At 42.4% G+C, this 144,179-nt stretch overlaps 1 protein-coding gene across 2 annotated transcripts; it reads right to left on the minus strand.

The window, feature by feature from the left end:
* Window positions 1-24,790: 24,790 nt before the first annotated feature.
* Window positions 24,791-117,302, minus strand: ARHGAP25 (Rho GTPase activating protein 25). Of its 2 annotated transcripts, none has more exons than XM_054545991.2 (11): window positions 116,762-117,302; window positions 76,633-76,832; window positions 69,776-69,863; window positions 64,100-64,216; window positions 44,154-44,358; window positions 38,247-38,379; window positions 35,291-35,364; window positions 33,659-33,780; window positions 32,335-32,531; window positions 28,781-29,313; window positions 24,791-25,635 (listed from the first exon to the last, which is right to left on the minus strand). In XM_054545991.2, exons 1-11 carry the CDS (start codon window positions 116,820-116,822, stop codon window positions 25,428-25,430), a joined length of 1,938 nt encoding a protein of 645 aa, XP_054401966.1. In that variant the 5' UTR covers window positions 116,823-117,302; the 3' UTR covers window positions 24,791-25,427.
* Window positions 117,303-144,179: the final 26,877 nt, after the last annotated feature.

Consider the following 144,179-nt stretch of genomic DNA (forward strand, 5'->3'; position numbering starts at 1 on the left):
GTGTTGAACCTCAGTTGGTGTTTATTAAGGGAGTACCACTAGCAATTGAGGCAGAAAAAGTTGCTGTTGAGAGAGACTATCCCTCATGTTACATTATATGTATTATTCCTGGCTTCCCTAAATATGAGTAGCACAATACTCCACCCTCAGCCATTGTAAAAACCCAGAGCCCTAGAGAGAACCTTTTGGAGGGAGCTATTGCCTCTAGTTGAGACCTATTGGACAAAAGGAATTTTAAGTTTCTTTTCAATTCTGAAGCCAATTCTATTAAAATAGGGTAAATGACTACTTTTGAAACTATTGAACACACTTTGAATTTCTCTTTTGCCGTGTGTGTGTGTGTGTGTGTGTACATCTACTTAGGTATTATAGATGTCCTTAAATATGTTTGATTAGACAAATGTTTTTGACTACATGGAGAAATGAGAAGAGCTGGGGGTTGGAGCAGGGAAAACAAAACAGACATAGGAAACAACCCTCATATTTTCCTGGCCACCTTGTTGCAAATTAAGAATTCTTGAAATCTTTACTAGTGGATAGTGCTTTGCACATTCCCTTGTTCAGCTGACCAGAGGTGTGGAAAGGAAGAGCTAAGGTCTCCCTAGCCCGCCAAGCTTCAGGAAACCTAGATGGCCATGAGCTGGTCCCTCAGCCCTGGTTCCTTCTGCTCCTGAAGGGGCTGTGTAGCTCAGAGGGTAAAAGCCTGAGCTGGACCCAGCCCGCCCGGGTTTGAATTCCAGCTTTGCCACTTCCTGGCTACATTTCCTTAGAACGTCACTTCCCATCTCTGTGTCTGAGTTCCCTCATTTGCCTACTTAAAAGAATAAAAGCACTGGCCTTATGACTTACTATGAAGACTAAATGTGTTGATGCATTCAAGGTACTTGGAACAATGTGTGTCAATGGGTAAGGAAGCAATAAATGTCAATGAATAGCATTCCTAAGTGAAGGTGGGAAGCCCTGCCCCCTCCACTGAAAACCCTGATTCACCTTTCCCTGCTACATATTTTACTTCTTTTCCCATAAGGCTGAATATGAGGCTGATTGATTTTTACCTTACTCTTATGTGTACACATGAGGTACTGGTTATGATCTGGGGAAGCATCATTTTATAAACCCGCAGGGCGTCAGCAAAGAGCTCTCAGGGAGCCCTCCTGGTGCCATTCCCAGTGAAGGCAAAGACATTTCCCAAAGCCTAGTAGAGTCCAACAGAGCTGGCACACCAGAAATTTGGAGGATTGGAACACATATTATTAAATGTAGTTTGTCTGAAACGGTCTCCTTTAGCAATGAGTGTCCCACAGCAAAAGGCCGAAATGAAATTCCCAAGATTTTTAGTTTGGCAATGATCAGTGAGAAAATAATTCCCGATTAAAAAAATAAGACCATCCTTGACAAGACTTTTCCACAGGAAGCATTCAAAAAAGTTTGGAGGTGAATCCTGGAGGACTGCTGCCTCTTGTAAATGTGGTGGTTCCCACAAATGTCATGTCTTCTGTCTTGTCCTAAAAAAAAAAAAAATGCTTTACATTTGTGAATTCTGCCTTTTGCAGAACCTCCTTCTGAGCTCCAAAGAATTTTCACTTTCACATCACCAGAAAAATGAGGGTGGTAGGAAGATAAGAAAGCAAGGGCTCCTACTTCTTGAGTTAATTGTGGACCTATTTGTGACTTGGCTTCCGGCTGACTCACAGCTTCTGAGAGAAGAATTCCAACAAATGTGTATAGTCCATCAGCACTGCAGAGATAAGCGGAGGTGACCTCATGGCAAAGCTTCCGTATGTTTGTGTGTCTCTGAATAAACACTCTCCAGTGGGCCTTCTTGTTCTGAGTTTCTCATTTTTCTTCCTAAGTGTTCCTGACACTTGCTGCTCTTTCCTTAAGATTCTACTAATGACTGATTTAAGGGTTTAGTGTAATCGGCAAGATGGCTTTAGGGTCGCTTCCAACCGTGTGAGTGTACAAATTTATATATGTGTAGAACTGGAAATGGCTTCAGAATTCATCTAGCTGAACCCTCTTATTTTCAGAAACCAGACAGGCTAAATGAACTTCTGAGATGAGAAAACACTTTCAGGCAGGACTAGGTTGAGAACTCCCAAAACTTGACTTTCCATGACTTACTCTAAGGTTCTTGAAATTGGAGTCCATGTGCTCCCCTGGAATGATCATGTATACAAGGCACACAAAAGTTACAGAACACAATTTGAGGCATGTTCTTACAGCTTCCATTTTACACTAAGATATTTCATATCACTGGTATGAAAGATAATTTTCATATCACTGATTCCCTAGCTCCCAGAACAGTACCTGGCATAGTAGGTAATCAATAAATATTTATTGAATGAATGAATACATGAGTGTTAAAAATAAAATATGATGATTTCATCAAAGACTTTAGCTTGCAATGGGATATTCTGCCATTACAGATATTAGCAGATATATTTGAGAAAATTATAGTGGTGCTAAAACCAGGGGTCTCCAAGAAGCAGCTATACTGTGAGCACGTGCCTCATTTGAAAATCTCTCTACTCATTTCCAAGAATCAATGTATTTTGAAATTGGACAACTAATAAAATTTCATCTTTTGTTTCTCTCTCTGGAACGCAATTCCCCCCCTTCCCACCCATTGTGGGTATTCCCTACTTGCATAATCTTTTCTTTTTTTTAATTATTTTATTTTATTTTTCCAGAAGTTATGGGGATACAGGCGGCATTTGGTTACATAAGTAAGTTCTTTAGTGGTGATTTGTGAGATTTTGGTGCATCCATCACTTGAGCAGTATACACTGCATCATATTTATAGATTTTTATCCCTCGCCCCCCCGCCATTCCTCCCCCAAACCTCCAAAGTCCATTGTATCATTCTTATGCCTTCGCATCCTCGTAGCTTAGCTCCCACATATCAGTGAGAACATGTGATGTTTGGTTTTCCACACCTGAGTTACTTCACTTAGAGTAATAGTCTCCAATCTCATCCAGGTCACTGCAAATGCTGTTAATTCATTCTTTTTTAACTACTTGTATGATCTTTTCTTATCACTTCCATAGGGAAGCCTTCCATGAACCCCTAGACTAGGTTAAGTCTTCCAGGTATATGCTCCACTGGACCCTGACTTTCTTCTTCGTAACACTCAACACACTTGATTAATATCTGTCTTCCCGACTAGACTGTAAGTTTCCTTCATGAGGCATGGCACATGCTGTTCTCATGCATTGCCTGATATCCCTATGGTCTCAACTAGGACCTGAAACGTGGTAGGTAATGAATGAATAGCATTTAACAAAACAGAATTTAATCTCCTGAGCTAATTATAGTAGCAATTGGAGGGACCTGGTGGATCCTGCTGCAGTCTGCAAACAATGGTGCTCTGCCTGCTACAGTATCAGCAGCTCACTTCATACCAGATACTAGACAATATCTCTCACTGCCTTATTTCCAAGAGCTAAAACAGCTACAGGTCCCTGAGTCTTCTGATCGGTGACCACTCACTGTCACTCAGGTTTTTTGTCCACCTCCTTCCACCAGGATCATTGTTTACCAGAGTTGTCCTGTTTCCTTGTTCAGAGCTATTGGAGGTAGAAAGTCCATCAGGGAAGTTGATACTGGTCTGAGTCAACATAAATGCTTGAGGTTGGGAGAGGATGGGTTAGAGATATTTTCAGAAATAGAATTGCCTGAGCATGGTGGGAAAACAGATGTGACAGGAACAGAGTGGAGGACATGGAAAACTCCAGATGATTCTGTGTTTTCTAGCAGCAGTGACTGGTTGAATGGTGACATATTACCTAAGAATTGCAAAGGAGAGGAGCATGACTGAAGGGAAAAAACAAGGATTCTAGTTTGAAAATACTGAGTGTGAGATGCCCACTCCCGTGGTGGATGTGTCTGGCAGTTAGAAATATGAATATGGAGACGGGAAAAAGGTCAGAGATGAAGACCCATACTGGGAAGATGGTAGCTGACCTTGGTCTGCCAGTCACCACCAGAAGACTGTCCTCTTCACAGGACTACCCATCTCTCTACCCAAGACCCCTATTGAATCTACCCTTTCTCTGAGTAAGTGGCCAGCATAGCTGTTGCCTTTGGGTGACCAAGACAAAGTGGTAGTGGCTGTGGCAGCCACCAAGGGAAACGTGGGTCAAGGCACTAGGATTGTCCCAGCCCTGGTTGAATGTTCGCCCTTGGGCATGATCTCAGAGGAGGCAGGGAAGTCTTGTGGGCACTGTGAGTCTTGGCATCGCTGGGGATGCTTTGGGAGATAGAACACATCAGTGGAAGTGTAATAGAAATATGTGGGGATTTGAAACTCTTGACAGAAAAGTAGAAACTTGGGAACAATTTTGTGGAAACATATGTCAAATCTGTGGGTAGACCTGTGATGTGTGGTACAGGCAGACAGGAATAGATTTATTCAGTCCTCATTTTGGAAGTTTTTCCTCTCCTGGCTCTCTCTTCACTCTCACTGACTGTACCAGTTATTTGACTTAAAAAGGCACTCGGTCCCTTGACCAGTCTCTTCATTTTTATCCTAATTTATCAGCCCCTCCAAGTTTCACTCCCATGTCTATCTGTCATGGATCCACCATCGTCAGTCTATCCACTCTCTGGTTTGTGTTCTCAAGTCTCCTTGTCCTTTCAGCTCATCCACAAGGCAAAGCTCCAAGCCTGGATTTGCACTACTTCCTGCCTTCCTCACTTCTGTTCTGGGACTGCTTTGGGGGAAACCATGTAGTCAAGAGATTGATGCAGATTCTCTCTAGTCTCGTAGTGTCCAGACCACAGACTGCCTAACAATACTTCCAAGTGTCACCACTGGTCTCCATGCTCCATTTGGTTAAAGATTATTCTAGACTCCTAACTCTCTTTCCTTGCTCTCGGCCCCTGTCCTTCCCGTGGATCTCAGCTACCACTGTAGCTTCACCCATAAACATGAGCTGCCTTTGTCTGTGCTGCTTGCAGTACAGGTGTGCACACCTCAAAATGGATGTGAAATGGCTGCGCATAAGACTCCAGGCTGCTACAGCAAGGGGTGATGAGGCAGAATCAAAAATAATTAAGATAAAAATAAAAAATAGTAGCTAACACTTACTAAGCTCTTACTAAGTCCCAGGCAGTGTTCCAAGGATGTCACCTCATTTAATCCTCATGACAACATCGTGAAGTGGGTAAAAACAGATCCCTGTTTACTCATGCTTCTTTGCTAAGAGAACCCCAATTTAGTTCACACCCATGGTGTGGCTCATAATTGACCTGAATGCACCACTGTGTTCTGCCCTGCTTTGCAAGATAGGCACATCCTTAGCTGCCTGTCCAGCAAGGGGTGGCCATGTGGCTGTGTTCTGAGCAATGGGAGGTCAGGGGAAGTTTTCTGGGATGTTTCTTTTTGCAGATGAAAGAACAGTGCCTCAAAAAGTGGAAGGTATTTGTCCTTCACTCCTTGACTTTGAAAGTCGTCAAATGGCCTGGGGCTGTGGGGGTCACCTTAGAAACATGAGGTGACCAGCATGACCAGCATGAGACAAGCCGAAGGACCAAGGATGGTGGAGGGGGAGCTGGGGAAGGGAAGACCCTGAGTCTCTAAGGTATTGTGGAGCTGCCCTCCTGCGTCTGTACCTCCTATTTCTCGATTTCTCATTAGGAGAGAGAGTTGCCCGTCTGGACTGCCTGGCTCGCGTTTAGTTTTGTGTCCTATTATTTGCAGTCAAACATTCTTTACTGAATCAGGTCATTACCATCATTAGCCCCCTTTTGTTGAAGAAACTAAGACTTGAAGAAGGTAAATTACTTTGCCAAGGCTGGTCAGTGGGGAGGGAGTCTCACATGAAACACACACAGCCTGATTCCAGGGCCTGCTTTCTGGGTTCTGTCTCTGCCTGCCAGGTTCCAGGTACTAAACTTTGGTAATGTACAGTTGGGTGATGGGCAAAGGAAGACAGAACCAGATAGAGGGGAGTAACAAGGAGAGAACAAAGTAAGAGAAGCTAGACCTATGTAAGAGAAGTGGCAGGGAGACCAAGGTTAAACACACAAATCGACAGAACATCTGGGGTGAGGGTGGAGAAAATGAGTTTGACACTCCATTGAGAGAGGTATGTAAAAGGCTAGAGCTAAGGACAGTTCCAGCTGGGAGTGTTTCAAAAGACACAAGTAAAATACAAGAATCCATCTCCTAAAAAAAAAAAAAAAGTTCTGATCTCTCCATGCTGTCTTTGATACTATACAATGACTAGGGAAGTTACACAGAATGGCCCATGTGGGCCCAGAGCTATAGGTTATTATGAAATAATAAATACCTCATAGCTTCTGTACAACAGATGAACCTTTCTTAGGTCACATTGTATGCTTCAGCATTCCTAGTCCGACTGTATAACTCTTCCAGCTGCCACTCTATGGAGTGGAATGTAGAGATGACAATGGAGTCAAAGAAAGAGATGAGAAACAGCTGCACTAGGTAAATTTGCAGGGTATTTATTAAAGGATAGGCAAGTTCTTAAAATCTTGAGTTGCACCAATGTGCTCTGCAGCAAATTTTTAAAAGTTTGAGCTGGAGCTAAGGACATACAATTGTTAATAGCAATATTAATATCTGTGAACTTTGAACAATTAGTATAAAATCTTGCCAACTTTAATTTCAATCCTATCTTTTCTAACCTTTTCTGGGACCTGGTTCCATTTAGCCAGATTGATTATGGGTTTCTGAATTATTGATGGCACCACTTTGCATGTGCTGCCTCCTCTGATCTGAACCATTTTCCTCCCTCCTCAGAATCATCCCTTGACCAGTCCCGCTCGCCATAGTACTGCTCAAGTGCCATCTTTTCCAAGTAACTCCCCCTACATTTGGCACTAAGTGGTCCTTTTTTGTGTTCCAATAGTAACCTGTACATGCCCCTATTACAGCACTGGTTTTATTGATATGGAAGTATCTACTTACAAGAACTGTGTTTTAAATAATTTAATCCCAATACCTACTAGGAACGTTACCTCTACCATTCCTCTGCCAAAATATTCTTCTTAGGGCTCTTGTTCTCATTCTCTAGCAAAGCTCTTTATTTATTTCTTTAGTAGTATTAATCACAATCTACAGGTCTTTTATTTATTTGCTTTCTCATATCTGGCTCTCATTCTAGAAGAACCATGGTGTGAAGGCAATGACTATTGTTTTCTTGTATCTATCATGGAGCCTGGCATTCACTAGGTGCTCTAAAAATATTTGTTATAAGAAATAATATGTCTGGCACAAAATAGTAAAATCTACTACCTAAAATTGAACCTGGGGCTGCTTTACTGCATATCTTTCCAAAAGCTAATTATCTCTATATTTTGTTGTTGAAAATTTTTATTTTATGAGGACAAGTATTATTAATATGATAATGCAAAAAACAAAATGTGTAGGTAGAAACCATACAAAAGATTTTTTTTTTTCCTGTGGGATAGTGTCTCCTTGTGACAAGGACTACATCCTTCTCTGAGACTGTTGGTTCTTTATGAGCTTTAGCCAACACATATTCTCTTTTAAAACTATTCCTTTTGAAACTGCTGGTAGCACTCTTGAACATTCCCTTGCAGGTAGTAACAGAGCAGGGGCCAGACCAGAAGGGCCTTCCCTATAGCCAGTGTTGGATACGTGTGATGTTAGCTCCAGCCCAGAATTCGGGTCTCTCACTTGTTATCAACTCAACTTACCTATTCAGGTGGGGTGACAAATTCAGAAAATACTGTTTCCTCCACAATTCATGCAAAAAAGAGAAATACCGGGGGTCTGCAAAAAGTTCATGGAAAATGTATATTATGAAAAAACTATACACGGATTTCAAAAATTTTTCTGCACCAAAATAAACTCATACTAACTTATTATAATGTGTCTGAACAGTATCTAGCTTGAGGCAATAAGAAGAATAACACATCAGTTTGAAAAGAGCCCGTATCAGAGCAACATGAATTATGATAAAATTGAAGCAAGGAATAATACTGAATTTATGGTGAAGCTTGGGTGGAAGAATGGTGAAGTCATTAATGCTTTACAAAACATTTGTGAGAACAATGCCCAAAGAAATCAGCAGTTTACAGATAGAAACTCATTTTAAGAAGAAACAAGATGATATTCAAGATGAAGACCACAGCAGAGACCATCCACATCAATTTGCAAGGAAAAAATTCAACTTGTTTGTGCCCTAACTGAAAAGGACAGAAGATTAACAGCACACAAAATAACCAACACCACAGACATCTTAATTGATTCAGCATATATAATTCTGACTGGAAAATTAAAGCTCATCAAACGTTCCATTTGATGGGTGCCAAAACCATTGCACCCAGATCAGCTGCAGACAAGAGTAGAACTTTCCATGGAAACTAAGTAAGTGGGATCAAAATCCTGAAGCATTTATCTGATGAATTGTAACAGTAGATGAAACATGGCTTTATCAGTATGATCCTGAAGATGAAGCATAACCAAAGTAATGGCTACCAAGATGTGGAAGTGGTCCAGTCAAAGCAAAAGTGGACCATTCAAGAGCAAAGGTCATGGCAACAGTTTTTGGGAATGCTCAAGGCATTTTACTTGTTGGCTTTCTGGAGAGCCAGAGAGTAATAAAATCTGCTTATTATGAAAGTATTTTGAGAAAGCCAAAGCATTAGCAGAAAAATGCCAGGGAAACTTCAAACAGAGAGTCTTTCTCCACCAGGACAATGCTCCTGCTCATTCCTTTCATACAACAATGACAATTTTGCAAGAGTTTCAGTGAGATTAGGCATTCATCCTACTGTCTTGATTTGGCTCTTCCTGACTTCCTTTTATCTTCTAATTTTAAAAAAATCTTTAAAGTGTAGCCATTTTTCTTCAGTTAATAATGTAAAAAAGACTGCAATGACATGGTTAAATTCCCAGGACCCTCAGTTCTTTAGGGATGGACTAACCAAATGGGTGGTATCATGGCTTACAAAAGTGTCTTGAACTTGATGGAGTCTATATTGAAAAATAAAGATTATGTTTTTCATGTTATCTTTTAATGCCATTTTTTCACAAACTTTAAGAAGTCTCCTTGTATTGTTTGTCACCACGACATAGAGAAGATATTATCTTCTTTTTCTTTGTATTAGTTTTCCTGGCATATCTGACCTTCAGTGTACCTTCAGTACAGGTGATTGTAGAAGAGACGGTCAGATTGGGGAGGGGCACCGAGAATGCCTGATCCACTGTTCACCTGGCCACCCCATCACTTCAACACATATCACTCTCCAAGGGCAATTACATCTCTACTTAGAATAAGTACCCTAAATCTGAGAGGCCCACCTTCCCCCGCAATGGGTACACTTCTATAAAAAGAGCTACTGACTCTTCAGGAGAGAAGTTTGGCTCTCTGTCCCTTTGCATTTCTTAAAACTTCCAGCTCACTCAGAACGGTAGCACACTGAACTACATAAAACACACCAGAATGTAAGGAGCCTTCTCCACCCCTAATTTTCACATCAGTAACAAGTCATTTCTATCTAGAAACCAAGTAATTACTAGTAAACAAGTAACTTCTCATATTTTGCAGGCATTATTAGCATGGAGCACGGTCAATTCAAAACCTGTTTCTCCCACCAATAGCAGTGAGCCTTTGGGCTAGTCATGTGACCTTGCCAAACCTTTATTTATTTGCTTGTTTACTTATTTCATGAATTAGGAGTCATCATCCTAATAACACCTACTTCTTTAAGATTTTACTCTCATTTAATAAACTAGCCTAAGTAAACTGCTTATACAATGTTGGGCAGGTTGTTAAAGCTTAAACTTTCACAATAGCAATAAAGATATGATTTGTTAAAATTATAACTAATTGTGATGGATTATAAAAATGTATCATCATCATGAAGAGAATGGTTAGTATTAAAGCAAACCTCCTTTTACTCTTGTGTTAAAAATAAATAAATTCAAGCTTAGTCCATCTTATTGAAGTGGGGAGAAAAGCGGGGAAAAAACCAAGCCTACGGCCTGACTAATAGTAAGTATTCAACAAACAGTAAATGGTAAGTCTTCAAAAAGAGAGCTCAGTGGTAGAGCTCTCCTCTCCTCTGTGAGGAAAAACAAAGATACAGTGATGTTTTTTCTCTAAGGGTTTTTTTTGTTTATTCCGATTTATAATATTTTGTGGGTAAAGTGATCAAGGACATAATTAAAGGCATGGGATCCTGAGTCCATCAATCCATCAACAAGTATTGACTAGCCCAGAAGCTCTCAAACCTCAGTCCACGGTGCCCTTAGTTTCTCAGTGAACATTTCACAGTGCCCCTGGGCTAAAAGAAATACCTAACTGTGCCATTTATTAGGTAAATCCCACACGATTTGCTAAGCATTTCTGTCTCAATAACTTAGTAGCTGTTTGAAAAAGAATACACATAAATAGGAAGAAAAACAATGCTACTTTTTGGTCATGTGTAAATAACCACAATTACTAATGGGATATGTGCTTTTATTGGGTACTGCCTGGTTTCTCAAACCTTGGAATCAGATTAGACACCACCACCCTCCTTTCCTGTTTCACATTCATTTTTATGAGACACTTGCATTTTATCACAGCAACAACCAGAAGCCCAGTTTCAAAAGCCTTGATGTAATTGAAAGGAATGTGGATGAACTGATGTTGAAGTTACAAACTACCTCAAACTGGTCATCTGCTCTGGGTCCCCAAGATATTGAGGATCGCTGTGCTTTTACCTAAAAAATGTAAAATACCATGGTGCCCTTCTGAGTTTGCTGCAGCTCCTGGTGTGGGAGAACCACCAGGACATAGTTTGAGAACCACCAGACTGTCAATTTTCATGTACCAAGAATTCTGCTAGGCATGTGGTCTAATGCAGTGAAGCAGATGGACACAGTCTGTTCTCCATGGGCCTAACAAGTTAGTGGATGAGACCAACATTAATAAAATAATCTTACCAATAAATTCATGATCACAAACTATGATAAATGCAGTGAAGTGAAGCCAGGGTGTTGCCAGATGGGCCTTGTTCTTAGGCCTGAGAGAAGAATCAATCTTCATTTGGTTCTCGGCAGGTGTTTCTTTTGGCAGAAGCAAACCTATGATTGTAATCAACACCATCCTTCCTAAAATAATGACTTGGACAAAGAAAACTGGTAGGTACAGAATAGTGGAATTAAAACTAACGATGTTTGTCTTTTTTTTCTTTTTTTTTTTTTTTTTTGAGACGGAGTCTCACTCTGTCGCCCAGGCTGGATGGAGTGCAGTGGCGCGATCTCAGCTCACTGCAAGCTCCGCCTCCCGGGTTCACACAAATCTCCTGCCTCAGCCTCCCGAGTGGCTGGGACTACAGGCACCCGCCACCACGCCCAGCTAATTTTTTGTACTTTTAGTAGAGACGGGGTTTCACCGTGTTAGCTAGGATGGTCTCTTGATCTCCTGACCTCGTGATCCACCCGCCTCTGCCTCCCAAAGGGCTGGGATTACAGGCATGAGCCACTGCGCCCAGCCAACAATGTTTGTGTTAATGAGATGATCTCTGCTCACTACAACCTCCACCTCCCGTGTTCAAGTGATTCTCCTGCCTCAGCCTCCCGAGTAGCTGGGATTACAGGTGCATGCCACCATGTCCAGCTAATTTTCGTATTTTTAGTGGAGACAGGGTTTCACCATGTTGGCCAGACTGGTCTCAAACTCCTGACTTCAAGTGACCTGCCTGCCTTGGCCTCCCAATGTGCTGGGATTTACAGGTGTTAGCCACCATGCCCAGTCCAACACCTGGGGCTTTTAGGATGGATGCCTTTTGTCCAGGTCCCAGGCTGCTTGCAACCTGGAAGCAGGCTGCCTGGCTTCTTGAGCCTCTGTCCCCTGGGTCCCCATCTTCATCTCTAGAGCCCTGTTTTTCAAACTCACACTGGGGCTCAAGAGGTAGGGAAATAACCCAGGCCTCTCTTGCCAAACTAGTGTGTGGAGTAACAGGACTCTGGAAAGATAATATTGCAGGGGAGAGTTTTGACCTCAGTCTCTCATCCCCTAGTCCCAGGCTCCATCCTCACCTGGTATTCTACCCCATCCTTGGGTTGATGGAGTGGCATGAACCTAGAGCTCCCACTAGTGGCAGGAAGTGGGCCACCAACATTTCCTGCCTTTTCATTTGTTTCTTCCCTTCCACATATGGGATCAACAGCCAGGCTTATGGTATACCAGAAGTATCCCAAAATGCTGTCTCCACATTGCAGGGGCATTTCTCCATACACTGGAAATTTTCCACAGACTTGCAGGGAGCCATGGATGCCTCCAGGACTTAGGAACATCTTTTCATTGTTGGCCCCCAAAGCCTCAGTTAGCAGGAGGGAAGTTTAAAGCTGGGTAGGAAGACTGGGAAGGTCTGGAGTGAGTGGCTTAGAAAAGCTCTACAGCAAGGATTAAGAAAAGCATGCTCTTCTTTTCCTTTCCTCAGTGATGCTTCCTTAGTGTCAGAATGGTGAGACTGGGGGAGTCCAGCATGAAGGGGCAGGAGAGACTTCTCAGCCACTGCAGTGTAGGCTGCAGATCCACCTGGAGCCCAGGTGCAATGGGCCCCTGTGCTAGACCCCTCGAGGTCCAGTCCAGGTCCTGGGAGAACTGAACTGTCAGTGGGAGCAAAATCGTTACAGTAATAAGGAATGTGCTTGTCTGGCATATCTCTGCAAACCCATCATAGTAATAGCTGGATGAGTATAGAATCAGGCATTCAGGGTTGCCGGGTCAAGTTAAATACTGCCTTATCACATCCAACTAATAAAAATATTATTGTTAATAATAATAGCTGAGGCTGGGCGCGGTGGCTCATGCCTGTAATCCCAGCACTTTGGGAGGCCGAGGCGGGTGGATCACGAGGTCAGGAGATCGAGACCATCCTGGCCAACACGGTGAAACCTCGTCTCTACTAAAAATACAAAAAAAAAATTAGCCAGGCGTGGTGGTGGGTGCCTGTGGTCCCAGCTACTCGGGAGGCTGAGGCAGGAGAATGGCGTGAACCCGGGGGGTGGAGCTTGCAGTTAGCCGAGATTGCGCCACTGCACTCCAGCCTGGGAGACAGCGAGACTCCATTTCAATAATAATAATAATAATAATAATAATAATAATAATAATAGCTGAATAAATAATCTCATAATTAACTATTACAAAGAAAAAACAGGTTTTCCGACCCTGATCCTGGGCCTTTCTCATGACATCGATGGGTTAGCAAGACTTTCAAGTTCTGATCTTATTTATCTTCAGTGATAGAAAATTTAAAACAAAATGAAACAACCACCTGTGGTTTCTAGTTATGAAGACACTAAGATGTTTACTCAGCTGCAGGGGAGATTCTAAAAGATTCTGAAAGTTCTGCCTTTTCACTAGAGAAATAAGTGACAGTCTTAAAAGGGTTACTGTTATGGGATGAATTGTGTTACCCAAAAATTCATATGTTGACGTTCTAACCCCCAATATCTCAGAATATGACTGTATTTAGACATAGAGCCTTCAGAGATAATTAAGGTAAGATGATTTTCTTACCTTCAGAGATCATTACCACTAATGATCTCATTAGTGGGCTCCAATCCAATATGACTGGCGCCCTTACAAGAAGAGATTGGGATTCAGATGTACACAGTGGTTTGACCATGTGAACACACAGGGAGAGGTCAACTATGCTTCTTCTGCAAGCAAAGGAGAGAGGCCTCAGAAGAAACCAATCCTGCTAACACCCTGATCTCAGATTTCTAGCCTCAGAATCACAAGGAAATAAATTTCTATTGCTCAAGCCATGGAATCTGTGATACTTCATTATGACAGTCCTAGAAAACTAATGCACTGAGGTTGAGAGTTTTTCTGAAAATTTTAATGATGATACGGAATGCAACCTGATACCAATAGAGTAGAACAGGGTTTCCAACTCAGGTAATTCCTACTCCAGAGTCTTCATGTAAATCGAAAATATTAATTGCTCACTACCTTGGACTGTTTTGAAACAATGGCTTTTAAAGGGCTGTTAAAGAACATTTTGGAGGAAGTTTTTTTAGTGAAGACTGATTTCCAAATGCGTTAAGGGCCACTCCAGGCCTACGTCCTGGTGCAGTAGGCTTCCGGCAGAGGGCGCACATCTGGACTCTGCATCTCCTCCAGGTGCTTCCTCCAAACTAAGTGCTGGTGTGAACACGGGTCCTGAAAGGCAAAATGGAAGGTCCAGGTCCTCAGGCCGCCACGGTTTGTGTCAGCTCATTGCTGCACCGGAAGCTCGGAATGTGCACATTCGCTCAAGGACTTGAGACTTCCCGTAGTGGCTTTGTGTGGTCACAGCCCATTTTCTCAGTCTGTGTCAGAGGCCTAGAGGCTCTCACTATGGCATGGACCCTCATCCTAGAGCCCCACTACTCAGAGGAGCTGGGAAGAATTTCCACCCTTCCTAGTGGCAAGTCCCACTGTGAGAGCAGAGTGCCACCAGGCAAACAGGGCATAAAGCCTGCTTTAAGGAGAATCCTTATACTGGGGGTTATGAAGTGCAATACACCTTCATCCTCACGCTAACACTGGTACCATGTAGCCCAAGCTTGTCTAACCTGCAGTCCGCAGGCTGTGTATGGCCCAGGATGGCTTTGAATGTGGCCCAACGCAAATTTGTAAACTTTCTTAAAACATTATCAGATTTTTTTTTCTCATCAGCTATCATTAGTGTTAGTGTATGTTATTTGTGACTCAAGACAATTCTTCTTTTCCAATGTGGCCCAGAGAAGCCAAAAGACTGGACACCCCGATGTGGCCCTTTCATCCATAGTAGCCTATTTTGTCCTAAAGACGGTCTTGTGCAGTGAGCAGGCCAGGCCTCCCCACTACCACAGTTTACAGGCAAGGAATGTGATATTTCATAGGATGACCCTGACTGGCACCTACATTGCTAGCCAAAGAATGGCACAAAGATGTGGACATAAGAGACAACCTTAAGCAGCTGACTGCTGGCTCCTGCAAGAGTGTCGTCATGGCATTTGTCCTGGGGTCCCAAGGAAAGAAAACAAATCTGCAGCTAAGGAACAGGCTGAGTTGACAAAGCAGCTTCCACAGTAACATAAGAACAAAGGGTGTATGTAGATGTGCACGTGGTAGCAGGTTCTACTAAAGGAACCTGGACTGACCATTCTGTAAGTATCCACTACACTCAGGGAAGGTATCTGAGCTTGTATTGTTGGTAGGCAAAGGTTTATAAGGCAGAGAGTAGTGTGGTAGTTCTATTAGATGTATAGTACACCTGGAAGTAGACAATTAAAAACTTGGAACACTTCTCACAAGGTAATACTGTGTTTAAACTTAACCAGCACCACCCTCCACCTAGACTAGACTAAGGAAGTCATTTTAGAATTGGAAGTCTGACCTTATAATTTTGCAGCCTACTGAATCTGTCCACTACTAAATCTTTCTGATATTGACTTCATTATCTACAAAAATATCTTATTATCTACTATTAGTAATAATAACAATAATAATAGTTTCATTTACTAATCAAGAGTTTTTTTAGGTGGGCTTCTTAGAAATCTCTGGGGAGCTAAGACTCCCTTAAACTCCTCTGTCTCTGAGTTTTTACTTAGGTTCCATTAACAACTGTGGCACACCGTAACTTCCTCATTGTCAGTGTGCTACACTGCCATTTCTACTCTACTGAGACCATCTGTTGGAGAGTCATTCAGCTGCCTCTATGGCTCCTTGATGCGAGCTGAAAATAGTGCCTACTCTAGACTGATGCAGCCTTGCAGGCTTAAGAAGCTGACTGGGCCTTGGCAGGGAAGAAAAGGCACCCTTTCCCTGGCTGAACCATCAGGGTGAAAGGCTCCAAGAAGAGAGTGCAGGCTGGCCTGGAGCTGCTTTGCTGCTTCTTCTTTTTTTTTTTTTTTTTGACAGAGTCTCACTCTGACCCCACAGCCAAGATTGTCCAGTGGTACAATCTTGGCTCACTGCAACCTTCTCCTGTCAGGTTCAAGTGATTCTCCTGCCTCAGCCTCCTGAGTAGTTGGGATTACAGACATGTGCCACCACGCCCAGCTAATTTTTGTATTTTTAGTAGAGACAGGGTTTCACCACGTTGGCCAGGCTGGTCTCAAACTCCTGACCTCAAGTGATCTGCCTGCCTTGGCCTCCCAAAGTGCTGGGATTACAGGCATGGGTCACAGTGCCCGGCAGGAGCAACTTTTTGCCCCCAGCCTTACAACTGTACCTGGGACCTAGAGGTCCTCATCCCATGGAATTCCAAATGGCACACTCCCTCTGCCTCCAGTTTCCCTCTGATTCTCTCTGTGGGGTTTCTAACCTCTGGGCCACCCCACCTCACTGCTGGCTGTGCCCTTCAGTTGAGTGGTCCAGGAAGTGCCTCTGCCTTACCTGATATGCTCTGCATAACTCTCTTTTGCTGCCAGGTGGGAATTTCAATTCTGCTCTTGCCTCTCTCTTCACTTCACTGTGATTTCCAGTAAATCTCCATATTTCAAGCTGGTTGAGCTTGGCTATTAATATGTGCAAGCAGAGTAATTTGCCAAAAAGCCAATTTGACAGATGAGCAATTTACTCAATTACTGGAGATTTTTTTGAAGTGTTAACTTTGCCCTAAATCTGCCCCAGTGCAGAAGCTTTCAGAAAAATGTTTCCTCTGGGCACAGGACAATTTGCAGAGTCATTGTGTTGCCAAAGGCACAAGTAAAAGCAGATGCAAATGACTTTGTTGTAAAAAGGGAATATAGTATCTAGCCCTGAAGTTGTTGTTCAGATTAACTCAGTTCATACAAATAAAGCACTTAGAGCAGTCTGGCAGGCAATAGCTAGCCCCCAATAAATGTCAATGATTATTACTATTATTAGTACTCTAATAATTACTACTTTTAATTTAATATATGCATTTAAATTCTATGAATCAAACTATACACTAGATGAAAAATAAAAATAACAATTTAAATGAGGATGCCAGGGAAAGAAAATAGCAATCCTAGTGGTCCGTATTCTTAGTCTCATCATTAACAGTACTTTATAACTACACTCACACCTTAGTGACCAGGGTGTACACATAAAGCTATAAATTGGGGGACCTTATATACAATTTCTGGTGATTTTCAAGGATAATTTTGACCAAAGGGATTTTTATCTTATCGACTTACAAATTAGACTCCCAATATGATGTGGTTGCCCTGACTTCTGAATCTTTGAGGGGGAAGAGGGTTTTATAAACTTATTTGAGCGTGGAATCCATTGTTCAAAGAGTATATCGTGTAAAGAAAAGCCTTCCAAGGAGAAGCTTTGGGAAGCACTTCTGTAATGAATTACATTGAGATCTTCAGAGGATAGAAACTTAATCTCGAGTTAGAGACATGCTGTCATTACCAAAACCACATATAGAGCATCTCTCCCCAGTCAGACAAGAACCAAAGGCAACTGACGTGACTGCTCTCTCCTTGGAAGGACGGCAGGAGCCATGGCACTGTGCACTCAAACTTCAGGGAACTTCAGACCCTCCTGCTTGTGACCATACCCATGCCTGGGCTCTTGACTATTTAAATGTGTTTTGACAACAACTCTCATTTTAGAAATGAAAAACCTGAAGGTTTCTCAGCAAAAAAGGTTTAACTGATGATACTCTACAAAGAATAAATAGATCAATCTAATTGAACCAACCAAACCAGTCAATTGTTCTAATAGAGTAAATAGTATCAAATAGGTAGGAAGAATATGAGCTATATCTTATGGCTCATACTGGGTGGGGTGGCCCAGAGGTTAGAAGGTTTAACTGATGATACTCTACAAAGAATAAATAGATCAATCTAATTGAACTGACCAAACCAGACGATTTTTCTGATAGAGTAAATTGTATCAAATAGGAAGAATATGAGCTATTATCCTCAATGTGAATGTGGACTAGTTATTATTTTTATGGTCATTACTTAGACACAGGTTGAGTGTTTCCTTTGACACTCAAGCCACTGTGGTTGGATGATCCAGTACTAGAATCAGGTAGACGTGGTTTTGATGCTTGCTTCTGTCAGTTATATTTTCTCAGTTCTAAGTAGCCATCAATTTGTAAGATGTTCCATTTTAAATGCACCAATCAACTATAAAATACATACTGAATTTCAAAAGTATTAGAATGAAAAAAAAGTGTCTCTTAGAAATGGGATATGAACTGTGAGCCTGAGCAGATTACTTAACCTTTCTAAGTCTCGGTTTTCTCATCTGTAAAATGGGGATGATAGTAGCCGCTACCTCATAGTTTTCTTTGAAAATTAATTAAGACATTGCAGATAACGCAGAAAACACCATGCTTAGGGAATTGAAAGCACTCAATATTTGCATTTTTAAAAACTATGTCTTTAGTCAAGCATAACTCTTTTAAAATGCCATTAACTATAGGAGGAAGAATCAATGTTGTAACATTTTGCTATTCCTTGAGTGCAATCTACGTGTACTAAGTAAAGACATCATTGGTAACACAACTACCAAGATTATCTAGGGATCAACTATCTCAAGATAGGCATAGCAATTGCTGGATGCCATATGATTTCCATGTATTTTATTTCTCCAATAGCACTCACATTCTTTGGGAGCTGTACTTTAATACTTTCAGAAAAGCCATGGGAACACACCAGAGTGACTGCTTGAGTAAATAAGTAGCATAAACAGCAAGTACACATCACTGGGCCCAATACTATGAAATCCCACATGAGAAACTTGAAAGTGAAAGCTGGAATTCTGAGGATATTGGTTTTGCTTAATAAAAAGCATTTCAACAGGTGAGTCAACTTAGTATTGCAGAGCTTGGTGTTGGCTTTTTTCTGATTGGGGCTAGTTTTTCATTAAAGGCAATATCTAGCACTGAAATAGACACAGTACCTAGTCCCAACCACCTGCTTCCTGGTGAGTCAGTTCAAGTTCTCACAATTGTCTCTGTGTCCAGCCCCAGACCAGCTGAGCTGGGTCATGTGCTCACCCAGATCTTTCCCTAAAAGAGGACTGACAGGGAAACCATTGCCCTCTTTCACATCCAGGGAAGGAGTGACTTCTAAGAGAAATAGGGTTTTGTATCCTCGCCAAAGTGTCAGGAATGATCAAATGTGAAAAACAGAGGGCAAATCCATGTTAGTGCGTCATTAGGTGGGTGTTGTTTCTAAAGTGATCACATGGTAACACTTCCTCTGCTTGCTGACCCACCAGGAGTGTTTTGGAAACAGTCAGACCACGTGAAATGGGCTGAAGACATCCCAGTGTCCTCCTCTCAGAAGCTGTGAGCCCCCAGTCAGGACGGGCTGTCTTAGCCTGTAAACATCCACAGGGCCAGAGCCTATATTTAACTGATGACACATCTTACGAGGGGGAAGGAATGGGGAATGCATGACCCTGTTTCCTCCCACCAACAGCAGCCCATTCACACAGAGCCTCTTGAAGGTCTCACTGGCAATACTCCTTCAGACTTACCCAATATGCCCCACTCAAGGGCCCTCCCAGGCTTGTGGGAACAGAAAAGTTTTCTTGAAATGGAAAGGAGAGTTATGAATGAGTGAAGAAATTCAGCATGGTGATATGAGAGGCTCACTCCTTAGCCACACGGAATCAGGGACTCCAAGCCAACCCCATTCCCAGAGTTCTTTCAAGGGAAGAGCTAATGACATGGGACCAAGAATTGATTCCCGGAAAGGGCATGGTGATGTGTGGCCTCCCAGACAGCCTCAGAGCAAGCAGGTGGATTTGACTTGGGCTGTGGGGAAAGCAACAGCCTCTAGATATTTTTCCATCTTGATGCTGAGTCAGACAAGGCAGTTAGTGGTTCTTTCCAGAACCCCTGCCAGCCTTCTCTTTTTTAAAGAAAAAGTCTTTGCAAATTTTGCTTTAGTCCATCTCTGCCAAGGGGTCATTTTCACTGTTGTACCTCCTCCCTATGTGAGGACAAGGATAATATAGCCTTGTGTAGACTGTATATATGCTTCAGTTCCTAGCTATGCCACATTGAGACCTCAGTAAAAGAGGTTTGATTGCAATCAGAAAAGAGTTGATTTGAGATTTAAAGGAAATGACATGGGTACAGTGCTCACCAGAAAGTGTTAAAATGGTATTTATTGCTTATTATTGGTAGTTATTGTCATGATATTGCAACTGATACTGAACAAGGACCCAAGACCCAGAGTGATGTTTAGCATGGGCTGGCCTCAGCAGGACTGAAAGGACATCAATAAGGGAGAACAGAGAGAAGGAAGGAGGACAAGTGCCAACTTTGAGCAGGTATCAGGTGTGTGGGGGGGGCAAACCGTTTCTCCGTCCACCCTGATGATGAGTCCCCATTTCCCTTTTTAAGGCCTGATTTTTGCACCCTCACCCCATCTCAGGTGGCCAGGGCCCCACACTGCAATACTCCTAGGTGACATCCATACTTTTTTTTTTTTTTTTTTTTTTTTTTGAGATGGAGTCTCACACTGTCACCCAGGCTGGAGTGCAATGGCGAGATCTCAGCTCACTGCAACCTCCGCCTCTCAGGTTCACGTGATTCCCCTGCCTCAGCCTCCCTAGTAGCTGGGATTACAGGCGCGCACCACCACATCTGGCTAATTTTTTGTATTTTTAGTAGAAATGGGGTTTCACTATGTTGGCCAGACTGGCCTTGAACTCCTGACCTTGTGATCTGCCCGCCTCGGCCTCCCAAAGTGCTGGGATTACAGGCATGAGCCACAGTGCCTGGCCAACATCCATACTCTTGATCTGTTCCTCCACCCACAGCACAGCTTATCTGGCCAGGCTCTCGTTCCTTCATTACACAGCTTTCTGCTGGGAATCAGATAAATAATATAAAGATGATACTAACGATTAATGGAGGCTTCATGGAGTCTCCCAGAAATATCACGTTTGTGCTTAATATTCCAAAGGCTACTGGTAGGGATTTCTCAATCTAACATGAGTCTGAAAGAGAGATGATTTTAATCACAGCTATTCTCAGGACTCTTTAAATCAGGCCCTCAAGTGCTTATCTTCTTTGCCTAAGTTTAGAGTCAACCCTTAAAGCAAGTAAACAGTATCCCCATATATTTAGGAATTCTCAAAATCCTTGGATTTGTTCATACTAAGCTACTGTTATACTCATTTAAAAAAAATTTTTTGGGCTCACTTTTCGCCATCTGCAAAATGGGTATATAACATAAATCCATTCTGTATCTCTTAATCATGTCTTATCCTAGATGAATAAACACATGAAAAATCAGCCTGTAAATCAGAGAATGTAGCTGTGTTAACTGGAGATGGGAAAGGGGAGCAGGTAGAATTAATATTACCATTAGTCATGACTAAAGCCAAACTTAGCAGTTTTAAAACTATTTAACCATCCTGATTGTATATTGGAATCAACTGGGAATTTTTCTTTTAACTACCAATTCTTAGGCCCCATCCCCAAAGATTCTGATTCAATTGATATGAAGTAAGATCTGAGCACCAGAATTTTTGTTTAAAGTTCCTAAGGTAATTCTCTTGTGCCACCAAGACTGAGAACCAGTGTTTTAAAATAGTATTGGGAATACACAGTAGGTGAAAAACTGGCATCATATTAGGTGGGTCTTGGTTGTGATCATGAGCTGAGGAGAGCTCTATATTCTGGAAGCACTCAGCAATGGATGTTCAATGGGGTTCACACCATGGTTGCAGTTTGGGGGAAAGAACCCTTGGAGAGAAAGCAAGAATCACAAGAATCACTGAATCATGGGTTAGAGGAGCCCTCCAAAATCACCTCCTTCAATCCTCTTCCTAATTTCTGTGTGAGCACTGGCCATTTAATTTATGTTTCTGGGCCTCAGTTCCCCTGTCCATTAAATAAACAGGTTGAATTAAATACAATCAGAGTGCTTTCCAGTTTTTATCCTATGATTCTAGGAGAGTTTCCAGCATCAGAAGAAATAGAAGCTACAGTTACACAGCTGTGTTGATATTCTCTGCTTATTCCCAGTTGCCTTGGGACATCATCTGAGCCACAAGCCCCCTGGCTCCAGCCTCTCTGCTGCCGCTGGCCAGATGCCACCTGAGCTTCTGAGTGGCAGCTGGAGCTCCACCCTCAGGGCCTCCGTCCCATCCTTCTCTGGCAGGATGAAAGGTTTTGTGTAATTCTTGTAAATGCAGCCCATTTTAATTGCAGAAGCAGCCTCCAAGTGTTTTCTCTGCTCTCCGGCAAGCACGTGACCTGACCACTGCTGCTATCTGGAAAGGAAGTGGTGGAATGTGGAAGTTTACAGGGCGTTCGTGTACACGCATCTTCTGGTCCAGAGCCCGTGGAATCCAGCCAGCAGTTGCTGTGCCACTGTGTTCTCTGGCCTCCCCCTCTCAGCGGCCTTGGGTAGCCTGGGAATCTCCGGCTTCGTGCTTTTCTGAGGGGACAGGCCTTTGAGCAGAGTTTTAGGAAGTTGGTCAAAACAACAACAACAACAAAATGTTTATAGTTTACATCCTTTGCAGCTGTCTATGCACTAGGAATGACACACATGGTCTCTCCAGACTGCAGGCTCTGAACAGAATCCACTGCAAGGGGATCATCCCAGCCAATACCCTAGTACAAATTGTCCTATCCAGTGTACAGACTTACTGGAAAAGCATCATATCTGCCCCAAACTTAAGATAAGAGTACCCTGATAAGGGACACGCTTAAGGCTCTGACAGAAAAGGAGTTTGGGAGGGAAGAGGGCAATGGGTTTTCAAATGCACATTGAAGACCTTTCTGGGTTCTCAGCTCATGAGCAAAGAGGAGAGCGGGTAACATAGAGGTGAGGGTGTGGCTGGGAAAAAGGCAAAGTTGATGGAGTCCTTTCCATGGAAGGGCTCTGAAAGTACAGGTAGGAGCTGCAGAGTCCGACAGCACCCCTTGACACAGGTCAGTCTCCAGGTATTGCCTTCTAGAACCTGGCCCTTTGGTCCAGGTGAGACCTGGAGCTACCCTGTCATGTAATCACATGCATGCCTTTTGAGGGCATTAAAACAGTGCCATCAGACTCCAGATCTTCTTTTCTGGCCCTCAGGGGCTCCCTCCTCCCAGCCTTTTCCAGCAGGATGAAGGGGTTTTTGTGACCCTTGCACTCACAAGGTCCCAGAGTCCTAAGAAAAATCCTGTTTCTTGTCTTCTCCTTGTATGCAAGGTGGCACAGGAGCAAATAGTAGCAACTTAAGGGAGCCAAACTCTTCTCTTGATTGTGAAGAGGGATTGACACTTGCAGGCTAGGCTGTCTAGTGCTTCTGAGGCCAACAGCTGCTCTGTTGTCTCATAATACTGGTGGAAAAAAGTAGAATGAGAGACACTGCCAGACCAGGAGGTAGTTGGGATTCAAACGTGGCACTTCCACTCAGCACAAGCTCTGGCTCCCGGACCCAGTAAGGTCCAATGACATGGGCCTCAAAACAGACTTGAGAGCCTCCTCTTTGCACCTTCAGACAAATGTTTTCTTTGGAAATTGTGACAACAGCCACTTCCACATTCAACTCTGTTTTAGCCCCCAAAGAGTCAGTGTGAGGAATCCGTGGGAGAACACAAGGATATGTGCCTGGCAGAAATGCAGGCACTTGCCAACATAAGTCAGGTGGTCAATAAGTGTTTCCACGTTTGCTATTCTGTAATTTAAAAACACCTAAAACTCAGGAATCCCAATATTTTATTGCTTTTCTTATGAATGTTCCAGATGAGTTTCCCCTCAATCTTCTGCAAGCAGGCCTAGATAGGAATGCCGTAAGAGTCACCCTCCCTCTCCATCAATCTGGTCCTCAAAGGAGCTGGCGTTGGTGGAGCAGGGCCTGAGTAGCAGGACCAAGAAACGCTGATGCTACTGTCTGTACTTTCACTCTGTGGGTAATAAGTCCTGGCCATAGGAAGGGAGGACTAACCAGAGTGAAGAAGACAGAGAGAAAAAGGAATGACAGAGGAGGCCCATGTGCTGGGAAGGCTAAACTCTCACTGCGGCAACCATGGATTCCAAACCACTAATTAAGCCATGGGGCTTCAAGAGTTCAAGCACATTTATGGGAGCAATGGGATGAAAGATACAAATTTGGTACAGGTAATACCTGCTGGGCAACAGGGTCAGGGGTCTCCAGAGCTGAAAGCACACTTGGGAACATCTATTGATCTTTGTTTTTATCTAATCATTATTCAATTACTGTTCTGTGTGTTTTATAATATACATTATGGAGTACTATAGTAGTACATATATATAATTTATAAATAAATAAATATATTGGGGGGTGTATGCTCATACATTTTCTGTTGATGAGGTACCCAGTCAAAAGAGCTTGGAGACCATCCAATTAGAATGGTAACAGCAAAAAAAGACTCAACCAACCTACCTAGAGGTCCGGGGCCTGACCAGGGCCTCTGCCAGGCTGGCTTGACATAGAAGGTGAAGAATCAGCTGTCCACTGGGAAAGCCCCTCTCCCACCTATTATCTAGTGCCTGTTGTCCCTTTAAGGGTAAAATCACTTGCATTTTGGTGAAACAGGAAAAAAGAAACTATTATCATGAAAATTACTGTCTAAACCCACAACAAATCCTATCATAGTAGGAAGCCTTTGTTCCCAGGCCCTCCATACACAATTAAAAAGCAAGTAGGGACTAGATTATCTCTTCTCATGTAATTCCCACAGCAATTGTGTGAAATACAGAAGAAATGGGGGCTCTGCAAGTATAGAAACACCTGTCCCCGAAAGGCAAGTCAGGACTGAAATTCAGCCCATGCCCTGCTCAGCAAGCCACCTGCCCCAAGGAAGGAGTGTCTTTTGCTAATTCTCACAAAGGTGCCGTATGGATTAGCAATAGCCTTGCTTTTTAATTTTTGCTTTATTTGAATATAATTTTCTCATCAATTTTCCTTGTATAAATACAGTTTGTTGCTTGTTCTGGTTTAGTCTAATAATAAGTTGGAGAAGTCCTGGAGAATGGGCATCCTGATGGGGTAGCAGAATGGGTTCTCGCTTCAGCAGATGCAGCCCCCCAAACACAGCACTCAATGGATGAGGACTCAAAAGATGAATGTCATTTTCTGCCCCTGTGTCTCAGAGATGCCCCGAGGCTGTCTAACAAGGTGAGCTGTTCCACACAAAAAACAAAGAATTAATCACACCTCAGCCCAGCCTGTGTTGGGGCCAGTCTATTGCCTGGGTCCTGAGATGTGCTGCCTCAAACGTCTTCACTGGACGTGGTCATGCCTGAGACCAGAATGGAATAATACAATCCATTTGAATACAGCGATGGATGGTCAGAGATGTCCACACACATGTCTGCTCACCCTCACCTTCCTGCAGACTCCATTCATTTATTTATGGGGAAATTTGATGTTTCCCCCAAATGTCCTTTCCCTCTCAGAGAGTAATTTTGTTTCCCCGTCATCAGACAGCACTGAGAAAGGGGTCAGAGTTGGGCCTCTCTGGGGCTGTCCCTGCAGTACTCCTGGGACCCTTAAGCCTCGGTCTTGGGTTCCTTCATGGATTTGACAAATTCCTTGACTTCTTCTTCCAAGGCCTTGTTCCTCTTCTCAACATCCTCCCGGGAGCGCTCCATGTTGCGGAGGCTGATCTCTAGGGCTGCAGACTTCTTCTTTTCCTTCTCCAGTTCTTCATTGAGCCTCACCACCTTAGCCCAAACATCATAATTTTCCTTCTCAAGGCTAAAGGGAAGGAAAGAAAAGAATGAAAGAGTGTGGCATTCATTCTAGGCTCTTCCTTCCCTCTTGCTCACAACCTGCTGCTCATTTTCCTTTTCAAATCACAAGACCCTTATCCAACCTCTCAGCTATGTCCCTCTTCCCACATGAAGATGTCCCAGGAAACCTGAATCCCCACAGCACTTCTGAGCCCCTCATTTGTCATTTTTTTTTTTTTTTTGATGGAGTCTCGCTCTGTCGCCCAGGCTGGATGGAGTGCAGTGACACGATCTTGGCTCACTGCAAGCTCCGCCTCCCAGGTTCACACCATTCTCCTTCCTCAGCCTCCCAAGTAGCTGGGACTACAGATGCCCGCTACCATGCCCAGCTAATTTTTTCTTTTTTTTGTATTTTTAGTAGAGACAGGGTTTCACTGTGTTAGCCAGGATGGTCTTGATCTCCTGACCTTGTGATCCACCTGCCTTGGCCTCCCAAAGTGCTGAGATTACAGGCTTGAACCACCACTCCCAGCCCCCTCATTTGTCATTTAACACCATCTTGTGACATCTATTGTGTTTTTTCTCATGTCGTTTTATGTTTTATATCTTCAACCGGATAACAAAGTCTTTGAAAGAAGGGACCGGTTCTAATAGATCTATATATTCACTCCCACAGCACCTTGTATCAGTCCTGGAAGCCCCATCCATATTTCAAATTTCTCACACCTCTGTGCTCATGAGTGCCTCCTCATCCTGTGTCAATGGAGAGCACAGACCAGAACCCTCTCTTATTAAGGATCTCCTGGGGACCAAGATTTGGAGAAACAGAGGGAACTGCCCTTTGGGGAGCCATGGTCCTGGCAGTCTCATCCTCACTTCTGAGTCCCATGCCAGGTGAAAAATCTGTGGGATTCCTGAATTGCTAGGATTTTAATCGTTACTGGTCAAAATCCTAATGTAGTGCCAGGTGGCCCCCTGCCAGGCTGTGCTGAATTAACCCTTAGGAACGAGTGTACATATGCCGATTGTGTGACTGGAAATTTGTTTCAGAATTTCATTCTGTAGAGTGTGCCTCCCTTCTCCCCAAATGGCCTGCCCATTTGCACAAGGGAGACTTGAGCTCCCATGTGAGCCCAAAACTTGGGTTCTACCTTCAAGGGCCTTGGCCTATTCTGTGGGTAACAATCCATCTTCAGAACTTTGCTTACCCCCACCTATCTCTTCTTAAAGCTAAATTGATCTCATTCCATCTTTTTTTTTCCTTTTGGTTTTTTTGAGACGGAGTCTCGCTCTGTTGCCCAGGCTAGAGTACAGTGGCATGATCTTGGCTCACTGCAAGCTCCGCCTCCCAGGTTCACACCATTCTCCTGCCTCAGCCTCCTGAGTAGCTGGGACTACAGGCACCCACCATCATGCCTAGCTAATGTTTTATATTTTTAGGAGAGACATGGTTTCACCAGGTTAGCCAGGATGGTCTCAATCTCCTGACCTTGTGATTCGCCCACCTCGGCCTCCCAAAGTGCTGGGATTACAGGCGTGAGCCACCGCGCCCGGCCATTCCTTCTGACCCTGTCATTACAAATCTACTTTTCTTCTCCAAGTTCTCTGTACCCCTCTGGTTCTGGAAGAAATTCCAAGTGAGGCACTGTGCTAGATCCTGACCATGGGTTCCAGTGGGGGGTAGAATCTGTGTGGGCTCAGGAGCCTGGGATGGGAGGCTTCCCCGACCAATGGATTCAGAGGACTCTGTTCCATTCAGGAGGAGCAGCCACATCTGTGGCAGCCAGTTCTTTTTCTACCCTGTTGAAGATACTCATATTTGAGGGCAGTGTGTGCCTTCTATGGGACTGCTTTGATCACTCACAAGATGTCACAGAAGTCTTTAATTCTACAAATGATTGGTTTCAGGTTCTTAGACAAACAAGCTACATTTTGCTTCTGGATGGCAGCTCTCTGTGTGGAACAATGAATGAAGGTTCACAGTAGTCTTCCCTTCAGATACCTGAGTCTGCATGGACTAAGACGTAGTCATAAATCTAAGAGCCCATGAATTCACATTTCACTGCCTCATGACTAGTGCTGATATGGGAACAGCTGGATCAAGGCTTTCTCTCCTGAAAACAAATTTGCCAGCTAATCAGTAGTGTGAAAAATATTTCAAGAAAATACTCTACCTACCCAAGAAAACAAATTGTGTGTACAGCTCTTGGGAATTTGCATGTGACAGAGGCAATAGCTGCCTAACTGGCCTCCCACTTCTCTTTGCCCCCTGCAGCCGGTGCTCAATGGGAAGCCAGTGAGCCAATGAAGCATAAACCAGGTTGAAACCACCCCGAAGCTTCTTACTCAGGCTTTGCAGTGGCTGACAAAACCCTACTGCGTCCTGGCCTCCTGTACTTCTCCACCCTCATCTCCTTCTAATCACTCTCCCTGGCCCCAGGTGGCTTCCACTCTTCCTGGGTGGGACCATGGGGGCCTGCTCTTTTCTCATGGCTCAGCACTGGCCATAGTCATCTCCCATCTACGCACCTGACTTGCCCCTCATCTTCTTCAGGCCTTTACTTACCTGCTGCCTTCTCATGGAGACCTTCCCTGACCCCCCAATTTTACATTGGAACCCATTCCTTGAACTTTCCAACCTCCTGACCCACTTTATTTTTCTCCACAGCACTTGCCATCAGCTGACATAACATATATTTTATTATATATTTGTATTGTCCATCTGTCCTCACTAGAAGAAGTTCTGTATGTGCAAGGACTTTTGTCTCTTTTGTTCAGTGCTATACCCTAACAACTGGAATGTGCCTGGCACAGAGGAGGGGCTCGAGGAATATTTGCAGAATCAATGAATGACCTTAACATAAAAAAAATTAATTTCCTTTAAATTAATTAAAGCATGTTGATTCTTAAAGAACCACTGTTTGGAAATTATTGATTAAACTACTTAAGCTAGATATTTACATTTCCTAAATCTAGTTTAAAGTTTAGAGTGTTCACCAATTTAGTTATCTCATTGTTCCCTTTACTCTTTCCTTCCTAGGCCTGCTATAGATTACTGTCTTCCCCAAATTGAAGCTTTATGATGTGACTTCTCTGGTGGATGGGAACAATCCCTCTTGTCTCTAAAGATGGAAGCCAAGTGCCTCTCAGTGCCCCTCTCTCTGACTTACTTTTTAATCTGTTCCTCATACATTTGCTTCTGTGTTTCTATTTCCTTTCGTAGCTCTTGGACCGTCCTCTGTAAAGAATCAATTTCCTCTTCTCCAGAGTTCTTTTTTCCAGGCCCAGTTTCAGAGTTTGGACTGGCAAGAGTATCTCCCTTGGAGTCACAGGCTTGGGAAGAGAGTGCACTGGCTTCCTCCCCAGGGGACCCTGGCAGGGAAGGGACGTTATCGTAGGTGGAAGTCCGTTGGGAGTCAGAAAGTTGGCGCAAGTCTTGAGACATCGTTCTCCTGTGCCCTTCCCCTGCCTTAGCCTCTGAGGAAGGCGACCAGAATTCATTTTTAAAGATCTCCATTTTGCTGCTGTTGGCACCCTGAAAAGCTGATGTCAAGAAACATTTCCGGTTAGGGAGTGTTTGAGTCCTTTTACGAGATTGCATTTTCCAATCTCCTGGCTTTTCCCTGGGTACTTTGCTGCTGTCCTCTGGAAAAGCATCGCTCAGCTGCTGTCCGGTGGGGCTGGTTGTATCAGAGTCGCTTGTCTAGAAAAGAAATGGCCATGGATGTCACATGGGGTTTTCACCTCTGTGTGTCATGCTCCCAAGGTAAGGATTAGAGACCCCAAAACAAAAGTTTCCTGGTAGCATACCTATGAAATTCTTAACGTATCACATTAGTTGATTATCTGCATTGGCATTTTTTTCCAAAAGGATATTGCACTAAAGGAACCATGTTCTAGAGATGAAGTCTCACCAAAATCAAGTGTTTGTTTGTGGTTAAAGAGTCCTAAAGTAGGATCCTTATGTAATCTTAGAATGGGTGGTCTTTGTAACTATGACTGAAAACCCAGAAGCCATAAAAGTTTGATAAATTTGACCTTTTGATTTCCATGACCTAAAAAATTAAAAAGAACAAAAATAAAAACAAAATAACAAATCTCCACAAACCAAACCAAAAAAAAAAAAAAAAAACTAGCAAAAAGTATTTGCAACACATATCAGACAATTGGTTACTCTCCTTAATAGATAAAGTTCATAAAAATTGTGAAGAAAGAGATCAACAACCAATATAATTACGGGCAAAAGACAAGATCAGGCAGCTCACAGAGGAAAAAATGAAACTAGTCCTTGTACATAAGAAAAGATGTTCAGCCTCTCTCATAACACAAGAAACTCATATTAAAATTAAAATTACTGAAATGCCAGTTCTCACTTATCAGATGAGCAAACCCCCAAAATTTGACAACACACTCTGTTGGTGAAACCGTAGGAAAACAGTTCTTTCATGCATTGCTTCTGGAAGTGTAAAATGACACAAACTCCAATAATTTGTTTCAAAATTATACAATCAAATCTATTTACCCTCTGACCCATCAAGCCCACTTCTGAAAATGCATTTGAGAAATACATCTGCCTGAGTACAAAAGGAGGTCCCAAAGTTATTTATTGCAGCTTTTTTTGTAGTATGAAGAACTGAAAGGCTGGGTGCAGTGGCTGATGCCTGTAATTCCAGCACTTTGGGAGGCTGAGGAGGGTGGATCACTTGAGCTCAGGAGTTCAAGGCCAGTCTGGGCAACATGGTGAAACCCTGTCTCTACAAAAAATATACAAAAAAATTTAGCCCAGCATAGTATTATGCACCTGTAGTCCCAGCTACTTGGGAAGCCGAGGCCGAAGGATCGCCTCAGCAAGAGGTCAAGGCTGCAGTAAGCTGTGATCGCACCACCACACTCCAGCTTAGGCAATAAAGTGAGACCCTGTCATAAAAAAAAAAAAAAAAAAAAGAAAAGAAAAGAAAAGAACTGAAGGCAGCATGTTCATCTACAGGGACTGGTACATCTACAGAATGGGACACTATACACTTCTCGAAAACATGAGGTCATATGAGGTAGCTGTTTATGTATTGACATGAAAAAGTCTCCAGAATATACTGCTAAGTACAAAAATGCAAGATACAGAGTTTTGTGTGGGAGTCTGTGTGTGACTGTATGTGTATGTGTGTGACTGTAGAGAGAGAGAGAATTATACTACATTTTGTGTAAAAAAGGAGGTAAATAATTTACACTCATGTCTTCTTATATTTTCATAAAGGAACATTGGAAGGATAAATAAGAAACTAAGGCAGTGAGGGATGGGGTGGGTGGGAATACGGGAGGGGGCAGAACTTCTGAATGTATACCTTTTTCTATCTTTTTGATTACTTGAACCATGTGCATATATTATATATTTTTAAATGAAATTATAAAGAAAAAGGAGAGAGAATATGAGACCTAAACATAAAATCAATCACTTCTCAACCTTTTGGCTAAGATCAAGTGAGACCTAAACATAAAATCAGACAATCGGGCTCAAGCCCTCCCTTTAACCTTTGTAACCAATCGCTTGCTTCAGAAACCCCACCCAGAGTTAGAGGTACCTGGGTTCTGAAGGGAGGACTGGATCTGAGTCCTCTATAACAAGCTAGTGCTACTACATTGGGCCAGCTGCTCAACCTCTCTGAGTTTCTGCTCCTCAATAACACAATACGAATGATAAATTCTGCCCTACAATGTTATGTAATATGAGGACTCTAGAGGTGATCACCGTAAATTTCCCAGCATAGTGCCTGCCCACAGAAATCAATAAATGGCAGAAACCTATTAAATGAGTACAATAATAGCTATTCTCAAGGACTGTGGGATGATCTTGTTACATGAAGTATGAGCACTTTTAAATTTTATCCTAGTTTTAGAGTGTTAGTAGAATGCATTGCATCCAGAAAGACCTATCCTAAGAAAAACCACAACCACTACCCACTACCTGCCTTTTAAAAACAATCTTCAGGGCTGCCTGAATTCAAGTACTGTAGGTAACTTGAATCATCTGGTCAACTAGAAATTTGAAATCCATTTTTTGGCCACACATAAATATCAAGCTACTATAAAAAGTTCACATGTTCTTTGTAAAAATATTTGTTCCTATAAATATATAAAAATATTTGACCTTTGTAAATTATTGCCCTCACGAGGTCTACATTTCAGAGTCAGCAGAGCTTTTGGACATTGGGAACGTGAGTTTCAACCCTTCAGCACAAACGTGGGGGCTGACATGGCTGAGACGGCTTATCGAGGAATGAGAAATATTACACAAACACATCACATACTCTGAGAAAGGAATCACGTTTCATGGATTAGCAGGAAACCAGTTTTCTCTGGACGTTCACCCAGAATTTTCAACAATTCTGACCAAAACATTTACAATGTGGTATACATTTTTCCCATTGAACTTCTCTGGACTGTATTTGAGTCTCTCTTATAGAGTGGGCTTCAGTGAGGACCCTCATTGCTCAGTCACACTTGTGATTGGCACACTTGTCACTCACCCCCGTCAAAGATGCCAATAGAAACTAGATTTGGAAAGAGGCCAGGCTTTCAAGGTGTGTTCAGATGAGTCTGTAGCAGCAGCGCCCACTGCCACTGCATCACCTAAAACTCCCCAAATTGCCACCCCAGAGCGGGCCTTACATGGGATGGCCTGGACTAAAGGAAGAACCCAATGGAAGCAGGAAGGTTCTCCGCACCTTACCATGCTACTAAAGCTGTCTGTCCTAGAAATTCGGAGGTCTTCAGTGGCATCCCACCCCACAGAGCTTCTGGCCACTGGAGCTTTCTTGGGGTCATTTTTCTGGGCAGGGGGTGACAGGGGTATATCCTTGGACTTGGGGAAGAGGACTTCATGGTCTCTGATCATCATAGTCATCACTCTTTGGATCTGAGGAGTCCCTGAAAGAAAGAAGAAAAAGATCTGTTGTGTAGCGTACGAGGCAGGTAGTCAGTCCTCAAGGATCCGCACCTGTGGATGTCTCCAAACTGGGTTCTAAAACTACAGGGCCCAGAAGGGCCTCATTTTGCTTCTCAAAAGACCCTTTTTAATTGCTTGGAGTTGGAGATTATGTTGAAAGGGATGGAACAGAAGGACAAGGGAGCAGAATGAAATGGGAAGCTGTTTCAGAGGGAGCCAATAGTCCACTGGATTACTTTTTGATCAGGAAAGTAGGCAATAAAACAGCAGAGAAAATGAAGACATCTTTCTCTCCTGATGTGGTCCTCAATATGATATCTGCTTTCTTATCAGACACACAGCAAATATGTGCCAGGCTTTCTGCCCCCACGAGCATGGCAGATATCAGTACTCTGTGTCAGGACACAGCCTCAGAAGCCTGCACAGCACAGCTTTTTAAGCAGCCTTTTTGTGGGCTGGCTTATAAAATGAAAGCTGGCTGGGCACAGCAGCTCACGCCTGTAATCCCAGCACTTTTGGAGGCCGAGGCGGGAAGATCACTTGAAGTCAGGAGTTCGAGACCAGCCTGGCCAACATGGTGAAACCCTGTCTGTACTAAAATTACAAAAATTATCTGGGTGTGGGGGTTTATGCCTGTAGTCCCAGCCACTCGGGAGGCTGAGGCAGGAGAATCGCTTAAACCCGGGAGGTGGAAGTTACAGTGAGCTAAGGTCGTATCACTGAACTCCAGCCTAGGCAACAGAGTGAGGCTCCAACTCAATAAATACATAAATAAAAATAAAATAAAATAAAATGAAACCCGCTTGCTCAATCTGGCTAAGGGTATTTAAAAGCAATAAAAGACTAACAAACACTAGCTAGCTATTATTGTACTAGTCTACTGCACTGTGGGACCATTGGGCAAACCCTTGACCTCTGTCCTTTGTTGTGATCTGAAAAATGGACACAATTCCTGCCCTGCCTGCCACACAAGGCTATTGCATGATTCAGATGAGATCAATAACCAGCTGAAAATGCTTGGGAAACTACAGAGCAGTGCACAAATATCGGGGGAATGTTGTAATTGTTATTTCCTGTGTACCTGCTTTCACTACGGGACCAGCCATACCTCTCATGATCACGGCAGGGTCTTCGACCTTCGACCTGATGAGATTCACACCAATCACAGTAGCCAGGTTGTCCACACTCATCTTGTTAACAGCACAGTTCAGCTGTATTTCATGTAGGAACCTACAGGCAACCAAGAAATCCCATGGTAGAAAGCAGGAAGTAGCCAGGAGGAAGCACTACAGGGTTCCAATGAGAACTCAGGGATGGATCCAATGCTTTCCTCCCAGACTCAGGAATGAGACCAGCCTGCTCTGCCCACAAGAATTTCGCCTCATCCTGAAAGATCCAAGACTAAGGAAGGAAGAGAAATCAGGAGGGTACTGCCCAGCTGCTGGGGTTGGGGTTGGGGAGGTGAATGGAATCACATAAGCAGGAGGCAAGATCCACTTCCAGGAGCTCAGACTGGACTAGAAAAGGTAAAATGGGTATCTGCCCATACCCATATCTTGCCTTGATAGGCTTATCTCCCAGCTCTCAGCACCCAACCCACCCAAGTCTCCAGAGAGGAAAACTTTATTGGTAAGAAGATCTCAGGGCTGGGGAATCCATGGTGCCTCCTTGCTCTCATCCTCTGATTAGAGCACACGCATTGCTAATTCTCAGCAGGTTCTCCATAACTAATACTGACTTTTTGTTAAAATTCTACCCCTTGGAGGCATAAAGCTCTCAGATTCACTGTAAAAACAGGGAATTTCTAAATACTCTCTCAAAGAACCATTTAAAAATGGATAGAATGAAGCAACACAATTTCAAATACAGAGCAATTATTAAATATTGGTGATGTGTCCAAATGATGAAACATTATGAAATATTATGAAGTTATTTATAATCCAATTTTATGACAGGGAAATGCTCATAATAAAACATTAAACCAAAAAAGCAGGACACAATCCTTTATATAATTTTGATTTAGTATAAAATATTATTCCCCTATATTTACATTAAGATATGAAAAGATTTATCACGGAGAGAAAACACCAAGAAGGAAAAATGCCAAAGTGTTATTTAGTGCTTGTTGCTGGTGAAGGGATTGTGGGTCCTTTTTATTTCTCATTTACTGTTTGCTATATCTTCCTGGTTTCCAAGTCAAGCAAGCATGACTTTTATAATCTAGGAACTACAACAAATTACTTTTAAAAAATAAAAGACAAAATTCAGGTCAGTCTGGGATGGAGATCCCAGTTCCCAGCGGAGCCAGATCTGGGTCAATCCACAGCTAGAGTTGCCACAGGGGTGGTGCACAGCAGGTCCCCAGAAAGGGCTGAAGGAAAATAACCAGGGTGGCCCAGAATGAATGTCTCCCCGGAGCTAAGCTATGGCTCAGAGTCACAAAGATGGGAGATCATTCTAGAAACATTATAAGGATTATGGGCTCTCTTGCAGTACCAGGACTCTGGGCAGTGCTGAGGCAGGCCTAAAGGCGGGAGCACGTTCATTTTTTGGGTCAACCAGGTTTTCAGAATCCTTGAAATTATACAGGAAGCTACTTCAGTGCTATGTGAATACAGCTGATCTTCCAAAGTGCTAGACCAGAATCTCTCTGTTCACAGAGGTGGTCCCTCCTCTTCTAACTAGGAGCTTCTTTCTGATGGGGTTGAAAACTGCAGAGTTGATACCAGGGGCCTCTCACCTGCAGATGTAGCTCAGGAGACTATAGTTGTCACGAGGAAGGATGGAGAGCTGCTTCATCAACTCCTGCTGAGCCTGGGAAGAGATTTACACCAGTAAATCATTTACCAGTAAATGAGCCTGCCCACATGCCAGCAAGCAGACCCTGGAACAGAATTGGTGTATCTGTGCAGAAACAACACTTTGACAGTCATTTCTGTCCCTGTAGTTTTGTGGGTTTAAAAAAAAAATTGGAAATAACTCTAAATTCTCATAGAATTTTTTTAGAAAGGGTCATAGTTTTTGTTATGTATACTTTTTATTTATATGTAATTATGTCACTGCACCCCACCCTTGACCCTGAGCTACTCTAAGAAAGGACTGTTTAACAACTCATACGTTAATTGTTTGCTTAATGAATGCTTGAGATGTAACAATCCAATAAAGAATAAGACCACAATAAGATATCTCAGAATCACTTTAAGACTGGTGAGAAAAGGACGATTCTTCTGAGAAGGATTTCAAGCACTATGGCCTATCTGAGACCTGCTGGGACACAGAGACAGGCAGACCACGCTGGAGGACGGTGCAAGGTCAGACTGTTCAAGATCTGCAATGGATGGCCGTGGATGTCAGGCAAGGTCTACTAGGAATGCATGCGCCGGAGAGAAGAGGGACAGCGAGTTGTTCCGTGTTCTTTTCAACCACAGCTGCCTGTAGGGTCTGTAATCACCATCTGCAACATGGCGCTTGTGAAAGTACACAGTTCTCTAGCCGGGCGTGGTGATGCGTGCCCGTAATCCCAGCTACTCGGGAGGTGAGGCAGGAGAATCGCTTGAAACCGGAAGGCGGAGATTGCAGTGAGCTGAGATCGCGCCACTGCACTCCAGCCTGGGCGAAAGAGCAAAACTCCGTCTCAAAAAAAAATAGAGAGAGTACACAATTCACACGTGGTATGCAGGCACTCCTCAAACCTGAGCAGCTCTCCTATAGAAAACGCACCCTCCAGCCTTGTCAGCCTACTCGCAGCAGCTTCCGTAGATATAGACCTTCTTAGCGTAGCATCAGCTTCATGCGGAGATCCCTTCTTCAGTCGAGTCAAGTAAATTCATTGCAAAGGTTGCTACAGACTCACCCCTCCTAGCTGCCACCTTTGCCATGTTTTCACCAGTGAGAAGGACCTTGGTCCCTGTCTGTAGACATGGACTGCCACAGATGTGGAAACTCTCAAAGATGTTGAGATTGAGAAAGCTGGGAGAAGCAAGTGTCAAGTGAGTGCAGGGATGGGAATCTTATTGTCAGAACGGCATCTAGGTGCCTCCTTTACTTTCCCCAGAACCCAGGGGTGAGATGCGATCTGAAACATTTATCTTTTTAGCTGCCTTTTAAACGTTATTCCATAAAATTTTATTACTTTCACAATGGTGAGCAGATATACCAGTAAAAGTTAAAACTTTTCATATCCCCCTCTCCCTCCCCCAATAAAATTCTTAAGTTACGCACAAAATATCATACCACAGATCCATGCAATCTAATTTTTGTTTGAAAAAGAGCTATGAAACCTGTATCATGTTAGCCACATCATTATTGTTCTCTTCCTTTCTTAATTTTGAAATATAAAGTCAGCTTTTCTCTTATGTCAGGATCTATTCAAATCATGATGCTCCCCCCCACCCTCAGTCAGGGATGGAAGTTCTCACAGCTGTGTTTTCTTACAGGGCTAGGATGCTATTTCTTCATTCATTTTAAATAAATATATTCCATGAAGCAGACTATCTAATAAATTCCGAAGTGTGGAAGATAATAAACCTTCCCTTACATTGAAAAAAAATTTTAAAGTCACCCACCAGTATCATATCCCTGGGTCCTCAAAACAATCCTAGGCATGGCTGATATTATTATGAAAATTATCTAAGTTTGTGGTGTCTAATATAGCAGTTACTTGCCACATGTAACTACTTAAATTTAACTAAATCAAAATTAAATAAAATTAGGAATTTGGCTTCCCAGGTGCACTAGCCACATTTTAGATGCCCAATAGTCATGTGTGGCTGGGGTTACCATATTGAATGGTGCAGATATATAAAAGTTCCATTACCATAGAAAGTTCTATTGGTCTAAGTAAATAAACTGAGTCTTATAAAAGATGCATAATTTGTCTAACGGCAAAATCAAAGTTAAATCTAGGTCTTCATTACAGATTTTTCTGTGCACCACTTTGCCAGAGAGGGCTTTTAACATAGTCATTAATATAAACATAAACTTCTTCATGGATCACTTGGATTTGAAAATCTTGTTTAAAAATCATCAAGGTTTATTGTTGTTGGTTGGGTTTCATCAGTTTCTTTGGGTGGTTGGTTGGTTGGTTGATTATAATAACATGACTACAGTGTGGTCATTGCTGACTATAAGGCCTCTCTAGAAATAAATTTATACAGTATCAAAAATCTTGCTAGGGAACTTGTGCACTCTCACAAGCATATTGCAGATGGTGGTTACAGACCCTACAGCCAGCTGTGGCTGAAAAGAACAACAATCAAAAAACCTTCCCTGTCCTTCTTCTCCCTGGCACATGCATTCCTTGGATGACCATGCCTGACACTCACAGCTGCTGTAGAGCTTGAACTATGTGACCTCACACCTTCCTTCCAGCCTGTCCTTGTGTCCCAGCAAGTCTCAGCAAGGCCATCATGCTTGAAACCCTCCTCCGATGTATCCTCCTTTTCTCACTACTTTTAATGTGACCCAGCAGTATTTGATTATGGTCCAATTCTTTATTGGATTATTGCATCTCATGAAGGCTGTGGTTTGCCAGTCATTATGATTGAGTTCATATGCCTTTTGTTGCTGAGGAAGTTGCATTTTGACTATCTTACCAAAAAGTATAGGCCCCTTGACCCACTGTTGCCTGCTGGAATAGTGTCCAGAAAACCAATCACTTTCTTCTAAAGCAGGACAACTAACTCTAAGATGCAAACCTTTGCCTCATCCGCATTCATGAGCTGCCCACAGAGCAGGAACGCTTCGTACTGGCTCCAGGGAACCACGGGCTCTGGGAGGTCTCGGAGGTACAGCTTTAACAGGGAAGCCACAGTGTGCACATCTGTGTCTCTGGAAGAAAATAAGCAACACTCTTTGAAACTCTTTGAAAGAAAAACTTTAAGATGTTCCTCACTTCCATCCTGATGATTCAGTGAATAGAACCGTAAATTGCAAAGGGAAATTTTGCAGAGGAGTAGAGTCTGATGAAGAAGAATCAGACCAAAACATTTTTGCTAATTCGCCCTTCTGGAACAACAATCTTGAATAAATGTTCCTCTGTCTCTTCCACCCAACTACCTCAAAGGTAAGTTCAAAGTCTACATTTTTACTAAACCTTCCTTAATGATTTTCGTCTTTATTGCTTTCTTCTTTCTTCAAGTCATTTAGTGCCTCACAATTAGCATTGTCTAATTAGTCTCTAATATTGCTTGTGTTAACTCCTTTATATCCTTGGTCCATTCATCTCTTTAATCTTCCAGAGTGCTTAAAATAGTTCTGAGTTTCACTCACGTATTTACTCAATAATTCACTCAATCAATAAGCATCGAGAAAGCCTATTAGGTGCAAGACACTGCAAGATACTGCAAGATACTTGTCAAGCACTGGGATTTCAGTAGCCAATCCAAGGGACATCAGTAGCCATCCAATCCAGGGATGGAGCCCTGGCCCCATCGAGCCACAGAGCTGTGGGGACTCAAGCATTATAAGGTCCTTACAATACTGTGTGGCTAATGCCATGATATGGGAAGCCCAGGACTCAGGATCCTATGGAAGTATGGAAAAATAACACCCAAGGCAGAGATGGGAACACATAGGTGACTTCTCAGATGAAAGAGTACCTCAGATGAGCTCTGAAAGGCAGTGAGGAGTTAGGGCATGAGACAGGCAGCATGTGTGTCAGCCTGGAGCATGAGGAGATGGGCCCATGGGAAGATGGGCCTGATTGACTGAAAGAGGCACAGCTGTTCAGTTCAGCTTCTCCATTTGCAGGAGGGCTTGGCAAGCCACGGGCCAGGAGCCAAATCTGTCCCACTGCCTCTATTTGTACAGCCTGGGAGCTGACAATTATTTTTACATTTTTAAATAGCTGGAGGAAAAAACACTCACAAGAAGAAGAGTGTGTCATGATGTAAAAATTATAGGAAATTTAGATGTCAGCATCCGTAAGTAAAATTATAGAAGAATACCACCACACTTGCTCATTTATGTACTGAGCAGAGCATTATAGTTGCAGTAAAGACCATCTGGCCAGCAAAGCCTAAATATTTAATATGTGGCCCATTAAGAAAAGTTTATTGACCCCTGGCTTACAAGGCGATTGCATTGATTCTGCAATGCTACAAGAGAAAATAAGATTCACTACCATATTCCTGAAGCTGATTATTGAAGAAATGTTTGTTTATTTCATATCGATAAAACCTGACATTCTTAGGTAGCAGCCCTGGTAGCACTGTGAAAAGCAAGATGTGGCAAGAGGTCCAGAATAACCTTGGAATCTCCTTGATTTCAGTGACGAGAAATATAGAATAGGCTGGAGGACATGTCTCCTGGTCCTAGGAGGGAAGGGAGGAGTGGATCTGGACAAAAGGAGGAGAAGGGAGGCATCTGAGGCAACAGAAGCAAGAATACTGGGGCTTGATTTTAAAGCTCTGTCTTGGTGCTTTGTGTGCATTTTATTTTGGTTTTGACAGCCAGTTGTTGTAGCTGTCTTCTGAAAAGGCTTCCTCTTTGCAGTCTGTGAACTCTACCTCAATAGGAGAACACAGGCTGGCACAGAGCCCGCTCTATGCTCCATGGCTGCCCTCAGGAAATCTGGGGTAGGAACCATTCATTTAACATGGAGATTCTGGAAAATCCTTCCCTGCTGAGTCACTGCCCAAAAATACCCAAGGCAAAGCCAGGCTAGGAAAAGTACTTTTGTCAAAATATGTTATGAGAAGTTTCCGAGAAAGTGGCAGAAAGACAGTCAGCTGACAATTTGCAGGAGCAAAATTCTCCCAAAGTCCAAAAGTTGCATCTTCCTAAAGTCCCTACACTGCAATCCACCCATTTGTCTCTATTAGCATCCTGGGACTCCCATTTGATTGGGACCTCTCCTTCACCCCCATCCAATCTGTCTTCCAAATCCCTTCAATTCTGTTATCCTAAAGTCACACTGATCCTTGTAAGCCTCTCCCCTCCTTGCACTACCCTATGCCTCCAGCATTCTATGGTCTGCCCACTCTAGGGCACAGTCCTCAACACCAAAACACACCAATGGCCAATGGAATGAGCGAAGAAAACAGAGTTTGAAATGGAAAAAACGGCGTAAAGGATAATTCAAGAAACTGGATCCTGGCTGGGAACAGTGGCTTATGTCTGTAGTCCCAGCACTTCGGGAGGCCAAGGCGGGTGGAGAACTTGAGGTCAGGAGTTCGAGACCAGCCTGGCCAACATGGCAAAACCCCATCTCTACTAAAAATACAAAAATTGGCTGGGCATGGTGGCTGGTGCCTTTAATCCCAGCGACTCAGGAGGCTGAGGCAGGAGAATAACTTGAACCCAGGAGGCAGAGGTTGCAGTGAGCCAAGATCACACCACTGCACTCTAAAAAAAAAAGAAAAAGAAAAGAAAAGAAATTGGATCTTTTGAACTTTTGAAGAGAAACAACAATAAAAAAGACACCTAGACAGTTTAATCAGGAGAAATTTAGACAGCAACAGCATCCATCATTAGAAAAGAGAAAGGGGTTATAAATACAGCTACACCGTGAATACTTCAAAGTTATAATAAAAGAACACAATTAGCTATATAAATCATCTTACAACACTGAAACTTACAGAAAGCTTCCCAGTTTATTTCACCAAAAATAATCCTGACAAGCCATGCCCACTGCTGGGCCTAGCTAACTCCTCATCCTTGTTTATTGGGTCTCAGCTTAAATGTCATTTTCTTGGGGACTTCCCTAAATACACCAGACCATGTGAAAAGCCCCTGTTCTAAGTTTTCATAGTGTTGAGTTTCGTTTTTAGCACTTAACACCATGGAACTTGAACAATTATTTCTATAAATTTTTATTTTAATGTGAGCACCCCATTGTACTAGGGCTAACTCAGATGTCTATTTTATGGTCTAAATTCATAGCATTATTTTTTCTGAGTTTGCTGTTCCTCTAACCCAATAGACCACCCTTAGATGATTCATTTTTTTTTTTTTTTAAATCAAGGGCTAAGAGTAAGTCAGGAGCCAGGTGGCTTCTGGGTTCAACGGCTGATGCACTAGAGATTACCCAAGACTCAGATGGTCCTGCCAGCCCTTCCCTGGGGGCATTGATGCTTGTAATGTGGTATGTCTGTAAATGCATTTCTCACAGACACATAGGGGTGAGAAGTGTGTTAGCTTTGTAGCCAGGCAGTGTCCATCCTGGTAGAAACTTGACAAGGAGATTTTAAAGTTCACATTTTTGTGTCTAAGGAGACCAGAAAGACCTGCACTAGTCTCACCAAACAGCTCCTTTGCTCACCTTCATTCTAGTGAGGTAATGGGGGCATCTTGGGGTGGAACCCAGCACATAACCAATGCAGAGGATCTGGGTGAGTTCCCACTGCCGTGAAGTTGGGGACAGCAAGAGGGGGGTCCTTGCTCTTCCAAATATCCCTTCTTCCACCCACTGACTCCTAGAATTCCTTTTATGGGAGGTAGAAAAAGCTACAACAATAGCTTCTCTCTCCTCGTCTGCTCATGACTCTGAAAACCCTCCCTTTCCCCCTTTCCTGCCCTCTTTCCACCCCCTTTCATTCACACTGCCCCTCTTCGGAACTCCCACACACAATTCAGGTTAACACTGTCCCAAGGCTGGTCTCTTCCTCTCCCACTCCCAGGCCAGATTCACTCTCAGGAAATCATCTAACACTGGTCACTTTCACTTCAGAGTTAATTTGCCAGTTTTGTTGACCTGTCTTGAGTTATTGGTTTTGTCAATTCTATGATCCCAAAGTCAGGCTGATCCCTGTAAGCCCCTCCCCTCTTTTCCCTACCCTATGCATCCGGCATTCTATGCCCTGTCCATTGCGGGGCACAACCCTCAACACCAAAATATACCATGGAATGAAAAGTGGGGGAGTATAAAAGGGGGTGGAGAGAGGGCAGAAAAAGGGGAAAAAGAGGGTTTTCAGAATCATGAGTAGAATAGGAGAGAGAAGACCTGTTCTCTCCTAAATATGCTCAAATGTAACTAAATAATAAGAATCAAATAAGAGCCAGTCATACCTCCTGAATCAGATTTGTCCTCTCAGCGGTTATGTGGACCTAACAGCTGCCCCTGTGAAGCCCCTGAAAAGCCCCTGATGACCCTTCCTATTTCTGGATGTGTAAAAACTCTACCCCTCACTTCTAGGGGTGGAGATGTCGCAAGGTAAGGTAATTTTCCTCCTTCCAGCTCCAAATATTTCAAAATAATCAAAGATTCCCACACCACCACCCATGCTGACTCTATAGTGCATAGGCTAGGGCCTAAGGCAGTTATTTGGCAAATCCCAGCAATCACCTCTATTCCTTTTGGCACACTGTATAGCCTTGCTCTAGCAACAACCCACCTGTATCTTTCTTCAGGCCAAGGCTAACTAAAAACATAAAAAGAAACTGAATATAAAGGTGGTGAGCATAATGGAACAAGTGCCTGATAACAAGATGCAGTTTATGGTGCTGCTGAAAAGTCCCTGTGTTTGATGCCCATAACGGGCTATTGTTCCAATAAGAACCCCATGTCTTGCTTCCTAGGGTGCTAAAATATAGTAACTTATTAAGGGCAGGAAAGACACCCCTATTGTTGTCCCAACTACAACTGCGGCCATAAGCATGGGGAGAAACATATAGATCTCAGAGAAGCTTTGGAGGAAAAATGGGCAGCGTTGGTGATTAGAGTGAGGGGTGAGGGAGCTTCTACACAAGATGACACTTAGGTCTTCACAATTTTCTCAGAATCAACCCAACTCCTTGTCCAAAATAAGCTTAGCAACTTTCATTTTTGGAAACTGGGTAGAGTTCAGGCCCATCTTATTAAACCTTGGTTTATGGGCTGCTAATTTGGAAAGAGCAATCAATTTTATGCCAGCAGGACAAGTTCACACAGGCAACTGGGGTGGAGACTGCACAACATCGGGTGGGGATTTTACTAGCTGAGTGTGGCAGAGAAGGAAACCTCAGCTGAGTGGCTGGAGAAGGTGGGGAGGAAGGGGGTGGTGGGAGGAAATGTCACTATGCCTGATATGCCCCAAACAGGGCTGGGAGATCTCCACACAGAAGACTTAGGAACGCTAGGCTGCCAAGATATCAGGATGTGCTCCTGCAAAAGGGCTCAGAACTGAGTCAGAATCACGTAGTACCGTGATCCAGGAAACTAACAAGAAGTCCTGGTTCTAGCCACTTCTGGAATGCTAACGAAAGCCGCTGGTGCCCTTGGATATAGATCTGGTGCATTCTCCACCACACCGAGTGTTTGTACAGCTCAGCTCTTCCATGTTCCTCATCTGTCCTGAAGGGTGAGCCTCAGGCTAGGTCCCATCTTTCTCCCCTCCTCTGCACGTCACCTTCTCCTGTGCCTTAAACATCACCTGAATCTGCCCAGCAGGGTTCCAGTTCTGGTTCACATCATCTGTCACATAAACTATCTGCACACTCTCCTAACTGTGCTCCAGTCTCCCAAATTCCCAATCATGGGCAAAACAAAGGCTCTTTCTGTTGCAAGCCAGGGCTCTTAGAAGTGTCTATGCAAGTCCCATAGCTCAACTGGAATGGAGAGACCCTCCCAGCCAAGCCAAGCAGAGGGGAGGGCAGAGGTGGGACACTGCAGTGGGGCAATGTACCTGTCAAAGGAGGGCCGCTCCCCAGCATCAAAAGCATCTCTCAGCTGTTTCACCAGGTTGTCCTGGCCAGGCAGACGGAAGATGCCCTCTTCATTCCGGCCGTGCTCCAGGATGAACTCTGCACATTTCTCCACCAGGATGGGCACAAGATGGGGACCGAATTTCTGTTCATAGGCCACAGTCTCATCCAAGCGTTGGCCAAACACTGCTGAGGAGAGAGCAAACAGAACCTGCCCGTCATTCTGTGCTTCCTTGGATGAACTATTTCTTGACTTTCTGTGTCACCTGTGACTTCACAGGTTTTATTGCAATGACACTAGACAAAATATGGGAGACAAATCACTCAGAATATTTCCTGAAGCTCTAAATAGGGGCCTGTAAATTTGAGGAAGTCTTTATCAGTCTTTTTATATTGACCCACATTTCTTACATATTTAAAATAATGGTTGGCTTTTACTGAATTCTTTTGCTAGGAATTGCACACTTTTTGTCCTTTAATCTTGACAGCAACCCCATGAGATGGTATTAATGTCACACGCACCTTACTGTTAAAGACACTGAGCCTTAGACACTTGCCAAAGTCAGGCAGCTCAGAGCATGACACAGTTGGGATTCAGGCCTAGGCAGTGAACTCCCAACAATATGCCTTAACCACGGCAGCAAGCAGGCCGTTTTGAGTTCCACTCACGTCACAGAGTAGTAAAGCATAACACAGTATGGCATCCCCCCTTATCCACCGTCAACTGCAGTCTGAAAATATTAAATGCAAAATTCCAGAAACAAACAATTCATAAGTTTTAAATTGCTTGTCATTCTGAGTAGCATGATGAAATCTCTCGCAGTCCCGCTCGGTCCAGCCTAAGATGTGAGTCATCCCTTTGTCCAGAGTATCCACGTTATATACACTACTTGTCCAGGAGTCGCATAGTAGTTGTCTCAGTTATACTTAGTAGTTGTCTCAGTTATAAGACTGAAAAGACATAATGTGTATAGGGTTCAGTACTATCCGAGATCTCAGGCATCCACTGCGGTCTTGAAACGTATCCCCCCAGGGATAAAGGGGGACTACCGTAGTCTATCACATAGATGTTTCATTGCACTAACCCACTGTGGCATTTAAAATAATTTAGGTTGTTTACTATGTCCTAATTATAAACATTGCCACAGCAAACACGTTCATTCACCTGGCAGAGATCCTGGAATGCATACAGTACAATGCATAATTTCTAATTAATTAACATTTGGATGCATGAACAAAAGTGTTTCATTCTTTTGAACTATTTCCTTAGGACAAATTCCCAAGTGTAGAATTACTGGGTCAAGAGGTTTGAACATTTTTATAACTTGATGGCATGCAAATTGCTTTCCAAAAATATTTTCCCAAATTACCCTGCCTCCAGCAAAGCAAGTGTGGGCCAGCTCCACCCCAGCTCTGTCCGTGTGGAGAAACTTTGCTCCACAGTTTCCCCACACCAGCAGTGTGAGAAGGCAAGTTTACAAATCAGGACAACCACTGCCTATCCATTCTCCCACCAGGCTTCCATACCCTGGAGGTTCAGAAGACAGGCCGTGGCTTCTGTCCTGTCCTGCGTGACTTTCCCTCTGCCATAATCAGGGCTCTGCTGCACCCAGCACTTCAATCCCTAGGACATCCGTTTGCAAAGTCACTTGACTCTCCCCATGATTCTCTCTCTCAGGTTGGTCCCCTCCATCCCATCTCGAGTTCCTGTGGATTCCACCTGTATAGAGCTGTACCAGGCTCTTGACCCTCATGTTCTTTTCCGCTCCCACCCACTACCCAGCCTAGGCCAGCCTCCTCTCTCACCTCTAACCGCTGCAGTCTCTTCTCTCTATCATGTTCGAAACCCTCCTGCTGCTTGCCTTTCTAAAGCATCATTCTGCTTGAGCGCCTTTCTCTTGGTTTTCAGTAGTCATCTGCTTCTCCCCCAACTGCCACAGTGATGGTTTTCAAATAGACATTTAAAGCCCTGGCAGTTCGTCAGGGACTCCTCTTTCATCACATCAGGTGTTGGCAGGCGAGAGTGTGGAATCTAGAAGGAGCTGAATAGGTGGCCTCTGTATTCCCCACTACCACCAAATCTGCTTGGCTGTTGTTCATTTCACTTATTGCATTGCAGTGAGACTGTGATTAAATACTTCTGTGGCTAAAGTTTGAGAATCAAGGCTGGCATTCCTCAAGGCTTGGCACCCACCTGCTTTCCTGGCCTGATGTCCTGCCATGCCCCAAGAAGCAACTCACATGGACGTTTCCAAAATGTAATGCTCTGCAGTCTCCATGTCCTTGAACAGTCTCTTCTCCCTGTCCAGTCTGCTCTCCCCCTTTCCTGGCTGCACCAGGAGGACAAAGAGGACAAAATTCTTTTTGTCCTCCTTGGCCCCTCTCAAATATCATCATATCTGCCATGCCTTCCTGACACCCAGATGGAGAGACTACATCCTACTCTGTGCACCGTATTGTTTCTTGAATATCCCAATCCTTCCCACACTCTGTGATCATGATTTGTATGTACGTGTGTCATCTGCATGATTGTAAGCCCCCTGCTACTGGGAATAGGAGGAAGGGCTGTTTTCATCCCCAATGTCTAGTGTAACCCCTGGCAAAAGGTAGACAGTCAACAAATTTTGCTGAAGGATTTAATGAATCAATTTGTCTTTAAGCAAGTATTTTCCATGGCTAATGGTTATTCGGCATTTCTTTAGTTTAAACACTAATAGGAATCGTCTTGGTATATGAATTCAGCTTCCCACTAGCATGCATTGAGTGCCCTGCCATGTGCCAGCACCAGGGTCCATGGAATGGGTTGTACAGACAAGGGGCATGGAAGACCTTGTTCCTGCTTTTAATGAGTTTGCCAACAAGTTATGAAAATAATATAACAGATGGACTGTCTGCCTTTGAGGGGTCACACAAAACATGGTGAGAAACAATTAGAAAATTTCAATAACCATATGGAATTAGGTTTCTATTTGTCTGTAAAAGGAGCCGGACAGATCTTTTCACCAAATTGATAGGACATGATTGAAATAGTCTGACTTAAAACAGACCAGATAGCATCAGGAAAATTCTCTTTTGAGAGGTCCGGAGAGGGGCCCTTCAATGAGAGAGGCAGATGTCTCTTGGAACAGTTGAAACTCAGGCTCCAGAGGTCCACTGGACTTGATGGGGAAAGACAGCTCAAACACAATGTAAGGATGTGCACAGAGAAGTCAAAGCTTTCAAATTCAAGCTCCATTTCTGAGGTCTTATGAGAGATGCCCCACCTTGCAGGTGATTTGGGGCCGAGCTCCTTCTTACACCTTAATATATGTCTAGTTCTCTAGCTTTTCTCCTCATCCCAGTCTATCAGCCTTGTCCTGCCTTCATCCTCTATTTTTCTCATGCCTGAAATGCAGCCCTTTTGATATTAATCTGACCCATACTTTTTTCTTCAACATCCCCGCCCTGCTGCTTCCTATTACCCTCTGCATGTTTTCATCAGGCCATTGAGAACTACAAAAGACCATGCACAACCATATTGTGGAAATGTATCCTCCAAATCTCTGCAAGACATTGGTTCCAAATTTTTACCACTCCTGTTGAGCTCCCCACCCATTCCCTCCCTTCTCTGTCTCAACAGGTGATCTTGGCTCCTCTTTCCTTCCATTATCAAATGGAGGGTTATGAGTGAACTCCCTCATCTCCAGTCCCTGCCTTTCCCATCCTTTCTCCTCTGTGTTCCTGTCTTCTCCCAGAGGAAGAAAAAGGCCCTACCTTTCATCTAGGATGATGCCTTCTTGAACTGTGGGTTCCATTCCTTCCATCTCTTCCAGTACTTACTGTTTCTCTTTGTATCTTGAAATTTTCTCTTTCAATTGAAAGATCCCACGTGGGTCTAGGTCTTTGCCATTTATGAAAGAATAATCTCCCACCTCAGTTCTCATGCAAATGACCAACATTTGCCTTCCTTCTCTTTACCATATACTTGTAATAAAAATGTCTACTTCTAGAGAGATGTCTGCCCCACTTCCTCACTTATCACTCACTACTCAGCCTGTCAACCCATCACAATCTTGTTTCATTAGCCTGAACTTCTTCACTAAATCTGCTCACTAAGATTTCTAGTGCTCTCCTAATGTTCATTCCACACTCTACTTACTGATCTTCTCTGAAGACTGATTTTATTAATTCTCCTTCCTCTTCAATACTTTCTCCCTACATTGCAATAAATCCAACCATTCCTGTTTTATGCTCCTGTTACTGATGACTCCTTTCAAGTTTCTTTGACTGTGCTCCATCTTCCACCTGCTCCTTTGGTGCATCATTTCCTGGGATTCCAACTCAGGCTTCTTTTCTTCTCACTCTAGTATTCTCCTTAGGAAAGTGCATATGATTCCACACATTTAGATATCACCTATAGACTTATAACTTATTAATCTGCATATATGGTCCAGATCTCTCTCTCTCTCTCTCTTTATATATATATATATATATATATATATATATATACACACACACATACATATATATGTACATATATCTCTCTAGATATATATGTATATATATGTATATATCTCTCTCTAGAGAGAGACCCAGATAGATATGTGTGTATATATGTATGTGTGTATATACGTGTGTATATATATATGTGTATATATGGATATATGTGTATATATGGATATATGTGTGTGTACATATGGATTGATAAATATAATTTATGAAAGAATAATCCCCCACCTCAGCTCTTGCAAATGACCAACATTTGCTTTCCTCTCTTTACTATTATACTCATAAAAAAAGTGTTTTATTTTATCATTATGTATGTAGTTATATCATATCTATTTCCATCTTTTCTCTCTCTCTCTCTCTTTCTCCTCTATTCCCATAAGTTCAATGTCTAATGGCAATTCTCCCAGTATCTTCTCTAATCTCACTATCATCCCATCCCTAAATCACTGCTTCTCCTGTAGCCTTCCTCAAAGGCAATAGCTTCATTCCATCATCAAGCGCCAGGTACTCTCCTAGGCACTGAAAAATACAAAGCCATTAATACAAGGTACCTGCACTTAAGTACCCCAATTAGCAAAATTGTGAGCATTAGAATTATCCGCAACACTCTTCACTCTCTCCAAATAGGTTGGTACATTCTTTTTTTTTTTTTTTTGAGATAGAGTCTTGCTTTGTCATCCAGGCTAGGGTGCAGTGGTGTGATCTCGGCTCACTGAAACCTCCTTCTCCTGGGTTCAAGAGATTCTCCTGCCTAAGCCTCCCAAGTAGCTGGGACTACAGGCGCGTGCCACCACCCCTGGCTGATATTTTGTATTTTTAGTAGAGACGGGGTTTCACCTTGTCAGCCAGGAAGGTCTCGATCTCCTGACCTTGTGATCCGCCCACCTTGGCCTCCCAAAGTGCTGGATTACAGGCATGAGCCAGGGCACCCGGCCTAGGTTGATACATTCCAAATATGCTTTAAACAAGCTCCCTATTCTTACTGCTGTTGCCTATATCGTTATAATGGTTTCTTTTGCAGCTCCGTTTCTTGCAAATTCCTTCCACCAGAATTCACAAAGTCATTCAACAAATGTAGGCTGAGCATTTGCTGTGGGCCAGGCTCTTTGATAGCTAGAGAGTATAACAGGATGAATGAAAAATGGTCTTTGCTTTTAAAAAATTCTCAAGAGAGGCCGGGCGCGGTGGCTCACGCCTGTAATCCCAGCACTTTGGGAGGTGGAGGCGGGCGAATCACGAGGTCAGGAGATCGTGACCATCCTGGCTAACACGGTGAAACCCGGTCTCTACTAAAAATATAAAAAAACTAGCCGGGCGTGGTGGCGGGCGCCTGTAGTCCCAGCTACTCAGGAGGCTGGGGCACAAGAAAGGCGTGAACCCGGGAGGCGGAGCTTTCAGTGAGCCGAGATCGCGCCACTGCACTCCAGGCAGGGCGACAGAGCGAGACTCCGTCTCAAAACAAACAAACAAACAAAATTCTCAAGAGAATGCCCTTCCTCCTGCTCTCCACCTGGAAACCCAGTCTTCTGAATTTGGATGTCTTCTCAGAGAAAACTGGTCACTCTTTCCTCTACTCATAGAGCTCCCTGTGTGTTCCTCGATGTTATCACTCTCCTGTAATTTTATGATGATTCATTTAAACATCCCTCTGTTCCACTGGACTGTGGACCCCTCAAAGGCAGACAGTTCATCTGGCTCAGCATCTATTTTCAGAACCTGGTATGTGATGGACCTCAGAGAGCTGTCACTACCTGCTGCCTCCCATTCCTCCCGTTCACTGCCCCTTTTCTCTGCTCAGTACTTCCCCAAACCTACTCTTGTCAAGGAGACCAATGGCCTTTACATTTTAAAATCTGAGGTGAAATTCTCTGTCTTCATCTTAACTACTCTATCAGCAGCAAGTGATACAGCAAGCCACCCCCTCCTTCTTGGGACACTTTCTCGCATGGCTTTTGGTACACCAGTCCCTCTTGGTTCTCCATGTGTCTCATCAGATGCTTTTAGCCTCCTCTGAGGAGTCTTCATTTTCTTGCTGTCCTCTAAATGTTGGAGGGTCCCAGGGCCTCCCTTCCTCATCTGCACACTTTCTCATAGTCTCACCACTTTAAATATCACCCATATGATGAAGACTTTGAACTTGACATCTGCAGCCTAGAAATCCATCAAAGCTATTCTCTCAACAAGAACAAACCACTGGATGCTCTGGAGACATCAGGACCAACAGTGTCAGTTCTTACATGAGAGAAAAATCATCTTTGTTTTTTTTTTAGCTTGGCTAGGTCAGGTTTTGTCACTCTTAATCTCAGATCACATGAGGAGTTTGGAATCAGAAACATCCCTGGAACTCCAAAGACCTGGTCCTGAGTTCTACCAGTGTCTGACCTCTGGGTCCTAATTGTCACCCCTTTGGCCATTAGCAGAGCATTTCCATCTTAATAGGTATAAATTTTCATGAATTTATTATAATAATTGTAAGTAATATAATTACCATAATGTAATTATAATATATGTAATATAATTATAACTATTAACCAATGAAATTAATTAATTTTATGCTGAGAACTGACCCCAGATACTTTCACATGTGCTATCTCATTTAGTCCTCATGAGAACTCTACGAAGTAAATATTATTGTTCCATTTTACAGATGAGAAAACTTAGATTTAAATCAGGAATTTTTCCGAGGTCATATTTACCCTGTGATTCTATATTCAGTGCTTTATTTCCTTTTAGAGTTTAAAGCTAATGGACTAAAAGTTCAGAGATCTTAAAGTCTCAAAGGGGGTTCTCTAATGCCAGACCATGCCAGCCCATGCCAGCCCCACCTCCTCTCATACCATGTTCGCCTTGTCTCCAGTCCTCAGACCTAAAATTTTGGACCCCATCCTGAACAATCACAGAAGGGTGAGGCCTCACTACCACACTAGTAACTGCCCTAGCTCTTCCCACAATCCATCTCCACCCCTTACCCCTCAACCCCTTCCTTAGATTTGCTGGAAAACTCCAGGAAACTGGGTTGGTTTGGGGAAGTGGAAATAGAAAGAGCAACTGTCACCTCCCTTCCCACCTTGGTCCTCCTTTGTCATCACTCAAACACTCCTAAGATCAGGACAAGAGCCCCTCCCCACCCCGCCTCTAGCCCAGCCCAGGCCTCAGGGAGAGCTCCCCACCCCCATACACACTGTGCCTGCCAGCTCAGCACTGATACCTCTTTCCCAGGGTATCAGTTCCAGAAGCACTCCCCACCCCTGACAGGAGAGGGTAGAGGCTCTGGGAAATGAGTCTTTTAGTGGAAGAAGTGAACCACAAAATAAAAAAGAAATACCTTTCTTTCGGAGCCTGGGGGTTTTCCTCCTGAAATCCCAGCAAACAAGCAGTGCCAGGGCAGGAAAGCCACAGCCCAGTTCCCACCGCGGCATCCTGGGGATGTGAGGCATGGCAGGGCCGAAGACTCACGCCTCCGATGAGCCAGCCTCAGGCCTTCCCTCCTCCCCAGACTGGAAGAACCCTCTTCTCTCACTTGCAGATCAGCACATGCTTGCAAATACTGCTCAGGTTCTGACTATAAAAAGGAAACCATGGGATCTGTCTGCACCTGCCCCAGCCCTCCTGGCCCTCCTTCCCCCAGCACTTCCCCTCCCCACTCACCTTTACACACAGGACTCTCCGGCTTTTAAACAGTGAACATAAAGCTGTCAAGGCCCGCAATAAAAATAAGTGCCTCCTTTTACTTAGCAGCTAATTGTCAACTGCCATTCAGGGGATACCTCCCAGGTGGGTTAAAAAAAAATCCCACGCGGGAACCCTTACCAGCATTGTTCTATATATCAAAGTGTCTGGCAGAAACACAGAATTTCACTTAGCGTTTATGAAGCCAGCCCACCATTCCCTGGAAATGCTTTCAGAGTTGCACATGGCTCCGTGGGGGCCTTCAGAGATAATGATCTTGAAGGTAGGTTGTTGGGTAGACTGAGATGATTTTGTCCTCCTGATGAGCAGATACAGTAAATAGTGCAGCAAACCTATCAGACATGCCCAGGAGACAGCAAACGGGCTCTCAGCATTACAGAGAGACAGGCAAGGTTGTCAGGAAGGGCCGTGGGGCTGTCTCATACTGCCAACCCAGTGTTTATTCTCCATTCATTAATAGGCCAGGAATCACGGACTCATCTGACTCCACATTCTCTCTGCATGTCACATTCACTCCCACCTCCTGGCAATGTTACCTCCAAAACATTGTGCAAACCTGTTTGCTTTTCTGCATCTCCACTGCCACCACCCATGTCCAACCTACCATCTGTACTTTCTGCCTGGACAATGGCTTGAGTTTCGTATCTGGTCTCCTGCTTTCATTCTGATCTGCCACCTCCAGCCCAATCCATTTTCCATACAGCAACTAGAATGACCTTTTAAATAGAATCGATTTTTTTCACCTTCTTCCTTGAAATCCCCAATGACGACTTATTTTTGTTAGGATGAAGACCAACATCCTCAACAAAGCTATCTCCCCTTTTATTACCCTCCCCTCACTCCAGAGCCTGTTCTTTCTGTCACAGGACCTTTGCACATGCTATACCCTGTGACTAAGACACCATTCTGTTTCCCCCTTTTCTGTCTAGTTAGCTTCTGCTGGCCTTTCAGAGTTAAGCTTAATCATCACTATTTCAAGGAAGCCTTCCTTGACCTACTTGACAAAGATATTTTTTCCCCATATGGCGTCATGTGTTTTTCCCACATGGCTCTTTTCACGGTTGTAACTGTGTTTTCCCTTGGCTCTTTAAAAGTAATTGCTGTGTCTTCTCCTAGCTTGTGAGCTCTTTGAGAGAAAAGACTTTGGCTTTTTTTTCTCTCTCTCCTCTCTCTCTCTCTCTCTCTCTCTCACTGTTGTGCCCCAGTGTTAGCATAGAACTGGGCACACGGCACATATTAAAGAAGGAGTTGTTGACCAAATGAATAAATAAGTATCTGTCTGTTGTTAGGAGCTGAGGGCAGGAGAGATGAGGGAATTCATGGAAATAAGTAAAAATAATCTATTTTAATATCGAATGTAGCTGGTGAGAAAGACCAGAACACATGGAATAACAATGACTGCACACCCCTCCAGGCTAAATTGTGCTGTGGATTATGAAATCATGCTCGGAAAGGTGCAGAGAACTTAAAAGAATGAAAGGAGAAAAGAGATCCAAGGTATATAACAATTCAATATTTACATACCGTATGCCTCCTGTTGGCAAACACACAATGATGCTTAAAACACAAGATCTTCTTTTTCAAGATGGCTAACTACAAGCATTTCCAGTAATCTCATCCACTTAGAGGAACCAAGCTAGTGTGCAGACAACCTCACTTTAAATGCAGTGTTCAAGAAAGAACTTGGGAGTTCAACAAAAAAGTGAGAGGAAGCTTTGAAATCCAGGAAGAAAGAAAGCAGGAAGGCTGTGTGGCTGAGGCCAGCGGGGAAAGGGGAGTGAATCCCCCAAATGGGAGAGGATGAGTGCGTGCCTTTCTGCTGTCCACTTTCCCACTGGGGAATTATACAATCCAGGCCGTAGGAGAGCACCTTGACTCTCCCACACCACGAATCTAACTTGGGGAGTGGCAAGAAGACCATGATAGGGAACTGCTCCAGGGAATGTCCTACACCCTTTTTGAAACCTGGCTGGCTGCTGTGGGACAACATTCTGGATCGGAGCTCTTACAGACTGTGCATAGGGGAACTTGGGTGGTGCTTGCAGGACTGGGGCTTGAGTGGGGGATGAACTCCTGCAGCCCGTTCTGAGAAGCAAGTGTGGAGTGGGCTCCAGCCACTGGCATTGCGACCAGGCACATCACCATCCCAGGTCCTAAGCAAGAGGAGAGTTGTTGTGGAGGCTTGGTCTTAAGCTGAATGGCATCTCCTATGGCCTAGGACTGAGTTGTGGACTAGGTGCGTCCTGCCAGGACTGACTGGGTGGCCAAGTTGGCTGCCATGGCCAGGATGGAGGAGGGAACTTTGCTGGGACTGGGGTGTGAGACGAAAGCAAGTCTCATTCCTGTGGGCCAAAGCAGTGGCCACTGGGACAGCCCTATCCTCCCTATCCTAAGACTTCAGGACAGCAAAGGTTGCCCCTCACCAAGCATTTCACAAGTGGCCTAAGGACTTCCTCTACCCCCTAATCAAGGCTGGTGCATGCATATGCCATTGGAGGGCCTGAGTACAAGCTTGCTTGGTCCAGCTCTGCCCAACTTTGCCCCCTACTCCAAGACAGAGTGTGGGATCCAGGCTCCTGGGTGTTCCACAACCCAATTACCACCTGAGTTACCCAAATACCTCTTCTGGGGAACAAAGGTCGGGCATAAATCTCCATGCTACCCCCACCGCTTGTTCTTACCTGCAAGCACCATCTACTAGCCCGGAAGCTGGCCCACACAGCCCACTGAAACTTGAAACAACTGCTAACACAAAAGCACTGTGCTTGAGAACTAGAAGAACATTTCATGACCACATTTACACCCACTGCCCCCACCATCCTCACTGCCCAAAAGGTCAAAAGCCCACTCACCTGCCCAGTACACCACTACTACAATCAGCATCCAAAAAAGCCCCCCACAGGCCCAAGAATCGGCCTGCCTGGAACTGCCAATACAGGTGCCAGCATATGCTGCCTGAGGTCACAAGGAGAAACACACTTGGCCCACCACTGCTACCACTGAAACCTGAAAAAGTAACCAATAACTGCACCCTAACACACTAAGGAATCCATAGATACTACTAAGGCTATTTATGACCAGGGAAATCATACAGCGTCTTGCATATACTAAGGAGCAAAGCCAAATGGCCCTACCCAACCAATATCATAGTCACATCTTCAAGAAAAAATGTCCCCACCCCATAATGAATGTAAATTCAAAAATAAGAGGAAGTGACTATTGCTTCAGATGTGCAGAAATCAATGTAACAATACAGGAAGCACGAAAAAGCAATGTAATATGACACCCTCAAAGGAAAACAATAATTCTCTAGCAATAGCTCCTAACCAAAAAACCTCAAAATCCCAGATAAAGAATTCAAAATATTGATTTTAAGGAAGCCTAATTAGATGAAAGAGAAATATAAAATCAATACAAAGAAATCAGAAAATAAATTCAGGATATGAATGATAAATTTACCAAGAAGATAGATATCTTTTTAAAAATCCAAACAGGAATTCTGGAACAAAATACATTTATTGGAGGAATTACAGAAAACATTCAAAAGCTGCAACAGTAGACTAGACCAAGCAAAATGCAGAATTTCAGAACCTGAATACAAGTATTTTGAAATAATCCAGCCAGGCAAAAATAAAGAAAAAAGAATAAAAAGGAATGAACAAAGTGAGTCATTTGGAACTACATAAACAAACTGATACAACAATTCTAAATACATATGCACTCAACACGGAGCATCCAGATTCATGAAACAGATATTACTGACCTAAAACTAAAAAAGAGATTGACAGCAACACAGTAATAGTGGGAACTCAACACTCCATTCTCAGCATTACCCAGATCATCTAGACAGAAAATCAATTAAAAAGTCTTAAATTAGACTTTACACCAAATGGGATGAATAGACTTTTACAGAACATTCTATATAACAATTGCAAAATATACATTCTTCTCAACAACACAGGGAACATTCTCCAAGACAGGCCATATGTCAGGCCACAAAACAAGTCTCAAAAAATTTTTAAAAACTGAAATCATATCAAGTATCTTCTCAGACCACAATGGAATAAAATTAGAAATCAATACCAAGAGGAACTTCAAAAACTATACAAATACATGGAAACTAAACAACATGCTACCGAATGATCATTGGGTCAATGAAGAAATTAAGATAGAAATCTAAAAATTTTTTACACAAATGAAAATACAAAAACATACCAAAACCTGTAGGCTACAGCAAAAGCAGTGCAAAGAGGGACGTTAATAGCATTAAATGCCTACATCAAAAAGTAGAAAGAGTACAAATTAACAACCTAACTTCAAACCTCAAGAAACTAGAAAAGCAAGAACAGACCAAACTCAAAATTAGCAGAAGAAAAGAAATAACAAAGGTCAGAGCAGAACTAAATGAAATAGAAACCAAATAAACAATAGAAGGGATCAACAAAATGAAAAGTTGGCTTTTCAAAAAGATAAACAAAATTGTTAGACTTCTAGCTAGACTAATCAAGAAAAAAAGAGATACAAACAAACAAATCAGAAATGAAAAAGGAGACATTACAACTAATACCATCGAAATACAAAAGATCATCAGAGATTATTATTAACAACTAGATGCCCACAAACTAGAAAACCTAGAGGAAATGGATAAATTCCTAGAAACATATACCTCCCAAGATTGAAGCAGGAAGAAATAGAAAGTCTGAAGAGACCAACAATGAGTAGTGAGATTGAATCAGTAATAATAAATCTTCCAAAAAAGAAAAACCCAGGACCAGATGTATTTACAGTTGAATTCTACCAAACATACAAAGAAGTTCTAATACCAACCCTCCTGAAACTGTTCCAAAAAACTGAGGAGAGAATTCTCCCTAACTCACTCTACAGGGTCAGTATCTCTGTGATACCAAAACCAGACAAAGACATAACAACAACAAAAAAGAAAACTACAGATCAATATCCCTGATGAATATAGACTCAAAAATCCTCAACAAAATACTAACAAACCAAATCCAACAGCACAGCAAAAAGATAATACGCCATGATCAAATAAGTTTTATATCAGGAATGTAAGGATGATTCAATATACACAACTCAATAAATGTGATACGTCACACAAACAGAGTTAAGGCAAAAGCCATATGATCATCTCAACAGACACAGAAAAAGCATATGATAAAATTCAGCATCTGTTCATAATAAAAATTCTCAACAAACTAGGCATAGGAGGAACGTGCCTCAAAATAATATAAGTCATATGCAACAAATGCACAGCCAACATCATACTGAATGGGAGAAAGTCTAAAGTGTTCCCTCTAAGAACTGAAACAAAACAGGGATGCCAACTTTCACCATTCCTACTCAATAGAGTACTGGAAGTCCTACCCAGAGTAATCAGGCAAAAGAAAGGAACAAGTGGTATCCAAATTGGAAAAGAGGAGGTCAAATTATCCCTATTCGTTGATGATGTGGTCTTATACCTAAAAAAACTTAAAGACTCCACCAAAACACTCTTAGATCTGATAAATGCATTGAGTAAAGTTTCAGGATATAAAATCAACATACAAAAATCAGTAGCATTTCTATACACCAGTAATGATCTAGCTGAAAACAAAATCAAGAAGGCATTCTGATTTACAATAGCTACAGAAAATAAAATACCTTGGAATATATTTAACCAAGGAGATAAAAGATCTCTACAAGGAAAACTACAAAATCACTGACAAAAGAAATTGTAAATGACACAAACAAATTAAAAAATCCCATGCTCATGCATTGGAAAAATCAATATCATTAAAATAATCATACTACCCAAAGCAATCTACAGATTCAATGCAATTTCTATCAAAATACCAATGTCATTTCTTCACAGAACTAGAAAAAAAATCCTAAAATTTATATTTAACCAAAAAAGGACTCAAATAGCCAAAGAAACCCTAAGCAAAAAGAACAAGACTGGAGGCATCATATTACTTGACTTCAAATTATACTACAAGGCTATGGTAACTAAAACAGCATGTCACTGGTATAAAAACAGACACACAGATCAATGGAACAGAATAGAGAACCCAGCAATAAAGCCACATATTTATAGTCAACTGATCTTTGACAAAGTCTATAAGAACATACCCTGGAGAAAAGACACCCTTTTCAATAAGTGGTTCTGGGAAAATCTGATTGCCAAATGCTGAAGAATGAAACTGGAGCCCTATCTCTCACCATATACAAAAATCAAGATGATTAAAAACTTAAATGTAAGATCTGAAACTATAAAACCTAGAATAAAGCTAGAATAAAACCAAGGGAAAACTCTTCCGGACATTGGTCTAGGCAAAGAATTCATGACTAAGGCCTCAAAAGTACAGGCCACAAAAATTAAAAATAGACAAATAGGACTTAATTAAGCTAAAAAGCTTTTGTAAAGCAAAAGAATCAACAGAGTGAACAAACAACCTACTAAATGGGAGAAAATAGCTGCAAACTATGCATATGATAAAGGACTAATATCCAGAATCTACAAGGAGCTCAAATAACTCAACAACAACAAAACCAAATAACCCCATTAAAAAGTGGGTAAAGGACATGAGCAGACAATTTGCAAAAGAAGACATACAAATGGCAAACTTGCATATGAAAAAAATCCTCAACATTAATAATCATCAGAGAAATGCAAATAAAACCCACAATGAGATAGCACCTTACACCAGTCTGAATGGCAATTACCAAAAAGTAAAAAAATAACAGATGTCGGTCAAGATGCAGAGAAAAGGGAACACATACACTGTTGGTAGGAATGTAAATTAGTTCAACCTCTATGGAAAACAGTATGGAGATTTCTCAGAAAACTAAAAATAAAACTATCACTTGATCCAGCAATCCCACTACTGGGTATACACCCAAAGGAAAGGAAATCATTATAACAAAAAGATACTTTCACATGTTTCTCACATGATTATTACAATGGCAAAGATGTGGAATCAACCTAACTGTCCATCAACAGATGATTGGATGAAGAAAATATGGTACAAATACACAATGGTATACTTACTGTTCAGCCAAAGAATACTAAATATGACATTTCAAAGAATGAAATTATGTATTTTGCAGCAACATCGAAGGAACTAGAAGCCATTTTTAAGTGAAACAAGGCAGATACAGAAAGATATCACATGTTCTGACTTATAAGTGGGAGCTAGGTAACGTGTACACACAGACATAGAGTATGGAATTATGGACAACAGAAATTCAGAAGGATGAGGGGATGGAAGCAGATGTATGATGAGAAATCACTTAACAGGTACAATATGTGTTATCTGGATGATGGGTACCCTAAAAGACCTGGCCACTACTACACAATCTATGCATGTAATAAAATTGCACCTGTACTCCATAAATTTATACTACTAATAATAATTTCAAAAACATAGGACCTGTTTCAGGACTTTAAAATTGGTTTGGGTAAAGGAGAACAATGTAATGCATTGTTTCCTCACTCAGCAATAGCCTGAGCAAAACCTCAGATGGCTCATCTCCGGAGGAAGAGGACAAAAGCAGGTCTGGACAGAGTGTGATGGTTTGCAATTTGGACTCCTTGCTCCCTAGAGACGGGACAGGGACCAGGTTTCAGTGTGGAGATCCACAGAAGGCATGCCTGCCTTACTAAAAGGAAGGAGTAGTTTAGAGGAAATGGGCAGGAGTAAGCTGAGAATGAGTTGTCAGAAGTCACAAGCCCTTAGGAAAGGGTGGCAAGAAATTAGCCCACTGATAAGAAAAAGGCTGAAACACCAATGTGCTGCCCTCTAAAGTGAGAGGAACACTCAGAGCCAGCTACAGGCAGGAGGAGCCCTGAGGAAGAAGTTGGGAATGCTGTGAAGACTACGTGGGCCATCTCTCCAGTCAAGGGAGAAAAGGAGCCCAAAAAGGGGATGGCAAGCCAGAAGAGGCATCAGCTCTGCACAATTGTCACCAGAGTAACTTCTAAAATTTAAAATTGAGATTCATTCCCTAGGGTGTATAGACAGGCTACAGGTGTCTGAAAATATTTTGCTGTCGGAAGCAAAATTGTTTGTGTCTAGGTATTTTTCTGAGGAGAGTTTCTACAGCTTTCATCAGATTCTCCAAGGGGGGTCTTTGCACCATAAAGAGCTCCACCGAGACTCACCACTGACAAATTTGGAGGAAGATATTATAATTATAGAGGACACAACCCATTTACTGAATAATCTCTCAGATAAGCTGATCATCATCTAACAGAGAAGAGCCTACTGAGGGAGCAGAACATAGTGCTGCTATGGGAAAATGACATGATTCTTTCACCTATTCGATTAATAAATCTTTATTGAGCACTGTTTAGATTCTAGGATATGGTACTGCACAAAAAAGAAAAAAACAATTCCTGCCAAGTAGATTGAAGCTTTCATTCCAGTGAGGGGAGTCTAGCTAGGAACAAAACAAATGAGTAAAATATTTAGCATGTTAGAAGAGGTGATGTGCCAAAGAGCAAAGTGAGGCAGAACTGAGGGGTAAGGAAGAGGTTCAACATTAAACAGAATGATAGAGGAAGGCTTACTGAGGTGATGTGGGTGATCAAAGACCTGAAGACGGTAAGGGACCAAGCCATGCAGCTACCTGGGGAAAGAGGATTCCCAGCGAAGGAAACAGCAAGTGCAAGGGCCTGAAGGCAGGAACATGGGTAGGATGTTTGAGGAGGCTGGTGAAGCTAGAGTGAAATGAGCATGGGAGAGGGTTCTAGAAAACAAGGTCAGAAGGGAAATGCGGGAGGGGAGGCGGCGGGCAGACTGTGCACTGTAAGATCATTATAAAGCCTTGACTTTTACTCTGAGTGAGAAAGGAAGCTATCGGAGAATGTTGAGCTGAGAAGAATCTTGATAAGACAGCTTTAACAGGCTCACTCTGGCTGCTCCGTTGAAAACAGACTGTAAGAAGGCAGGGGTGAAGGTGTGGAGATGAGTTTCAATGTTAGTACTGTAATTTGACAAGAAAGGATTCCATCTCCATTGGGGTGGTAGTAGTGAAGGTGGTGGGAAGGGGGCAGGCTCTGGTTGGAAAAAGAAAGTTTCACAAAGGGCTAGAAAGAGGTGGCAGCAACGTGTCTCAGTGACTTCACAATATTTGGGAGGCATGTCTTTCCCATCTAGTCAATCCATGTTAGAGGTTCTTTCCAAGTGGTAATGTGCTGTGGCAAAAGAGCCCTGGCCCTGCCCCTCACCTGCTGGGCCCATGGGACACGTCATTTGTCCCTTTAAGGCCAACATTCCCTAACTTACAAATAGTAAGAACAAATTTCTGATTTCTCCAGTGGCCTCAAATGAGACTCTATACTGTCTTAAAAATGCCCTCACATTCTGGGATCTATGATTTTGGTTAGTAACTTTAAACATGGCCGGGCACAGTGGCTCATGCCTGTAATCCTAGCACTTTGGGAAGCCAAGGCGTTGGATCACCTAAGGTCAGGAGTTCGAGACCAGCCTGGCTAAAACAAGGTGAAACCCTGTCTTTACTAAATACACAAAAATTAGCTGGGTGTGGTGGCACATGCCTGTAATCCCAGCTGTTCAGAAGGCTGAGGTAGGAAAATAGCTCAAACCCTGGAGGCGGAGGTTGCAGTGAGCCGAGATCGCGCCAGTGCACTCCAGTCTGGGAGACAGAGTGAGACTCCATCTCAAAATAATAATAACAATAATAATAATAATAATAATAATAATAATAATAATAATCTGAGATGCTGTATCAGAGGCAACACTGTTCTTTGAATAAATAAGTGGTGTTGCACTCTGATTTCCCCTTCTCTGGACTTTCCACCGCCTACAGGACTTATGCTTGACTTGCTTCTCAGGGTGGTGGTCTTGGGGTGCGGTGAGGGTGAAATCCCCATGTGTATCATGACAGAGTACAGCAGTTCACTATGGCAAGGCTCAGCCAAGCATTACAGTAGCCACAGAACCTAGTGAAAGTACACGGATACCATTTTGACTCAGAGAGCAGGTGCATGATTAGGCAACATCCACTACCCTTGTCTATGCAGATAGCTTAAAACACTGGACTGGAGAAAACAGAAAAGGGTGGCTCACAATCTCATAATCCAGCGCAACAAGGATGGTCACAGCTAAGATTTTCCAGCATGTTGCCTAATTATGTACCTGCAGGTCATGTGCTCCCAGAGAAACAGACAGGGTAAAATCAATGCTAATGTCCCCTTTCTTGGTCCCAGACTCTTATAAAACCTCTTGGCAGTTCCTGCTCTTGGTTGCTTTGAGAAGCTAATGTATCTAACCAGCAAATCTTTCTTGGTTGTTTAACATCATTGGATACGATTTCTATTTGTAACCAAATAAACACTGAAATGTATCAATTAAGATTCCAGGCCAGGCACGGTGGCTCACGCCTGTAATCCCAGCACTTTGGGAGGCCGAGGCGGGTGGATCACGAGGCCAGGAGATCGAGACCATCCTGGCCAACATGGTGAAACCCCGTCTCTACTAAAAAAAATAGAAAAAAAAAAATTAGCCAGGCGTGGTGACGGGCGCCTGTAGTCCCAGCTACTCAGGAGGCTGAGGCAGGAGAATGGCGTAAACCCGGGAGGCGGAGCTTGCAGTGAGCCGAGATCATGCCACTGCACTCCATCCTGGGCGACAGACCAAGACTCCGTCTCGGAAAAAAAAAAAGAAAAAGATTCCATAGCAACTTGGGGAAAATGCTTAAGCCATTCTGAAAAAAGTGTGTGATGTAAACAGTAGATGAAAGAAAAACATAAAATGCCTCTGGTGGAATATTTTTTCTTTACTTTCCACAAAATTATTGTGATATTCTTGAAATTTCTGAAGGAAGCTGTAGGCTAATGAAATAAATATTTAATATTCAAACTACGAAAGCCTCCCTAAATGATTTCCAAAATAACAGGCCACACAGTCAATACATAATTATATATTTAAGGTTATCTGGAGTTGACACAAATAGGCGTGCTCCTAAAAAGTTGAAGGAAAATGCTAACTTGAGAACTCATAACTGTCAGTTTTTCCATGTTTTTATAAAAGGAGGGAAACATACTAGATTCACGTGTTTGCTAATTTCAGATAGTTTTTGCATCCGTTTTCTTTAGTCAGGACCCTCCTCAAATGTGGAAACATCACCAGGATTCCCAGAGAGCTCAAATTCTTGAGTTGTGAAACCCAGAAAAGTGTTGAATGCTGAATTCACTGTCCACCTGCAAGACTCCAGACACAATTCCTGAACCTTCCCCAGTCTGATCATCCCTCTTTTGGACAGCAGCTTTATTTTCATGTGCTGACTTATGCAGCCTAACTTATGCTTTCAGCATAGCTGTTGCCATCAGTTCCCAGAACCAGGCAGACTCGTGGTGCTGCGTGAGCCAGTGCTGCTGGGTACCCGGCATCAGCTTATCCAACCCATTCATTTTACAGATGAGAGTACTTTGGCCCAGAGAGGAGAAAGCCCTACTTCCAGATATCATACACATTAACTCACTGCAAAAGACTTGCCTTCCCTCCAGTTAATTTGGAGATGGCTCTTTAAGATGACCCAGGTGCCGCAGGGGGTGGGAAGCTAGAAGCTCTGAGCCCACTTTTCCTCCACATTTGACAGAGGACTTGGCCATGGGCATGCAGAGAACTGCTTTCTGGTTGTCTCCCTTGAGCACTGCTCGAGGAGCTATCACATTAGAGCTACTTCCTACTTTCTGAGATGTCATAGGCATCTGCCCAGGGGTCCTTACCTCCACAGGGTGTGCCAGCAACTCTCCTGAGGAATTTAACCCACTCCTCCATCTCCGCCTGGGAGCTGGCCATGAGGACATAGGAGTCCTGTCCCATGCGATTCTGGTCCCATGAGGCTGGAGGAAGAATTAGCACTTGTGAAGGTCTTAGACTGATAAGAGCATGAGAGCAAGGGGAAGGGAAGGCAACCAGACCTAAATTGATTTCTTGGTTCCATGAAGCACTACCAGCCAAACAACACAAATGCATTGCCTAATTATCCTCAGTGGAACTGGATATCTGGGCACTCTTACTGAAGCTCTAACTCAACAGACAAATCATTGAACACAATGATTTGCAACTGGCATAGCTTGGGCTGAGAGCTGCTTTCATTTAAGAGGACAGAAGTCATTTCGTACCAAAAGGAAAAGGAAGTTCGTGGTGCAGTTTCAGCATAGATGAGACAAGGTCAGCCCATAAAAGTCAGAAGACTTTAGATCATCACGCCAATCATGGATACTTTCCTAAGCTAGCCCTGAGCTCAGTTGTGGGGGTAGGGTAGGAGATGACAACCTCAGGTGGGAGTGACAGTGAATACATGTGTGCTTTTTTCACAAAATTGGTGCTTGGTGATCATATTTCTGCTCTCCTGACCACACAACACCTTTCAAATGTAGGTTCTCAATACTCAGTTAATGGATACATGAAATTTGTTAGAACTTTCTTTACCATTTTCACTTCAAACCTAAGATTATAGATAGGTGTAGTGCTTCCTCAGTTGGTGTTCTCAAATGGACCAAAAAGGTAGGAGAAATTGGAGGGAACAGAGAGCAGGGAGAAGGAGACGAAGAGAAAGAATGTGGGAAAGTGAAAAATAGGGAGAAAGAAGCAAGAGAGAGAAAAGGAGAGTATCAAACACAGGTCTTAGACCATGCAGTTAGTTAGTATCAGATCTGAGACTTGAACTCTAACTTCATCTGTGGACCTGCTTGCAAATGGAATTCCTCAAAGTTGGTATTTTCTTTAGTTGGTTAAAATAAAAAGTTCTTAGTGGGGACAAGAAAACAATAGTGATCCCTTTCAATTATGGGATATTAAATTTCAAAGTGCCTTCGTAAGCAGCAATCCATTCTTCTCACAATGGCAGGCCATCTCCCTCAGAGAGCTTGTGCTAGCTGAGTAGTTGTGCCTAAACCTGTATTTCCCTGCAGGGCAGGAAAAGACTTTCAAATCCCCTTTGCTTCTGGTCTCTTGGACCTATCTTAATATCACCGAGCCTCACCTTCTTTAACCCTTTGGGATAACCTGATTCTGACTCCATCTTGTCATTAGGTCATCAGCTTTTCTGACCATTAACGCCCTGGGCATTGAGAGTATCCTGAGAACTGGATGTTTTCAGAAGTAAAATGGTAAGTTAAAAATACTCAGGGCAGAACGAAAAGACCCTCTAGGAACGAAAAGACCCCCAAAGGATATTGCAATATCCCTTTGAAATAGAATAAGGAGTTAGTATTATTTCCATTTTATAGATAGTAGAACTGAATCCCAGGGATACAAAAGCACCAGTTCATCAGTATCCAGTGAGTTGCTGCCAAATGCAGGGCAAGTCTGTCAGTCTCCTTACTCCCATGAAAGATTCCACTGGCCCATATTGCTCCTAAATTTGACCTTGGACAAAATTTATCTGGTGTCTTTCCCCGCTCCGTCTCCACCATGCCTCAACTCCAGTCTACTATGTTGTTAAAACATGTCTTCTCAGTTTACCCTGACTCCTGAGAGGTCTTTTTGTTCTGTCATGAGCAACCCCACTGGGAAACACCCAGGTCTCAAGATGTTCCTGAATGAAGAGGACTTCCATGGGCTAACTCTTCTGGTTAGGAGAGTTGATGACCTGATGACAGGATGATTGAAAATCAGGTTGACCCAACGGGTGAAATAATGTGAAGCCTGATGATATTAAGATAGGTCCAAGAGACAAGAACCAAAGGGGGTTTGAAAGGTTTCTGTTGTCCTAAAAAAAGTAAATATTTGGGCATAATTGGGGTGCCAGAACAGACTTTCATTAACAGGAATTGCCTGACATTAATACAAAGCTCACAAACAGCACCTCTGACCTCAGGTACATAATTTGTCTGACTTAAACATAGCCTGTTCAACATGTGTTACCCTTTGGGCTGTTTCTCTTGTTGGAAATGGACCTCTCTTCTTTTCTTAATCTGCCTAAAGAACTCCTACCCATTCTTTAAAACCCAACTCAAATGTTACCTTTTCTAGGGACCTTTCTTCCCCCTACTCCAAGTTGAGTGGGGAGTCCTTATTCTATAATCCCTTAATATCTTGTTCTTACCTCTATCACTGCAGTAGCTAAATTATCTTGAGCAATAGTTTCCTTACCAGTACAATGGAGATATTATTTAACATGTCCAAAACTGATGCCCTTACCTCCAAACCCCCGAAAAAAACTTGCTACATGCACAAATCTCAGCAAATCCATCTTTTCCATTGTTTAGGCCAAAACTTTGGAGTCAACGTTGATTTCTTTTTCCCACATCCAATTCATTAGCAAATGAAGCCCTCCCTACCTTCAAAATGTGATCAGAAATTGCTTACTTCACAGCCCCTTCATCATTGCTATCTCTGACTTGGATTCTTGCAAAAGCCTCCTCACTGATCTCCTTGTTCTGCCCTTGCCCCCACTACTTACTTTTGTTTTCAATTCAAAAGAATTTTAAAACATGAGTTATGTCATGTCACACCTCTGCTCAAAACTTTCCAGTGGCTCCCCATCCTTCTAGCAGAAAAGCTAAAGTTCTCACATTGCCTGCAAGTGCCTATGAAATCTGTGCCCACCCCTGAGAAAATGTCCTATTCTTGTCTCCTGCCATCACTTCACTCTAACCACACTGGCCTCCTTGACCTTCCTTGAACATATGAAATAGGCTCAGAGACTTTGTACTGGCAATTTCCACTGCCTGGAATGCTCTTCCTCCAGCTGTGCTCTTAGCTGACTCCCTCATTGCCTTCAGATCTGTGCCCAAAGGTCACCTTCTCAATGACAAACTCTGCCGGCTCTGTTCACAATAACCAATCAGCCACCTCAGCCAGCATCTTCTCTCTCTTTGGTTTAATTTTCCCCATAATTGTTGTCCTATCAGAAAAACTACATAATTTGCCCATATATTTGGTTTGCTGCTAGTCTCTTCCCATGTAAGGTGCATGCAGACTGCTTTGTTCTTTGCCACATTCCCAGTCCTGCAATGGTACTTGGTTCATAGGAGGTGCTCAATGAATTTGTTGTATAAATGAGTGACAACAGATCATAAAGTGGTATGAGAACTAAATGAGATAACATATGCAACAGAAGGAACAACCCCTTATTCCTGGTGATTCCCTGGGGTAGGAGGAGAATAGAAGAACAGATAGTTATTCTATGGGAGATCAGTAGGGAGAGGGAAGCCTACCTTAAATTGTTGCCTGCCCCCAATTAAAAAAAAAAACTAGTATGACTACAATTAAAAGTTTCTATGTGGTGTTTGTGCAACTAAAACCGGTGATCACAGAGAGAGGATCCTATCTAGGAGCCCATTTCTTACACCAGCATTAGCTCCGGAGAATCATCTTGCAAAAGAGGATGATAAAAAGAGGAACTAAAAATTCTCTATGTTATAACATGAAGGATGTCTCACTTTAGGGTTGGGTGGAACCTTGGAAGATGATGGTATCTTTATGAAAATGGTTTCCTATCTTATTGTTACTGTAGTATTATTTGTCCTTATGAGATGTGGGGTGTGTGTGTGTGTGTGTGTGTGTGTGTGTGTGTGAGAGAGAGAGAGAGAGAGAGAGAGAAAGAGAAAGAGAGAGAGAGAGAGAGAAAGGATCTGTTTGTGAATTCCTCTAGCAGGCCAGGAGACTGTTGCAAACATAAGTGATAATGAGAGAACAAACCTTCCTCCTGCACTGGTATAGCAATGTTGAAGAGTAGGTATTTTTGGTGCAAAGCCCACAGTGAATCTTCAGCTGGATCTCTCAGTAGGGTTACTCTAGATTGAAAACCCAGGCTTTAGGACACACATGTTACCATGGATAGTTGTGTCCCATGAATTGCACTGGGAGAAGCATCCTAAGAACAGAATAACCTTTGTGGAAAGGGAGAGAGATATTTCTAGTGAGGAGAGACTGAAAAAGCAGGCTTTCCTGCTTTTCCTCTGAAGAGAAAGAGAGGAAGTTAGACCTTCAGATTAAAAAGCAAGGGAGGCTGGGAATGATGGCTCACATCTGTAATCCCAGCACTTCAGGAGGCTGAGGCAGGTGGATCGCCTGAGGTCAGAAGTTCGAGAGCAGCCTGGCCAACATGTGAAACCCTGTCTCTAATAAAAATACAAAAATCAGCTGGGCATGGTGGCACACACCTCTAGTTCCAGCTACTCAGGAGGCTGAGGCAGGGAGAATTGCTTGAACTGGGGAGCAGAGGCTGCAGTGAGCACAGATCACGCCACTGCACTCCAGCTTGGGCAACGGAGCAAGACTCTGTCCCAACTCAAAAAACAAACAAACAAACAAACAACAAAAAAAAAAAACAAGCAAGCATCTAGGAACTTAAAAATTTTTTTATTTGTATTCTACAAACAGTCATAGCCAAGTTTAGGATTTTTTTTCTGCATTATAATTATCTCTAGATTATTCCCAAATATCAAACACTGATATGACATTCACTGTATCAAATGCTTCATATTGATTTCCTTATTTAATCTTTACTATTATCATTATTGTCCCCATTTTATAGACAAAAAATCAAAAGGCAGGGAGAAATTAAGTAACCTCTTACACAAATAGTAAGTGCCAGGGTCAGGGCAGGCTAGCTCCAGACTGGACACTTCTAACCTCTATGCTACGCTGCCTTCTCCATCAACTTTCTATTGCACACAGTCACCTTGTGTGAGTGGGAAGGAGGGGGTGAAGAAAAGAGGCACCCAGGGGCCACGTGGCCTCCCCCGCTGTGGTCAGTACAGTAGTAGCAGCAAGGCTACACAGCCAGATTAGCCTCTAGTCCTGGAGCCCCTGGCAGGGCTAGGGCTAGCATAGGAGCAAGAGACAGGGAGAAGAGTAGAAGCATCTCAGTGTGGCAGATCCAGGAGCATGACCCAAACTCCCCTTGTTCCAAATGCATTCAAGGAAGGAAACTCTTGATTTGAAAGAGGCACCCTCCAATGTGCCAATCATGTGCAATGGGTGAGATGCAATGGGTGGAACCATCTGAGGCTGCTGAATTTTTATAATTTTTGACCCACCGAAATGGCAATTTCACATGGTTCCATTTATATTTTAACTGTTAAATTTGATGACCTACTCACCTTCTACACTGCGTTCATTTTAGTGAGTAGAGAAGGTGCACTTTTCATGTCAGTGGCTCAGAGCTTTGTACAGTACCTGGCTCCTAGCACACGCTCATGAAATGCTTACAGAGTTGAACAAAATGCTCACCTATTTATTTCATGGGCATTATTCAAGCACTTGCTACTAGTTAATAAACTACAATAGCTTCATTAACTGTATACAGAACCACTGTGGGCTCTCAATAGGCTGGTTGGTTAGTTAGTTGAATTACTCTCCGAATATAGCTTTGACTTCTAGGATCCAGAAGTAAAATGGGAATTTTACTTCTGCACTGCACCTCTGTCCTACCTGTTGTGGCCTACCTGGAATGATTTCAAAGACAAACTTCCCAGCTTCTTCTGGGTTTGTGGCGATCTCCTTGATTGTACATCCTGGTAGATACATGCAGCCCTGAAAGATGAAAAGTCAGGCCTTAAGGATAAGCAGCAATTTAATATAAACTAAAATTGAGTTGGAGAACAGATAGGATAATGATGGGATGAGGAGGGGAGTAGGAGGATAGGGACATGGGAAGCTAGCCTCCCAGTTTTAATGGGGCCCCTTCTGCTACTCAGACCTTGGGCAAATCAAAGGGCAGCTATTCCAGAGCAAACCAGGTGCCTAGAGAAAGACAAGTTTCTGAGATAAGAATGAGCTAAGAGGGTGCCATCACCAACACTTGCCTCTTCCCACTTTTCCAAGGACCCAACTTGGTGGCCAAATGAGACACTTGGTCTTTGTGAAGCCAATGCTGAGGCTGGGGAGACCATACTACCTGCCAAGCTGCCAGAGGGGTTCAGGGAGGACTGAACCACTCAGGTGACCATTGGAGGGGATGGGGTATTGAGTAGAAGGTGCCCGCACCTTCACTAGCCACCTTGAATGTATTATTCATGTAGTCCTTCCAGCAGTCCTCCAAGCAAAGTATCATTATGTAAATTTTATAGGTGAAGAAAAGAGATCAGAAAGCTTCTGTAATCTACCCAAAGTCATAGAGCTAGTAAGTGCCAGAATAGTAGTTCATCTCAGAAGTCAGTCCAAAGCCAGTGCTCTTCACCATCAAAGCTGAGGTGGTGGGAAATGGTCCCACCACCAAGCCCAGATCTATGAAAGGGGACTGAGGGTTTAGTAGGATTTGTGACCTCTTATACACAGATATATTATCAGAAAAACAAGCCACTTCCACCATGTGTGTGCATGGTGCTTTATCACTTACAGTGCATTTCACTTGGATAATTCTTTTTTTTTTTTTTTGAGACGGAGTCTCACTCTGTTGCCCAGGCTGTGATCTCAGCTCATTGCAACCTCTGCCTCCTCGGTTCAAGCAATTCTCCTGTCTCAGCCTCTTGAGTATCTGGTACTACAGGTGCCCACCACTGCGTCTGGCTAATTTTTTGTACTTTTTTTAGTGGAGATGGGGTTTCACAGTGTTAGCCAGGATGGTCTCGATCTCCTGACCTCATGATCCACCCACCTCAGCCTCCCAAAGTGCTGGGATTACAGGCATGAGTGACCGTGCCTGGCCCACTTGAGATAATTAATTAGACCCCCACAACAGCTCCATATCCAGAGCACAGCAAGATTTATCACTGCCACTTTGCAGATGAGGAAACTGACACTTTGAATGTCTAAGTGACTGCACAAAGTGACATAGTTACTGTGACTGGATCTAGTTATTCATAATTTACACCTCGCTGGCTGTTGAAGGTAGCAGGCCTGATTCTGAGTTGAGTAAACACACGTGTCTTTGTTTCAAAACAAAGATGGAGACGATTGGTGGCAGAGAACACTATAAAGGCAAAAGAGTCTTAAGGAAATCTCAGAGGTAAGATCCACTGAGGAGCCTAAGAGAATAAATGTTTCTTGAGGATCTAGAAATAAAAATGTCTAAGACTGAGAGAAAACAAGACAAGAAGGAAGAGGAGGAGGAGGGGAAGGAACAGAAAGGGCAGGAGAAGGAAGAGGAGAAAGAACAAATGGAGGAGGAGAACGAGGATGAAAGATAAGGAAGGGGAGAAGGGGGAAGGGGAAGGAGGAGAAGAAAAAGAAAATCGGTCTAGAAAGTGGAATTCTGCAATTCCTCTACATTCCTCTAATTTTATTATTTAAAAATAACCTCCACCTACACAGTCCTCACCATCTTTAATAAATCACATCCATGCCTTCAGAAAAAATGACCCTGAGGTTGTGCTGCTGAGCTACTTTGGATGAGTTATGGCATCAGAATAAAAGGCCTTGTTGCTTTTAGACAGGATGGAGCACTGTCTGGTAAGGAGAGAAGGAAAGGGCAAACACAGAGGTGTCTGCCTCCCCTAAGTACCTCTCCAAACTGTCTTTTGATACCCAAAATCATTTCATCAGAAATCGTAACAATAAAATACTAAAAATATACATGCCATTTATTGAGCAGTCCCTAGGTGTCTGAGTCTATGCTAATTGCCCTGAATATATCAGCACATCTAATCTTCGTAAGAAGTCCAGGAGGGAAAGACTGTTATTCTTCCCCATTGGAGAAAGGAAGAAGTAAAGCTCAAGGAAGTTAATTAGCTGACCCAGGATCACAAAAGCTAGATAATAAGAAATCTACGATTCCAGCCTCAGTCAGTGTGATTCCAGAATTACAAATAAGGCTTTACTTACAAGTCCCACTTGCTGAGGGAAGTAACAATCAGAGTTAAACATGTTCACACCAAGGTGTAAATGACTAATTGCAGGCGCTTTCCTCGCACTCAGCATGAGAGCCTTGAACTTCATAAATGGCAAGAAGAAAGCAGGTAAGAGGAAGAGACACCAGTAGGGGTGAGGGTGGGGACACTGATGGGGAAGGAAGAATTGTTCCAGGAAGGGAAGGGCCCAAGTTGCCCAGAGCCACTTTCATGTACTTAGCAAGTTGACTGGGGTGGACTCTGTATAAAAGATGGAAGGACAGAAAGGTTTATGCAGGAGGCCACAAGTCCTTCCGCAGTAAAGCAATGGAGACAGCTGTGGCAGTGAGGTGCCAGAATACCCAGAATTCTCTAGCTATAACTTTTAAATCCAATTTGTAGTTCATCTACAAGTACATTTTAGCCCAACTCCTTGTTAAAGCATTTTTCAAAATGCTTATATTGGCTCATGAGAACTTAACTGTTAAATTTTAAGCCAGTTAAATACAGCTATTACTAAAATTTAAATTCTATAAGCTTACAATGAAATATTTTCTATTAAAAAGATGAAGATACTTAAATTTTACAACTTTCTGATTCTTTATTTTGCTATCATTTCTGCTGTTGTTGTTATTTCCATCTATTCTGTGTGGTGGAAATCCTATATAATGTGGTGCTATTGCATGTCTCTTCTCAACTCTGAGTTCAGTGGTATCATGTTGGTAGCTTGCATCAGTCATGATGGGAGTATCTGCTGCACAGAAATTAGCAAATGTTGCACTTCAATCAACTCTCCCATCAGAGGGCCGGTTGTTAACTATTTACCAGCACACTGCTGGTAGACAACCACTTGTGACGATGCCTCAGAAAACAGGCAGATGAGACAATGGGACCACGGGTCTACCCTACGACTAGGATTGTCTGAGACCATCATTGTAACAGAAACTTGAGGGCGATAAGCTGAGATTCTGTTTGAAACAATTTCCCTGACAAACAACTTTCTAGAATGGTTTATATAAAGCTAGTTCATGGACTTACACAGCCTTATACTGTTAAAACTGGACAGGATCTTTCTGAGAACTCAAAGAAAAAATGCACAGACTGCCTTCTATAGGGCCACAGGATTCTCCAAAAGCACATACAGGAAGGTCTATCATACACGGTTCCAAAATTTGTTTACATTCTCCTTTGTCGGATGCTAGGTCCAATGTTTCTCATTATAAATAGCATTGAATATTCTTATTATTTCTTTTGGAACTTAGTAGACCCAGAATTACTGTGTCTAAGGGTATGACAATTTTGTGGTGTTTAGTAAATCTGGCCAAATGACTTTCTAGAAAGGTTGTACCAACCAACACACACATCATCAGTGTATGTGAGGGCCCTTAGGCCTGATGTCTCCAAGATTATTGTGATGTTTCTGTTTTTTGGTATCTTGGGGGATAGAAAGTTTGTGTGCATTCTTTTTAAATTTACAATGATTACACTTTAATTATAAAAATATTTTTAAAGAAACATTAAAAATTGTATGTGTTAACCCCAGTATTCAGAGATAACCACGGTTAATACTTCTGTGTATGTCTTTCTAGGCCTTTTTCTATAAATACAGATTCATGCTTTTTTTTTTCAAGAATGGGATTAGTATATACATCATCTTCTGTTGTAAACTGCTTTTTAAAGACAGTAATGTTATGGACATTTTTCCATTTCAAAAAGTATTAATTAGGAGCATCAATGTCTGAATTGTATTTTATTGTATAGACATATAAATGTAGCCTAATATAAGTTAGCCCCTACCACTGGGCATTGTTGTCATATCACTAATATAAACAATGCTGTGGGGAATCTACTTAATTATTGTTTGTGATAATAGTATAAACATCAGCCCAAATTCCTAACAGTGGAAAATTATTAAATAAATTATAGAACATTCATATAATAGATTGTTTTGACATAATTAAGAATTACATTGTAGAATCATATTTAGTGTTGGGGCAAAATTCATGATATATTGTTAATTTTTTCATTAAATAATATTTATTATACTAATTTTGCATTTACGATAGATGAGTTCCTAAATACATAAGTATAGGGAAGGCTGAAAGTGGAGGGGATACAGGTGGCTATTTCTTACTGATGGGATTGTGAATAATTTTTAAAGCTTTTATAATCAAATGATACATATCAACATGTGGTAAAATACACTATTCTTTCTAAGAAATTATTATTTTATTCCTAAAGGTTTTTTCTATTTTTCATATCTGAAATGAGTGTTGGATTTTATCAATGCATTTTTCAGCCATCTATTGAAGGGTTGTGTGGTTTTGCTTACTTGACCTATTGATCCGATGTATTGTATCAATAGATTTCCTCAAAATAAATTATCCTTGTCATCCTAGAAGTGTTACCTAATTATCTCAGGCTAATTTAGTCCTGAGAAGGCTTTGGGTTTCTTCCTCCCAGAAGTAAAGAGGAGAAGCAAGAACCTTCAGATATTTATTTTACCCTTTGACATTAGTTTATGTTTTTACAAAAAGTTTTTTATACCTGCTTTATATAATTTGATCCTGTGACAAATACAGGCCAGGTGGTATTGTCTGATTTTATAAAAGAATAAAGAGGGGTCCAGAAAAATTAAATAATTACAGGGCCAAACAGTGGTGGAGCCAGGAAAAGAACACATCCCTTTATATAAAGTATCTCTCACCCTCTACACTTCATGGAAACACACTCAGCTGCCCCTTTCCTTGATTTGGGATGGCCAAAGCCTTACTGCCGTCTCCCTTACACTCTGCAGATAGGAGGACTTCCTCCATCATCTTAACATATCAACCGCCATCTTAGCCTGGAATTGCTTGGCTTTAATAAGGTCTGGGGTGTTTATAAAGAGAAGGAAGGCTGGTTACCATGCACAGAACACCAGGCAAGAGCCCCATCTGTGGTGGGGTCCCTGTGATCCTTCCCTGGCTTCTGCAGTGACAGACACTCCAGAGTTCAGAGCCCCTAAGTGGAGGAACTGGTTAACCAAGTCCTGCTGATGTGTAATGGATCCTCAAGCCTGCCCTTAAAGAAAACGGTCCTCTTCCAAAATGACCTTTTAATTTTGGTCCCATCCACCCCCAGTATCTACACACTTCTTGTCCTCGCCTTTCTCGGGATTTTGTTCTGGCTCCAGAAGGTCCTAGAGTCTGTCATCCCAAATAAGCTCCTTCTGGCCAAGCCCATACTTCCATCTCCACACACATGAGTTCTAGGTGGGTGACCAGCTGTGCTGGATGCCCTGAGACATCCAGTTTGCACCTGAGGTCCTGGGGTAATTGTTCAGAGCATCCTCTTTTATTCTCTCACACCACAATGGCCAAAAGAGCAATGAGGTTGGCCGAAGAGACCTAGGCCCAAGATTTAGGATTAAAGCCCATTCTCACAGCCTTATCCACTGCATCAGGAAATCCTGTTTGCTCTACTTTCAAAGTATATCCAGAAGCTGACCATCCTCCTCCAGCCCACAACTCCTACTGAGCCCCTAAACATCATAACCCCTTACCTAGATTACTTGCGTCTCCCCGGCTCTATTTTTGAGCACAGTAGCCACAGCTGTCTTTTTACAATTTAAACAAAAACTGTCACTCTCTGCTCAGAGCTCTGCAATGCCTCCCTGTGGCCCTCAGTGTGAATGCTCAGGTCCTTACAGTGGCCTGCAGTGCCCCAGCAGTCTGTGCCCCTGACCCCTGACTACCCTCTTGCTTCTCAGACCTCATCCCCTCTGATTCCTACCTGCTGGTTCTGCTCCCACCACAGTGCCCTCCTTGCCATTCCGCAACCAGGCCAGACATGCTCCCTTCTCTGCCTGGAACACTCTTTCCCCAGAGATCTACCCAGCTTATTCCCTCTCCTCTTTAGTCTTGGCCCCAGTGTCACCCTCTTCATGAGGTCATTTGACCGTCCTTTTTAAAATTACATCTTCCCTTAACTCTTGACATCTGCTAGCTCATCCTATTTTTTCCTCATAGAACTAATCTTTTCTCTAACAAACTACATACTTTTCTTATTTGTTATGTTTATGTGTCTTTTCCTCCACATTCTAAGCTGCATATGGAAGAGATTTTTATCTGTTTTGCTCATAGTTTATTTCAAGTACCTAGAATGGTGTCTGGCATATAATAAACGCTCAATAAATACTTACTGAACAAACAAATCAATGAGTCCCAAAATCGTTTTTCCTGAACCCAAATCCACTCTCTCTGAGCCCTTGACTGAGTGTCACTACCATCACCGCCCTGTTGCCAGTCTTGACTTAGAGCCATGTGTAGGAAACTCCACAGTGCCCATCCTGGTGCTTCCTGGAGGACCACTCTGTCATCTTTGCAACTCAGTTTATGTATCTAGAAAATGGTGTAAAGGGAAAAGCAATTTCCTTTCCAATGGGTGTGTCTGGTCCTATTGAGAAGGCCCCTGTGAGTTTAAGTGCAATCCCAGTGGGCTCCAGGCCCGCCTCCTCCATGCCTTATGAACGGGACAAACAGCCTGGCTGGTACCTGGGGCTTCGTGTCCTCTTCGTCCTTGTAGTAGCAGAGCTGCTGAGCCCTCAGCACAAAGTACCTCTGCTGCCAGTTCTTCACGATGGACCTCTGCTTCTTCAGCCAGCCCATCTTGATGGGCCTCTCCAGCGGGTTGGGGGTGGACGATGGATGGAAGGCAGCCATCTGCTCGCCAGTCATCACACTCCTTGACCGAGCTATAGAGAGGAACAGACAGGCCGACTGACCGAGGGACATGGGGCAGTGAGCAAAGAGTGGGCGGAGAGGAGAGAGGAACCCCAGAGGGGGCTGAGAAGCGGGGGGACGACAACCAGGTCCAGTTCAGGGGTCTGGATCTGAGCCAGAGAAAGTCCCCCCCCGAGCCAGAGAAGCAGCCGAGGGGCCAGCTCCCGGTCAGGGCCAGGCCAAGAATAAAACCCAGGCTGCAGTCGGTGGCCCCGTGCACAGGCAGTCCGGCACCGCGGCGGGCCCCGTCATTCTGCAAACCGAAAGGTTGGCTGGAGCCTTCTGAAGAGGAAGTGGCCACAGCATCTGACAAAAGGTGCTTCCTTTTTCCTGCGTGGGAGTCAGTATCTGACAAGAGAGAGGAGAAAATAATGCCTCACTCTGAAGGCTCGGGGTGAGTCCCACGCAGCTGCAGAGGCCGCCGGAAGCTGCCTGGGCACTCTTCCACAGCGGCCGGCTAGAGGAGGGGCCACAAGACAGAAGCTGTTAGCTCCAACCTCGCTGTGGAATGCAGGCCCCCTCCAGCGGACCCCACTCAAACCCCAGCCCCCGGCCACAGGGCCAGCCTGCAGGGAGTTGGCACCTTCTGAATTCTCCTGCCCAGTGCCATTCTGTCCCCTGCCCACGGAGAGTATCCCAGCCCTTTATGCTGTACAAGGCGCTCACTGCTGCTGCCTTCCTATGACCTTTACAGTTAGGTTGTCACTGCCAATAGAACTCAGAAGCAGGATTTGAAGCCAGAGCCCCTTGAACCTGCTGCATGGTATATTTGGCTTTTGTTTTCACACAGGAGTTCTGCCTGTCATTCGATTAAGTCCAGCCTGTACCTCCACATCTTGTCTCCATGGTAACCCCCACCCAGGACCACGCTCTCCTTTCCTTCCCTCCGCAGCGCTCCATCTATCACCCTGGTCCCCATTCAACACTTCCTTCTGAGCCCCATCTTCCTTATTTCCCAGTCAGTTCAATGATGCCCTTGTCTCCTTGGCCTGTACTGCCCTCCACACTTGCTAATACCCAGTGTCTGCACCCCTCTCCTTCTGCCAAGTGTTGCTGGAGGAAGGCTCCATCTTCCAAACCCCTTTTTCAGCTTTTGTCCATCCCTGGACCACTCACGACACAGCTAAACTAAGCTATCAACTCTACTCTCAACCCATTTCATTTCATCTGATTGGAGACTAGTTCTACCTTTCCTGACTTTTTGACGGTGGATAAATTATGCTTCTCTGAGCCTCGGCTTCCTCACTTGCTAAATTAGGATAATAATACTTCCTTCTTTATGGAATTGTTGCAGAGATTAAACAAACATATGCAAACCACTTAGCACAGTCCCTGGTCAAAGGTAAGTATATGTTACTCTTACTGTTTTTATCAACAGATGACTTTACTTCCTACTAAAAGGATGGGGGTCATCACTGAGAGCTTCTTCAGCTTCCCTCTTCACTTCAAAATGTCATTCCATCATCAAGATTCCTCTCTTTCTTCTTTCCTATCTTTAATGCATTAAATTGCCAACATCTCCTCATTGATTTTGAAAAATATATTCAGGGGGTACACGTGCTGGTTTGTTACATGAGTCCATTGCATAATGGTGGGGATTGGGTTTCTAGTGTACCCATCACCCAAATATTGAACATTGTAACCAACAGGTAATTTTTCAATCCTCACCTCCCTCCTGCCTTCCCCACTTTTGGAGTCCTCAGTGCCTATTATTCCCATATTTATGTCCATGTATACCTATTGTTTAGCTCCTACTTATAAATAAGAACATGGGATATTTGATTTTCTGTTTCTGAGTTAGTTAGGATAAATAGCCTCCAGCTCCATCCGTGTTGCTGCAAAGGACAGAATTTCATTCTTTCTCATCCTGTTATTTCTATCTCCTTCTACACCTGTGATTCTCAATTTTTATTTATAGTCATGGCATACTTTCAAACACCAGAGTTTTATATGGCATTACAGAGTCTTTCTGTAGCTATCTCCAATTGTATCTGGAGTTATCACCCTATTTCTACATTTCACCCTTAGGTCCAATATTGCTGTCTGAAGAGGACTCCACTGTAACTGGGCTCTCTTGACCCTCACAAGGGGTCTGAGTTCCCATAATATACCCTTATATATGGTTCCATCTGGCAGTCACTTCTTACCTCCCACCAGGGACCTGGTGAGGTCATACTAGGTTGTATCCCACGTTGCAAGACATATTTGATTCAGCTTCCCATTGGACAGACATCATCATAAGAGTGCTTATACTCAGATGTAGAAAAGGTAATTTGATATTTTGATGAAAATTTGGTAGCTTGCTTACAAAAGATTTGCTTTTTATCAGTGTGTCTTAGCAGCCCAGTTAAGAACTTTATCTGAGATCTTGCTCCTCAGTTACTTGCTATCTTCAAGGCCTTCTATCTGTAATTAAAGAGCAGCCAATGTGGGCTGATCACTTGCTCTAAGGCTGTGGAAATGATCCCAAAGGAACTACAGAAAGATTTTGGCAGAATACAATGGGGAGGAGGGAATTTGAAGGACTGTATACAGTTCTGTATCTCTGTAAGTCAGAGACTGTACCTTGCAAGGACTCTTACCCGTCCTAGAAAGAGGGCAGAGAGTAGGCAAAAATGAAAAAGATAGTTTACACACAAAACTTTTGGAGAAAATCGAAGAGTGAGGCATTCCAGCAGATGCAGAGGCATTCTCCCCCACATCAGTAGCCTCAGTGAAGTCCACCCCAGTGTGGCTTTTGTGACCATTCAACTGTAGCAACATCAGACATGATAGGGAGGACCCCCTTCTAGCAGTGGCATATGAGGAACCTTTACTTGGCTTCTGGGGTGATGCCATCAGATGGAGCCAACTCAGGAGTGGGGTGAAGTGCCACATGGTGGCTAGAAGGACTCAGGCCCCTTGGGCCACCCCCAGAGGACCACAGACATTATTAGGACCACAGTGGGGGTTAGGGGAAACTGAAGATCTCCAACAGCATTGAAGAAGTGGGAAGGGGTTAGCAGAAGAGAAAAAGATACTACGGATTGGAAAGAATTCACTCAGCATAGAAGAAATTAGTTGCTGGTATTTTGTTCACAGTTCTGTGAAATTTTTCATGCTTTGTTTTGGCAAAAACAACTATAAGAAAAACAAACAAACAAACAAAATACCCTCCTAGGAGCACGTGTGCATTGCAGAATGACCTGGCAAAGGCAGGAGTAAGTGCGAGGATCTTATGTTCCCAGACCTGGCCAAGGGGACCTTTGATGCCCTTGTAGCAGAAAGGCAACCAGCTTGTCTGCTTACATATGAACAAGGCTCTGCCTGGCCATGTTTTATATCCATAAATGATACCACTCACTCTACATCCAACCAGTGTTTCTTTAGTGCCTGTTAACATCCCACCATAGTTGGTGTAACTATGGGCACTGGACCACCCATTACAAGTTAGAGAGTGGGGATAGCTCAGTACAAAGTTCCACACTGCTGGAATTAGGCCCAAACCCTGAGGGTAGGGAGACAGCTGGGGTCTCAGATGAGCTAGGGATTAAGCAGGAGCACTTTCCATCCCAAGTGCAGAGCCATCTCCCTCCTTAGCCCACAGTGTTGCTCACCAGCCAGGCCTAGCATGAGATGATTAAAATAGCAGAGAAGAAAGTCTGGGGGCCTTGAGTTTGTCTTGGTTTTGATTAACTTTCCTTGTTAGGTTCTTTGAACAATCTCTCTTCTTTGTGGGTGTGACTTGTTCCGGATAAAGTAAACAAAGAGATCTGTTACTATTAATGGAGCTGTATCTCATAATGAAAATAATAACCATGATAAGCTTCACTTGTGAGCCAGTCATTGTACCCTGAGTGCACGTTCCCAGCCCTTCAGGAAGGAGGTCTGAACCAGGCTGAGCGTTGGAGAGGGGGCTGCAGGCAGACCAGGGCGGGGAAAGGTGGGAAGGCAGTTGCTCAGTGTTTACAGAACACCCTGGGGCAAGTGAGAAATGAGGGCCTCAATAAGGTTAGAAACCTCACCTTATTCTAGTAGAGAGAGGATGAGCAAGCCCCTAGCACTGCATTGTCTAGTACAGTAGCCACTAACCATAAGTGGCTGCGTACATTCAAATGAATTAAATAGGTTACATTAAGTTAAAATTGAGTTCCTCCGTCCTACTAGCCATGTTTTAAGTACTCAGTAAGCCTGTGTGTTTCATGGCTACAGTACCAGACAACAGATAGAGAACATTTCCACTATCACAGAAAGTTCTGCTGGTCAGCACTTCCCAGAACCTGAGTGCTATCATTACAAAGCGTGGGGTGGAAATGGGCCATAAAGGTGAGGCAGCATTTTATCAAATAGAGAAATCAAGCTGGAGGGCCCAGAGAAGAAGATGCTTTAGATGACAGAGTGAGGCATTCAACTTGATTAGAGAGGTAGTAGGGAGCTATTTCATATTCCTGAGCAAGAGAGGCCCATGATAAAATATAGTTGTATGACTGGACTGTTGGTGCTGAATTTTAGTCTGCAGCTGTGAGAGAGTACTGGAAAGGAAAGAAGAGAAATAGAAGAAGTGCCACATGCCTAGGGATGTTGTTTCTGCTGTAGAAGTTAGCTGCTTTTTGCCCCAAGATGGGGCAAAAGAAAATTAAAGAAGGAAGTATGAACAGAGAAGTCAGCTGAGAAACGTTATCACTTCCTTTCTTCATCTTCTGCCGCTGAACCCTCAAAATAATCTGCTCTCATTTCTCACTTAGTCTAGATTCTACTTTGGATGTAAATGTGTGGGTGAGGCGTGAATAGTTCTTTCAGAGCTGGGGAAACAATTTCAGGTATTTTCCCAGTATGTTGATATGAGCCGTGCATTAGTTTGGGAACCATGTTTAAGTGGATTTGAAAAGGGAGTAGAATTTGCATGGCTTCCCCCAGCCCTTTTTTCTGAGCTGTAGACCCATCCATCCAGCTTCCTAACACACCTCCATGAGAATGTCAAGCTCATCATGCTTACCACCTCATCAAACTTACCACCTTTCCCCTTCTCACCTCTACCATTCCTCTGGCTAACACTGACACATACGCCCAAACCTGCTTTACCTCCGCTGGTCTCTCTGATGTACCTGAGTGACGTTCTTCCAGCCAACCAATCAACACAGAAGGCTGCCTGTTCCTTATATTCATCACTGACAGCATTGCTTATGACGTGAGCCTTCTAAGACAGAATTCTGATCATGTTACTTTCCTGCCTAAAAGCCTCTGATGACCCCCTACACCTCCCTCTTAAAAGATGAAGGCTAAACTACCATGGAGTTGGAGTCCTTTGTGGCTTTTTCTGCTGCATTTCCTGCTCTTTCTCCATACCCATCCTGCTCTTTATCCAGCACAGTATGCTATTCTTTCTGCTGGAATGTCCTCCCCACCCTCCCCCACCTACATCCAATTTGACCTCTTGGAAAACTCTTACTTATCCTTCAAGAATCCCTTCAGGCCCCGCTTCGTGTGAGAAGCCTTCCTGGCCCTGCCAGACTTAGTTGCTCCCTGGCTCTGGACCCTTGTCAGTGGAGACACATGTGTATCGTAGCCTTTATCACCTTGCTTGGTACTTTTTTCTTTTCCTGTATTCCCTCTCCACTTGCACTCTAAGAAGACAGGGGTACTGCCTTGATGTTTGGCCTTGCTCATCCTTGTATCCTGCACCTAACACAGTGCCTAACAGAGAGAAGGAAGGAGAAAGTAGCAGAAGTGCACAGGCTTCTACATACGCAGCCTTCGGTAAGCCGTATTCTATCTCTGAGGGCCAGTTTCCTCCTCTGTAAAGCTGTGATAATAACATGTATCTTATGAGGTGATAAATCCATAGGGATTAGTAAGGATAAGTGGACAGGTCCCAGCCAGTGCCTACTTCTTAAAACATAGACATTAAATGAAAGCTATTATTATTAACATTATTATTATAGTATGGACTCAATTTTATTCTAAGTGAGAGAAAAGAAAGAGAATATTATGGAGGGGAGGGATGAAAAGAGGGAGAGAGATGGAATAGAGGGAGATTGGCTGGACATTGCACAACATCCCAAGTGCAAAGCCAGAAGCCTGGATTAGGATGGACGAGGAAACAATATGAGAGGCTAATATCGAGAGGACTCAGCCACCTGCTGAACAAGGAGGAGCAGGAGACAAAGATTTTTGTGAGGTTTGGGGTTTGAGTGGCTCAGGTAAGGTAGCCTTCCCCATTCATTCATTCATTCATTCAAGATTGAGGACTTGACATGCACTAGAACCATTTCGGGTCCTGAGGATATGAGATCAGCCAGACACAGCCGTGATGGATCTGGGAGACCCATTCATGGAAGCAAGGAAGGAAATCAGAGAACAAGGCCAGTTTGAACAGGCAGGTGAGTCCAGGTCTGGACATGATAAAGTGTGAGTGTGGACTGAGAGCTTCAACTTTCCCAAGAGTTTTGGTTTTGATAAGTAAGGCTTATGAAATAAGAAAGAGATTAGGAGGAGAAAAGGGGTGCAAGTGAAAGCCAGAAGATTTGAGTGACATGAAAATCTCAGACCAGAAAAGTTATTTGCACAGACATTCAGTAACCAAAGAAAAGATGGCATAGAGGAAACCAGCACAGAGGGAAGCATTTCTAACTTGAGGCTATGGGGATAAACTGAGATGCAAAACAGAAAAGGGTGCTGTTTTCCTTGGGATTTTTAGTAAAGCTCCACACTTCCTAGAAAAGCATCTGGCAATTGAGGCATCTTGATAAATATTTGCTGAATTAATAAAATAAATGTTTTAGAATGAAATATGAGCCACCATGCAGGCATTTTGTATTTGCAAGAAATATTGGCCAATTTACCTATTGGCAGGATTTCTGGATATGTTCACTGTATCCACTTGAGCAGAGTGGCCGATGGAAGATATAATCCCTGATCTAACAATAATGAATATCAATAGTTACTTATGTATTGAGTACTTACCACGAGCCAGCCACAGTGCAAGCACTTTATACAGCTGTGTCATTTAATGCTCATGCTCTTTATGTAAGTACCATACTGTCACCCTCATTTTTCAGACCAGGAACCAAAGCTCACAGAGGTGAAATGATCTGCTCCAGTTAACAACTAGAAATATGATTTCAAAGCCCAATATCCATATCTAAGCCACAGCCCAGAAAGGAGCATGTATTCCTGTGGTGAAGACAGGCATCCACATTGGAGATGGAATCCATGTCTAGTAATTCACAGGGTTAAAGAACCCAGAGTGAAGTGGACAGGAAAGACCATACCACCCTTCACTGAGCTGGGAACAAAGCCACTACTCCTAACCTATCATGTGAAGCAGCTGCCTCAGCCCCACCCATTTTGCCTCTAGATTGTGCACAAACAATTTTGTGCTATTTCCGCCAGTGTATGCTCTGCAAGGCTCAGCAGGCCTCGAAAACACAGTGACAGAGAAATGGTACTGAAACCTCAAGCCCACCACTGAGGCTGTGCTGACACCCCAACAAGAAAACGGACATATTAGGCAATCCTGCCACGTCTTACCAGCTGCTACCCAAGCTCATGTGGAGAGACCTAGGGATTCTGAGCAAGGCCCCACGTGGCCAAGGCATGGGAGGGAGAGAGAGTGAGCTAAGCTACCGTGGGCCCGCAGTCAGGCCCACACCACAGCTGAGGAGGGAGCCGACTGGGGAGCTCTCTGAAACAGCAGACCTGGCATCGCTACCACCTGAAAATGATAAACAGATTCATACGTCCCTGCCCACACCCCGCACACATACACACATGCAACGCCCCTACCACATTCACACACACCTACATGCAGACCCCCCACCTATCCTGTTATCGGACTGAGGGACAACGGCCCTCAGTTTCCACCCAGAAGGAAATTAGGATATTTGACTTCAGAAACTTCAGGCTCACTTTCTGTCTTCAAAGCAAACGCCCCCCCCCCCCCCCCCATTGAAAAGCACCCATCATTCTTTTGAGTTTCGTTTTTAACTTTAGTATGAAAAGCATTGCCCCTTCAAAAGGCATCTTTACTGTCAGACTGATGACAGCAAAGAAGCCTTCTCTCTGTACCCTGAAATTAAACCACATGGGTCTTCCCAGGGCACTCACCCTTGAGACAAATTTGTATAACCTAATTCATAGAAATATCTGAAAGTCGTTCCCTAAATGCCTGCCTCAATACTCCGGAATTGGGCAGATTTAATTTTCCCATGTTCTATGGATTCTAGAAATGCCCTTTATTGTTTGACAAGTGACTATGTCAACCTAAAGGAAAAGAATCTGCTTTGGAAAGGGGCTTGGCACCAATAGCTATGTCTTCTGCAGGAAGAGATAAAAAATGCTGTCTTGGTAGCAATATGAGACAGAGGGAGAGAAATTACCTGTGTGTGTGAGAGAGAGAGAGAAAGAGAGATGGAGAGAGAATGACAGAGAGTGAGAACAAGAGAGAGAGAGAAGGACAGAGAGAGAGGAGTACTGGCTTTCTGTTTCTTCTTTCTTATCAGCAGCTCTGGAAACCTGAGCCAGCAACAAATATTGCAAGGTTTTTTTGCACTCCAGCAAATTTGTTTCACCTAGGGTGCCTCTCCAGGGCCACCCCTCCAGTGTTCATGTTTTGTGGCTTTCGTGTTTCTTAGGAATTTGGAGTGCAGTTGCCTCTTGTGGGTCTGTATGTCTCCATCAGTTGCAACACCTTACCCGGCCCTCTCCGCCTATCTCTGCATAACAGGAAGCCACGTGTAATAACAAGAAGCTTGCGGAATTATGAACATTTCCTACTGAACACTGCCCCAGAGCTGCCTCTTCCTCAGCACAAGGCAAAGTAGAGATTTGGCAATCAGAGGGCAAATTTTCTCTGTAGAAAATTCTTTGACACTGTAGCTGGTTAACTGCATATGCAAGCTACCTGCTTTCCCAGGCATGAGTGTAAGGAAGAACAATTCTTAGCAGGTAGGACTGCAGGATAATTAGTGCAGTAAGCTCTGCCCAACACCCTAGTGGTGTGTTAAATTAGGAAGAGCAATCGAAGTACTGACCCCTCCATTGCCAAAGCTAGTCATTTATTTTAGGTAAGAGGTTTTGGTTCACTGGTCACTAGCATTCATAAATAAATAAGTGCATTAGGATGCTTGAAATATTTGTATTGCATAAGCGTGGATGAATTATATGGCCTGAGTAATTCACAGGAATGACCCTTCCAGGGCAATGCTCAAGTACTGGCAACTACCATCAAGCACTGGTCCTTGAGGAGGCTACAAGCCATTACAGCCTAACAGACTTCACTCCAGTCAGTTTCTGGGGCCTCTACATGTCTTAGGGAACAGTGATTTTAAACTTTAACTCTACTGAGAGTTAAAGTGACCAGTGAATAATGCTAGCAGTGGGGTGGGCCCAGGAAACAAGTCATAATATGTTTCTCCTATTCTACAACCTGATAAAAAGATTCCATTAAAAACTGAGACAATTTGATCATGGATAAAGGATAGATGATACCAATGAATTATTAACTAGTTTTGTTAGGCATGATCAGGGCAATGTGGCTAGAAAATAAAATTTCCATATTTTTAAGGATGCATACTTAAGCATGGGGAAAATGTGTCTGGGATTTGTTTTAAAATATCTTAGCATAAAAGGGAATAAAAGAAAAAGAAAGGGATAGATAAAACAATGTGACAAAATATTCTGTTGAACTTCAGTAGTGGGTCTACATGGGGGTTCATTACATTTTCTCTGTTGATGTTTGGAATGTTGATATAATAAATGATCTTTTTAAATATTTTATTAGGCTTAAAAATAAATTCAATAGGCTTGTTGGGTTTTTTTTTTTTACATGTCAGCTATTGCTCTAAACTTCAACTTGTCTATTTTCCAAGGTCTGCATTTCAGACCTGTTACTCCTCAGAGCACAGTGGAATGACACTGCACAGATGTTATACCACTTACGTACACATTCCCTCCCAGACAGATCCGCCTCCATACCCCTGCACTGTCACTTTATCAGCTGATGAATGGGAAGAACTGAGGGATTACTGAGGCTGCCAGTATGGATAGTATTCCTATAAAGTCAGCTTTTACCCCAACACTTACTGGCAGAGAGAAAGAAAGGGCAGCAGAAACTGGAGGGAACCCGAGGGTGGTCTGTGAGGGAACTCAGGAAGGAATGACCACCTAGAATTCTCAGTGACCTCATGGCAAGAGCTTCCATTTCCAAATTTCCATTAAAATGAGAAAGGGACTAGCTCAATAATAACAAGGGGAGATCTAAAATGAATGTAAAAGTAAAGAAGGATTCTATCTGCATGCCATTTGGGGGGAAGAGGGATTTCTGCAAGATGTAGGATAGGCAAGGCTAAACTGAAGAAAGCTGTTGGTCCCCCAACTCAATGCATATGGAACAGCCTGCCCCAGACGGAGTGGAAAGGGCCCAAGAAAATCCTGCACTAACAACGCCTAGAGAGAAGCAGCAGCAGCATGGAGGCAGGGAACAGATGGAGACCTGAGAGCTCCTTCCAAGTGCGCACAGAGGTCTGGCTGGGGCATGTTATTTCCAGTTTACCCTGGGTGCCCAAAGTCAGGCCAGACAAAAAGTAACAGCTCTGTCCTGCTGGCTCCTCAACCGGGTCACAATACCAGTGAGAACAGAGGGTGCCTTTCCAACTAACCTGGAGCTACACAAGAAGAAAAACAAGAAGAAAATGAACTTTCTTTCAACAGAGAGGGTAGCCACCCTCCCTTAACCCCTTAACTGGATGCGTCTTAAAAAGTTACACATAAGCTTGCCATAGCACCCAGCAATTCCACTCCTGGGAATCTATTCAGGGGATGTGAAGGCACATGTCCATAACAGTTTTTGTATGTGAATGTTTCTAGCAGTATTATAGACGATGGTCAAAACTGAAAACAATCCAGAAGCCACCAACAGGTAACTGGATAAACAAAATGTGGGAAAGCCAAACAGCGCAATACTACTCGGCAACACCAAGGAGCAAAGGACTGATTCATGCCACACAGTGAACCTCAAAAACATTCAGCTAAGTGAAAGAACGTGAATACAAAAGACAACAAATTATGTGAGCCTGTGCATAAGAAATATCCAGAAAAGGCAATTCTACAGAGACAGTGGTTGCCAGGACTGAGGGTGAGAGCAGGGATTGATTGCAAAATGGCTGGAGAGAACTTTTTGGGGTAATAAAAATGTCCTAAAACTGGACTATGGTAATCATCACACAACTCTGTAAATTTACCAAAAATCATTGAATTGTACACTTACAATGAAGGAATTTTATGGCATATAAATTACACCTCAATAAAGTTTTTAAAAGAAAGATTAGAAACTAAATAATATATATAACTGCCATACACACAAAAAAACCCACCATGGAAACAGTGAAGAGTAGAACAGTCTCTGCATACAAAAAATGAGAATAATTTTCTACACTTTTTATGCAGTGAAACATGCCAGAAACTCTGCAGAGTTAGAGATTTTTGCCTGTTTTGTCACTCAAATGTCTGGAATATTCCAGGAATGCAAGAATACTTCAATATTTAAAAAACTAGTAAATGGTTTAGCCCACCAATAATTTAAAAAGTCCTATGTTTTCAAAGATTATGAACTTGCTTTTGATAAATTCAACATTAGTTTATATTAAATGTTAGGTATAAAGAACAGAAGATCACATTGTTAGGTGTTAAAGAGTATCTCAAACCGAAAAAAGGGGAGGGGAGAATTGAAGGAATGCTCTATATTGCTGAAAATTCAACTACAGAAAATTGGAAGAATTAAACATTTTTAGGATTCAGGCCAAATATCTGCTTGGTGTTTTAACTGTATATGGAAAAATGATGAAGTACAGCAGAGAATCTTCAAAGAAACAGAAAATGACGCAGCATGAAATTTCTGATACTTCTACTGTGTCATATAATTGAGAGCTGTGAAGTTTATGAAAATTTTCACTGCAGTGACACTTTGCAATTTTGTGATTTTTTAGAGTTTGATAAAGAAAGCGTTCTAAAATTCATGAAAGATGATCAAATACAAAAAAGCCAACATCATTGTCTTGGTTACAGCTAGTGACTTGTGAAAAAGTATTGAGATTTTACTTTTTCATAAAATTGTATTATTTATCAGCATTTCTATCAACTTTGGGCTACACTTCATGATACTTGAGTAAGGCTTTGCAGAATGCAGTATTTTCCCTGTGATTCAGCCACTGACATCTGGTAGTTCTGTTTCCTCTTCAAAGCTGTCAAACATTATCAGCCGCCTGAAAAATGCGTTAGGGGGTTTCCCTTTTATCACCCAAGGTCCTCACAAAAATGTCAGGACTTATTTTGTATGTATCTGTGAGCAACTGTAGTGTTGCTGTCTGACCTGGACTTTCTTGGCCCACACACTAGCCTCTGCTTGACATTTCTTTTTGGCTGGCCACTCCTTCACAGTTCTTATGGAAGAACTAGAAGAACACCATTTTTGTTTCTTTTTTCTTTTTCTGTTTGTTTTTAGCCAATAGTCACTGAAGGACCAACTAAGCTTTTGTGCAAAGGCTGAAGAAGCAGGAACCAGAGATGCACAAACAGGACGTAAAAGAAGGAGAACCATGAGGGGGTGACTCAACAGGCTAACACCAGGACCCCAGGATGCAGTCCTAATTCCAAATCCCTCTGGCTTAGCACATCTAATAGCATACGAGATCTTTTGAAGATGAAAAATGAGTTGTAAAATTTGACTTGGGCTATTTCTCTCCAATTATAACTTGTGTGATTTGATTTATTTTTTCCCAATTATTTTTATTGCAGTAAAACACACATAAAATTTACTATCTTAACTATTTTTGATTGTACAGTTCAGTAATATTAAGTACATTCACATTATTGCACAACCATTACCATCCATTTTCAGAACTCTTTTCATCTTGAAAAACTGAAATTCTGTACCCATTACAAACTCCCTTTTCCTTCTTTCCCTAGCCCATGGTGACCACCATTCTACTTTCTGTCTCTATGAATTTGTCTCCTCTAAGCACCTAAGTGGAATTATACAGCATTTGTCTTTTTTGAAGCAGCTTATTTCACTTAGCATAATGTCCTCAAGATTCATCCATGTTATAGCATATTGCAGAATGTCCTTCCTTTTTAAGGCTGATTAATATTCTATTGAATGTATATACCACATTTTGTTTGTCAATTCATTTGTCAATGGACACCTGGGTTGCCTCCATGTTTTAGTTATTACAAATGATGCTGCTATGAACGTGATGTAGAAATATCTCTTCAAGACTGTGTTCAATTATTTGAGTATATATTTAGATGCGGAATTGTGGGATCGGATAGTAATTCTATTTTTAATTTTTTGTGGAACTGCTATACTGTTTTCCATAGTAGTTGTAACATTTAACATTTCAACCAACAGTGCAAAAGGGTTTCAATATCTCCACATCCTCACCAACATTTGTTATCTTCCAGTTTTTTAATAGCAGCCATCATAATGGGTGTGAGTTGCTATCTCACTGTAGTTCATGTTGCATTTCCCTAATGATTACTAATACTGATAGCATCATTTCATTTATTGTCCATTTGCATATCTTCTTTGGAGAAATGTCAATTCGAGTCCTTTGCCCATTTTTGAACTGAGTTGTTTGTGGGTTTTTTTTTGTAGAGTTTATGAGCTTTTTATACATTCTGGATATTAATCCCTTGTTAGATATATGATTTGCAAATATTTTCTCCTATTCTGTTGATTTCTTACTCTGTTGGTAGTATCTTTTGATACATAATTTTTTAAATTTTCAGAAGTCTAATTTGACTATTTTTTCTTCTGTTACCTGTGCCTTTGGTGTTGAAGCCAAGAAATCATTGCCAAATTCGATGTTGTGAAGTTTTTGCCCCACGTCTTCTTCTAAGAGTTTTACAGTTTTGGGTCTTAAATTTAGTTCATAGGTCCATTTTGAGTTAATTTTTGTATATGGTATTAGGTAAGGGCCCAACTTTTTTATTTTGCATGTGAATATCCAGTTTTCCTAGCATATTTTTGAAAAGACAGTCTTTTCCCCATTAAATTATCATGGCACCCTTGTTGAAAATCATTTGACCATACACATGTATGTGAGGTCATACATGTGTATGTGACCTCTACATCTATCCTATTCCAGACAATCTATTCTATTCCATTCATCTGTTTCTGTCTTTATGCCATTACTACACTGTTTTGGTTTACTCTAAATTTTGTAACTAATCATATAATTTTTGAATTATATGATTCAAATAGGAAATGTGAGTCATCCAACAATGTTCTCTTTCAAATTTTTTTTTTTTTTTTTTTTTTTTTTGCTATTCAGGATCCCTTGAGTTTCCATATAAACTTTAGGATGAGTTTTTCTATTTCTACAAAAAAAAAAAAGTCATTGGGGTTTTGATAGGAATTGCATTAAATCTGTAGGTTGGTTTGGATAGTATTAAGTCTTCCAACCTAGGGAGCCTGGGATGTCTTCCCATTATTCTGTTCTTCTTTAATTTCTTTCAGAAATGTTTTGCAGTTTTTGTAGTTTTGTAGTGCAAGTATTTCACCTTCTGGTGGTTAAGTTAATTCCTAATTAATTTATTCTTTTTGATGGTATTGTAAATGAAACTATTCTCTTAATTTTCTTTTCAGATTGATCACTGTTAGTGTATAGAAGTGCAACTGATTTTTGAGCTTTGACTTTGTATCCCGCTACTTTGCTGGGTTTATTAGTTCTAACAGCTTTTTGGTCGAATCCTTAGGATTTTCTACATATAAGATTATATTATCTCTAAACAGAGATAAGTGTACTTTTTCTTTTCTAATGTGGATGCTTTTTATTTCTCTCCCTTACCTAGTTCCTCTGTCTAGGGCTTCAAATATTACATTGCATCAAAGTTACAAAAGTGGACATCCTTGCCTTGTTCCTGATCTCAGAGTAAAAGCTTGGAGTCTTTCGACGTTGAGTATGATGTTCACTGTGGGTTATTTACATATGACTTTTATTACATTGAGGTAGATTCCTTCTATTCCTGGTTTATTGAGTGTTTTTATCATGAAAGAATGTTGAATCTTGTTGAATACATGGCTATCATTTGAGATGATCATATGTTTTTCCCCTTCATTCTGTTAATGAGATGTATTAATGAAATTGATTGATTTTTCTATGTTGAATCACCCTTGCATTCCAAGAATAAATCCCATTTGGTCTGGATGTATAATCTTTTAATGTGCAGTTGCGTCATTTTTCTATTGTGGCATTTTGTTGAGGATTTTTGCATCAATGTAATAAGGGATATTGGTCTGCAGTTTTCTTGTAATGTTGTCTGGCTTTAATATCAAGGTAATGTAGAATGAGTTGGGAAGTTTCCCTTCTTTTTCAATTCTTTTGAAAATTTTCGAAGAGACTAGTATTAGTTCTTCTTTAGATATGTTGTTGTCTGGCTTTAATATCAAGGTAATGTAGAATGAGTTAGGAAGTTTCCCTTGTTTTTCAATTCTTTTGAGAAGTTTCAAAGAGACTGGTATTAGTTCTTCTTTAGATGTTTGGTAGAACACACTGGTGAGGACATCAGGTCTTTAATTCATTAGGAGATTTTTGATTATTGGCTGAATTGCCTTGGTTAGAGGCATATTCAGATTTTATTCTTTTCTAAACTCAAACTATTCTTTTAGTTTAGGCTTGATAGGTTTTGTGTTTCTAAGAATTTTTCCATTGAATCTAGGTTATCAAATTTGTTGGTGTACAATTCCTTATATTACTTTTATAATTCTTTTTATTTCTGTAGAATAGGTGGTAATACCCTCACTTTCATTTCTGAATTTAGTAGTTTGAATCTTCTTTGTTTTTTTCATTATCTATCTACCTAAAGGTTTGTAAATTTTGTCGACCTTTTTGAAGAGCTAAGTTTTGGTTTTGTTAACTTTCTCTCTTATTTTTATATTCTATATTTCATTTATCTCTGTTCTGATCTTTATTATTTCCTTCCTTCTGCTAGCTTTGGGTTTAGTTTATCCTTTCTTTTTCTAGTTTCTTAAATTATAAAGTTCAGTTGTTGATTTGGGATCTTTCTTCCATCAGTTTCCCTCTTACTCCTGCTTTCTCTGTTTTCCATAGTTTTGACATGTAGTGTTTTTGTTTTCATTCACCTCTAAGTATTTTCTAACCATCTTTGTGATTTCTTCCTTGATCTATTGTTTGTTTAATACTGTATTGTTTAATTTCCACAATTTTCAGAATTTTCTAGTACTCCTTCTTTTATTAATTTCTAATTTTATCCCATTGTGGCTGGAGAAGATACTTTGTACAATACCTACCTTTTAAAATCTATTGAGACTTAAATTGTGTCCTAGTATATGGTCTATCCTAGAAAATATCCATGTGCACTCAACAAGAATGTGTATTTTGTTGTTGGATAGAGTGTTCTGTATATGTCTCTTAGATCTAGTTGGTTTATTATGTTGTTCAAGTCCTCTATTTCTTCACTTATCTTCTGTCTGGTTGTTCTATTCATTATTGGAGTGGAGTATTGAAGTCCCCAACATTATTATAGAACTGTCTATTTCTCCTTTCAATTTTATCAATGCTTGCTTTATATATTTTATGGTCTGTTATTAGATGTGTAAATGTTTATTGTTGTTATATCTTCTCATTGTACTGAGCAATCTATTAATGTATAATGTTTTTCTTTGTCTCTTGTAGCATTTTTTAAATTTAAAGTTCATTTTCTTTGATATTAGTATAGTCACTCATTCTCTTTTGGTTACTATTTACATGAAATATCCTTCTCTATCTTCACTTTCGATCTATTTGTATCTTTGGGTCTAAAGTGAGTATCTTGTAGACAGCATATAGGTGGGCTGTTTTCTTATCCATTCTGCCAATCTTTGTCTCTTTAATGGTGAGCTTAGTCTAATTACATTTAATGTAATTACTGACAAGCAGCAACTTACTTCCGTAATTTGCTATTTATTTTCCACATACCTTACAGCTTTTTTGTCCTCCATTCCCTGCATTACTATCTTCTTTTGTGTTAGTTGATTTTTTTGTAGTGAAAGATTTAACTTTCTTCCTTCGTGTTTGTGTACGTCTATATTATTTAGCTACTTTCTTTTGGTTACAATTGGGATTACATTTAATACCTAAAGTGATGATATTCTAATTTAAATTTATATGAACAACTTTAATAACATACAAATACTCTGCTCCTTTAACAGCTCTGCACCCCACCCCTTTAAGTTGCAGATGTCTCAAAATTACATCTTTATATACTAATAATTTTTCATGTCTCCACAATTGTGTAGAAAACAAAATGTGAAATTACCAACCAGACTGACAATAATGCTAGCTTCCAGACTAATAATTGTTTTTAAAATGATTGCCCCTTAAATCATGCAGAAAACAAAAGGTGGAGTTACATACCATCATTATAGTAATTCTGACTTTTATAATTATAGATATATTTACCTTTGCTGAGATCTTTTTTTCTTCATATGGCATCAAGTTATTGTTTAGTGTCCTTTTATATCAACCTGCAGGAAGGACTCCCTTTAGCATTTACTGCAGAGACAAGTAAAAAACTCCTTCAGCTTCTGTTTATCTGAGAATGTCTTAATTTCTCCCTTGCTTTTGGAGAATATTTTTTCTGCGTATAAAATTTCTAGTTGACAGCTGAAAAAAATAGCACTATAAATATATCAGACCACTACTTCTGGCCTTCAAAGTTTCTGACGATAAATTTGCTCATAATCTTATTGAAAATTCCTTGTATGAGACAAATCAGTTTTCCCTCACTGCTTTCAAAATTCTCTTTGACTTTGGATAGTTTGATTATAGTGTATCTCGATGTGGGTCTCTTTCAGTTCATCAGCTGTCATTGAACTTCTTGGATGTTTATATTCATGTCTTTCATCAAATTTGGGAAATTTTCCATCATTATTTCTTCAAATATTCTCTCTGCACCCTTCTCTCTTTTCCTTTTAGGACTCCCACAATGAGTAAGCTGGTCCACTTAATGGTAACCCAGATGTCTCTTAGGCTCTGATCACTTTTCTTATATTTTTTTCTTTCTATTTCTCATATTTGATAATTTTCACTGTCTTATCTACAAGTTTGTTGATTCTTTCTTCTGCCTGCTCAAATCTGCCTTTGAATCCCTCTTTTAAAATTTTCATTTCAGTTATTGTACTTTTCAGCTCCAGCATTTCTTTTTGGTTTCTTTCTTATGTTTTCTCTTTTTTGATATTTTCATTTAATGCATATGCCATTTTCTTGACTTTCTCCACATTTTCCTCCAGTTTTTTAAACATCTTTAAGATTTTTTTAAAAGTCTTTGTCTAGTAGATGTGCCATCAGGTCTTCGTCAGGCACAGTTTCTGTTGGTCTTTGTTTTCCTCTTTGAGTGGGCCATAACTTTTTGTTTCTTTTTATGTCTCATAATTTTTTGCTAAAAACTGGATATCTGAATCTAATGATATGGTAACTCTGGAAATCAGATTGTCTCCCTTCCTCAAGGATTTGCTGGATTTTGTTTGTTTGTTGTAATTGTTGTAGGTTGCCAAGGATCAGCCTGAATTGCACACTTAAGAGTCTTCTTAGGTCTTTTCTGAGGCTGCACCTTCCCCTGGGCAAGTTCAATGTCTTTCCAACTTACCCCATATATGTGATTGCTTTTGAATGTCTTAGTCTTCAATGTCTGGGTCCCAAAAAGGGAAAAGGAGAAAAGTGAAGGAGACACAGGAAAAAGCACAAGCTCTTTAAATCCCCTGGAAGTCACTTCAGCCAGAGGGGGAGGTGCTTACAACAATAGGGAGAGGTGCAAACACATGGTTGCCATTTCTTTGTCTGTACCTTTGTGATCAGAGGCAGGCATCAGTGATCACAACATAGATCCCTGATATTTGTAGGACAGGGTTCATTTTTTCCCATTCTGGCTCCTGCACGTTGAGCACAAGCTGCTACTGGAATGTATGCACATCTGGAAAGCCTGCCACAGGGCTAGGGGTAGAGGATGTGTAGCCACTATTGTGTTAAGAGCTGAAACTCACTGAAATTAAGTACAACTCACTGTCCAAGCCTCCTTCTGGAAGTAGCCAATTTTGATTAGACACCAGGGTCCCAAAATAGATATATCAGACAGACTTGGAAAGAGTAATTGTTGTCTAGGTAGGGGGATAGATTCTGCCATCTACACATAATCCTCTATGAGCTATATTTTAAGGGTATAATTTCATTAAATTTAATGCATATGCCAAATAGAGATTCATCAAACATAAAATAACATGTTTTATAATAAGCTGATTTAGGATACATTTAGAAAAGAAATAGTAAACATCTTAATGTAAAATTGTAGAAACAAAAGAAAGGGATTCGCTCCGTGTGCTCAAGAACAAATCAAATTTTTCCTCCTTCAACTTTTTAACTCAACCATTACCCCCACTCCTCTTTCTTGGCATTTTCTTATTGTATCAACTGTGAAACAAGCCAACTTAAAATCAGACCCAAGAGCGGTAGGTAGAAGTTGTACTCAGACTCAAGAAAAAGCATGCAAAAATTTCTGTTCCTTTTAATATATGTGAAGCGGTTTCAAAATACAAATAGATAAATGTAGCTAATTAATTGACTTTAACATTAAAATTCAATTAATACATAGCATGTATTATGCTATACCCGGGATTGATGGATTGGCGGGTGGTGAGTTTTCAGAATGCCATTTTGAATTAACTTGCATAATCTTGAAAAAGAGAATCCAGTATGATATATATTTTTTTATTTTGGAGTGTTCTGCCATAAAAATAGCACTGGTCATTACGATCTTCCAGCACTTTTCTCTGAGTGATAAAAGATATTTTGGAAAATGTGGCTTTTATGATCTTTGGGAGGAGGCCTGGAAAAGGAGGGTTGAGAGTTCAGAGTAACACAGGAAATCTGTGTTTATAATGCTTAAGTGTGTGGGTGTGTTCATGTGGGCAGTGCTGGAGAGAAAAAAATAAAAGAAAATGTTTGCAAACCATTGCAAGCAGGAGTTGAACAAAAGACTCAAAGAGTCTGTAATATTTATGAAATGTATTCAATATTTACAAATATACTGGATTGAGGTTATCAAAAACAACTCTTGACACCAAAAGCACAATCCATAAAAGAAAAACGTGATATTTGACTTCATCAAAATTAAAACTAAGAGAATGAAAAGCAAACACTAAGAGAGTGAAAAGCAAGCCACAGTTTGGGAGAAAATATTTGCAGATCCTATGTCTGAAAAAGGACAAAACTCAACAATAAGAAAACAAGAAAATTTTTTAATGAGCAAAATATTTGATCTGAGACTTTACCAAATGAAATGATGCCAAACAGCCTTAGTCATTAGGAAAATGTAAATTAAAATCAAGATGAGATACTACTACAAATATATTAGAATAACTAACGTAAATTTTTAAAAAACTAACAATATCAAGGGTCACTGAGAATTAGAAACAGCCAGAATTTCTATATGTGGCCAGTAGGAACATAAAATGATACAGCCCCTTTGGGAAACAATTTGGTAGCTTCTTATAAAGTTAAATATATACCTATCATATGATCCAGCAGTAGCACTCCTCAATATTTACTCAAAAGAGATAAAACGTTATGCTCACACAAACTTATAAGCAAATATTTACAGCAGTTTATTCGTAATGTCTAAAAGTTAGAGACAATCCCAATATCTTTCAGGTGATGAATAGATACATTCATACAATAGAATACCACTCAACAATAAAAAGGACAAAACTATCTATACAAGTAATAACATGGATGAATCTCAAATGCATTGTGCTGAATAAAAGCAACCAGGCTTCAAAAAACACACATTATCGTTTCATTTATATGACATTTTGAAAAGAGCAAAAGCATAGAAACAGATAACAGATGAGTGGTTGTCCAAGGTTTGGACTGAATGAGAGGGGCTGACTAGAAACAGATGAGAGGAGGAAATTTTTTACAGTGATGGAACTCTTGATTGTGGTGGTTGTTACGTGGCTGTATGTATTTAACAAAACCCATCTAATTACAGTTCAAAATGGTCAGGAGATCGAGACCATCCTGGCTAACATGGTGAAACCCTGTCTCTACTAAAAATACAAAAAAATTAGCTGGGCATGGTGGCGGGCGCCTGTAGTCCCAGCTGCTTGGGAGGCTGAGGCAGGAGAATGACGTGAACCTGGGAGGCAGAGCTTGCAGTGAGCTGAGATTGGGCCACTGCACTCCAGCCTGGGTGACAGAGCGAGACTCCATCTCAAAAAAAAAAAAAAAAAAAAAAAAAAAGTCTTACCGAATGACCATTTAAAAACATTGTTTTCATTTGCTCACATTTATTGCACATTTGTTACACAGAGCTGACATTCTCACCTCCTCCTGACCTTCAAATGTTTCCACAGATAATGCAAGTTCTGAAGTTCTGAATGAAAAAAATAAAGTGATATTTACTATTCTACAGCGACTTGTTGAGGTAAGTAACCTGAAAAAACATGAGAATGTGGGAAAGACTACATTCAAGAGCAACATCAAGCTAAATCTACCCCAGTGATCTGGGAGTAACATTTCAGAGTGGACTGATAGCACCCTTTCATTTAGCTTTGCTCTTTTCACAGGTGCTAGGGAAAGCCATGCGATGCCACGCCTGGCAACAAGCCCACACTGCTTCAACTTCCTGTGAAGAAAGCCCTACCATGATCCCCACCCACATTATTTATTTTGGTGACCCGAACAAATAAGAAAATGTAGCCAGGAGTGTTTCCTTCCATAATTCAAGTAGTACTGGGTTTTAATACAAAGGAAAGCAAGATGCTGGGCAAGTTGGTGTGGTTAAAGACCCTGCACAGGAGTTCTCTTGTGGAAAGTAGCAGAAAGCCCACTAATGTTCAGGAGCTCTGGGATCTAGTCTTGATTCCGCCATACAGTAACTTGCTGTGTTACTATATGAGCATTTCAGATAATTTCTCTACGTCTTTATTTTCCCACTGTCTTAGTTAATATCTTGGTTGCAAGAAACAGATACCAAATCAAGTTGGTTTAATCTAGATACAGATAAATAGAAGGATAGATAGCTAATAGTTCTCAACTGGGGGGTGGTTTTATCACCCACCCATCCACCCCAAGTGGACATTTGGGTATGTCTGGAGGTATTTTTGGTTGTCATAACCGGGAGGATTGATGCTGTCATCAAGTGGGTAAAGTCCAGGGACTACCCTACAATGCATAGGATGGCCCCCAACAATAAAGAATTATTTGAATTATCTGGATCAAAATAGTGATGAGATTGGGAATCCCTGATATATATATCTCTCTCTCTTTCTCTCTCTCTCTCTCTTTGTATATATACTATGTATATAATATTTATGTGTGTATAATTTTTAAAGCATAGTATATTATTTCACAAAATCTAGGGAAATTTGGGGGGGTTGGAAATCATGGCTCAGGAAGAGTAGAAATCAAGGCACATTTTGCAGGTTTTGAGTTCTCAACAGAGTTCAAAGGCCTTCCTCTTAGTGCCCTCTGATTTCCAGGACTCACTTACAAATGCCCATTCTCTGTGAACCTCAGACTGAGGAGAAATGAGATAGACACAGCTTGAGTCAGCTGTTCATTCCACTCCAGTTGGCTATGTCCAAGGGGGAATGTTCAAGCCAAAGTTCAAGCCAGTGACCATCCTTGGAGACTGGGTCAGGAGCCCTTAGAAAGGTGGAGTTGGGAAACAGCCCTAAGGAGGCCCATTACATTTATCTGTAAGATACCAATAATGCCACCGCTCCTCTGGAGACCTACTATCAAATAAAAGGTTGTGGGCCCCGGGGAACTTGGAAACAGAAATGGCAGGTGTCTCCTTTAAATAGAATTCATAATATTTCTCTTTTTTTTCTATCTTGAAGAACAGATTTCATTTTTTACACTTCTATAAAACAAATGGAACCATGACTTATGTTCCACAATTTCCATAGTTGATTTCATGAACTTTAACAAGTTTTCCTTATTTATAGCAGTCCCAAGCTTTATTCCCTTAGAGATGTCAGGACGTGGAGGGTAATTTTGCTGCCTGCCCTCTATGCTTTAAAGACCAAGTGAATTGAAAGAACAGTAAATCCCTGCCCCAACACAATAAGTGGGGTCCAGAAGAATTTTACGTGGGGTCTAAAATTCAATCAACTATTCGTGGTCGCGTTATTTTGAAGCTAATGAAATGGATGCCAGGAACCTGCACAGCTTGCCAGTGGGTAGCGCCAACGGAAGCCCATGCCAAACTTGGCTGAGTTTGCCGCCATCTAGTGGCCACTCCCAGAGTCAGTTTACACCTCGCAATGAACAGGATGCAGGCCTGTGGCTGGCCAGGACCAGCCTTCAGCAGGCCATTCTAGGATTTTCCCGGTTAGCTGTCGCTCTTGGATTGGTCCAGACCAGGAAGACTAATTATTACAGGATTACTTAATGAGGAGCTTTTCTGTACTTGGAAACATAAAGCAATGGTTTTAACCTTTGTGAGATTACAGGCCCCTTTGAGAATCTGCCTATAGGCATGTAATTTTTCATACAATTTCTAGAGGGTTTTGGGCTTACTGAAGCTAATACATGGACACAAAGGGAAAGACACTGAATATAAACCTGATACAGATGTTAGCTGGGTGTAATTGTAAGCCATTCTGAAGTCGTTTGGAACAGAAAGGGAAAATGGCAAGGGCAGGTGTGAGAATAGGAGGAAATCTACTGCTAACTGGAGGATAGTAAGAGTCTTACTGTCCTCTAAAATGTGCCAAATGCCCATGGATCTTTAGTTGTATTTATACATGCTGTGTATCCCCACCTTAGCTTTCCACCCTTAAAAGTGGTTCCATGTTTTACATGCCTGAGTTTTTCCTGGCCCTTCCTATTCTCCTCTGATTTCTATCCAAAGTCGCTAGTGGACCAACAATAGGTTTCGGTTGGGAGTGAGAATACTGCCTGGGATTAGGCCAGCACCCCCCATTGGCTGGGTGGGTGAGCAAGTCCTGCACCCTCCCTGGGCTCAGCGTGAGGATGAGCATCCTTTAACCCCTCTTAGGATGGAATGAGACACTGTGTACAAGTGAAAGACATTGAAAGAGTCAGAAACGGTAAACAATTTTTGGAGTCTGCAATGTTATTCCAAAAACAAGTCCTTCTAGGATACTCCACAGGTAATGCATGCTTAAAGCGGGTGAAATAAATGTCAGCTGGACTTGCTGGGAGAGAAAGGAGGTATTGTCCTATTTTCCAGGGGCTTGTTGACAAGTGGCATTAATAACTATTATTAGTGCCTCCTCCTCACTACTCACATTATAAGCAAAAAGCTTTCACCTTTGGTTTCAGTAACCCCTTAACACGTCAATTCTGACACTAATTCCCTGTGTGAGCAGGAGCTGGGGCCGGCCTGGCCTCCACCCTCTTCTGTACAGCCCTGACATCTGCAGAATCACAGACAGTCAGGTCTGCAGGGAACCTCAGAGAAGAAGGAATGCCTTTAACTAATTCAGGGCACTCAAACCACAACACACACACACAGATGCCTCTCACAGTGGAGGTACATATTTTCCAAAAATTAAAAACTGCTCGGCTGGGTGCAGTGGCTCGTGCCTACAATCTCAGCACTTTGGGAGGCCGAGGCTTGAGGATCACCTGAGGTCAGGAGTTTGAGAGCAGCCTGGCCGTCATAGCAAAACCCAGTCTCTACTAAAAATACAAAAATTAGCAGAGCATGGTGACAGGTGCCTGCAGTCCCAGCTACTTGGGAGGCTGAAGCAGGAGAATCGCTTGAACCAGGGAGGCAGAGGTTGCAGTGAGCCGAGATCACGTCATTGCACTCCAGCCTGGGTGACAAGAGTGAAACTCCGTCTCAAAAAAAAAAAAAAGTGGCATCGTGGGACTGGGCGCAGTGGCTCATGTCTGTCATCCCACCACTTGGGGAGGCCAAGGTGGGAGAATCACTTGGGGTCCGGAGTCCAAGACCAGCTGGGCAATATAGCGAGACTTCATCTCTACAGAAAAAAAAAAAAAATCAGCCGGGCATGGCGGTGCACGCCTGTGGTCCCAGCTACTTGGGAGGCTGGGGTGGGAGGATTGTTTGAGCCCAGGATGTTGAGGCTGCAGTGAGCTGTGATCACACAGCTGTACTCCAGCCTGGGCGACAGAGCAAGACCCTGCCTCTTTAAAAAATAAAATTTAAAAAAGGGCCAGGTTACTCAAAGCTGTACTCTGGAATATTAAATAATGTTTTAATGTATACTTTTAGAGAAGAAAATTTTGCAAAACTCAAAACCATTATGATAAAGTAACACAATTGCAAACATTTTGGGAATGTGTTGCCATTGTGCTGTGGCTCTGGGTCTTAGCAACACTTAAGGTGCAGATCACAAACTTTGCTGCATATCCAGTCACTTGGGAGCTTAGAAAAGTTCGAATACCTAGACCACAACCCTTGTTACTTAAATCCGTGTCTCTGGAGTGGAACCTGGGCAGGTGAATTTTTTTAAACCTCCCCAGGACAGCCACGTTTGGTAACCACTAACTTAATGGAGGAGTGGAGAATGTTCATCTCAAGCACTGAGGCTGCCTTTGCATGATTCCCTTTAGCCTCAGGGTGACTGCTCTGATCGACGAAACTATCGACACTCGGAAGCACTGGGGTGCTCACAGAGAATCAATTAAAGGCCATGAAAACTGCAAGATGGGAAATGGTGAAGAGGCTTACAGTGGAATCTAGGCTTGGAAGGGAGATAAGAGAAGTGGATGAATGTGAGATCTAGGTAGTAGGTGGACAGGACTGACGGTGCAGTCAGTTGGGGAAGGGGGAGGTCATGAGGCCAAGGGATGGCTCAAAGATGACCTAGTTCCTGGGATACAAGGTGGCAGAATGTCAGTCAGCTACATAATTTGCAGAGCCCAGTGCAAAATGAAAATGTAGAGCACCTTGTTCAAAAATCATTAAGAATTTTAGGATGGTCACAACAAAACATCAAATTCAGTGTGGAGCCCTTCTAAGCATAGGGCTCAATGTAATTGGTCCTCTCTTCCACCCACGTCCATCCTCCACTTGTTCTTCCTCCTTCTTCCTTCCATCTGCCTCTCCCTCACCCCTGGATGCTGGTGTCTCTCTCCCTCTCTCTCTAAGCTTCTCTGTCTTTCTTTCTTCCTCTCCCTTCCCTATCCTCGCCTCTAATCACAGTTACCCACTAAACCTAACCGCCCATACTACAAAACTGAGGTTTAATTCTCATGTTTGGATTCCTGAGTAGGGCTGCTTTTCCCAGGGCCCCAAGTCTGAAGGATTTCTCTGCCCACACTTGAATTTCAATCATCAAGAAGACTTTGATTATAGGAGCAAGACATACCCCTTGTAGCTCTGTTCAGCAGTCTAAGCCTTAATGACTTAAGCCCTGACCGCCCTTAGGGATAGCTAAATGCCCAGTCACCCACATGCTGTTCCAAATTAGCTTCAGAAACCAAAAGCCCCACTTCCCTCTCCATAAGAAAGTCAGAAATATCTCTCTCTGGACCAAACTGTTGTTCAATCACTAATAAGGACAGGAAAAAAAAAAAAAAGCTTCAGACTCATTTTAACTTACTTAATTTCACTGGGCTGCAGAAAAGTTAACAGGCCACAGACTATTCCACAAAAATCTCTTTGATACCTGTAATGTGCCAGAAACTGTTCTTGGCAGTGACTATCTAAAAGTGCATGAAACAGGCAAAGCCCTGCCTTCAGAAGCTTATGATCTCGTGCAAACATGCAAAGGAATGAGATTGTTTCAGGCACAAATAACAGTATAAAGAAAAAATGTAAGATAATGGGATAAAGAGAGATTGGATTTGCAGGGGCTAATTATAGCTAGTTATACTAGATGCTAGGGTCAGGAAAGACCTCTTTGAAGAGATAATATTTGAACTAAAACTGGCTGGAGTGGAGGAAAGGCCATGGTAAGATCTGGGAAGCACATTTCAGGGAGAACAGCAGACAGGCCTTGAGATGGTGGCTATGAGCACTGGATGTTCAGAAAACTGTTAATAGAAGGAGGGTGTGGCTGGGACACAGTGTGGGAGGAGCAGAGGACTACAGGTGGGAGGAGAGAGAGGGGAAGGGGCCTGATCCCATGGGCAGAGATCATGAGTTTGAATTTAATCCTAAGTATACTGAAAATTTTAATGAGGAACTGACACATTTGATTTCCACTTTTAAAAGATGTCGAGTCTGGCCACCGTGCAGAAAATACATGGTCCAGGACAAGAGTGGAGGCAAGAAGCCAAATCAGCTAACTATTTCCTAGACTAGGCAAGAAATGGTAGTGTTTACAGCATTGGAGATAATGGAAATAGTCAGATTAAGGACATAAATTGGTGGTGAATCCAAAAGTCTTTTCTGGTGGATTAGATCTGGAGTGGAAGGGGAAAACATGAATGAAGATGACTCTAGGTTTTTAGCCTGAGCAACTCGGTGAATAGTAGAGCCTTTTGCAAAGGGCAGGTGAACTGGGTGTGGAGGGGTGGGAAAAGGGAAGATTCAGAATTCTGTGTTGGACACACTGGGGGAGGGAAGCCTGTAAGATCTTCAGGGGGAGATGTGGGGCCATCCAGAACCCAGAAGAGAAGTTGGAGCCAATGTATGAAAGTTAAGGTAGGACTTAAAGCCATGGAAAGGGCTTTAAAGGTTTTAAGGTTGGATAAACAGAAGACGACAGGGGGACTGAGCCCTGGGACCAGAGCCAGCTTCACAGAAAACCTGTACAGTCATACAGAGCTCCATGCTTGGATGGTCCCTGCACTTGGTTTAATGCTTTGCTGTCACTATGTTGAAATTCTTAATAATTTTTGATCAAGGGACCCCACATTTTCATTTTGTACTAGGCTCCACGAATGATGTGGCCAGTCCTGCTTGGGACACTTCATTGTTAAGAGATCTGGTAGAGAAGGAGACTTCATGAAAGCAGACTCAGAAAGAGTAACTAATGAGGTAAGGGAAAGGCAGGGGGCACAGTGTCAAGGAAGTCTAAAAAATTTTTTTTCAAGGAGAAAATGCCTGATTGTGTCAAATGCTGCAGGACAGTTGAGTAAGACGAGGACACATGCTTAACTGGGCTGACTGATGAGTGAGAAGGAATCAGGTCTCTCACTTACATTTGAAAGCCTGTGTCAAGAAGATACATGGGGGTACCTGCCTTTTTTTTTTTTTTTTTTTTTTTTGAGATGGAGTTTCGCTCTTGTTGCCTGGGCTGGAGTACAGTGGCCCAATCTCGGCTCATCACAACCTCCACCTCCCGGGTTCAAGCGATTCTCCTGCCTCAGCCTCCCGAGTAGGTGGGATTACAGGCATGCGTCACTACACCCAGCTAATTTTTTGTATTTTTAGTAGAGACGGGGTTTCTCCATGTTGGTCAGTCTGGTCTCGAACTCCCAACCTCAGGTGATCCGCCTACCTCGGCCTCCCAAAGTGCTGGGATTACAAGCGTGAGCCACCGTGCCTGGCCCTGGGGGGGGTCCCTGTCTTTAAACCCATGCCCCTTCTCCCTCCATCTCCTGTTCCATTTTTCATAGTCAGAGGCCTCACACACATGAATGTGGACACCCCAGCCTAGACATCCAAACTTTGTTCTGGGACTCTCTGCAATCAATCGTCCGCAGAAAAACCACTGGGAGGACTTAGGAAAACATTCCTGCAGCTCCTGGCCATCTGCGTAGGGAATTTCACAATCTCGGATGGTCTAGAAGGCAGGCAGGGCACAGGGTCTAGGTGGGCATGTCCTCTTGATCAGACTCCTTGCTCTGTGAGGAGGAAGGCTTACAGATGGAGCAAGAAAAGAGCAGGACCCTCTAAAATACATGTCTCCAATGGAGGCCCCTGTTGTCCAGGCCTACGGGCAGCACTGGAGATAAAGATGTAGGTAGACGAAAACTTTTGGTGGTAGGAAAATTGAGTAATTCTCACTTAGTTGTACATATTTTTCTCTATGAATGTTATCAGTGAGAGTGATGGCAGAAGGAAGTGTTAAGGCCTTGAGGAGAAAATTAAAAAGTAGGCGTAAAAGTTTTGGGGAAAATGAAAGTGAATTTACTAGGTACGTGCTATAGTTTAAATGATGGTGTCCCCTCCAAAATTCATGTTGAAACTTCATCTCCAATGCAACAGTGTTAAGAGGTATGGCCCTTGGGAGGTGATTAGGTCATGACAGCTCTGCTCTGATGGATGGTATTAGGATGCTCATAAAAGGGCTTGAAGGAGTGGGTTCACCCTCTTCTGCTCTTCCATCATGTGAGGTCACGGCACTCCTCCCTTTCACCCTCCCATCCCTTTCTGCCATGTGAGACCACGGAGACAGCATCATCTACAAGGAATGAGCCTTCACCAGACACGGATATTGAAAGCACCTTGATCTTGGACTTGCCAGCCTCCAGAACTGTAATAAATAAATGTCTGTTCCATATAAATTATCCAGTCTCAGGTATTTAGTTACAGCAGCACTAGTGGACTAAGACAGTAGGTGTAGTAAGTTTGTCTGGTTCTGTTGAGTGCCCACCTCAAATGACTGGTCATAAACTCAAAGTGAATCCAGGCAGCTCAGGGGTGATCTTCTCCAGTGATGTTCAGCTGTCCAGTTACAGGCACTAAGAAGGTGGATTATTGGGTTTAAATAGGGTTAGGGGTTATGGTGAGGAAAAATGGCCAGAGAATTTAAGGGTGCATGTTCAGTAGTAGACTTAATGCTAGTTATGAATCTGTGGTAAGGAGGACCTAGTGAGGTGACTGATAGTGAAAAAATGGTGGGACCAATGGAATGGTGGCTCACTGAGGTAATGTCAGAGAATTGCTGGAGTGAGTGAGCTGGGCACATAGGATGTGGTAGGCACAGAGTGGGAAGTCTGAAAGTGAGATTTCAGAGGTGGTACAATTGTAGGAGGTGACATGGTTTATTTATGACTACAAGTGGCTGAGCTGGTTGGAGGAAGTACTATCTAACAGCTCTGCAAAGGAGGTGGAACTACCGGCCCCATTTTTCAGATGAGAAAACTGAGACACAGAGACATTAAAGTGACTTGCCCAAAGTCAAAGAAGTGAGAAAAGGTTGAGCTGGAAATCAAACCCAGGCTCATCTGCCTTTAGGGGCCTCATTCTCAAAGACTGCCTACTACATTCAGGTATGGCTTCGTAGTTAAGTCAAGTGTCCTTTTTTGTTTTTCTTTCAGGAAATGATTTTTATCTGGAATCTTACTTTTTATCTGTGAAGACACGAAGTTGGCTACATTATCAATCACTTTCATTACCATGCTGGGCATTTCAGCCCACAGAAGAACGAGATTGGGATAATTTTGTGCTGGCCAGAAAACTGGTTAAATCCAGGGTTTTCTGGGGAGAAATAATGAAAATGGGCCACATTTATTGGTGGAAATGCAACTGCATTGTCCGCGGGCACTCTCTACTGGCTCTAAATCAGAATAACAATGTGGGATTAGAAGCTTGATTTGTGGCTTTTTGGAAGGAGCATATAGACTTGAATGAACATGTAAAAACTTGCCCCTTGTAGATATCTAGGGGCTATGGCTTAAGTGGGGCAAGAAAATCTTTTGTTACAGAACAAACTCTGTGTCAGCTTTTTAAATGTCACAGTCACAGTCACGCTGCATATGTCTAATTCCCTTTAGTGGGAGAGCCCCGCTTCCTCAGAGTGTCTCTAATGACTGTCAGAATCTTAATCTTTTTCATCTTCTTACATTCTGAGCCTAGTAAAGTGTCCAGCACATAGTAGATGTCCAATAAATATGTGTCAATCAGAATAGAAGAAAAATGAGCAAAATGGTACAATCTTGCGGAAGGGAGAAGGACTAATTGTACCTGGGTAATTCAGGAAGCCTTCCCAGGATGAGCTGGGTGGTGGACCTGGTCCTGGAGAGGGAGAGGTAGAGTTGGTAAAAATATATATATATATCCAGAAAGCAGAATAGCAAACTTAGGGGCCAGATATAGGACCCACAAAGGTAGGAATTTTTGTGTGATTTTAGAAAGAAGTACCTTGCAATACACTGACAGATGTGGCTCCTGATCTTTCTGGAGAAAATGTAAGCAAGACTAAAAGATTTCATAAAAACAGATGGAGGAAGCTAGCATGACAGTTTCAAGGAGGCTGAAAAATGAATTTGGAAGGATTTCTAACCATGAGTACTAAAAAGAAAGAATAATGACTCCAGGTTTAAAGATATTTTCTCCTAAATCAATTTTTGCCATAAATTGTGTGGCTTCTCAGGAAATTCAATTCAAGAAACATACAGAGCACCTATCACAATTACAGCTTTGTTTCCCTGGGCCTAGCGACCTGATTCTAGGGTTACTTTCCTGGTTTTCACACTGAGTTCCATGTCCCATGAGCCCCCTGAGTCCCAGACAAATCAGGCCAGCTGTCACTCTACCTGGAAAAGAGAATGAGGAACGCTCACAGGAAGAAGATCAGTGCCAAAATCAAGATCAAACAGGTTGGTCTCAGGACAGAGCACAAGGGCTGGGCTGAGAATGGACTGGAAGTGACAACTCTACATCTGCTATCATCTTTACTCTGAGATGCCTGTATAAGGAGATTCCTCACCCACTAATAAAGTGGATTTCTGACTTCTGAATGACCAGGTGCATGGAATCAAATGCAGAATGACAGTCAAAGGGGAAGAATGCATGTGCAAGAATCTTTGAGTACCAACAGCAGAATTGAGGACAAGAAAGGCGGGAGCCTCATTTTGAAGGTCCTGCTCTTCCCCCACAATTATATCTACAAATAATGATCTGAAAGAGAATGGTAGGCCAGGTACAGGACACAGCTAATAGGAAAAACTGTTCTGCCACTGCTGTAACCCCCATGTAAGTGATCACAAGCAGTTAAACACTGAGCCCCTGAAGCCCAAACTAACAACTTCCAACCTCACTTCAGTGGCCAGAGGTACGCATGACAGTAGGAGATGGTCGGCAGCTCTGGAGGAGGAAGCAGTAAGTCATGGAGGGGGATCTTCCACGGAGCAAACAACCCAGAGTCACTCTTTGCCTACCCAAAGCAAGGAAAGTTTGAGGAACTGCTCCTGTCATAGCACAGAGACAATGACATTTCTACAGCAGGAATTCTGCAGGAAACTTACCAGAAGCTATCATTATCCTTATTAGAAAGTCACAACTCAGGCATTTTACTTATTTGGAAAATAACTGGCAAAAATAGACAAACAAAACAAAGCGAAAAGGAAGAAAACAAGAATAGCCATGCAGACAAAATTGACACAATTCATGCAAATTGAGAAGGAAGTGAATATATGGCATTTGGAAGCATAAAGAGTAAGAAACAGAACATGACCAGTCAACTGCAGATCAGCATGTGTGCTGTGAGCCAGGAACAGATACTGGGCAGGAAAGGAGATATCTGCAGATGTTGTAAAGACCATATGTCTAAAGAAAAGAATGAAGAACTAAACCTAATTAAGACAAACAAAACCCTGGCACTGCTGGCTGTGGTTTTCACCAATGACTTGATTCAAAGGAGCTGATATTAGATTTCCATTATAGTTAATGTCCATGACAATAATGATAATTACTAGTGTTTATGAAGCACTTACTAGATACCAGTTCTTATGCTAAAGTTTGACATAGATCATCTTCTCTTATCCTCACAATAACTGCATGAGTTAGCACTAGGATTGCACTCATTTTACAGTTGGAAAACCTGAGGACCAACGTCACACAGTGACTGACTGATGATACTGGGATTCAAATTCAGGCATTCTGGCCCCAAAGCCAGCTTTTTAACCACTGTATGATAGCTGGCTCATTCCATTATGGTTAGTTTACACTTTGTCAGAAAATTCTTTTTGTAAACTTTATAAAATTATTTTAAAATATTAAAAAGTATTCACATCAGACTCAGGAACTCTATATCTTACTGCTTCCTCTTTCACTTTGAAACTCCAAACCAACAAGGAAGCAAATTTTTCAGCCACCATAGGCCAAAATTCCAGCAGTGGGGTATCGCAGCCCCATCCGGAGCTGAGATCCATGTGTGCATGTTTTGGGGGTGGATGGATAGTACGGCGTGGAAAGGAGAGAGTGCGGCAGCTGTCACCTTAGTCAGTCACAGCTTAAGGAGAATAGATGGTGGTAGCAAAGTTGAGCATCACTTTTAGAAATGTGGAGAGGTGGTGAGGGGTGCTTGCAGCATGAGAGGCACAGCAGGGCAATGCTGCTTAAGTACCTATCACATACAAGTGAGCAAATACATGTTTTATGATGAGTGACTCAATGAGTGAATGAAATGAAATGACTGGTCTGAATGTACTGAAGATTGCATAATTTTATGTAACTCTAGGTAAAGAATATGAGTGGTCATGGAATTGCGTTTTACTTTATGAACTAATAGAAATAACTTTCAACATTTTAATATTCCTTGAATCTTTCTTAGATAAATTGCAATGATCAGTCACTACTAAAAAGTAGGATATCTGAAGCTGAGTGTGGTGGCTCATGCATGTGATCCCAGCACTTTGGGAGACTGAGGCAGGAGGACTGCTTGGGCCCAGGAGTTCGAGACCAGCCACGGCAACATAGTGAGACTCCCCCATCTGTATTTTTAAATAATAACATTTTTTTTAAGTATGGAAATTATTTGCAATGAACACATAAACTCTGATTAAAGACAAAGACTAAAAGTATGCTAATCAAATGGGCGTTAGAAGTTGTGACTCAGCTTCAAATTTAGCTCTGCTTCCTGGCAGCCAAGACAAAGAGGAGAACACAATAAGTTGCACTCCTGTCTTACTAGAAAGGAGGAAGCACTGCAGTCCCTCAAAGAAGACAAAGTTATTTTCTGAGCACTGAATTCCCAAGCAACTTTCTCACATAGAGTTATACATAGAAGTCGCTGGCGTTCTCCATTCTTCATTCTCATTTTTCCAGTACAATTAGGAGCAGATTTCATGAAATCATTACTTGCAGGAAAGCTATAAACTGAAGATATAACATTAAAAGACAACTCAGTGAGCCCTGTTCTGCGAGGGTAGCAAGATAATGTAATCCAAGTACAGCTTCTAGTCTGATCTGAGGTTGGAAATGAGACTGTCTATAAAGAAAGGAAACAGATGTTTGCTAAGCACCCAACATATGTCATATGCATGAAATATTTTCTTCCTCTCAGCATATGTGTTACTATCTCATTTGTAGAAGCTAAGCAACTTGCCCCAGATTCACTACTGTTTAAAGCAGAGTCCCAAGCTCATGCACACTTTCCTATACCACACGTCCTCCTTTCTTTCACAATTTTTATCAAGAAGAGTCAATGGACAATTCAGCCCCTTTCTTTGGGCAATTTGAGGTTATTCTCCCCAGTGAGGGCCTAGAGTGCTGGTGTTACATACCATATTAAGAACAACTCATTTTGTTCAAAAGCAAAGGATTGTGGGGTTGACTCATATCTGCATGTTCAGAAATGTTCATGGCTCTTATCTAAAAGGAAGTCCATAGTATTGAGAGCTGTAAACTTCTCTGTTTAAATGGCCTGGGAAAGGATTATTATACTCTCTCTCCAGTGATCAGAAGACCTAGAGACTCCCCGTGGACAAGATGTTTACACTGTGACCAAAGCATGGGTAGGAACTGGTGGTGGTAAGGGAGACCCAGATGGAGAGAGGGCTCCAGGCAGATGAGAAAGAGCTGGAAGCTACAGAAGGGAGGACGTGGCTGAAGTCTCCAGTGTGCAGCAGGAGAAGGGAAGGTGGCAAGAGAGAGGTGGGCAGGTAAGCAGGGCCAGATCATAAAGACTTTCCATTTAATTCCTTCATGCAGAGGGTCTATACACAGTATGAAGCCTTCTGTTTCTCCAAAAAAGTAGACACAATGTAAAGGAAAATCACTGTGAGAAAGATAGCGAGTCTGGGGCCCCCTCAAGAACATCTGCACCTGGATCTCAAAGAAGGTGAATGGCAGTGATGGGAACAGGGGTGGTGGGGACAGAATTCTTCTTAGGCACCATCTGGGACTCCCATAGCTGTTCTCATCATCACAGCACCTCTCTCACCGCTTTGCAGTTGTTTGCTTGTCTCTGCCTCCACTGAACTGTATGCCCTACAGGACTGTCTTCATATTTCATATTTAGCTCAGCTTCCTGGTAGCCAAGACAAAGAGAACACAGTAAGTTGCAGTCCTGTCTTACTAGAAATGAGGAAGCACTGCAGTCCCTCAAAGAAGACAAAGTTATATTCTAGGTCTGCCAGACCTATGGGTATCATTTTTTTTTTTCTTTGCAAAGTGACTTGGTTTTTAAACAAGCTTTCAAAGAGAAAAAGGATGATGAGTAAAGCATAACACAAGAAATGTCAATTATTTTCTCTCTTTGTAACTTTTGTATCTCAGTTCCTGTCTGGGGACTCTACAAAATTTCCATGCCATCCTCTGTGACAGAATCCCCACAATCTGCCTGTGCCTCGCTGTGGCTCTCCGTCATGCTCTTCCAGGTACTATTTGGTCTCAGTTGCTGTGACCACCAGTGGGACTTTGCTTCTGCTCTTTACTCCCTCCCATCTCTTGTATCTTAACACAAGTTCAGACCACTTGACTGGGGTGCACCTTCATGCAAGATTCTTTCCTCAAGCTGCCTTGTGTGTGATAGGACCATTTTCATCAACTTACTTCTCTCAATTGGTCCCAGCATCTTTCTAACACCCCCATAGTGGGCCTTACTCAAAAGGACCACATTGCAGCTGGTGGAGTCTCCATAGAGTTCTCCCATTGGATGCTACATGAAGATGCTTCATAACTGTGAGGTGTGAGACAGGGAGATGGCAGCACTACCATTAATGAAGTGACTTATAGTGATGTATACCCACGCCAGGGCCATTGGGCATCTTAACCCTGGCCTAGTTTCAGACACATAGGCACCAAGAACCATCGAGCTAGCCTCTGCCAATCCAAGTGCACAGTCTCAGACAAAGTACAGAACCTAAGTTGACCTCATCTGGCATGTACGGGGGAATTTTGTGCATGAGTGGATATAAAACCAGGTCCTGTTTTCCCATCACCACTTAGGTTGGTTCCCACTCTGCTGCTGCTGCAGAAGGCCCAGAGGTGACATCAGTCCTTTTTCCTCAAATGGCCAGAAGTCTGCTGTCCTGGGCAGCAGGAAGCATGCACTTCGTGGAGAGAATTTAATTTATGCCTAAATGTTAAGTCAACAGCAACATATGGACAGACATTTTTACTTAAACAACCAATAGCAATGTAACCTCTGCATAAAAATAGAGTGGGCCCTGGAAGGAACAGCTCCCTTGTGTAGCTGTTCACTGTCTATGGAAGGCCGTGTTCATATCCTTTTTTTTTTTTCTTGAGACAGAGTCTTGCTCTGTCGCCCAAGCTGGAGTGCAGTGGCATGATCGTGGCTCACTACAACCTCCGCCTCCTGGATTCAAGCAATTCTCCTGCCTTAGCCTCCCAAGTAGCTGGGATTACATGTGCCTGCCACCATGCCCAGCTAATTTTTTGTATTTTTAGCAGCTACTCTACTTGCATGTGTGGGGACCTTTATCTATCAGGGACCAGAGGCTACTCATGGAGAGAAAAGACTTTGGGCACAGCAAACAGACCACATTCAGTCCATAACCCAGGCCAGTCTGGTTAGCATATAGTAAGTTTGGCAATGAATTGTAAAGAAAGCACTCACCACTTTCTAATGTTCAGAAAGCTGAATATCAAACAAACACAAATCAGTTCACCATGGGCTATATAGTTTCAGGATTCTCCAACCTGGGGAACCAGCATTTCAGTGTTCAAATAAGGCACAAAATGTGCTCAAGTAGACTGGCCTGGTCATTGGGAAGCCATGTAACTCTTTCAAGAAAGCCCTGTAACCTGGGACTGGAGGTCCACAAAGTCTGGACCTGTCCTCCAGTGATGACAATTCAGTTAAAAAGGCACACAAATTAACGAGCAAAATATTTGAGTAACTGCGTGAAGGCAGTGAAAGGCTGTCATGATTCTAAAATTGAAAATGATAAAGGATCAAAGGAAGAAGTGTGTGCTCTTGGCTCCACCTCAAGTCAAGACTGTTTGCTCTGCATTTTCCTTTTTCTTCCAACCCCTATTCCTGCCAGGATCAATAGGTCAGATGCAGGAAGGCCTGCGATTTTTTTTTCATCACGGCATGAAAATCTGTCAGACTCATGGTAGTGGACTCAGGTGAGTCTGCCATCCAGCAAGACCCTCTTCAGCTCCGAGATGGAAGTACAGTGGAGAGTCCCTCCCCTTGCTCTCAGAGACTTTCACTTTCACTCCAGCTCACAAGATTCTGGGGAAACTGGAAGCACAGCTCATCAAAAAAAGCTAGGGCCCCTTTCCTGGGTCACATTCTCGGTCAGTGTCTTGCTATTTCACCAAGTGCCCATTCTAGTGTCCTTCCTAAGCTACGGCCTGGCTCCCTGAGGACAGATCTCAATAAGAGCCTCCAAAAAATTGAGCTAGAGAGTGAATCATGAGTTAATATTTGGGTTCTAGTCCCAAGTGACCTTATATTCCACCCTTTTGGTGATCATCTACTCCAGGAGTTCTCAATTAGAGAAGATATTACCCTCACCGCCATCCCCAAGGAACACTTGGCTATATGTAAAGACAGTTTTATTTGTCACAACTAGTAGTGGTAGGGGGGGTGTTACCATCGCCTAGTAGGTAGAGGCCAAGGATTCTGCTAAACATCCTATAATCCACAGGACAGGCCCCACAACAAAAAACTATCCAACCCAAAATGTCAATGGTATCTAGGTTGAGAAAACGTTAAAACCACAGATTGTCACCTTTCCTGACATAACTCCCAGTTCCACAGGTCTTCCCAATAGAGGTAAGTTTCTTTGATATATTGGTAAGCCAGTTCCCACAGTTACACCTGGACACAGGATGCTGGAGAGGGGACTGGAAGTCCTGTGACTGAGTCAAGGGCTCTCCCTCATCAGAGGACTTAGCTTATGATCTGAATTCTAGTTCATGTGACACTTATAAAGGCATCCTACTGTAGTCCAGTCCTTCAGGGTGACAAACTTGTAGATAGCATGGATAATGACAAGGGCTCCTCTGTATTTCATTATGTCCTTATTATTATTTTTTCATTAAGTAATACTAAATAACATCATCTGCTTGTTTTTGTTGGCTGAAGCATTCATTCAGCCAACAAATATTTATTGTGTGCCCAGTTAAGAACAAGCACTGTGCTCTATGCTAAATGGGTGATAACTGTCTGCTGGGGCTAGTGAACACAGACCACAGTACCTACAGCAGGAGTTCTTCCTCGGGTGAGGATGAAAGTGGGGGGTGCTTGTTGAAATGCAGGATCCTGGGCCTTCCTCCAGAGATTCTGATTTTGTAAGGATGGTGCTCAGAAATCTGCATTTTTAGCCAGCACTTGATGTGAGTCTGATATAGGTTATCTATGGGACCATGCTTTAAGAAACATTGGTAAAAATCATGAAATTCACTCAACCAAATCCCAGACCTGAGTATATGCAGTCTTGAGCTCTAGTGTGGTAATTTCCTATATCTGTGAAAAAAATCATTTAACTATTAATTGTCTCAACTTTCTTGTTTTTTAAACCAAAGGAGAGTAAGACCCTAATAACCTGTGTTCAAACATAGGTGGAGAGAAGGTAGAATGACCTTATTTATGTAGAAGCAGGACACTGTCAAAGGAACAGAACCATATAATTTGTATGACATAGATTGAGCATTAGCCAAGTACATTTGTATCAGTGATAGTTAGGAGGAAAATCTCTTGCTTATGTAAGAGGTATGAACACTCTTTTTTCTCTGAACTGTCCTCAGCATACAATCATTCATAGCTTGATTAGGGAACGCTAATCTCCCCTGGTTATCAAGATAAATGGCTTCTCTGATTACTCTGTTTTCTTTCAAATCCTTTCTCAGGCCTACATCATTAATTCTCCGCTTGTGACTTTTCAATGGAGCACTTATTTTAGAGCACACTTAACCCTATTAGAGGTTCAAATCTAAACCTTGTTCCAAGCAAAATTCCTCCAAGCTGTTAGAAACACCTTAATACTTATCTATATCTAATATCAAGGAAGTTATCTATCTCATGTATGGGCGAGATACATAAATGTAGGCAATAGTTTTCAGCCCGATTGCTCTGACATGAATTACTGTGACCAATTTAGCAACAGAAGAAATCTATACAAAGAACTTCATAACGAATATATAGATTAAACTTAATGTATCACTGTCATCATTAGAAGGACAGGGTATGGATTAAAGGCCAGACTATCTCAGAAAATATGCCAGTCTCCCTTAAAATAATAAAAAATACATCTCTTTTCCAACTCATCTAAGAATTCCCTCCCATTCTGTTCCTTTAATTATATCTTTATTATGTAAGGTCTTTATTATACTTTAGTACGTTTTTATGTTCCTGTCTTGTTTTTGTTGTCTACCTTTTGCTACCACCTTTTAATACACCTTGACTCCTGGGCTCACAAAACAGAGCACCTATTGAATTTACTTACAGATTGAGCACCTCAAAAGACTCTAGCCTTTGCGCTCCTGTTCAGAACCATTCAAAATATGGATGAGTTTCCAAACAGGAAGGAAATGGAATATGCTAAAAACTCACAGTTTTGTGTGTAATCTGTAGCCTTAAATCATCCGAAGTACCCCAGATCCTGCACACCAAGGAGTTCCATCCCACTGTTTCGTCCAAATGAAAGAGAACCCCCTCCCAGCATTTTACAACTTGGACCTGGCATACCAATTTAAATGCGAATGGTCCCTCAAACTCAGATTTGCTGCGAGATCCATTTTTAAGTAGACTATGCTCCCTGCAGACCAACATGCAAATGGTGCTCGAGTATACGTAAGAATCACAGAGGCAACAAAAAGACACCAACCATACCTATTTTCACAGCCTCCATTTTCAGGTTGAAATCCCAGTTCCTTGGCAATTTTAGGGACATTTTGCTTCCAGTTTAAGTGAGTAGTTAGTGAAGCGGTGAGTCTGTCACAGTTTGCGCCCTTCTTGTCTTTTCGCTCTTTCCCTCTGTTTTTGTGTCTGTTTTTGTTCCTCCTTATGATTGCTTCACAAGCAATCTTAGGCTTGAGGCTGATTTGCCAACGTGTCTCCTCCTTTCTCTTAGATGAAAGGTCCATCCATCTGTCACAGGAGGATGGCACCCAAACTCTCCCAGCCTCCACCCTCAGTCCCACAGGGGCTAGCACCCTGCTTTTCTTGCTTTCAGTTTTACCAGAAATATCCTAGTTGACACTTCCCTCTGCGTCATGGGAAGCAAAGCTCCTTTTCGAAAGAATCTCAGGCCTCACTGAGTTGAGGTTGTGATAAACAACTGCTGCCTCTCAGTTTTGTGTGTGTGTGTGTGTGTGTGTGTGTGTGTGTGTTTTAACTGTCTGCTTCCTTGCATTTGAGGAAGTGGGTGGCTGTTCAGTGAAGATGATACATTATGAGCACTCTTTCTTGAGAAAATGGTTTTTAGAAATGCTTGAAAAACCAGAATGGTTGCTTCTGTTATAAAAGGCTACAGTTTTAATTAAAAGAAAATGTCCAAACTCCCTTCATCTACTTCAACTCTAAGCTCTCCTCTTCCTCACCTAAAGGATCAAGCATCCGAAAATGGTCAGAAAAACAACAAGCATTCCCCCAAAGTTATCTTCTTTTAAATTCTTCCTGCTGTAAGGACCATGTCGCAAGCTCTCCAGCTGCTCAGGATAAAGTTTGCAAGTGATCTTAGCCTGATGTAGGGAGGGTTTTGATGTATTTGGCTTAATGAATCAACTTAAGCTAGGTCGACCCACTCACATATCCTAAGGGTTCTTTGGCATTGTACACAGGGTGTGGGCTTTAGAATCAGGGTGTGTGGGCTGTATACATGGTGTGGGTTTCCATTTGCTAGCCCTTCAACTTTTAAAAAAGCAACTGAATCTTTCCAGACTTTAATGTCCTCATCAGTAAAATGGGGTTGATAATAACCACAACTCAAAGGGTTTTTGCAAAGGAATCTAGTGCAGAGCTTGACACAGAGTGGTTGCACCACAAACATTAACTCAACCTTTATTCTATTCTATTTAGTTCAGTTCCGTGGCAAGCTTTCATGTTTAACTGGGTCAGTCTAACCTAGTGATTAAGCATTTGGGCCCTGGAAACAGATCACTGGTAGTCAAATCCTGGCTTTTTTGCTGTGGGACTATGGACAAGTTTCTTGACCACTTTGTGCTTCAATTCTTATCTGTAGATGGGGCAAATAATAGGGCTTACTTCATAGGCTGTTGTGAGACTTTAGTAGAAGAGCCAGTACAAAGTGCTCAGAACAGTCACTGCTAGCCAGCCTTTAAGCTGCACACCTTGCTCCATTCATTCTCCAACTCTCCTAGATGACTCCATCATACTTTCTTCTTCACCTGCCACTTGCTTACTCTTACTGACGACCTGGGTTCCCATTTCATTGAGAAAATCAATGTAACTGCTAGAGAATGTCCGCAAGCTTCCCTCACTCTATCTGCTCACCTACCTGAATGCAAGCTATACCCCTGACCTTATTCTTGGTACAGGGGGTGAACTGGCTGTTACCACTCTCCCATCCCTAGTGCATCATCAATTTCTTCTTTCTCTTTGATCCTTCCTGTCAGCGTTCAAACTTACTATTTTTTACCCTATAAAAAATCTCTCTGGATGCCATCACCCCCTTGGGCTAGAGTCCCATTTCTCTCCTTCATTTCTGAACCAAGCTTTAGTAAGAATTGTCTAACTTGCAAATATTTCTCCTCTTATTCTCTCCCGAATCCCTTAGTTGATGTTTTTGCCCCGGTGACTCCACAAAGTATATTCTCATCAAGGATATCTACGACTTCCCTGTCACTAAACTCACAGGTCGGTGCTTCATCTTCATCTCACGGGCCTATCAGCAGCGTCGGACACATTTGATAGCTCTCTCCAACTCTGAGCCCTCTGTCCATGGGGCTCCCATGGCCCATGGTTGGCCTGGCTGTCTGCCTGCCTTTCTGGCTTTTCCTTGTCTGTTTTCTTGCTGATTCCTTCTCATCTCTCTGACCTCTAAATATTGAAGGAAACCAAGACTCGACTGGACTCCTTTTCCATCCACACTCACACCTTGGTGAGCTCATCTGTCTCAAGGCTTTAAATGTCACATATTTGCAGATGATTCCAATGTGTATTTTCAGCCCAGACCCCCTGAACTCCAAATCACATGGATCTCTGCTTAGATCTATAGTAGCCATCTCAAACTAAATGTGTCCAAACTGTATATCCAGAGAACCAGGCTGAAGGAACAGTGGCGACCTGGTGTATACTCCTGTCTTCAGGAATGAAAGGAGCACAAGAGAGAAGAACTTTGCAAGCGCATTTAACGCCTCTGCGCACACCCTCTCTGCTCGCTTTCCATTGGCCAACACAGGTCACATGGCCAAGCTCAAAGTTAGTGAAGCCTCAGCAGCAGTCGGGAGGGAGAAGGGCCGGAGGGGTGGAAGAAGGGCCGGAGTGTTTGCTGATCAAGACTCCAATCCACCACACTCACCCAGTCTACCCAGCTATGCTCCAGCCTCCCCAGGGAGCTGGATTCCGCTGAACTTGACTCAGCCACTTGGAGACATTGCACTACTGCCTGCCTGACCCAAACACCACTGCTCTTTTTCATATCCCAACTTCATGAAGCGGGTATGGGAGAGGTAGCTGTCTGGCCGGGCCCAGCAGCATCTCCACGGGGGAATTGACACCATCTAAAATTTCAGTCCTGGGACCTTTAAACTGAGGAATGTTGAAAATATTTTGAAGGTGTCATTAAGAAACACGCAGGGAACTTCCTTTACTTTTCAGGGTAGGTTCCTGTCAGTCTTGGAAAAACTCGTGACCCATGGGGGAAGTTAGTTGTGCAGATGCGGAAAGGCAATCAGATGGAAAGCACACTCCGCACAAGGGCCCAACACAGCAGCCTTCCCCCACCACAGAGCTCTCTCTCGGTCAGTCAACTGGGTACTGCGCTCCGTCTCTCTGATCTTCGTAAAACGAAGAGCCAAATGCCTTGCCTGGTCCCAAAGTTTGAATTAGCATCTGCAGTAGCGCAAGCAAACATTGTTCCATCTGTTGGCTTGTTGAATGATGAGCGGATTTATTAAGGACCAAATTTTTGCTGGACATTGGAGGAAAGTTCGTGAACAAGCAGACCTGGTTTCTGCTTCCCCACCTCACCGCCCTGACACCGGCTGTTGTCTCTTACAGTCTGTTGGGGGAGAAGAACAATTAAGTGAACAATTAAATACAGTGTGAGACAGCTATGTTGGGGAAAGTGTAGGGAGCTAGGGGGTGTATATACGAGGGGCCTAACTGGACTTGGGGAGTGAAGGAAGGGTTCCTGGAAGAAGTGTCTTTTAACGTAAGGCTTGACAAATGAGTTAGGGAGGCAAGAGGGTTGGAAAAAGGATTCCAGACAAAACCAACAATATGAATGAGGCATGGAGAGAAGAAAGCTCTTCAGGTCGCTCCTAAGAAGGATGAAAGGGGTGGGGTTGAGGAGAAACGAAGCTGGAGAGATAGTCAGGGCTGAGCAGGACCGGATCACACAGGGCAGGTAAACCTTGACAAAGAGTTCCGACTTTATCCTGGGGAAAACGGAGGTCACTGGGGAGTTTTCAGCAGGATGGGGGTGAGGAGGCTGGGCAGTTATCTAAGAGACAGGAAAAGTGAGGGAGAGAGGTCGGCAGCATGGGCATGGAAAGAAGGGAAAACAACACAGGAGTCATGTGAGTGACAGAACTGATAGCCCCAGGAGAATTATTACAGCAGAAAAAAGAGACACCCAAGATCCCAGCTCGTCACTGGAAGGGTGTAGTTCCAGTCACAGAGATGGGGCACGCACAAAAACAGTGAGGATTGGTAATGAGGAACAAAGAGGAAATGGTGGGCTTAGTTTGGGGCATGTTGATTTAGGGACCCAAGGGGCACTTGAGTGCAGATCTTCTGCACTCAAGGCTCATGTGAGCATAGAGCTCAAACAGACTCATTCATTCTTTCACTCGTTTACTCCATAAACATTTGTACAGGCCTGCGTTGGATGCTGATTAAACAAGAAGGATGATGAAGAACCCGGCCTAATCCTCAAATGAGTCATGAGAGCGAAGTGTAAACTTGCCATGCAAGATACAAAAATAGTGCATGCACAGGGTAAAGTGGGAGCAGGAAATGGTTCCCTCTGCTTGGGTGGCATCCCAAGAAAGGGGACTCATGAGAGAATAGTCAGGAAGCCAGGTGGGGGAGTGAGAGGAGAACGCTCCAGGCAAATGAAATGGCAGATCGCTGTGAAAACACAATTACGGCCCCCATTTAGGGAAGTATCAGAAATGATATATGGCCCCCAAAGATGCCCCATACCCACTAGTAGAAGTTGCAGAGGCTGCTGGGGCCAGGGTCTGATGCACTTGCTGATAGGTTGGACTCTAGCTGAGGAGAACTTTTTTTTTTTTTTTTTTTTTCTGAGACAGGGTCTCAGTCTGTCAACCAGGCTGGAGTGCAGTGACACAATCATGGCTCACTGCAGCCTCAACCTCCTGGGCTTAAGCAATCCTCCTGCCTTGGCCTATGGAGCAGGTGGGACTGCAAGCGCTCAAAAATTAGCCTGGCTAATTTTTTAAAAACTCTTTTTGTAGAGATGGGGGTCTCACTATGTTGCCCAGGCTGGTCTGAAGCTCCTGGGTTCAAGTGATCCTTCTGCCTTGGCCTCCAAAGTGCTGAGATTACAGACATGAGCCACTGTGTCCAGCCTGGAGAACTCTTAAAACATCTTTCATTATTATTTTTACCATTACAGAAGTCCGTGCATAATCACCATACAAGTGTTTTAAAAGCAAAAAGAAAATAAAAATCATTGTTACCACTTAATGTGTAATAAGAACTTTTCCCATTCTTGGTTTCCTACTTCTTCCTCACTTTCTACTCATGTGTACATGTAATGTATGTATGCATGTATTGTAAATTTTTTAAATGGTGCATATGCTGTCTTATAAACTGTTATCTTCCTTTGACAAAAAAAAAAAATCATGAAAAAGTATCTGTCATTAAGCATTTTTCCAAAACATCATCAGTGGCCTCGTGATTTTTAATTATATTATGAGAGCAAAATTAATTTAACAAATCCCTGTGTCATTGAACAGTGGAGATATGTATACATTTTCATAATATTCTTATAGCTAAATATTTGAATAAATCTAGTCCTTTTCCCCCCTCAGAGGGAATTCTTAGAGATATAAATGCGGGGAAAGTGAATAAGAATATACTAAGGTTTGCTATGTGCTCTCAAATTGCTAAATCACTGAATTGTACACTTCGATGGGTGAATTGCATGGTATGTGAATTATGTATCAATAAAGCTCATAAAGAAACAAACAGTCAGGTGAAGAACAAACATGAGAAAGTTCTACGATTTATGTTTCCATTAACAATATATGTAGGGCCCAGTTCCCTCAGAGCCTCACTAACAGTTGGCATTATCATTGCTTTTACTATAAATCATTTTCAGTTGAATAAGAAATTTTTTTTAATTAAATAGTGAAACTAAAGTTATTTTTTAACGTGCTTATTGGGCATTTGTAATGGTTGGATGTGTCTAGGTGTCGATGTGTCTGAGTGATTTTGCAAGGAATCAGTACAGGGGGAGTTTCTTATATCTTTATTTCTGATTTTCAGCCCACTGGCTCTAGGATCTTCTTCGGGAGTGTCAGTTATCTGCATGTTAGCTCTCCACTCTGTCACTTCCTTGTCTTTCATTTTGTCATCTCTGTTACTGTTATCTGCATTTGAAGATAGTTTCTCATGTTTGTTCTTCACCTGACTGCTTGTTTTTTATGAGCTATATTGATACATAATTCACATACCATGTAATTCACCCATCAAAGTGTATAATTCGGTGATTTAGTATATTCAGAGTTGTGCAACCATTGCCACAATCAACTGTAGAACACTTTCATCTTCCACAAAAGAAACTCCATACCCATTAGCAGACCCTCCTCATTTTCCCCAGCGCTAGGCAACCACTTTATGTCTCTATAGATTTGTGTACAGACAAAGGTGTCTGTTCTGGACATTTCACATAATGAAGTCATATACTCTAATACGTGGTCTTTTGTGACGGGTTTCTTTCCCTTTGCATGTTTTGAAGTTTCATTCATATTGCAGCATGTATCAGAACTTTATTTCTTTTCATGGCCAAATAATATTCCATTGTGTGGATAGATCAAATTTTGTTTATCTCTTCATTTAGTGGATGGACATTTGGATTGTTTCCACCTTTTGGCTATTAAGAAAAATGATGCTATGAACATTTGTGCACAAGTTTTTTAAATTTTATTTATTTATTTATTTATTTATTTATTTACTTATGTTTATAAAGATTGGAGTCTCACTATGTTGCCCAGGCTGGTCTCAAACTTCTGGGCTCAAGTGATTCTCCTGCCTCAGCCTCTCAAAGTGCTGGAATTACAGGTGTGAGCCACTATGCCTGGCCTTGTGCACAAGTTTTATAAACGGTTATCTTCCCCTGACAAAATGGCATAATCATTGCTTTTATTAAAAATTATTTTCAATTGAATACGCAAATAATTTTTTTATTAAAAAATCATCTCTCTTGGGTATGGACATAGCAGTGGAATTTCTGGATTATATGGTGACTTTATGTTTAAACTTTTGAGGAACTGCCAAAATGTTTTACAAAGTAGCTGCACCATTTTACATCTCCACCAGAAATGTATGAGGGTTTCATTTTTTTCCACGTATTCCCCAACACTTGTTATCATCAGTCTTGTTTTATTTTAGCCATTCTAGTGGATGGTTAGGATGAAATGTTATTATCTCATTGGGGTTTTGATTTGCATTTCCCTGATGATTAATGATGTTAAGCATCTTTTCATTTGCTTATTGGCTGGTTTGGTTTTCCAAAGCAGAATTCCTGCTTCGTGAAACATCCGATGATGTAGTCCCACTGAACCTGCATTTCCTCAAGACCACATCCAGCTAAAATTCAAGCCTTCAACTTTGACTGAAACTTTCCTACTTTTGCCTTATTTCCATTTAATCCCTCTGATGTACATTGTACTCAGTATCATTTCAAATTTCCAGCAGACTTTTTTCTATATACTTCAGCTGTATTTCCCCTACCCCTTGCCTAGTTCTCTAGAACTTTTAAGTGATGCTGTGCATGAAAAGGCAGTCACATCTTTCTGGGAGTGATTAGATCTGCTGAAGAGAGTCACTTGTCACCAGATCTCTCCCTCTCCTTCTCCATCGAGCTCTCCAGGTTGTGGTTGTCACCGTCATCCCTCATCACCATGATGGTTGTAGCTGTTGTTTTCTGCAGGGATTTAAAACGATGCCTGGGCAGGGGATGGAGCAATCCTATTCCAGCTGCCTCACGGATGAGCATCAGAGAAATGGATGGAGGGAGAAGCAGAGATCAGTTTTCTGAACTTGACACAGTTTGGGTCAGAGTGAAAAATAGACTCCAGGAGAGTCAGAATGTGAGGGTCTACCTTTGTCAGGAGGTCCCTGGCCACGGCACAAAGCCGGGGAAGGTTTCTCCGAACACAGGCCTTTGTGAAGTAGGGCGATGCCCTGTTAATCAGCAGATGGAAGCTCCGCAGAGGCAGACCCTCTGAGGCAGATCAAGTGCCCTAAATTGGCACAAACTTTACATTCCTGGGAGACTGTGCCAGGTGCTATTGTAGTCACACTTGTATTGATATTTTCCTTCTAATAGATTTAAGAAGAAAAGCTTAATACTTTTTGTACTCACATCTTATCCAAAAGTCAGGGGAAAAAAATATGGCCTGAAGTCAAGCAGATTGGGAGGAAACACATTTCTTTGTGGCCGTGAGTCAGCCAGTTTCACTCGCTTGTATTTCCCACCTGGCTCGTGCAGGCATTTGAATGTGGGCCCCTGTGTTGCAGACGCACTCAACCAGTAACCACGCTTTTAGCAAATACTAAGTGCATAGGCCGGATGGCTGCATCTTGTGGTCTTGACTGACAGATGCCTCAGCATGTATGTCCTGGAATGTAGCATTTGGAGACACCAAATGTAAAGATCTTTTTCATTTGGATTTTAATAGTCTATATCTTTTTAAAAGCTGTATTTACAAGGCCCAAAATCAAGGTTTTATTCCCATTCCCTTGGGTATATGGGAAAAAAACAGAAAGAAAAAGAAAAAAAAAAAAGATTTGTGCAATAGGACTATGCCTTGTTGCAAGCTCAGCAGAGGCAGACCTGGCAGAGGAAGAGATTTCTGTGCTCTGAACACTCTGTTTGAGCCCAGTGGATGGGGTGCAGGCTCCTGGGCTCAGATCACAGAGCCTTGTTCCTCCCAGCCCTAAGCAGTGAGTTGGAGGCACCTCCTCTCATTACTGATGTCACCTTTGCCAAGGTCCCTGGCATTGGATCTGATTTCTGGCCACAGTTTGATAGTCTATTGATCTTTATTTTTTCTAAGTGTCCCATAGCCAAAAAAAATTGTCCCATAGCCAAAAAATTTATATCTGGAGGCCTGAAAGCCAAGACGGGCATTATTACCGCTGGGGCTCTACCTGGAAGAAGGCTGCTCTGTGAATGATGGGGTCAGGAAGGGAAATGTCTATTTATATGGGAAATTCATTCCCAAGGGATTATAAAAGAACCCCATGTTTTCCAATAGGAAGGAGCACACTGCGCAAATCAGGAGCAAATGTCCCTTATGTAACACCTCCTTTTGGCCATTGTTCTGTATTACGTTACATTAGTTTGAACCACGTGAAGCTGCCAATATTTGACAGCTTTTGACTGGCAAGAACAATTTCATATATTTCCACATAATAGGCCCACTCTGCCTCCTGCCACTCATTCATTCAACAAATATAAAAGGAACCGTTCACCTATTAGGGATCAGGCAGTGCTCTAGGTGCTGAGAACACAGCCCACAATAAGACAGATGAAAATGCCTGCTTTTGTGGAGCTTGTTCTAATGAGGAAAGAGACAAGAAAATAAATAAGTGAAATAAATGTAATGTGTTAGATGGTGGTAAGTGCTGTGGAGAAAAAGAGAAAGTGCTATGGGAAGGGGTGAAAGAAATGTCAGATTGAGGGGAGAGGGGAGGGAGATTGCATTTTTAAATAGTTGGACAGCAAAGGTGACATTTCACAGAATAGGTGACATTTCACAGAATAGGTGACATTTGAGTAAAGACTTGAGCCAGGTTGAGAATGAGCCAGGTAAACCTATGTGGGAGAACCTTCTAGCAGATGGAGGTGTGAGTGCAAGAGCTCTGCCAGAGGTGAGAGGAAGCCTAGCACTTCAAGAGACCCCAGGGAGGTCTTGTGTTCTTAGCAAAGGGAGGAAGGGGAAGATAACAAGAGACAAGTCGACAAGGTAATAGGGGACGAATTGTATGGGGCTTCATAGGACTTTGCTGGAACTTTGGCTTTTGCTTAGAGTGAGGTTTATAGCAGAGGAGTGCCTTGATTTGATGTATACTTTTAAATAATCAGGCTGGGCATGGTGGTTCATGCCTATAATCCCAGCACTTTGGGAGGCTGAGGCAGGAGGATCACTTGAGCCCAGGAATTCTAAACAGCTTGGTCAACACAGTTGAGGCCCCATCTCTAAAAGAAAAGAAAAGAATTGGCCAGATAGGATGCCACACACCTGTAATCGCAGCTACTCAGGAGGCTGACATGGGAGGAATGTGTGAGCCCAAGAGTTTGAGGCTACAGTGAGCCACAATCACACCACTGCACTCCAGCCTGGGTGTCAGAGAGAGACTCTGTTTCAATAATAATAATTATTATTATTATAAAATAATGAAAGATCACTGTGGCCTCTGCATTGAGAATAGACTGAAAGGTAGTAGGGCAAGGGTAAAAGCAGAGACCTTAGAGCTGACTGCAATGGTTTACATGAGTGAGACAGCAGGTCTGCACCAGCATGGCCTGCTCAGCTCACTGCGCATGATTGTGCAGATGATGCAGGGAGCAAGGCACCAGCCTCATGGATAGGTGGGGCTGGAGTCTAGTCAGGGCACTGAGCATCAGCCCAGAGTCTAACTGTGGAGCTTCAGCCATCCAAGGAAGGAGTATCGTTCTCTACTCAAAGGCTCTGCCACCCATTCAGTCATGGGGGTGATGTTTTTCTAAATTGTAGAAACGCAACACAATATAGACCAGCAAAGGCTCTGCTGGTAACCAGGGAGGTGGTGACAAGTGGCCAATACTTCATATATATCCTGGATCGACCTTATCTGCTCTCCCAACGGGTTGGATGACAGGCATGACAGAATGAGAGAAGTCAAGGGAAATGACAAGGTCGAGCACGGCCTGAGAAAATGGAAGGGAGAAGGTTCCGTTTGCTGAGATGGGAAAGACAGGGAAGGAGCAGGCTGGACAGAGGCTGGAGATAGGCCCACATTAGGCCAAAGATGCCCAGTAAACATCTCCAAATGGAGATCCTACTGTAACCCAATAGGCAGCTGGGTCTGAGTCTGGTGTTTAGGGCAGAGGTCCATTGGAGCATAGTTAAATAATGTCAAAGGCTTCTTTCCTCAACCTTAAATATTTTTTGTCACTCAGAGTGGCTCAGGAAGAACATCAGCAAATGCAATTGGTAATGGCCTGAGGGTCAGCAGGTGGCTATAGTCCCATCCTCTTAGCATCCCACAGAGGTCATGCACTGTGGACCTTCCCCAGTGAGGCAGCTGCCTGCTGTTGTGGAGGGGCTAGTGTGAGAGAGGTTTTGCTCAGGAGAAATAAACATTATAGATTTAGGTGTCAGGTAGTCTAAGCTTAGAGACCAGATGTTTAGAGAGTTGGGGGAAAATGTCAGCTCCCTAACACCTGGAGAGTTCGGGCCCAGTCCAGCGTGAAGTGCGGAGAGTTTGGGGCCCAGTCCAGGAGAGACTGAGGCTTTCTCCCTGGAAGAAAGAAGCCACCCTTCCAGGCTGTCCAGAGAGCTCCAGAGGTCACTCATCTGACGGTCCTTCTCAGCTGCATGGTTCTGCTCTCTGGCCCCAGTGGCTCATCAATGGAGGCCATTGTCCTGTCATACTCAGACCTCAAAGAAGAGAGAGATTTGACAAAAATTAGCTGGATGTGGTGGCACACCTGTAGTCCCAGTTACTCAGGTAGCCGAGGTGGGAGAATCACTTGAGCCCGAAGGTCCAGGCTGCAGTGAGCTGAGATGGTGCCACTGCATCCCAGCAAGGCAACCGAGTGAGAGCCTTCTCCACCGAGAGAAAGAGAAAGAGAGAGAGAGAGATTTACTCCCACACCACCCATTTCCCAGTATCAGATGTGTCTACACCTGAACAATTAGGGTCTCTCCTCCTCCTTCAAAAATGAAATAAACCACCCTGAAGAGCCTGGTTGACCCCTTCTGCAGGCCTAGTCAGGCATCATTCATTCCACATTGGTGTACTCTGCCAGGGAAGACACCAGGGCCATCACTTCCACAGGCTGGGATTAGGGATACAAGAGTTAGCAGGTGCCCGCAGCCCCCATCCTCTCAGCTAGCAGTGTGGGACTGTGCTACATGGAAAAGACCGCTTCTGAGAAAAGCTTTTGGAATGAAGAAGCCCAAGAAGTCTCTGGATGCAGGAGCCATAATATTATACCTACAACAGACCACAGAGGCCTGCAGGACTCAGCACAGTCATGAAACAGCCACCAAGGACTGGGAAGCCCAACAGGAAATCTATGTGACACAGAGATGGACTACTTACCAGCTAAGTAGCATGTGGTTTGTGTGAGCTGGGCTCCATCCCACCAGGATGTAGCATGGCCCACAACTAGAAAGCTAACTTTACAGGCTCCCTGCCCCCGATTAGGGGACTTCACTTTCTTGAACACATTCTCAAGGCATGAAGTTGTCTGTCTCTTCCAAGGGAATGATCACAGACTACTATGATCATGGATGACTCCCTTTGTCATGTGCTGGATTCCCTGACAATCCCACAGCAAGAACTTTATTTATGACCACTGTCTCCCATGACAGTGGAATTTGCTGGATATTCCACGCTCCAATGAACCATCACCGGTGCATCTAAATGAGCACTGGAATCGCTGGTTCAAGAAGCAAAACAGAGGCACTGTCACCCTTGCCTCATAAAAAAAGACAGCAGAGAGGTGGTGGGAGCCCTCTGCTGGAGCACAGGCCCATGTGTTTCCAGCTGAACTCCAGACCTAGAGCATCTCTCCCCTGTTTGGACAGTGGGGAGCCTATGTGGCTGTTGACCTTGGCCTGAGGGTGTCTGCACCAAGTGACACTCGTATTTGCCTCAAGCACTTTGCATGGTGCTTTGCAAAGCTGTCCTTGAGGGCTCATGTGCCCATGCTTGATGGGGAAAGATTGGGAGGTTCAGGAGCCCGAGCTAGGGTGAGACATGGGCCCTAGAGCCAGACTGAGTTCAAATCCTACCTCCTCAGCTCACTGCCTGGGTGACCCTGGGCATGTTGCTTAACCTCTTTAAGCTTTACTTCTTATATATAAAAAGCACTCAATATAGTGCCTGGCATGTAGCAAATTCTTTTTTTTTTTTTTTTTTCCAGACAGGGTCTTGCTCTGTCATCTAAGCTGGAGTGCAGTGGTGCAATCTCTGCTCACTGCAGCCTCCGCCTCCCTGGTTCAAGCGATTCTCCTGCCTCAGCCTCCCGAATAGCTGGGATTACAGGTATGTGCCACCACGCCTGGCTAATTTTTGCATTTTTAGTAGAGTCAGGGTTTTAACATGTTGGCCAGGCTGGTTTTGAACCCCTGACCTCAAGTGATCCACCTGCCTTGGCCTCCCAAAGTGATGGGATTACAGACGTGAGACACCGCGCCTGGCTGCAAATTCTTAATAAAAAGAAGAAAATAATTTCCAATGTTGAAATTAGGAGTTCTGAAGAGCCCTTAGCGCTTGTGACTTATTAAGAAAATAAGCTGAATAACTAATAATTTAAAGTGTGCTGAGAGACCTTCCCTTCCTTGTTTAAAAGGCCTATCGGGCTGCAAGGCCAACTTAAGCCAGCTGGGGAGGGTCACTCAAAGGGATGAGAAAGAACGGTGTCTGTCCACAAAGCACTGTGTGCTGAGATGCTGAGGGTGGTGACCAATTCTGGACCACAAACCTTTGGTGTGGTTTAAGGAGCCTCTCCTTGCCTGCCCCATGGCCCAGCAAGTGTGCGAACAATGACACACCCAGTTTGATCAGCTTGGACACACTGGGTGAGAGGAAGTGGTGTCGTGGGAAGGGGTAGGTAGGAAAGGAGAGAGTTATAATCCTGACACCTAGAGAAGAGCAAGGGATCCAAGTTATAGAAAGGCAAATTTGTAATCCTCTGTCGACCTTAGGTTTCCGTGAGAGGAAATCCAATACAACAGCTGGAGAACTGTATTTTTAAGCCAAACCTGGACTGCTCCACCACCCAGCTTCTACTCTCCTGAAATCACGAGATGCTCAGCAGGGTGCTGCCACAACAGGAAATAACTAAAGCAGCTGATTTCACTGCTGATATGAAAGTCATGGTTCACCTTGAGTGATTACACATAGAACAACCAGACCTCCTGGGGAGAGGAGGAGCGGGTGGGAATCTGTAACTTTAATGTAAACTGAGTCCACACACTGGCAAAGATAACACTTTGACTTTCATTGCCATTTCAAATCCACTTGCTTCTCATGACTGTCGTCATGACTTTGTATGTAAATAGGGCAGAGATTAAGTCATCCCGTTTTACAGAAAAGAGGGGTGGAATGGAGGAGTAATTTGCATACAGGTTAGGTCAGAAATCCATAGTTTATCCATGAGTTGTTGCAAACCTAATGCTCAGAAATATACAATACGATCATTACAATAAAGTATAAAATTCAAAATAAAACAAGGAATTAATTTTTGATTGCTAGTTCTGGTGAGTTTGGACCAATTTCATAAAAGGCGTCACCAATCTTTATCTCTTATGCAAAAAAGCTTTGTTTAGAAAATTTGAAGTAGCCAGTGCAATTAAAACTTGTGTACATTTTTATTTGAAACATAACTATTTCCAGTGTTAATCAAGTTGGCATTAGTTAAAGTTGCCCCCAAGAAGTTTCATGTGTAGCTCCAGGGACATAAGGAGGGAAAAAGCAATGAGGATATTATGCCACAGTAAGGCTTTGGAGTCTGGGGGTGCCTTGAGTGTTTCTGCGTTCAGCCACATCTGTGAGTACAGATGGATTTCAGTCCACAAAGCACTGCATGGTGACATGCTGAGGGTGGTGACGAGTTCTGGACCAAAAACCTCTGGTGTGGTTTAAGGAGCCCCTCCTTGCCTGCCCAATGGCCCAGTACGTGTGCAAACAATGGCACACCCAGTTTGATCAGCTTAGACACACCAGGTGAAAGGAAGTTGTGTCATGGGAAGGGGTAGGTAGGAAAGGGGAGAGTTATAATCCTGACATCCAGATAAAAATCTATTTCAGTTTTGAAAGATAATTTTGGTCAAGCAGAGGAATCTACTGGGATCACCTTCAAATGCCCCAAAACATCTAGGGTAGAGAAAGTCTATTAGAAAATAGCCTACAAATTTTAAAACTACATAGATTTTTGCCCACCTTGCTGTAGGACTTTGGGAATCAGGAAGGTGAAGAAAAGGCAAAAAACAGACTGGCCATTATGCATCCAGAACTTGTCCTTTTGGATGATACCAACAACAAAGTGATTATGGCTAAATAATGGCTACATAATTAAGAGGAAGTTAATTTTTGTACAGAGTAAATTTCCAGAGCAATTATAGGAGCTTTTTTTCTTTTTCTTTTTCTTTTTTTTTTTTTTTTGACTGAAATGTTTCTATGTCTGCGATTCCTGTTTTTTCCCAGTTTCATCCCTTGGCTCCACTAAACCCTTAAGGCACAGTTTATCATTGAAGCCCATTAGAGTGGCATCTCTCAAGTCACCTCCTGTCAAGGGACAGCATTTCTGTCTAACTCCTGTAATTTTAAAGATGGAGACCTTCCCTGACTGGGTGTGTGATTTCTAGAAAAGAACCCTGATCAGTCAGCTGATAGTGCACAGGAAGTTGCTCTGGTTTTTTACCAAAACCATCAATTTGTTTTATGTAACATTAAAGATTCCTTTTCAAAAGGAAATCTTTAATCATGGACTTCAGATCAGTGAACACGACAGGTCACTGGACAAACCTGGACATAGAAGTACCTTATTCCGAGTTTGGGAACAAAGCAGGTGATTATGATGGTGGCATGAGCCAGGTACCAAGAGAAGGTCAGAGGCTGGGACCCATGGGGGTCTGGGTGCCAACCCCTGCTCTGTCATTACTTACTGGGATTTCTGAACCCCAGACTTCTCATCTACATGGATAGGGTGATAATATCTACTGTGGGGTATTCTTATAAGAAGTAGGTTTCATGTATACATAAAGTGCCTGGGTCATAGCAGGCACTTGTTAAACAGTAGTGTTAATAATCATTAAGTTACCTTAAAACAGTATCTGACGGCAAAGTTGTGGTAGGCTGAATAATGGCCCCCGAGGATATCCACATCCTAATCCCTAGAACATGAAAAGGTGTTCCTTTACATGTATACAGAAAAAAAAGAAAAAAAAGCTATTTTTTTCCTCTACATTTTCAACACTTTGCATCTGGTCACCAAAATGTGGGCATTGTTCTTATTTGTTTATTTGTTTGTTGTGTGTGTGTGTTTTTTGTTTTTTTTGTTTTTTGTTTTTTTTTGTTTTGTTTTTTTTGCCATATCGACCAATTCCCTGATACCAGCTGGGTGTCCTACAATTCAATTCGGTTCTGACACTATCTACCTGGAGTTAGCATCAGGTCTCACAGGTGAAGGGCTCAGTCTTTCAAAACTGCTCCCACTTCAGACACCAGTCAAAAGTCCAGGGTTCTCACTTGTGTTTCTAACAGACTGGCCATAAACTGGGGCTCTCATGACCCTCTCCTTGGGGTTGATAATTTGCTAGAATAGTTTAAAAAACTCAGGGAGACACTTATTGTGTTTGCCATTTTCTTTTATAATAAAGGACATAAAGAGGTATGTAGGATGAGGTCTGGAAGGGCTCTGAGTGCAGGAGCTTCTATCCCTGTGGAGCTGGGGTGTACCACACTTCTGGTACATGGATGTGTTTACCAACCCCAGAGCTCTCCAAATCCCATAATTTAGGGAATTTTTTTTTCTTGGACGCTTCATCATGTAGGCTTGATCTATTACCAGCTCAATCTCTAGCTCCTCTGCCCTCCCCAGAGAATGAAGTTTGGGAATTAAAAGTGCTAAGCTTCTAATCAATCATGGCTTTGTCTTTCTGATGACAAGCCCCTATCCTAAAGCTATCCAAGGTCTCATCAAGAGTTGTTTCATTTGAATAAAAGACACTCTTATCACCCAGAAAATGCCAAGAAATTTAGGAGCTCTGTGTCAGGAACTGTACTCAAACACCAAATGTTAGAACAAATGATGCTGCTAGTACCCGTACCACTTAGGGAATTAGAAAAGTTTAGGAGCTCTATGTCAGGAACCAAGGTCAGAGACAAATATCTCTATATATCTATCTATGTATCTATGTACCTATCTATCTGTCTAGGTATCTATCTATTTATCTATCTATACACACACACACACACACTTATATATTTCTTATTATTTCACAACATGGCAAAAGTACTTTGCAGATGCGATTAAGTAAAGGATATTGAGATGGGGATGCCATGCTGGATTATCCAAGTGTGCCCTTATAAGAAGGAGGTAAGAAGAGATTTGACTGTAGAAGTAGAAAATGTGAGTACAAAACAAAAGTCAGAAAGATGGAAGAAAGGGGCCATCAGGCAATGTTGGAAGCCTCTAGAAGCTGGGAAAGGTGAGAAAATGATTCTCCCCTTAGATCCTCCAGAAAAAGAAAATGTGATGTGATGCTGCTGGTCTCTGGATCAGACTTTGAGTAGCCAAGCTCTAGAGGTCCACTTTGAGGGGACACATTTGATTGGCAAAGAAGATACTTTTTTTTTTTTTTAACAAATCTGCCCTTAACTAAGTTCCCAATTCTCTGTAACCCTTCATAACACTCTTTGATGAGTGCATAGTAGCTGCTGAGTGTTCACAGCTGGTAGTACACCATTTACTTCTACTCCCACCAAGTGAATTATCTGTTGCCCAGCTAATGCATTCCAAGATGATATAAACTGTACTTACTATTCTAATTATATGATAAAGTGGGTTACTTACACCAATGAAATATGAGCACAAAAGAAAAAACAGAGCTCTTTTTATGACTATTAAGTTAATGGCTTTGGAAAGGAAGAATAAATTTATATTGGCAAAAATATGTCAATTCACATGTGGGTAAGTGGAAGGGGGACTCATAAAAACCTCTACACTTGGAATGCCTTAAAATATGTCTTAGTTTTCACTCCCACTTTAAAGAAACCAGAACTTTTCTGCCACTGCTTTATGGATAGTGTTTACACAAAGAAAAGCCATAGGAATATACATCTGCTTTTTAAGTTGGAATGTGAAAGGCCGAGTGACTGCTGTCACTCAATAGTGGTGATGATAGGTTTGCTCACAGCTCAGACCTTTGGCTTCACATATGCAAGACTGCAGTTTTTACCTAACACCCTTGTCAAGCCTCAACTCCACAAACCTGTCAGAGGCTGTGATTAAGTTATCGTCTTTTGCAGAGGAAGTGTCTAAAGCTTAAAAAGAAACGATTGAATTGACTCAGTTCTAGAGCCAGTAAAAGCCTCAACATCCTGACCCTGGGCCAGATCACAATGCTTCTGCCATACTGTGCCTTTTAACATAGAGGTCCCTGATTCACACAGCAATGAACCTAAGGTTTGATGTATTCAGTCATGTGCCACATAATGACATTTCTGTTGGTGACAGATCCCATATACAATAGTGGTTTCATAAGATAATAATATTGTATTTTACTGTACCTTTTCTGTGTTTAGATATGTTTAGATGCACAAATACTTACCATTGTGTTTCAATTGCTTACAGTACAGTAACACGCTATACAGATTTGCAGTCTAGGAGCAATAGCCTGTACCATATGGCCTAGGTATGTACCACCTAGTTTTGTGTAAGTATATTTTATGACGTTTGCACAACGATGAAATCACCTAACAACCTATTTCTCAGAACATATCTCCATTGTTAAATGATGTGTGACTGTATTTAACTAAAACAGAAACATTAAGGAATACACATAAAACAAATACTGCCAAAAATATTGAATGTCACATTCTGACATTTACAGAGAGATAGAATCTACGTGAATCGTTCAACCAGGATCAAAGAGTAAAGAGAAAGACCAGCTGTGGCAAAACCATGTCACAATGAATGAAGTTTGGTTCAGAAAACTTATACAGTAGAATAAGGATGCCTATCTGAGATGACCCTAAGATCCCACGGTGGTTTCTCACCAGTGTAAGTGCTACCTCAAGATAACATCATGTGGTTGAAGGTTTGAATAAAACTATGTATATACATTCTCAATCTGCTTGTGCTGGACAACTGTAATTTCAGTTTCACAAACTTATGAAGGCAAAGGGACCCATATTCTTCATCTTCTTAGAGAGAAAGATGTCCACCCAAGCTCCGGGGAAGGATAGACGTAATCTAGGGCAAACTCAGGAGCTCTCAGAGCCCCTCCCCATCAAGCTGACTCACTGCAGTGTCCCCATCTACCTTGAATGGTCTGCATTTTGGAAAGAGCCGCAAAATGAAGAGTTAAGAATCATTTCCACAGCATTAGCGTATGTTCCAAGAGGGTTACATGGATGTCCCAGAGGGAACCTTGCTGGGCAGCTCTCCTCCTCCACTATTTCATCTTTCTTTCTTCTTTCGAAAAGGGACAATGATAACCAAGTCTCAGTAAAAGCAAACAATGAAACAATCTGGGCCTTTCCATTCAAGTTGGCAAGCCAAACACTCCTTTATCTCTCTGCTCTCCCCAAATCCCACCTAGATGGCAGCAAGGAAGATAGGAAGAATGGCGGGCACAGGAAAGGATGGGCAGGCCAAGGATTTTCATTAACTTCTGGAAGCCTGTCAGTGGATGGAATTACACTCAGGGGGTAACATTAGCAGAAGGAACGACAGCTCAGAACATGGCCCAGAGAAGGATGAAAGAGGGCAGGGTGCCAGAAGGGCCCCAGACTCAGAAATGGCAGGTGTGAAAACGACTGAAAATACCTATGGAATAAAGAGTGAAGTAGGTTCATTTCTCCTCCCATCCCCCATCACCTGTTCATGTCATAGTGGCTTTTATGGCCCAGCCTACCCAGAGAGCTGTTCTTGGCAGCCACTTATCTATGTCTGGGAGGAGATACAGTTCCAGAATGGAACTGTGTCCGGGTGCCTCACTGCTAAACCAAACTCAACATGTTCTTAACTTTAAAAAATAATACATATCATACAAGAAGTCCACAGTAGGATGGCTCCCAGATGGTTACTCTTGGGGCTCTGGCATTCATTCATCAGGCATCCAGGTTCTTCCCTCGGTTCACCTCCTCCACTCAGTGTGTCCACAAGATGGCAGTAGCAGCCCCATGACTCTCACCTACACGGGAAAGCATCTGGTGCAATGCGTCTTACTCTTCCCAAGCATCTTTTTCAAGAGCACGACCTCCTCCCGGAAGCCCCTAAACAAGCCTCCCATTGCACTGCATTAGCCAGAGCAGGGTCACGTGCCCACCCCAAATCAATCACTGGAAGAAGAAATGAGTTTTGTCTCTTTGTTGTTGGTAGTGGTGGTGTTTGGTTGTTTGATTGGCTGTCTTAGAACGGGGCTTCTCAAACTTGAGCAGGAATCAGAATGGCCTGGAGAGTTTGTTAAAATAGCACATGGGTTGCTGGGCGCCACCTCCAAAGGTTCTGATTCCGTAAGTCTGGGGTAGGACCCAAGAATTTGCATTTCTACCAACTTTTCAGGCAGTGCTGAGGGTTCCAGTTTGAGAACCACTGGATTTGAGGAAGCAACCAACAGTGAAAAGTCCCATCCTCCCCAGGCACTTTAGGAGTGGTTCTAGCCTGACTTCCTGCTCACAAGGTTCAAGTTAAGCCTTCCAGCACACAAGCCCCACCCTCATGCTCAGGGCTAGTCATGCCTCTCAGTCAGGGAAGTCATGATTCTAACCACCAGAAGAGCTAAAAGCAGAAATGTCCAAAATTGGCAACCTCAGGGGAGTGCTGGGAGAGAAGGGGAGGAAGGGAAGTGAGACATTTTATTATTGTCATATGCCCATCTGAATCCATTGTATTTTTCTTTTCTTCTGTATTTTAATAAAAAATACTTTTTAGTGCACATTTTTTTTCTACTAAAGAATATTTTCAACTTTTTGCCCTTCTCCAACCAGGCATTTCTGTGTATCAGGATGAAGGTTGTGCCTGCTCCTGAATGACTACTGGGTAAATAACGAAATTAAGGCAGAAATAAATAAGTTATTTGAAACCAAAGAGAACAAAGACACAACATACCAGAATCTCTGGGACACGGATAAAGTAGTGTTTAGAGGGAAATGTATAGCACTAAATGCCCAAAGGAGAAAGCAGGAAAGATCTAAAATTGACACCCTAAACATCACAATTAAAAGAACTAGAGAAGCAAGAGCAAACGCATTCAAAAACTAGCAGAAGACAAGAAATAACTAAGATCAGAGCAGAAGAAAGAGATAGATACACGAAAAACCCTTCAACAAATCAGTGAATCCAGGAGCTGGTTTTTTGAAAAGATTAACAAAATAGATAGACCACTAACCAGACTAACAAAGAAGAAAAGAGAGAAGAATCAAATAGATGCAATAAAAAATGATAAAGGGGATATCATCACCAATCCCACAGAAATACAAACTACCATCAGAGAATACTATAAACACCTCTACGCAAATAAACTAGAAAATCTAGAAGAAATGGATAAATTCCTCGACACATACACCCTCCCAAGACTAAACCAGGAAGAAGTCAAATCCCTGAATAGACCAATAAGTTCTGAAATTGAGGCAGTAATTAATAGCCTACCTATCACAAAAAAGCCAAGGACCAGATGGATTCACAGTCGAACTCTACCAGAGGTGCAAAGAGGAGCTGGTACCAGTCCTTCTGAAACTATTTCAAACAATACAAAAAGAGGGACTCCTCCCTAACTCATTTGATGAGGCTAGCATCCTCCTGATACCAAAACCTGGCAGAGACACAACAAAAAAAGAAAATTTCAGGCCAATGTCCCTGATGAACATCAATGCAAAAATCCTCAATAAAATACTAGCAAACCGAACCCAGCAGCACATCAAAAAACTTATCCACCACGATCAAGTTGGCTTCATCCCTGGGATGCAAGGCTGGTTCAACATCAACAAATCAATAAATGTGATCCATCACTTAAACAGAACCAATGACAAAAACCACATGATTATCTCAATAGATGCAGAAAAGGCCTTCGATAAAATTCAACAGCCCTTCATGCTAAAAACTCTCAATAAACTAGGTATTGACGGAATGTATCTCAAAATAATAAGAGCTATTTATGACAAATCTACAGCCAATATCATACTGAATGGGCAAAAGCTAGAAGCATTCCCTTTGAAAACCAGCACAAAACAAGGATGTCCTCTCTCACCACTCCGATTCAACATAGTATCAGAAGTTCTGGCCAGGGAAATCAGGCAAGAGAAAGAAATATTCAAATAGGAAGAGAGGAAGTCAAATTGTCTCTGTTTGCAAATGACATGATTGTATATTTAGAAAACCCCATCATCTCAGCCCCAAATCTCCTTAAGCTGATAAGCAACTTCAGCAAAGTCTCAGGATATAAAATCAATGTGCAAAAATCACAAGCATTCCTATACACCAATAACAGACAGAGGACCAAATCATGAGTGAACTCCCATTCACAATTGCTGCAGAGAATAAAATACCTAGGAATACAACTTACAAGGAATGCGAAGGACCTCTTCAAGGAGAACTACAAACCACTGCTCAAGGAAATAAAAGAGGACACAAACAAATGGAAGAACATTCTGTGCTCATGGATAGGAAGAATCAATATTGTGAAAATGACCATACTGCCCAAATTAATTTATAGATTCAATGCCATCCCCATCAAGCTACCATTGCCTTTCTTCACAGAATTAGAAAAAACTACTTTAAATTTCATATGGAACCAAAAAAGAGCCTGTATAGCCCAGACAATCCTAAGCCAAAAGAACAAAGCTGGAGGCATCACGCTACCTGACTTCAAACTATATACAAGGCTACAGTAACCAAAACAACATGGTACTGGTACCAAAACTGATATATTGACCAATGGAACAGAACAGAGGCCTCAGGAATAATGCTACACAACTACAACCATCTGATCTTTGACAAACCTGACAAAAACGAGCAATGGGGAAAGGATTCCCTATTTAATAAATGTTGTTGGGAAAACTGGCTAGCTATATGCAGAAACCTGAAACTGGACCCCTTCCTTACACTTTATACAAAAGTTAACTCAAGATGGATTAAAAACTTAAACATAAGACCTAAAACCATAAAAACCCTAGAAGAAAACCTAGGCAATACCATTCAGGACATAGGCATGGGCAAAGACTTCATGACTAAAACACCAAAAGCAATGGCAATAAAAGCCAAAATAGACAGATGGGATCTAATTAAACTAAAGAGCTTCTGTACAGAAAAATAAACTATCATCAGAGTGAACAAGCAACCTACAAAATGGGAGAAAATTTTTGCAATCTATCCATCTGACAAAGGGCTAATATCCAAAATCTACAAGAAACTTAAACAAATTTACAAGGAAATAAACTTGTCAAAAAGTGGGTGAAGGATATGAACAGACACTTATCAAAAGAAGATATTTATGCAGCCAACAAACATATGAAAAGAAGCTCATCATCACTGGCCATTAGATAAATGCAAATCAAAACTGCAATGAGATACCATCTCACGCCAGTTAGAATGGCGATCATTAAAAAGTCAGGAAACAACAGATGCTGGAGAGGATGTGGAGAAATAGGAATGCTTTTACACTGTTGGTGGGAGTGTAAATTAGTTCAACCATTGTGGAAGACAGTGTGGAAATTCCTGAAGGATCTAGAACCAGAAATACCATTTGACCCAGGATTCCCATTACTGGGTATATAACCAAAGGATTATAAATCATTCTACTATAAAGACACATGCTAATGTATGCTTATTGCAGCACTATTCACAATACCAAAGACTTGGAACCAACCCAAATGCACAATGATAGACTGGATAAAGAAATGTGGCACATATATACCACGGAATACTATTCATCCGTAAAAAAAGGATGAGTTCATGTCCTTTGCAGAGACATGGATGAAGCTGGAAACCATCATTCTAAGCAAACTAACACAGTAACAGAAAACCAAACACCGCATGTTCTTGCTCATAAATGGGAATTGAACAATGAGACCACATGGACACAGGGAGGGGAACATCACACACTGGGGCCTGCCAGGGGTGGGTGGCTGGAGGAGGGATAGCATTAGGAGAAATACCTAATGTAGATGATGGGTTGATGGGTGCAGCAAACCACCATGGTACATGTATACCTATGTAACAAACCTACACGTTCTGCATATGTATCCTGGAACTTAAAGTATATTAAAAAAAATAAAAAAAAGATGGAGGTTGTGAATGGAGCTTAATGGAGGTGGGAGTAGCTATTCTTTCAAGAATACTAATAATTCACACCATTGCACTCCAGCCTGGGTGACAAAGAAAGACTCCATCTCAAAATGAAAATAAATACTAATAATTGAGTTAAAATAATCATAATGAGGTGGCAAAGTATCAACCTGTGGCTTGCACCAAAATTTATCTTAGCAAAGTCACTCTTCCCCTTTGGAAATACTTTGAGAAGGACTTAGAGGAAAGTTCACCTCCATTCCTCCCCCATCCACCACAACCAGCACCATGGATGTTCATGAAGGTCAGCACCAAGGCTGAAGAGAAAGGAGCTGAATGCACTACAAATAAAAGGAGAAGACATTGGATTTCCTCGGCAAATCCAGCAGAGAAAAGAAGGCAAGTTAAATGGGTGCCATTGAGAGGGAGGGGGCTGCATTCTGTATGAATGATTTTGTTGTGGTGGAAACTAAAAAGGCCAAGTTCAAGTTTGACATAGGATGACCTAGACAACCAGGGAGGAAGTAGAAGTCCAAGGAGGCAGAAAAGACTCTGAGAACCATATAAGGTGAGTCCACACTAGAGAGATGTAGCAGAGATCTTGGTTTTCACTTTCCATAGGCCCATTTATTAGAGAGTTGAAGCCAATTTTACCTCCATCTCAAGTGGCAGGCAGCCCCCTAGCTAACTCACAGTTATATAAGAACTAGAAAAAGCCACCAAGTTTATGTCAGGGATCAAATATTTGAGCCTTGTGAAATCACCAGATGACTGAGGACTCTGACCTTCTGAGAAGGAGCTGTCACTCACCTGCTGCAGAGACATATTTATGGAGGGAGATGGAGTCGGGGGGTTCCAGCAGTGTCCAGAGCCACTTAGGCTGAAAGTCACTGTAGACCAAAAGCTGAGTGTGTCCTTTAGCTGAAACAACTTTGAGAGCTCCTAGGCTGGTGCTTATCTATGGAAAAAGCTAGAAAAGTCAAGTCTGAATCATGGCAGGAGACTCTGTAAGTAAATAAATAAAAGCTCTGTAGTTATTTTTAGCCTGATTCAGTCCATAATCATTATTTCATTCACATCTGAAGAATAAAGACTGATTCAAATAATACTTATGTTCCATTTGGTTCTAGTCATCCTTCCCCACTAATGCCCAGGAAATAATCTGGAGGTCTTCCATTAGTGCAAAATTATTGTTATTAGTCCATTTGCTTGGAGATTTAATGGATTCTGTTCATAGATGAATTTCTTCGAGAATTCAAATTTATGTACTTTTTAAAAAGCATTTCTTTTTCTCTTTACAATTGCAATTCTGGGTTGAATTATTATTTTTTTCCTTCCTTTCTATGGCTATTTTTTTTAATTTGTAAATTACCTATTTGGTCCATTTGCTGACTGACCTAACATAAAATCAACCCCGTGCTATCTGCCCTGGGTAATTGGCTCCTTCCTTTATGAAGAGCTTGTCATCAGACTCTTTTATAAAGCATCTCAGAAGGGTTAACACTATTACCTTAAGGAAAGCCATTCTTTAACTTATTAGAACAAAAGAATTGGGGAGAAATGTATTGGCAAAACAGTCTCATAATCCAAAATGCGATTGGGTTCTGCTCTCTTTGCCTCCACCCCAGGAGGATCATAAAGCAGTGCAGACATCCACATAGACTGGCCTGTGTTGCATTTGTCCTCCTAGCACTCAGAGACAAAGACCACATGGCTGGCTCAGGGAGGCACAGAGTGACTGATACACAAGGCACACTCACTTGCCAAATTACGGGGTGTTTGGATCTTGGTTTAATATGTTCCAGATCATAACCTGGTAGAGAAAAGTCTGTTTTTCCACATCGGTAACCACTGGGAATAGTTGACAAAAGGAAAAAACTCTTGTTTCTTAGCTCCCTCTGCTGGCCTTTCAGAAAACCACCTGTCCCCTCAGGATGGGATCCTGAGCTTTGTACACATGGAGGGCCAGCTTCCTGCCAAATGTGAGCTGGTAGGAAAGTCCGGTCCACATCAACTAGGAAGACAGGTCTTGGCTTCTCAAGGAACCTGGTGATCCAAAAGATGAGAATGGAAGAGGGGCCTCCCCATGGCAAGTCCAAATTCAAACACAGATTCTCCAGCCCACCCCACAAAGAAATAAGACTGAGGCGTGTTTACTCTGGTCCCGAAGCTATGTGTTATGTTTAATGAAAACTCTGACTGCCATAGTTTAAACCTATATCACTTATTCGGGCTTAGTAGGGAAAGGAAGGGAGAACAGTTGATCAACCTGACTCAATATGCTTGGTTATTTAAATGGGACCTATAGCTTTGCTTCCTCGAACAACAACAAAAATGTTATTAATTATGTTATCTTTTCTTCATGGTTCCTATTCTCCTGAAAGATTTTCAGGAACCAGTAACAGCAATTCCGAGAGATTTTCAGCAATATACCCAAATTTCCAAAGACCTTGCTGCTTTCTCATCTTCAGCTTTCTTATTTCTTGTCCCTAAAGATTTTCCTAGTTCCACTGCATTCTTTCTGAAGCTGGTGAGCAGCCAGCTACCCAACCACCCAGTGACAAAATTGCATCTGAGCTTTGTACACATCGAGGGCCATCTTCTTGCCAAATGCGAGCTGGAAGGAAAGTCCGGTCCACATCAACTGGGAAGACAGGTCTTAGCCTTTCCCAACAACTCCCAACCTGTCCTAACAACTCCCAACCTGTTCACAGCCATTCATTGTGCATGATGGCAGGGAAGCCAGGGCACAGTGCTGAATGACACACAAAGCACACTGAACCCATAGTCCTGAGGTCTATGGATCAAATCTACCCCTGGCAAAAGAAGAGATTTTGTCATGTCGATTCAGAGACTAAAAGGTTGGTTGTCATTGGCCATAGCACTATTTACACCCAAATTCCATTTACCCTAGTTAGAGCTCCCCAAGAAAAATGATTTCAAGGCTCTAGGCTGTGTCCATGACCTTGCCCAGATAGACGCCTTACAAACGTATGGTCTCGGTTATTCCTACCAAGGGAAGCAGTCCAAAATTTGTCCAAGTAGTCATGGGTCAGTCAAAGCACACATAGGACAAGGGAACAAAAGATTTATATAGTTTTTTCTATCTAGGAAAATATTATAAACACATAATATAATACCTTCCTACAACACTTCGTTCTTTACAAAGCATGTTAATACTGTTTTACAATCAACTGTCACACTACAAAACCATACTGATTTGTTACACTGGTTTGTTATAATTTGTTACTACGTGTCTGTGTCTACATATGGACACATACACATATATTTATACATATACCTGTAATTTTTAAATCAGGGAGTTTTTCGAAAAATGAATTTGCATTTGTATTTGTTTGTTCTCATGCTGCTAATAATTGGCAATTAATGCAAACTTATTTTCTAGTCCTCTTCACAGCAATTTCACTTTGGATTTTAATGTTACCTTCCCTGGCTTTCTACATTCATTCATTCAACAAATGTCTATGAAGTATCACTATGTTCTAAGTGCTACTTTCAGTGTTGGACATAAAGCAATGAACAAAGCCACTGCCTTCATGGAGCTCATGTTCCTTAAGGGAATGTATAAAATAGTTCACATAATGAAGGCTTACCTAAAGGTAAAGAGAGCTATGGGTG

The sequence above is a fragment of the Pongo abelii genome, chromosome 12 (assembly GCF_028885655.2).
Source record: "Pongo abelii isolate AG06213 chromosome 12, NHGRI_mPonAbe1-v2.0_pri, whole genome shotgun sequence".
NCBI lineage: Eukaryota > Metazoa > Chordata > Mammalia > Primates > Hominidae > Pongo > Pongo abelii.

What these genes read in the sequence shown, in the direction of transcription:
- ARHGAP25 (XM_054545991.2), bottom strand. Translation starts at nt 116,822, where the DNA reads ATGTCCCTAAAATTGCCAAGGAACTGGGATTTCAACCTGAAAATGGAG. An exon ending in TGTCTTTGAAATCATTCCAG is followed by an intron (nt 64,217 to 69,775) that starts GTAGGCCACAAC and finishes TTCTTCCTCCAG; the next exon opens with CCTCATGGGACCAGAATCGC. An exon ending in TGCTGGCACACCCTGTGGAG is followed by an intron (nt 44,359 to 64,099) that starts GTAAGGACCCCT and finishes TCTCCTCAGCAG; the next exon opens with TGTTTGGCCAACGCTTGGAT.